A 134,196-nucleotide genomic window follows, 5' to 3' on the forward strand; every position below is an offset into this window, starting at 1 on the left:
CAAGCAGAGTATATATAGAGAGAGAAAGCAGTCAATCAGGTTCTGGTTTGACAGGCTCCATGTCTTCACTTAATGACGCATACCGTGGTAACACAAAGCAGCAAATGAACCGTTACTTCTCCACTTCCCGTGCCTTGCATTACAACTGTATTCATCATCTAAAATTGATTCATAAACTGCCTCTGAAAGCCAAAGCAAACACACACACACGCACGGAAGATAAAAAAAAGATTACAATGTAATTCAATTTTGGGAAACGGACAGCTCAGAATAAAGACCTCCACGATTAATCCGAGGACCAAAAAACATTTGCACATACTCCATTCAGGTTCATTAAGAGCTGAGCTCCTGGTTAATCTCTTTCAAAGGTCAGATTCAACAGACCGGTGAATTTGCACTTTGCAACTGGAGGGGCGGCTTTGGTCTACAATTCACTGCACCAGAGGACTTGTGGGTTTGTACTCCTGGACCCAACATTTCACACTTTACGGATAATAGGTAAAACAGCTTTGCATTTTGGGAACTCTCTCTCTTAACACCAGGGCACCTTCTGAGAGCAAATTCAGACTCAAATGTTTTCTTTAACAGACTCTACTGCTGCCTGTCCCCGTTTCCCATAGCCTTTATAGTGTGTGGAGGTCAACCCTATGTTCCCAGGGTCCCATGTCTCTTGATATAAAGGGCTGGCTATGCAGTTCAAATAGCAAAAGGACATTTCATATGCAGTTTGAATGCAAAAAAATTGTTCCACCACTGTGGAAATATCACTATCTTAAGTCAAGAAAACTGTCTTGCCCACAAACTTGAGGGTGTAGCTTTCAAAGAGTACAACGACACTAGGCTATAAGCTGTGTGTGCGTGATTTAAACACATTGACTCAGGTAAACATAAAGCATACCACAAATATTTGAAATAAGGAAAAACATATTAAGAGGATAATGCACTGAGGAACAAAGGACCCTGGGAACATATGTGTGTGTGTGTGTGTGTGTGTGTGTAACATACAAAATGAGATAACGTCACCAGTCTGATGCTTTGACTTGCTGTGGAGCTTTGAGACCAGTTCAGGAAATGGGTTTTATTCTTATTAAGAGCCATCATTTCCCCCCCACACTTTGTCATCACCATCATCATCCTCATCATCATAATCATCAACATCATCATCACCACCATCACCATTACCTTAACCACTGTCGTCATCATTATCATGATATCATACAAAATGGCGCAATACTGTATCCATGTTTTTATATTGTAGTTATTTATGTCTTGTGTGTTTTCTCTGAACTACTCAGTGTGCTGCTCTTAAATTGCCCCTTGAGGATAAATAAAGTTATTTGAATTGAATTGAATTGAATTGACAACAAAAATAGAGACAAATATTCAGACAGGTCATTTTGCACAACATACTGTCGTAAAGTATAACACATATCATGACTTCACTATGTGGGTTTCATTTATAAAAATAAAAATAACATTTACAATAAAAACATGGTTTCACTGTGGCGCTGTGTTCGCTGTTGAAGCTGCGGTGGTGGTTTTGAAAAGATGCTGCACGTAAAGCTCATCCTGGGAAAGCCTTTCCAAGCACTTACACCTAGAGCGATTAAGCCAGTGAACCATGCCGCAATGGTCTATGTGTTTTATAATCTATGTACAATATAGTAAAAAAAAAAAAGTATGTACATAAAGATGGAGTCCATCATACATATCTTCGAGTGTCCCTCTTGCACAGTATCTTTTTGAACGACCTCCTGAAGTCGTTGTTGAAGATGGTGTAAATGATGGGGTTCAGCGCGCTGTTGCAATAGCCAAACCAGAAGAAGAACTTGAACAGGGTGTCGGGCACCGGGCAGGACTCACACAGCGTCATTAGCATGTATGTAAAGAAAAAGGGGAACCAGCAGATGACAAACACTCCAATGACCACGGCCAGGACAAAGGTGAAGCGTTTCTCCCGGTTCTGTCGGCCCTTCCAGCGGCTGCCCTTGTTGCTCGGCACCCGCTTTTGGACGCCATCATCGCCGGGCTTGATTTGGCACAGTTTGGTTTTCCCCTTGCCTGATTTCTTCTTGATCGAGCAGGGATTGTTCACCTTGTGGTCAGAGGAGGACGACTCCTCGAGGTCGACCCCATTGACCTCACCCTTCTCCTCACCTGCTCCTCCTTCTCCTCCCACTCCCTCCTTCAGCTCAATGTCCTGCTCGCCATTCAGCTTCTCATGGCAGAGCCGGTCCTCAGCATCGCCTGCGCCCACGCCATTCTGTTTCTGGTTGGCGACAGCCACAGTGGCTGTCTTCGCCATCTCTTTCCGCTTCCTGTCTCCTGGTGGCGCCCGCGTCCTCTTTTTGGCGATCTGGTAGATTCGCACGTAGACCAGGACCATGATGACGCAGGGGAGGAAGAAGGAGCCGATGCAGGAGGAGATGACGTACCACTTGTCATTATTGATCTTACACACAGGTTCCTTCTCGCTGTTTTCTTTCTCCATAGTGATTAGAGGGGGGAAGGAGATAACTGCCGCGATGACCCACACGATGACGATGATGCACTTAATGCGTCGCGGCGTCCTCTTCAGGTTATACTCGATGGCCTGTGTGATGGACCAGTAGCGGTCCAAGCTGATGGCACAGAGGTGGGCGATGGAGGCAGTGCAGAAAAGAACATCAAGTGCCAGATAAATCTCGCACCACACCTCCCCAAAGTACCAGTATCCCATGAGCTCATTGGCTAAGGAGAAAGGCATCACGAGGGTGGCCACCAAAATGTCTGCCGACGCCAGAGACACCAAGAATAAGTTCTGCGGAGCCCTCAGGGCCCGGCTTGTAAACACAGCTATGACCACCAGCACGTTGCCAAACACTGTCAGCAGGATCATGATCCCCACCAGCACAGTGAGTGGCAGGGAGATCCGCAGGCTGTACAGAGCCACATCTGGAAGAGTCTGGTTGGTCTCGTTGTTGAACCCCATTGGAGCAAATCTGCCCACTTCCTATGTGAGTTCACCTGAGGTTGACAAATACCATCACCAGGAAGGACAGCTAGAAGCTCACAGCGGGGCTGGGAAAGGAAGGGACTGAATCACTCCTCTGAGGCTTTCCCGGATTTTTCTCTCTCATCATGAACACACTCCTCAAGGAGAAGCTCTGATTATTTATAAAGCTGTCAGTTCATCTGAAAACATGAGGCAACAAGAGGAAAAAACAGATACCTTTAATGCTATTTACACTTTTAAATTAATAATGGCATGTAATATTACTATTAAAATTAGCTCAGACATTAAGTGACATAATTTCCCTGAATAAAACTGTGAGAACAGGCATATAAAGTCTGAAATAATCTTACCTGAGGCAGAGAGCAGTGACACAACCTCTCCAGTGCCGGAGACGCATGGGCATTAAAAAAGCTGTCAGTGGGTAACTTCTTTAAGCAGATCAATAGGAAGCAAAGAAGATCCATGTGGCGGATGAGGCGTGAAGTCTTCCCCCCGTGTCTCCTCTCTCTCCACACACACAATGATCCCTGTGCTGCATCTAGTGCTGCTCAGTAGCGGACCTAATAGAGCGCTAATCATGTTATCCCGGGCGCTGCCGTGCTCCTGTCTGTGTGGAGTCTCTCTCCTCAGTGTTAACCAGAGCGCCACTCCCTCTCTTTATAGCCCGCACGCTGCAAAAAGTGTCCCGCTCACCGTGTGCCACTGTGAGAGTCTGCACAGTGTCAACAACACGGATGTGGGTCTGACAACATGGGACACCTCACAGGTAATAACACCAGGGAGCCTGCAAAGTAGTGACGGAATGACACCATCAGACATGAATCGTCACGAGCCAGAAAACAAAATGCACTGGATTTATTCACACACACGTGGACATACATATTTTACATATGGGTACAGGTGTTAAATTAATTAAATTATTAAATTAAATATTATTAAATTAAATATTATATTTAATTATATATTAAATTAAACTGCTTCTAATATTAACTATACTTAAATGTACACATATACATCAACATGTATAATACTGACATTGCTCATAAGCATTAGTATAAAAAATTTATAAAAAAAAAAGTATCACCTCTCTTGACACTGTCAGTGTTCAGTGATGTGGTCATCTCTGAGGTTATAGCTGGTAATTTAGTAATTATGGTTTGCAGTGTTTGTGTTACTGTGTCCCTACTTCTGCCACAATGGCTTAAAGTTAAGAGAATAAACACTGTCTAACAAGGGAGCTAATTCAATGAGGAAGGCAAGTTAATAATAATAATAATAATAATGATAACAATAACTTTTTAAAAAGGAAAACCAGTGTAGAACACAATTGGATGAAAATAAAAAATACAAATACACACACACACACACACACACACACACACACACACACACACACACACATATTCTAATAAATAAATAAAAATGAATTAGAGAAAATATATTTAAAAGGCACAGTTTTTATTTTGGATTTGGGAGGGGTAAAGTTGTAATTTATTTAGGATAATTATAAGGAAGTAAACTAAATTTACTTGGTTATTATTTCAACTGAATATCATACATTATTTGTTGTGGTTGATCATAATAAATCTGGTCAGTTGTCCCTTTGTTATCAGTGTGATCAGGTAATGTAATCAGTAAAGCCTGATTTAAAGTTCAATAGTTTATTTCAATCTCCTTTCCCCACTGTCTTCAGTTTCATATTACATAAAAAGTGTGATTGAAAACAAAATGTGCTGAAATCATTCTTCAATTTTGACACTGAGATGTCAGTATCTACTTAATGTGTTCTCAAAGACTAGAGTATTTCCTAAAAACAATTAAACACACATTCACAGACACAAGGGCGTAGGTTTTGTTTTAACATTTACTCCACCAGAAAATTTGGAGCATCAAACACTTAGTTTCCTGCATTCTGGTTCATTTTTGTGCACCACTTTGTGCCTTTTCTGCATCAAGTTATGGTGTAAATGTCTTTTATTTTGTCAAAATAAAAGTCCTCTTCTACAGTCATGTTTTGAATATCAAATGTTGAAAATACCTTTGTCTCTTCCAAAATCCCCAACTATGCACAGACAATATAAAGAGACAGTATTTAAAGAGTAAACTACAGGACATGATGGGACAGACATTTTTTGCAGTACAGCTGCTAGACTCGGTTGCTAGGCAGCAGCCAGAGCCACACCACGTGGATATCTAACAGAGGGGTTTTATTACTTTGTCCAAACTTAATTTATTCAGCCACCTTTCACACTTAATGCCCAACACATGAGGGAGTCCCCAAACTTCGTCAGGAGCAGACCTCAGACTGATTCACAGACTGTATTGGATGAAGATTTGTCCAAAGGAAACTTCTGAGTAGGTACTTTATGGTTTACAGATGGGAGCAGTGACAGAGGCAGGTGCAGGCTATTATTCATCCTCATGGTACTGACGTCTATGTCTGAACAAAAAACACCTCTTTTGGGGACGTTTTGGAGTATCTCTCTGTGAGTCTTTGTCAATGTGTGGCCTTAAAACTCTTCTAATAGGCAGGTTAGACAGACTGGTGTTTGAACAGGCCAAGGCAAGCTGAATCAATTGTTTTTAACCATATAGATGTCATAATTATAAATATATTCTATAAAGCAATGTGTGCCATCTCAACACATTCTCACTCTCAACTCATCAATATGGCATGCATACAGTGCCTATTTCAAAATAAACTTCCAGTTGTTTAGGCACCAAAACGATTAGGTTGAGTTGGTTAGGTTTAGAAAAGAGGTTTATTATGTAAACTAAGTTCCGTATGTAACATGACTTAAGTGACGTGTGACAACCTGGTCTAATTCCCAACTTGTCAAATACCGATGCTTGGTCAGCGGCCCTCTGCATCCGATATCGATGCACTAAAGTACCCTTTAATGGCAGAATGAGACACATCGGGCAGTAGCATTTTTTTGACACACTGAGCAACCACTGTAGTATCTAGAGCGAGAAAGTGTGCACAGGATGGGTGAGTCATACAAACTCCAGACCTTCACCTAGGTGACTACTCTTCGTTTCCAACTCATTCTCACTCTGACTTTATCACATATTGATGTTTGGTCAATGTTTGGTTTGGACTTTCCACATCCACATATGACGTGCAAGGTACCCTGGGTGTGTTGGTTGTGACGTTCTTGGACACCATGTCAAGTTCTGCCTGTTGCATGCATTGTCTTCTTTCAACATACACTTCTGTTTTCACAGGAAATTTAATGTCTACATACAGCCTCTTTCAAAATAAACGTTCTACGTAAGTACAACACTGCAAATTGCCATTTTCTTCCCGTCAACAACAAAAATGTGGTTAGATTTAGGAAAAAAGAACAAGGTTTGGCCTTGGAGTCTTGCAGGATGGGAACATTGCTCCCTCGGGTGAAGGTCAGTTTTTGTTGGACCCATCCACCACCCCTCCCGTCCACCCCCGGGCGGACTTTCCCCGCCTTAACTTTCGTCCTTGTCCCACCGCATTTCCCCCTGACAGCACCAGGCGCCGCTAAACTATATCGGCAACCGGCTGCGTATCATGCTGATGTTAAAGGACACCTTTTTTCGTTGGTTTCAGATGCAAGTCACTGCCAAAACGCCAGATTTCAACGACTTCAGAGTGAGACCAGGCTCACGTTTCCCACATGACAGCAAAAAAGTTAGTCGAGTTATTTTTATGACAACGTAGTGTGCTAGTATGTGTAGCATACTATGCTACAAGATATGTCACATAAGATATATCACATGACATTACTTTACATTAATAACAAACATACTTATTTTAAGTCAAACCATGATGTTTTTTTCTAAACCTAACACGTACTTTTGTTGCCTAAAACTGAAGGCATTTATTTTGAAAAGATACAATTCATGTAACAAGAGTAAACTGACACGCCATCGCTGAACGTCCGGATCTGACACTGGATACCTGTAGAGCTACTGACCGAGCATCAATATTTAATGAGTTAGGTGTGAGAATGTGTTGTATGTGAAGTACGTTAGGTAAGTCAACTTAAGTACATAAGTGAAAATAAGTCAACGTTGACTTTGGGTTTCACTGGGACACAAACAGCGGTCTCTCAGATGAAAGTCCTCTGTTTGGTTGACCCATCCACCCACCTACGACCTCCTCTGTCCGCGGACTTTGTTGCTCTTTATACTACATCACCTGACTTTATCTTTTGGTCCCATCATAATTACTACGGCAACGTGGAGCACTATAGTTTGAAGTGTAGGTCCACTGACCAAGCTGCCGTATTTGATGAGCTTTGAGTGAGCACGCCCTGGCTTTCTCGGTGTATGTACAAACCACTGAAGATGCATAACGTGATGTGTGTTTAATTCAGTGTAACAATCGGAGTCAGTTGACAAAGTAAATATTTAACATGACCTGACAGGTGATGTACATCATGTCCTTGAAAAACAAGTGCCATCTTATTTACTTTGTCCACATACTTGAGGTGTGGTAGGTACTGGCAGACATGCAAAAGTTCAAGTAAGTTAATTCTTAAAATCAAGTTTATTAACAGTGTTTTTCCATTGGTGGTTTCATTGGATAGAAATGATACAAAGCACTAGTAAGCCAGACAATGTGTACAGTGAAGGTAAAGCTTGGTTTAAATATAACAAAATAGCTTAATAGTTAGTGTTATTAAAATTAGTAATTTTTAGCACTACAGTGTCAGCCATGATTTGAAAAAGTAATCTTAACAGCTTTAGCTTGTTTCCAATATCACTTTGAATTTACAACTACAGAAATTCACCAACTCTGCAAAAGTACAGAACATTCAAATTGTGTCATTTCAGCAAATCAGCTAAAAAGGGAAACTTTTCTTCAGATGTCAACTGTCAAGGGATTCATCATTTTCCAAACTCCCAGAGTCTCATTGGAATGGGAGCCCCTTCTTACCACAAAAGCACAGACTCTGAGTCACACAATTCAATGCACTGTTTATGTTCCTCTTCTGTGGCATATTTAAAATCACTCTGGGAGGGCCACTTGAAGGAGGAAATTCCTGAGGAGCTGTGGGAGGACGTGGTGTACACTCCTCGTCACCAGCCTGTGCAGGACGCCGTGTACATGACTCAGTGTCGCCGGATCAGAGTGTACCCTGGTTTTGTAAGATCCTCCTGTCATGATTCAACATAATACGTTTCCAAAATTTGAAGGTGATTTGATACTGCAGGTGTTCATACTGCGGCTGTCTCTGTGGATAAAAGATGTTCCTCAGTTCTGATGCACTTACCTCGGGTTTTTCATCTTAAAGGATTAAAAGCATGTTGTGCACTTTGTACATTTATATAATCTGTATAACCACATTTACTTTGTATGTTTTTTGCTCTGTCTCGCCTTTATTATGTGTCTCTGATGTTACATTTACTCTTATGGTTTTATTCAATTATTCTGTCAGTATGTTAGTATACATTTGCTTTTAAATGTGTTATATGAAGAATACGAATAAAGAGTACTTCATACATCCTCCTTTTAGATGTTCTTGAGGGCAATTTCAACTTCCAGGCTGGTAATGCTTTATTATACAGGTCCATACTGTCCAAATAATTTCCAAGATGTTTCCTGGAGAGAACATGTAATTTGGTACTAATTATACAGAAAAAAATTTTGTGTTCAATTGGCATTTTTCCAATTAATTAATTCTGAAGAATTGTCGGAAAAACCTAGTTTTCATTATAATTAATTTATTGCAAAAGCACCAATTGATCACACCATTATTTTCTCTATAATTAGTACCAAATCACATAGTTCTTTTCAGGAAACATCTTGGAAATTATTTAGAAAGCATGGACATCATGAAGCGTTAACAAATTGGAAGTAGAAATTAAACTCAACAGCATGTAATGAGTCAGTGTACAGTGGGTTACAGCAACATGCAAAAATCCAAAATGAACTCAGTGTGGTATCAGCCTATGAGAAGCTACAGTAGCCTCTTGGGGAAAAAAATCTAACATCTATAACAGAGTGTCAAACATGTGGCCCAGGGACCAGAACCAGAGCGCCAAAGGGTCCAATCCAGCCCACTGGATCACCTTGCACACCTAATAGTGATGCACTTGTGAAGGCTAAGAGGTGCCTGGTTTCAGGTGCAGCTTTAAAAGTGAGTAGTTTTCTTCATGTAAAATGCTGCTTCAGAGGCTTCTCCACCCCGACCAGAATACAGTTCTTTTCTTTCACTTTAGTTTGGTGTGATGTACAGAAAAATGCACATGTAATGACAGCAAGTAGTGACTGAGTGAATGTGGAAAAACTGAGAAACGTTGTTGCAATTGCATTTATTCTTCTGAAGACATCACAGGCTGTTTGTCATGTGTTTTGTAAATGGATACACATTTTTAAAATGTATTTCATTAAACAAAAAAAGGGAAAATTTGGAGGTGTTTGTTATTTATAGGATATTATAGAATGGTTTCACAGGTGTCAAACAAATCAGACTGTATCTACGTGAACTAAAATGAGTTTGACACCTCTGATCTATAAGTGATGGTAAAAAAAATTCTAAATGTGTTTTTCATTGTTAATTCTATGTTCTGAAGAGTTTACAAGCTATATGATTTTAACATAGGGCTTAATCTGCATTATATAAAGTAAGTGCATGGCTAATAAAGATGTGAGGTATGTGGGAATGTTTGAAATAAAAGAGCTTTACCAGGAAACCTTCAGAACATTTATTGGAAATTACAACCAGTAAAATAAAGCATTAACTCCATTTTTTATACTTATAATGTTCTCTCTGAAAAGTATGAGCAGTGGTGTAGTGGAAGGTATACTCCCTTTTTCTACATAATTTACCCATTTCCACATATACCATACACCCACCTCATCAACCACCACTTCACCACTGAGTGTGAGTGTGGCTCTCCACTGGTTCTCTGAGCAGGACATCACGTCACTCACACCTGTTCCTATCAAAACAAAGTGTGTCAACTGACCCAGTCCTCCCCTGCTGATCAGAACAAACTTCCAAAAGCTGTAATTGACATGAATTCACACTTTGCACAAACTATAGCCTAATGGACTATTTGATGTTCACGTGCTCACTGATGACAAAGTATCTGAGAAATGTGTGAGAGGCTTTTAACTGAGAGTGAGTAAATATTCAGAGCGTCCACCTGTGAATGAGTTTACACACACACACACACACACACACACACACAGCTCTTATAATCAGCTTGATAATCTTGTCTTTCAGGCTGCTAAAATGACAGCAGCCGTGCAGCCATTGGACCCACTGAGTGTTTTTGGGTAAACAGCAGTGTGCCATGGCGCTCGTTGATGCATGAGGGTGCAGGCGAAGCGCAAGGATACAGTGACACCTGTCGTCTTCTGCACGAGCCTTCCAGATTCAGGTGGACGTGGGAAAGAATTATGTTTGCGGAGGTATGACAGAGTACAGGATTGGAGGTCAGTGCGCTCAGTTTTTTCTATCTCAACTTACCCACTTCAGTTTTCACAGGGCACCTCGCTAAGAGGCCCTTTGGTGATAAGAGCGAGAACAAACAGGAGGGAGATCAATCCGCAGCTCCACACTGTTTACTGAAACTACACAAGATGCACTTTGCCTGACAGTGGTGACTTTCAGATGGCAGAGTTGTAATAGTCTTCATACTCCTGTGGTGGACACGGCTCCCTGTGTTAGGGAAATGCAGCTCCAATAATATTGAGACTTAGATAAACCAGCAGGGGGCGATGTTGCACTGGAGCAGATACAGCTCAGCTCACTGAAATAATCCAACAGGAGGAAATATCAAGACTCTTATTTAAAATACTCCTGTGGCCCACTGCTACTTATACTATCTTTCAATTCTTATCATGTATAAGTGATTATACAATTATGAAACATGAATAAATGACTGGAGCATGATTATTGACAGATTATGGAAAAGGCGTTGCTGTTTTGCAGTTTGTAAACAAGTGCAGCAGCAAACATAAAAAGGAAATCTTGGCAGTTATTATATATTAATAAAAAAATATGAAGAAAACTGCTATGCTGCAACAGGCAACCACAGTACACTGTTCATAATGAGCATTAGTAAATGTAATCAGAATCATAAATAAACTTAAGAAATTGCCATAAATATTCTGCATGTGGTTTGTGCAAGTGGTGTCGACTGCTGTGGGAAGGTATAATCAGTGTCAAACACTGTACTGACTCTATTTCATTCCTTCCAAAAAGACTGTAATGTAAATGTTAGGTAGTCTATATCACTGCTGACTGTTGTGGTTTTTGTAAAGTATTACTATGTGATTAAGAAAAATGTCATAAAAGTCATAAAAATGTCATTAAAAAATTCATTTACAAATTAAGTGTTGTACTTCATAAAAAGTCATAAATTTTAATTAAAAAGTCAATATAATATTTCATAAGAAGTCACAAAAGTCTCATAAATATTCATAGTTTAGTATGCCATAAATAAAATGTCATAAAAAAGCTGTTAAAAAATTAAGTACATCATAAAAAGCCATGAAAATTTCATTAAGAAGTTGATATAGTATTTCATAAAAAGTCATAAAAATCTCAGTCACAGTACAGTATGTCATAAAAAAAAACATAAGTATGTCATTAAAAAAATCATAGTATAGTATGCCATAAATTAAATGTCATAAAAACATCCATAGTATCATCACAGTCATAGTGAATGCACTCTTCCTGTGCAACTCTCAATCATGTACTGGCTCTATATAATGTTACTCTGAGCACTCTGAGAACCCCTCATCTAAGATTCTTGTTTTGAAATGCTCTCAAATGGTCAGTTTAGCGGTTACATTTCTAAAAAAAATTCTTCTAGGGGGAACTCCCCTGGCACCACCCTCAAGGTTTGGGCTGCAGAAGGTGCAGATTGAAAATGGTCCCATCTAGTGTTAAATAGGTGACTACAGCCCTGAGCTGAACCTGGAGACCATGAAGCACAGTGTAAATTGCTGCACTTTACTGGTTTTGGTTATTCGAATTATCAAAATAATAACAAAAGTTGCATATGTGAGAAATGCTGCATATAAAATACAAACAGGACAGTTTACTTCGACACACTCTCAGTAGTGTTTGTTTGCATGTGTATTCTCTGAATTATATTTTTGTAACATGAAACATAAAGCACAACAATGTTTCTGAGGGCAGTTGTAGAGAAGAACAGGTTGAGCTCTGACACAGGTCAGTGGTAACACCTGAGGAAGACAAAAGGTTTGAGTGATGTCACACACCTGATATATTTTCAGTCACACACCTGGCCTGCACACCAACATGACAAACTCACTCAAATTTATTTGTATGTCTGTTTACGTTTTCAGCTTATGTAATTTTTTGTCAGACCCTGATTTAGTTGATTTTTTTTGTTTTTAATTATGAGAGGATGAGAATTTGATGCAAATTACAAGTGGCGTAAAAATAACTTTCATTATGTATGTATGTATGTTTCCTCCCTTTAGGTCAATAAATACAAATATATGACAGCAAGCTAAACATTTATAGTAACATTGAATCTGTTCTGAGAATTCTTATTTTTTCATCCTGTTAACAAATGTCAGAATACTTTCTCAAAAGAAAAAGATCCAAAACACAAGTCGGTTAGTAATAAAATCTTGTTAAAATTTTGAAAACTCTCATTAAAAGGTTTTTAATTGAATTTCAACTTAAAGAATTTTACATTTCTCTCCAAACATTAATGGAACTTGTGTGCCTGTGTGTCAACTGAATTAATAAAACAGCTTTTTCTCTACATTAAGAAAATATGCATCAACTGTTTTGTGTGTGTGTGTTTCAGTCTAACCCAGTCCTGTGCCGTTTGAAATACAGACACCCAACACATGATAAATTTGTAAATATTTATCGGTTTATTACAGTTAAAAAGATGTATGTACATACAGAACATCACCAAACATGGTCATTTTCACTCATTTGCAAAGTAGCACTCTGCAACTAGTTGGTTTCAGGATAACTGTCTTACAATGGGGCGGCATTGATTAAAGTTTGTCATTTACAACCAAGCACACAAATTTTTCCTCTTTTTCATTTGCCAAATAATACTTAGTAAAGGCATATAACCAAAACAGAACAACAGAAGGATGCTTAGTAAAACAAATTGTGGTTGAATTGCTAGTCCAAATCCAAGTTCCTGCTGCCGACACACGGCTTAGTATGTACACAGGTAGAAACACCTCAGACTGGATCTTGGTCACTGTGGTTAGCAATGGAGACTCACATAGAGGTAGTCATGTCTGCATCTGCTCGTCCAGTCAAAAGACAACTGACCCAAAAAAACTTTGCTTTTCTGTTCAATCCGTGGACCCAGATCCCTTTACTGACATTACAGAAAGAAAAGAAGAAAAGTGATTATCTGTCTTTGTTGATTAAATCAAACAGGTCATAAAGGTTTTGCTTGGTGCGCATAAGGCAGTCAAGTAAATGTATGGAGATACTAAAGCAGGAGGTGGTGTGAGTGTGTGGTGTGTGGGTGTGTGCGGGTGGGATTCAGGTAAGAGAAAGAGCTGGCGGCTTCACATTAAAAGGGTCTTTCCACCAAAAGTGACTTGGTTTCATTACAAAAAGCAGACATGTATGTAGTTATGTGCTCTCAAGATGAAGATGGCGTGTTCCTACGACATCCAAATATCTAAAAAGTCATGTTTCTGTCTCTTCTGAAAACAGCTGCAGACTCTTGATATAGACGTAGTATAAAAAAGAAAGTATGTCTATTAAAATATCAACAACTATTAAAGTGTATGTGGCGTCATTTTATTTCCCCTGATCTGGCACTCTTATTACTCAAACCTGATATGTGAGAAAAACAAAACACATCTTTCTGCCTGTGCAGAATAAAAATGCAAGCCAGTTTTGGTGGAATTCCCCTTTAATGCCAAAGACAAGTGAGACGCAAGCTAATGCACATCCACTTGGTAGCATAATGGCATTATCTTCCATTGCACTTTGTCTTCTCTGTAAAACTCTCATCACATTACAGATTTCGTAATACTGAGTCTACCGTAACGTCAGATTACTGTACAGAGTAAAAGGAAAAATAAGACAGAAAGAAACTAGACCCAAATTTACATTGTAACGACCAGTTGCTTGTCATCAAGTACAGTCAGTGGCCATAGACACAAGGAATAGCCAAACAAACACATTAAAAAAAGACCATTAAGGCTGCTTGTCAATGTAGATTAAGTAGGAGAAGCATTGCCACACAATGCTTCGATACCCTTTGCAATATACAAAAAGGGAGCATTTGCAGATACACCACATAGCCACTAAATCCAAGTCCTCTATGCAAAAACGCCCGATTCTGACCCAGACAAATCATGTCAAATATGTGTTCAACATGCTTGTTTCCTGTACAAAATAACCAGGCAAGAGAAAGACAAGTCGTATGATCCAGAATAAAAAGCAAAAGGAGCGAAATGACTTTGACTCTGCGATGCTCTCCACAGCCTAAAATCACAGACGATAGAAAAATAAACACCAATTATACTCCGATTATTTTGGATGCACCGGTATGCAATACATCGTTTCGATCCAAAGAGTCGCACCTCTAACCGAACGTGCCAGTCGGCGATCTCCATCTCCTCCACGGCACGTTCAAACTACATTCCAGGATCTGATAAATGCTCTCCGGTCGATTAGCCCAGTTCAGTTTCTGCCCCACCTCCCCATCATCCTCTGCGTCCTCACACACTGGCATTCTCAACCTTTGCAAAATGGCACATGAAAAAAGTAAAAACAGAGAGACTGAATGTAAAAATGGGTCACAGCACTCTCGCTGCATACCTAATGCACATCTCACTTTTGAGTACTTGAAGGCATTTTTCACACAATTGTTTACAGCTAAAAGTAAATACACAAAAAAAAAAAACTTCCAAAGCTTTTATAGAAAACCCAGGAATGCAATGCCTCCGGTGTGTTGTTGAGCGTGAACACAGAAAGCCCTTTTTACAATTTTTTTTTTTTTTGTCTTTTTCCGACAGTCTTGTACTGTAACTGCGTTAAGCTCAAATATGCACCTTGTTGTGTTGTCTCATCGTTGTGTCCAAACGATTTGATCTGTGAGAAAACCACCGGGCCTGACGCCAAATCGAAAAGGTCAGTGGATTTGTCCCTCGTCAGGTTTTTCGAGTGAAGTCTGTATCAGTGTTGGGAGTGGATCGTGTCCCACCTCCTCTCCTCCCCAGCTCCCCGCCCATCCCACCACCACCCCCGTCTTGTACAGCATATGTTTCAGTCCACGAAAAAAGCAGCAACAGGTTCTGCTGGTAAATTAGAAGCAGCGGTACGTCGTTCCCCCTGACCCGGCCCCCACCCCGAGGTGAGCTGTGGCCGCTCTCATCATTCACATCTCCCCGTGAAGGAGCCCGAACCACAGCCCACTGAAACACACCAAGCTGCTGCAAAGAAAGTAGACCCACACGTTTCAATACAAAACAGAATCATGATTGAATATAGAGCTGGGATGCAACACATTTCCAAAAAGAAAAAAAAAAAAAAGAAAAAAAAAAAGTGTTTGGTTTGATTACCTTTCGTTGGGATTTTTAATGTACAGTCACTTGAAATAATACCAACTGAATACACATTTCATCATTTAAAAAAGAGCAAACACTCAATGTAAATTGATTTAAAATAAACAATGCTGATCTGAACTGCAGTAAGCCATTTCGCTTGCGATGGAGAAAGCAGGATATGGGAATCTTAAAAACATCTCATAGCCACACAGACCCTTTGACAGTTCCAGAGAGCAAGTTCCTTTTAAGATTGACAGGATAAAACTTCCCCAAAGAAAGTTAATAGTATATTCTGAGCCCGATAAAACTCGACATTTATATTTAATTGATACAAATTCACATGATAAACAGTTTGTTTAACAGATAAAATACTTTATGAAACAAAATGCCCCCATTCAAAATAACCAATGAGAGGCTACTGTGTGTTTTTTCTTAATATAGAGGATGCCAATGTCTTCTTAAAAAAGTGCATAAGAGCAGCAGCATTGCTGGGACAGTGTGGGACAAAAGAAGATATAAAAAAAAATTAAATTATGAATGTAAATCAAGGGAACATTTTCCCATCATGTAATTAAGATTCTTAGGAAACCGTCAAAACAAAACAAAAAAAAACTACAGAAAAATTAAGGATATTAACAAAAAAAAAGGAAGTGTTACCTGTCAATATCTTATTATCAACCCTTTGTCGAAGCTCTGATACACACACACTTGCTCCACAGACCCAGATAACGTCTTTTTAAAAAATGCTTGATATGTTGGTCGATGATCAATTGAATGACAGCTATGCAGCCCAACACTGAAGATAATATCAAACCAGTAAACATAACTAAAAATTGCACTCAAGGCAACAACCAGGATTTGTATACATATATAAAAACATCTCATCATTTATCCCATCACCTGTGAAGGTTTGACTTTTTTCAATACCTCTTTGTCACACAAAAGCAATATAGACGGGGGTCACAGCACCGCCCGTTATGGAGAAAAGTCCACCTTGCTTTTTTTTTTTTTTTTTCAAGCGTGTATGATTGGCATTTCTCATATGTATACATTACTAGCTTAATGTTTAACAACTACTGCTGCTATTTGTTAAAAAGATCTCCAATCACCCTATTTTACAACTGATATCGCTTGCTTTAACAGATTAATGCAACAGCAAAAGGAACACTAAAAAAAAGATAAAACTAAAGTAAAAACAGCAGTAATAATAAAAAAAAAAAAAAGAATTATTGAAATAATTTATATCTTTGTATTCTCATGGACAATTGTGTTTAGAAATAACCCACTGGATCACTCTAAACATAGGCACAGTTTTTAAAAATAAACATAAAAGGTAGGGGGAAAAAAAAAAAAGAAATCATAAACACGCCATCATTAGACCTTTGTTCTCTGTGGTCAAGAAGCAGTTAACATAAGTTATCTTGAGCGAAGGTGATGTTAAAAAAAAAAAAAAAAGAATATCAAAAGAAAATATAACAAGATAAAGTTAACATTACGGCAGCAGCAGTAAATGTGAAGTTCCAAAGACTTTTTTTGTTTGTTTTTGCATACAATTGTATCCTTGCTCACGTAATAGATGCTTGTAATTACTGTAAATACATTGGCAATGGGAGCACGGTTTATATGGTTAAAAGACTTGCCACTTAGCTCACAGTTACTCAATATATATAACTTTATATATCTTCAGTTTTGGCAAAGAGATGGAAATATTTTTCCTCTTGTATGATTCGGAATGAAACATGAGCGGGGGTGGCTGGGATCCTAAAATGACCGTGATAAACTCTGGAATAACACAGAAGTCAAGTCTCCGACGCTTCGCCGTGTTTCTGCCCAAGGATGGTGAAAGAAAACATTTTTCTTCTTCTTCCTCCTCCTTGTATTTGCCCCCGACACTGATTGTGGCGAGTCTGTTTTCTTTACAGTGTATGATACACGTAATGGGGGCGGGCAGGCGAGAGGGTGCAGAGCGAGTGGAGGGTTTGGAGTTTAGTTGGACTGGGATCGAGCTGCTCTTGGCTCAGACCATGGCACGGTATGGTCCCTGCATCTTGAGGAACTGGATGATGAAAGAGGGGCCTCCCGCGACAATCTGCGGCGGCAGGTGGCTGAGGGGACAGTTCTCGATGCTCATGATGGACAGCTTGCTGCAGAGGGCCAGCTCGAACGGGAGGCTGTGCAGGTTGGGGTTGTCGTTGAGGTACAGTTCCTCCAAGTTCTCCAGTGTACCTGAGGACACACAGTTGCTGTTAGTCGAGGCATGTGCTGAAGCTGATGCTGCCGTACAGGGAAACAGTCTGGAATCAGCAGCCTCTGAGCAATACATGTCAATAAAATCTGATTTTGAGGAATGAAAAAGTGCCCCTAACCACTCTTGAAAAAAAAAAAGCCTTTGCTTTGCTAAATCATGCTGTCATTTAGTGATTGTAAACATCAGCTTTGAGGAAGTTACAGTGCATATGACAGTGGCACAGTATGGAACAGAGCTATTAGTACCATCCACAACTTTTGACGATGGAAAAGCAAGAGCAACAGCTCTAATGTGTAATAAACTGAACCGCACTGCGTCTGGCTTCTATAAAGTTGAAGGGAAAAGGGACCTGGACAAGAGCCACGCTATTATTAAAAGACAATGGAAGTAAATCTGTCTATTCTAATCATGATTCATTACAGATATTCTCCATTTTGAAAATAGCAAGTAGTCATACAGTGAGCAAAAAGAAACCATGTAAAGATTTTTTTTCTTTTGATGCATCAAGCTGCCTCAGTAGTTGTTTTCTAATCGTATCGTGGCCCTTTGGATTGGAACTCATGGGGTGCCTTGAGACTTCAACCTGTAATCATGACAGAATGTCATGATTCATGACATCCAGGGTTGAGAGTTACGAGATTACTCTGCCACTTCGTTTTTGATTTGTCAAAAAAGATTGTGGAAAAAATGCTCATCACAGTTCCTAAAACAAAAGATGACTTCTCCAAATTTCTTGTTTTAATCTGTAAAAAACCCAGAAATATTCAATTTACCACTTAATATAATCTAGAGAAGCAGCACATTCTCTCAATGACGAAAACAGTTAATAAATTATCAGAAATAACAGTCCTCATTTAAGCTCTAATGATACTGTATTACCATATCTGTACCACCCCTGGAAAGATAGGTAACACTGTACTGGCTGTTTTTGTATTAAATGACTATTAGTATATTTTTAGTATGACAGTTAAAAATGTATGGACATCATCACTGAGACTCAGTTGTTTGTGATAGCTGTCTAAACACCTCCCAGCCATGGGTATAATTCAATTCTGGGTCCAGTCTGACTACTCTAAAAATACACCCACCTTTAGCTTCTTCCTCCACCCATTTTTATCTCTGGCTTATCCCTAAACCTGAGCAGTCAACAACCAGCCTGGCCATGCTGGACCAATCACTGGGAGGAAGGGTCAGAGGTGGGACGCACCGTTAAGCTCTTAAATCCTGATGCTTAAGTTTAGCTTTTATCAAGGAAACAATGTTACGCTGTAAATTACAAAAGCTACAAGACTCACTCTTTAAATATTGTTGACAGCACAAATAAAAATAGATGATGGTACATATTAACAATTAGCCAACTTGTGCCCTTTACTGAAATACTAGTTACGTGTATATGAGTGTACAATGTGCAGGTCATGTTTAGTGTAAGACATCAGTATAATATACTAAGCAGGATTTTCCTAAAAAACTATGTATTAAGTAATATGAAAGTAAACCCTCTCAATCATCACTTATGACCCACTAGAAGTGTGTGGCGATTTACTTATCCACAGAGACTCTGCCCTCTGCCTGTGTTGTCTTATTTTGCTATGTTCAGGACGTTCCTGGGCACAGCGCACAGGTGAGCCCGGGACTTTATAAAAAGGTAGTAACCAGGGGCCAGACCGTCAGCAGCAAGTATTCAAGAGGAAGCTACGAAAACAGCCAACACAGCACCAAAATTCCCACAAATATAGCAAGGCAAAATGCCAAGCGGACAAAGCTTGCTCCAGAACAAGTGAATCTGAGGTCGTCTTTCACTTTCACTGGGGATAAAGTTCACAAACAGTAACCAAGAATTTCTGCATAGTATGCCTTAAATTTAACATATCTTAAATAATAATGAGTTTAGACAGAATTATGTGCCAAAAATCAAGACTGCGGATTAATCAGCAAAGTAGTAAGAATATCCATTTCTACTTGTCTCCAACATACAAAGTCCAGTTCACCAACAATGTAGCATGCCAGGATCCAGTCTAGTCCCCCAACATCAGTAGCCTTTTTCCAGATCTGACAAGATTACTTTAACATGTTACTGATCTACTTGTTTGAGGGTTTGAGGGATGTTCTTACCAATCTCCTCTGGGAGGTGTTGCAGCAGGTTCTCCCCCAAACCGAGATGCGTCAGGTTGGTGAGGTGGCCGATGCCTCTGGGTAATGTGGTCAGCTGATTATTTGTCAACACCAATTTCTATAGTGAGAGAGTACAAGCAGAGTTGACAATGTGCTCAAAAGGTTTATTGACATGAGAAATTAATTTACCACCCTGTTATAGCCAACACTGTTGTCCTCAGCTGTGGGTGATCATCTCACAGGCAGACAGCATGGCCGGTGACCTGATTTGAAAACTAAACTTTCTTAATATATCGAAGAATAAGCCTCTCAATTTTTTTAGTTTGCTGTAATGACACTACATCAGTTTGAGCAGCTTTAAACCCACTAACCTAGGATTGATTATTGTTGGTACAGTTGTGATTTTGCTCACTGATTCAGGTTCTTATAAATATCCGGCTCTAATTACTGGTCCATTATTAGAGCAAGACAATGTGCCAAAATATATTAAATGCAAAAATCCACCTTTTTTTTCTTACAGCATCATTAGAGGCAGGCCTCGCCATCTGCTGCAGTGTATGATACTACAACAGGAGTCTCCTTTTTTTTTCAAATCCATTTAAAGGTCTCCTCAGCCATGAACTGAGAATAAACCTTACTGAATGCCCTTAAAAGCAAGAAGAAGCAGCTAAGATTGAGGTAGTGTGATCTAAAAGGAGGATAAAAACATTATGGAACGTGTCCCTGTATCTCTAATAGTTGTAGTTTCTCATAGCAGATACAAACCAGATACTACAAAATTCTGTAAAAACCAACAATGTTTTGAGTATGATGAAACACATTTCTGTTCAACTTACCTGTAAATCTTTAAGATACGCAATTTCATTAGGTAGCGATTCCAACTTGTTTTCCTCTAAGTCGAGCTCCCGTAGCTTTCTCAAATTCCCAATACCATGTGGTAACTTCTTGAGAAGATTATTGGACAATATTAACACCTGTGAAGACAATCACAAAGTTTGTCACAAAAAGAAAAAAACAGTCTAAAGTGACAGTCAAGCAATAAAACAATCACTCCTGACACAGAACCATCACATCTTTTTTTAACTGATGTCAAATAATCTATAAAGTAATTGGAAAAATTTGATTTAAATAAAACTATGATGCTCCTCACACAGTGCTGCTCTACTAATACTCATGTTTAACAATAATTAAAACATCTCGAGATGTTATACTTTTCAACCATATTTTCGGAGCCCTATTTTCAACCAGAACTTACAAGGCTACTACAGTGTTGAGGAAATGCGTCTGTGCAGTAGCATTTTTCACCAAAACCAGAACTTAATAACATGAGTAAGAGTTGCAATGTAAAACCCTACAGCTATTAGGGATGGGCACTTTAAGTAACTTCCATATTAGATACTCGCAATCAATTATTGAGTACTAACAAAAAAATCTACCATTAGAATAGGAATGTAAATTGGCCAACAATGGAAAGTGTAATCTGAAATGCATTTATTGAACCACCAGGCTTCAATTAGCCAATAAACCATGAATCTAAAGTTCACTTGAGAAAATCAGCCATCTCTCTGTCACTGCCGTTTGCATTACATATGTTAGATGCAGCATTGAGGGACTGTCTCCGGGCTGCTCTCCTCCAAGTCAGTTCAATAGATGCCCAGGTAGCACGAGCTAACACCGCAGCAGCAGCAGCAGCTAACATCCAACACTGAGCCTTTTAACATTCCCCACAAATCCACACCAACACCAAAACAGCTCGGCACAGCTGTGTCCCATTAATAACCATCAGGTGACATTAGCCATGTGATGCTAACAGTTAGCCCTGTCACTCTGTGTGTGTGCGCGATTGAGTTTCTGAGCACCGGCGGACTTCACCACCTTTTCCTTGGTGCGGAGCTCCGACCTCTGCAGCAGTAAGTCTCATGATAAACCGGGATAGAAAACTGGGACAGCAGGGCAAAGTGCTGAGCGAAGCACTACACTACACATTAAAATAAGATTTTACCCATTTTTTATTACTATTACTACTATTTACTATTTTTACTGTAATTTTTAATTATTTCAAATGGGTAAAGTAAAGTCATGTTCACATGTGAAATTGGGCAGCAAATACTGTACGTTATAGGAATACTGATGTCCCAAATGAGTACTCAAGTACTCACTCCCATCCCTAATAGCTATCCATGTTTGTCACACAAACCATTAGCCTCAAAGATTCACTCACAAGGGTTGTAATGCTCGCATATAATGGCTCCATCACTTCTATTCCTAATTACTGGTTGCAGAAAATACACAGTTTATGTACTAAGACATTCAACTTCTTCAATACACTCATCAGGCACTGCAATTGCGAGCTAAAGTCCTACTGTGTGGATGCAGGACTCACCTCCAGAGAGACTAAACCACAGACGTCCTCTGGGATCTTCGTCAGCTGATTGGTGGCCAGGTTGAGCTCGACCATGCTCGTCCATGTGCCAAAGTCCAACGGCAAAGATGTTAACTGGTTGTCCTGGAGAAGACAATGGCATACCTTTATTAGCAAAATAAGTGACAACTCAGAGGGTCACCACAAAGACAGTGCTGTTCAGGAGGCTGAGCAGACCAGTGCACTCTGCCAGCTGCGGTACCTGGCGCCAGGAAAAAATGCTTTCAGAGGAGAGCCAAACTACATCCAGCATGGACATACACTAAGTGACAAATTAATGGTTTTTAATACCTGTGCATGCCTGGCTTAAAGCCAATACAAACTTTGACAGAGGTGCAGTTCAGACAGCCTTAATTCTGAACAAGAGTTGAGATTAATATGAGCAAATAGGGGTGTTTTTATGCAGTCTAACTCTACAGTGGTGAATTTAAGTGGCACAACTGGCATTTAACGCACACCATGAGATGCAACTACCTGTGCACTAGATCTAGTGCACAGGTAGTGCACTAGATGCATTTTGTATCAGGACTTCCTGTACTATGTCTTCTACACAGTGACAAACAGATTGTCAACCCAACTTCACCAACAGACGCTCTAAAAAAGCATGTACAACAAAATAACTGAAGAAACATCATTGGAACGTGTTATACCTATGGTACGGTTATATCCACCTTAAAGTATCAGCTCAGTTTTATTATAAATTTAGCCAAGTCGACATTGCTTATAATGACCTACAAGACAGTGGATTCTCCGCCTGAAATTTACACTCCTCACTGTGTATGACATGTTTAAAACTTTCATATGACTCATGGGAGTGTATAATTTTTGTTTCTGACACAGCATAGCTCAGGTATGATAAAAAGGTCCAATTCAATCTCACATGTTCCCACAGGCCTTTTTCACTGAAGATATTTTGACATGTCAGAGCAGGAAATTCACAGGTATTTAAAAAAAAAAAAAAGATAGCTGAATTTCATTTAGCTGCTTCATTTTCAGGGTTCTGGTATCGTGCGTGCCGACTCACTATTATGATTTACTGGAACATTTGAATACAACAGAGCAGTTATTAAAGATATTACTAAAATTACAATAAGTCAAAATGTCTGCTGTGAAAAAGGTTGATTAATCACAGACTTTGACATCTTGTAATGTCATGATCACACCCGACTGGCAGGTATTTATGATGGATCTACACTTTAGAAATTTTAATTTATCTCACTAACTTCACAGACAAACATGCATATGTACCTTCATGTTAAGCTTGCTTAACACCCTGGCCCTGGAGAAGATACCAAAGGGGATCTTGTTGATGCGGTTGTGCTCCATGTTGAGGGAGTAGATGGTGGAGAACTGGGATGGTCCACCCACAGGGTACGACTGGAAGCAGTTCCTCGCCAGTGTTAGACTGGTCAGGTTGACCAAACTTGACAGCAGGCCCTGGTCAAGCACAACGACAGACATGACAGAAACCATGTGATAAAGACAGGATTATCTCTATGGACTGTGATTTTTACTCCAGATCCAACAGTAGCCTTTGAACACCCACAAGAATTTAGGTGGATTAGCTCAATGCAAGGCAAACAACAGGTATTTTACAGGAGTATGAATTTTAGAGCATAAATAGAGAGGGCTCAAGGCTCCAACAGGAATTTGTTATTTTTTCTCTATTTGTTTTTACATTTTCAAGAGCATTGCAGGAAATAGTTAATATTAGTATCGTAGAAATTAAGCCTGCGGGTGATGATTATCATCGTTATGTAGCAATTATTTTTGAAATGACCATCTATTTTTGGTTCCACTTACCTCTGGCAACACCGAAATGTTGTTGTTTTCGAGGTTTAGCTCCTCCAGTTCTCGACATCTGGCTAATGACCTGGGGATGGCTGACAATCTATTGTATCGCAGACCTAAGCGGTTTATACTTGCTAGGTTGCCTACAACGACAAAAGAAAACAAAAAAACGCATCTGTAGTAAACTTTGTTTTTATCCATACAACATTTATCAAATCTAGTTGGAGTCACAGACAGTAACTTTGCTTTTGAGCCTAAACTATACTTGAATTACCTATAGTCTCTGGGAGGTCCAAGAGCTCATTGTGCTGCAGGTCAAGGTTGGTTATCTGTGTGCAGTTCCCAATCTCCTTCGGTAGGTGTTCCAACTGGTTGTGGGCAACATCCAGAGTTATGAGGTTGCATAGCTCCCCTGCAGAAAGATCCAAATTTGGATATTCAGCTAATTCAAGATGAAAGCACTTTCAGTAACCCTCCATCTGCTGTACAGAAGAAATCCATTCATGTATCTCATTCCCTCTTTAGAAAATCAGAATGGCATTGTTGCATAGCTTACAAAAACTTACCAAGTTAAATAGCCAGAACTCTCTCTTACAGTATAACTAGACAGTGCAGCTGGATTTGTCGCGTCAACATTCAGTAATTTGTAAGTGATTTTAAAAGGTAAGACATGAATTACTGCTGGAGCTGAAGAAAGGTGAGTACTTGGCCATTAGTGCTAGGATCCAGCATAGTATAAGAATGTTGTACTAGACAGAGTAAGATGTGCCGATTATCTCCCACAATGACTTGATGTCTCATGGCCATTTGTCTGGTCTTTAATCATTGGTTTTACTCACCTATCTCTGCAGGCAGCTGTTTAATCTTGTTCTCACGAATGCTGAGCATAGTGAGCTTGGATAGGTTTCGGATGTCCTTCTCCACTGTTGTGATGCGGTTGAAGCGCAGGTACAGCGTGGTCAGAGACGTCAGCCGGTAAACAACAGCCGGTATCTCTCTGAGCTTGTTGTGCCGGAGGTCGAGCATTCGAAGCTTCTTAAGGGAGTCCAGGGAGTCAGGCAAACTGGTCAGGGAGTTCTCGCTCAGGGCCAAAGTGACCAGGCCTGATAGGCAACCCACCTCAGCCGGCAGGCTCTGCAGCTTGTTGCTGTATAAGTAGAGTTCAGCCAGCTGCGTCAACTCCTTAATAGAGGTGGGCAGCATGTGAATGGACCGTTTCGACAGGTCCAGTCTCATTGAGTTCTCCTCCCGGCACTTGTTAAGCTCTTTGATCACCTCGGCATTGCTGGACTTCTTGCGTGTACCTGGTGCCGGGTTTGGCCGCTTTATCGTATTGTCAACAGAGAAGGCAACACCCGGTGTTGAGCTGCTGGTGTCCTTCTTTCCGTCTTTGGCATCTTTCCCTTTGGTCTTCGATTCTTTGCCACCATCCTTGACTAAGCCGGCTAGAGCCTTGGCCTCCTTTTCCCTTTCTTTCCCCGCTGGACCACCTTTGGGGTCCTTTTCTTTCGAATCTTTTTCTTTGCCTAGAGTACTACTCATGTCGACGTTATCGGGCCTCCTGCAGAGTTGCTCATGGGAGTCTCTCTTGTCAGGTTACTTATTCAGGAAAAAAGAGACACAGATAGCCGAGGAGGCTTTTAAAGAAAACATCCCTGTACAGGCCCACACATTTATGATTATCCTTGAATTAAAGGCCTTGTGATCCAAAGGTTTTTTGGATACTTTCGATACTTTGTTCCTTTGTTAAAATGCCATGGGAGAAAAAATCCTTTGAAGTCGCTTGACTGTGGCACCCATGGGCCACATGCTTAAGTGTTTGAACTGCATACAATCCCAGGACCTTCGGATACAAGTTCTTTCAGGCTGCAAAGGTCATCAAGGTTTTTTTTAATCCCTCCAAGATTTGCTGTCCAGGGAAAAGAAAAAGAAATTTTGTTCAGACATACAATTTCATTTTCACACTTCAAACATTCTCAGCATTTTGATTTCCAATAGCTGAGTCTGCCTGAAAAAGTTCCTGTTCTCAGTATTTATCACTTGATCTATAATTCCAGACACTTAACAATTATGTGTTCCTTTGGCTCATCCTTTTTGCTTTCAATTTACAGAGAGAAATAAACTGATCTGTTCAAAAGAAACACAAGGAGGAACATCATCATCATCATCATCATCATCATCATCATCCTCTCTGACCTAATGCATTTAAAACCTGTTGCATTTCCTATTAAAAGAAGACACTGCTCACCACAATTTAGAGCAAAGTAAACACAGTCTTCTTGTGGGGAACACAAATCTGAATGTGCTGCCACTATTAAAAAGAATAGAGGAAATTGGGAGGAAAATGCAAGTAAGTGGCCTATACTGTATCAGATTACCATAAAAAACTGATTATAATAATAATAAAAGTCATACAATATTGTATACTCCAAAACAGATATTTCTATTTTCGTCTCCAATGCCAGTCATAGTCAAACCAAACCTGCCCAATAACACAAATGGAAGAAATGTGTGTTTTAAAATCAGCAACTTTAAAAATGTGTTGTTGTTTTTTTTTTAAGTGAAAATTATACAATTAGACGCGTTTGTAATACATGATTAACACAAACGTTTTTACAGTGTGACAGTCTTAAGCCTTATGCACTAAATGATGATTTGCTACTTTGATTGTTTTTGCTAGATGGATGCATACTGTGTACACCTGTCTCTCTCCTGTTTAGGACCCCGTTTTAAAATATCTGGTGAACAAAGTGACGTCTTGTCATCAACAAGAGACTTGACAAGTTTGTCTGCAGGATCGGTCTCGATCCAAACATTTTTTTGATGGAACAGTATTGGCCATGTTAGCCCAATTCTTTTCCAATCTGTTGTTAGTGTGCTCTGGGAGGCAGCATTCATAAATTCCCCACTTAGCTCTGTTAAAAAACTGGTACAGCACACTGCATACAAAAGGATGTGCGGCAGCAAGTTGATACGTGAAAAGACACACCATTGGCAATTTCCTCATCTGTGCCTATTTCAGCAACATTTTGCAGGTGAAACACACCTCTAAAAAACTACTGTTAGTTGGAACTTCTGTGTGCTAAGGGGAAAGTGTAAGATGCATTATGTAGAAAGAAATATACAAATGCGATAAAAGCAGAGCCCTAATACCTTGACAACATTCTTCCTTACTCATGAGCAAAAAAAAGCCCTCAACAGGTTTGGTAGGTTGTCAGTACCATGATGTGCCAGTCCAAGCAAATCTGTTGAATGTACTGAACATAACCTCACACCATCTTACTCCTACTAAACAAACATGGCCCAGCGGGTGTTGACATTACTGTGAGCCTACAGCCCCACCTAAACATGCATTCAGCCATCCCCTATAAAGTCTGTAACACAACAATCACATTGGATATTTACGTCTCAGTGACATCCAGACAAAACTCATGACTCTTTGGATCTTTACATGACAAACTGCGCCAGAATGTCTCTGGCGGCATGTCTCTGTTTAGTCTCTGTTGCTGTTGTTCTTCTGTGACTGTGTAAAGCTCTCCTGCACTATAGTGCAAGCTAAGCTGTGGCAAAAAGAGAGGCAGGTTTGGCTCAGGATCAGAGCTAAGTGAAAAGGTTAGGACTGCTGAGAGTAATCTTTAGAAGTGGCCTTCAAAGCATGAAGTCCCCACAACAACAGGTCATATGACCTTTTGGGTAAAAGAAATGCTGGGTCAATAGCAGCACCCCTAACATGACAGAATGCTTGACAGTGTGTTCAGTAAATAAAAGAAGGCATCCACTGCTCTTTCATGCCATCATAAATAAGAGGGTGAACATCAAACACTGGATGTAATAGGCATACCTGTGTACAAAATAATTATTAACATAAAATGAGAATAACCAGGCCAGCCCAACTGCTGGGGCCATCTAAAGAAAACTGTGCAAGCAACTTCCTTTTATGGTTGTACTCTCTCTGTCCCTGCCCTGGTACATCATACCGTTTATAACAAGCTGCGTGTAAACGTTATAGATTTATCTCTGTATTTTAAGACTTGATGTTGTCTGCTTAAACCTGATACGAGACCAGAAGAAAAGTTTGACATCCAATTGAGCAAGATCATTTCCTAGTTAATTTTTACTTTTTGTAATGACATTTAAGACTACTATATTCATATTGAGGTTTAATTAATTCAAGCTTATTAGTCCATGCAGGAACTCTTGGCCATGGTTGGGCCAAGTCACAAAAACAAAATGTTAACCAAACCAAGGCAGATGTTTCTTTAGTTGCATATTTCAAATACATGCATAGCTTTCTGCAAAACAGCACAGCGGGTTAGTATTAATAGTAATAGCTGTGTTAAAACACCACAGAACCAGGAGTTCATGATGTTAAATCACTTTTCCATTCCTGAGAAGTTTGAGGCAGTGCCCACTTGTTGTGCATGAATACAATGACTGGATAACGCAACAGTCTGAGCACAAGGGAAGGGATATGCAGGGATGTAAACAACCCGCTACCTGTGCACAAAACTGTGAAATCACAACTGAATGGTTTTTGATCAGAAACTCTCTACTGACAGATACTCTGAATTAGTTCATAGCCTTTACATCAACCCTCACAACTGTCTAATATCCAGGTGTGGGGGTGTCATTTTAAAGATGTCTTTGTGGTGAGTGTTGGCCAAAATCATTGAACAATGTTCATTCAACAGGCAAGCAATCCAGCAAGGACAAAACTTGCGAGCATTTAGTGAGTTCCATTACATTAATAATACTCATTTAGCAGATATAAATGAGGTTCAGCTCACACACAGCTTCAGAGAAAAGCTAATGCATGTCCATCAACACTAACACAACACCATCATAAAGTGCCAATACACACTTGGACTTCATGGCACTTGCAACCCACATAGAGACTAATGAAGTTTCCATTAAGGATATCTTGGGCCCATCTGATAATGCTAGTGCATTTAGGCCTAGGGAAAACTGTCAACTGTTCTGGTGCTTTTGTTTGACCATTACAATGCTTTTTTTTGATTAAATAAAAAATGCACCAATGTCAGCCAATCGCGTAATACAATAAAATATGTGTGTAAAGCAAATGCAACAAACTGGAGGGCTGTGATATGACAAAACACACCACAGAGTCGTGTTCAGGAAATATCTAAAACCCATCTCATGTGTTATTGCTTGACAGTGTGCTACCGCCGAAATAGTTGACATAACAAACCAGAAATAACCTGACCTGTCACTGAAAATGGTTAACTCTGTAATATTGGGGGAAATAGCAAACCAGAGGTGAGGTGGCAGCTATCAGCTAACACTGCTGCTACAACTAAGCACTCCACAGGACGCGGCTAGCTTGATGGCTACGTGTGCCAATGACAAATCCTTGGAAACAGATTACCGACAAAACAGCACCAGGTCGGAAAGTCAAGTCGCTTTTCGAGATTACTTAATTTACATAATATGGACACCTAAGGAAAACACACCAGGGTTGGTGCCACTGTTTGGTCATTGATGAGACAATAATACCTTGACGCTAACAGTGATATAGTAATGCTAAACGTTAGGCTACGCTGTGACTGTTAACCTCACATCAGCTAGCTAACTAATTGTCGCTAGCCAACTCACGAAGGATGAAAATATCCAATGTTGGCTACACCAGCCTTGAAAGTGACAGGGAGAAAATATCTACAGTACATATCCATACAAACCAGTCTTCAACAAGAGGAAAACACACTGGCTAAGCCTCCTAAAACGACTGACAACAAGGCAGGAAATAAAAGCAGCTAAGCTTAACGTCAACAGCAAAGCAAACGTCAGTTAGGCTAACTTGCTAACGTCAGCTAGCGAGCAAGCTAGCCCGCCAGCTAGCAGTATTTTAGCGAGCGATATTCCTGAGGCAAACGAGGAAGAGTACCAGCATGAGATGATAAAACAACTGTCTGTTTCTGAGCGTACTGGACGATGCAAAGTGTGTCGAGGCTTTCCCAGACAGACCTACTCACATCCAGCGGCTAGAGCAAACTGTGTGTAGGCCCGAGCAGAGCGGCTGTCGGACGCGGACCGACCCGTCCGCCGTGAGTTCGACCGAGAGGGGAAATCTCTGCTGCAGCCAGCTGAGCGCAATCGGATAGCAGACACCCAAAGAGCACAGCCGGTGGAGGCAGCTTATATCCCAACTGAGCAGCCACTCACGGCACACAAGGTGCGAACTAAACTGTAACACATCATATAAGCCCCGTTCCCGTATTTAATATTAGCCGTGGAAAAAAAGAAAACACTCTGACAAACAGCGGCCATTCCGAAGCTGAACAAAAGAGTGCGTTCGTACTCACCACCGCAAAATGACACTTGAACGTTACACGCGCCGTAACAGAAGGCGGACGAGTGTATTATGTCTGGGTTGATGCGTTACCGTGCTGTGTGGGTAAAACGTCCACTGTTAATGTGATAATATAACTGTTTTACCTTCAGAGGTGTGACTCCGCCTTCCTTGCTGCTTCCTCCTCTTTTCCTACACTGCTGCTCTGCTCCCCTCCCTCCCCTGCCACCAAACTGCGTCATTCGCACGCCTAACCAATGTTATCACGAGACTTTGAAATACACTGCTCAAAAAAAAAAAAAAAAAAAAAAATTAAGGCAACACCAAGTCAGTGAAACTTCAGGGATGTCAATCTGTACATATAGGAAGCACAAATCAGTTTCACTTGCTTTGGTGCAAATGAAAGTGACAGCAGGTGCAGTGAAGAGGGAAAAGCAACACAACCTCCAAAAGGAAATTGTTTTACATGTGGTTCACTAGATTTGTGTTCTGCTAGTGTCTATTCTTGTTTATTTCGGTGAACATTTTAGAAACCTTTGTGTAATATTATCTGCACATGTAATCAAAATCCCCGTGCCAACCCTATACTGAATGCATATCTTTATAGTTCCGGGTTACCTGTGGGGGGGGGGACTCTAATTAACGGCACACAGAAGGCACATGAGTGATGTAGCTGCAAACTCCTGGCAAAAGTTGGAAAGCTTTAGTGCTGGTAAATAAGCTAGCATGTGTATAAGTCATTTATTGTAGTTGAAGATGCATGAAAATGTAACGACAAGTCATTACTAATGTTTTCCTTAGTCGTTTTTAGCGCACCAACCCAAACGTCAAATCTGTCAGAGGTTGTCTCATTTGCAGGAGACTGACAGAGAGCTTGCCACTGTGTGTGTGTACTGACTGTGATGTGCTACTCCTATAGATGCTGTTTGGAGTTTAATTGTTAAATTAAATATTACCTTTGTTGAATGAGTGGCCCGCAAATGTGAAAATAAGATCCTGTTTCAATGTGCTTTTTTTTTTTTTTTTTTAAAAGATGCTTGAATTAAAAGTTAACTAGAAGGTGAAACGTCTTGTGAAGAGCATATATTGTTTCAGTGGATATACATATTTATTCATTGAGTATTGTTTTAGCTTTCACTGTGACTACTGATTTGAAATGCACGTATAATAACTGTAAGGGCACACATATTTTGGTGTGCACATGTTTTTTGCTATTCATATATTTTGACACAAAAAGTTGGAAAGCTTTTGTGCTGGAGCCTGGGAGAGAACTTGCCACTCTGTGTGTACTGAATGTGCCCCATGCTACTCCTATAGAATAAACGCAGAGATCCTGATTCCTGGTTTGAATGGTGTTCTTCCGCCTGTGAGCAGCCATCCTACATTTGTCACTACTGGTAGCATGAGGCAATACCTGCAGCCCAGTGAGGTTGAACAGGTAGTCCATCCATCCATACGTGCGGTTGCAAGAAGGTTTGCTGTCTTCCAGCACAGTCTCAAGAGCATGGAGTAGATAAAAGGAGACTGGCAGCTACATTAGGAGAGCTGGACAGGGCTGTAGAAGGGCATTAACCCAGCAGCAGGAGCGGTATCTGCTCCTTTGTGACCTCCAGTAGGCTACTGGTGTGCATGTTTCTGACCCAACTGTCAGAAACAGACTGCGTGAGGTTGGCATGAGGGCCCAACGGCCTCTAGTGGGACCTGTGCTCACAGCCCGGCACCGTGCAGCTCGATTGGCATTCACCAGAGAGTACCAGAACTGGCACGTCCACCACTGGCGCCCTGTTCTCTTCACAGGAGCAGGTTCACACTGAGCACATTTGTCAGTCGTGAAAGCGTCCATAGTCGCCGTGGTGAATGTTATGCTCCATGCAACATCATACATCATGACAGGTTTGGTGGTGTGTCAGTGATGATGTGGGGAGGCATATCCTTGGAGGGTCGCACAGACCTCCATGTCATAGCCAACAGTACCCTGACTGCTGTTAGGTACCGGGATGAAATCCTCAGAGCAATTGTCCAACCTTACGCTGGTGCAGTGGGCCCTGGGTTCCTCCTGGTGCAGGGCAATTCTCCGCCTCATGTGGCCAGAGTGTGTAGGCAGTTCCTGGATAACGAAGGCATTGATACCATTGACTGGCCCTCTCGTTCCATAAATCCAATTGAGAACCTATGGGATGTTATGTGTCAGTGCATCCAACACTGCCAAGTACAACCACAGACTGTCCAGGAGTTCACTGATGCCCTGATCCAGGTCTGGAAGGAGATCCCCCAGGACACCATCTGCCAACTCATCAGGAGCATGCCCAGTCGTTGTCAGGTCAGGAGGTCATACAGGCATGCAGAGGCCATACACACTGAGTCACATTATGAGTTGGCATGATAAAAGTCACGCAAGTTGGATCAGCCTGCAATTTCAATTTTTTATTTTTAGTTTTGGTGTGACTTTGAATCCAGCTCTCAGTGGGTAGATGATTTTGGTTTCCACTGACCGTTGTCACGTTGTTTTGTTCTCAACAGATTATACAATATACATCAGTAAAGATTTTCAATTTGAATAATTCATTCATCAAGATCTGATGTGTGATTTAAGTGTTCCCTCAATTATTTTGAGCAGTGTATTTTGCTCTGTGGTTTCTACCCGTGTTTGTACTTTCCCCTTTGCTGCGGTAATGATGTAGATCTCCCCACTGTGGGACTAGTAAAGGGTGATCTTATCTTATCTTATCTTATCTTGAGTAATATGAATAAAATACATGACAATATTCCAGTACATCAAGTAAAATCCTACATTAAAATGTCATTGAAAGACTCTGTACAGACATGATAGACAAGAAGAAAGAATACTCTGCTTGGAATAATTATATGTTTTTGTTATCATTTTCCCAGAGAAAATTCAATTACCTTGATTAAGTTCTTACATCTATCCATTCCTCTTTGAAAAAAATCAGAATATATGAATATGCAAATATTTTTCCATTTGAAAAGTGTGAGTGTTTGTCATAAAATATCTCCTCTGTCACTGCAAAGTCTATTCTCAGTGTAGACTATGTGTCCTGAGTGTTTCAACTTTCCTCATCACACCTGGATTAATTGAATATTTCATTACGACTGGCTTCCATACCAGCTGTGATTTCATAAAATCATGCTTGTATCTCGCACACACCTTAAACTCAGACTGAAGGTGAACACAGAGAAACTTTCCTAAAAATAGCCTGCTAGTATCAAACTTTTCACGTAAATAATTCTGCACAGTGAAGCTCAAACATCTAAGCGAAGTTACTATTATAAAAAACATATTTTTAAGTGCAGTGGAACTGTAAAAATATAAATAAATTGCGTGTTAGTATTGACAACAAAAACTTAGGAAGAATTGTCATTTTCAGACATTTATATTCTTTTATTGTTGGATTCTTACCATTTTTATATATTTATTTATTAAATTTATATATTATTAATCACTGGGAAATTGTGTTTTTTATGTGACTATAATCACTTAGTGTAAACACGCTAATTAAAACCCCACAGAGTCTACAATGTCAGTAATATGAAGTATGAAATAAGTCTTTAAAGGGTTTAAATCATGACACTTTAAATGTGATTGCATGATGGGTTCCAATTGTATTTGTTGCATATATCTAACCACATGCCCGCAAAAATATGATATTTTTGATCAAAAAAGCAATTTGCAGGCAGCGTGTTTTGTGTGATTGTGTGTAAGAGGGAGAGCCCACCAGTTATCACTTTAATGTTGCAGCTGGTAAAGGTGGAGCTCATTTTAAATGCTTTATTTACTGCTGGGTAGTTTTATCTATAATTATAAATCATCATTTATTAGTTTATTATTATTTAGTATTATTAATCTGTGTTAAAGTAACTAAAGCACACTAATAAATGTAACAGAGTAAAAATTACAATAATTCCCTCTGAGATAAACAGGAGGTGAAGCGTAAAGTAGCATAAAATGGAAATGCTCAAGTATGTATACTGTCCTCCCTCAAAATTCTTTGAATTTTAATTGTCGAAGTTGCAAAGTACTTCAACACAATACTAATCACAAACAATTACTAATGTTTTTAACATCAAAATTCCTAATCAATCTGAGAAAAACACTTTTTAGTGGTAAATAACATGTCAGAGAGCATTAAAAGGCATCAAAATAGAGCATTTTCATACAAACCAAACAAACAAACAAAACAAAAATCCCTTGGGAGGATCCCTAAACCCCCAATGTTCTCAAATCCCCAAAACAACAACTGTGCAAATAAATAAACAAATTACTAGTGCAAAAAACGAACATCGTGGTCATGTTTGGGGTTGTGTTGTACCGAGAGCCGCCTGTAGATGTCAGTAAAGCACTGTGTCCGAGAAATAAAGCGAAGAAGAAGATCACGTGATTCTCGCGGAAGCGTTGGCCTGACAACCGCTGTAATCTCTTCCTAGTGCTAAAGGTGGGACTATCAAAAAATCATTTTCTAAGCAATGTTTTAGATTAAATGTGTTCATACACGACAGCGGAAAGATATCGCAGTGTACTGGCGGCAGTAACGACTTTATTTGACAGGTATTTACAAAAAATAAGCCGCTGTTGCTATAGCTGGGCCTGTGCTGTGTCGTTAGGTGCTAATGCTAGCTAGCGTTATTTTGAGCTAGCTGTTAGCTATTATGTCATCAAATACCAGGGCCCGTTTCTTATCCTTCAATTAACTCAATGAACCAATGATAATGTGCTCGGTATTAACCAACCAACTTTAACACTGCCATATACCCATATTGTGGAAACTGGGATCGAATAGAATAGAAACGCGAATATTGTAACAGCTAAATTTTACAAATACACGACAGGAGAGCACCGATGCAAAATAATTTTTGTTCGTTTAGGATGGTTTAATGTTATTTGTATTGTAATGTCTAACTGATTTTACTCTTATTGATATCCTGAATACCACTTGATGTGTTACTAACCGATGTCACCTGGCTGCAGACCAAAATTTTAAAATAATATCTCACTATCGTTCGGATTACTGAACCTCTAATAATATTACTGTGCATGTGAATATGCTAGATTGTTCCCCAATTTTGCGTGAATGCAATTAAAGGGACTGTTCTTAACTTATCAGAGAAGGGGGCGGCTGAGGTGTGACTTCGTTTTTAGTTACTTACTTTTATCTTGACCCTCCCCAAAACTATAAATATTTTCCCTTGAGCCTCCCTGAGAAACTGCAGAAAATGCATGACCCTCCCTCCACCATGAATTAGCCACTAGATTTTAAAATGTACTCGTTGATATTTTAACATTTAAAGTTTAAGACAATTTGGTGATATTTAAAGAACACATGCCTTATAAACAGGTTTGGAACCTATGTTTTATTTAACAATCTGCAGTAAAATACAGCTATTTTATGTTTTTTATCCCTCCCCTAAGCCAAAATAAAAAAACAGAAATATATGACATGCCTCTCACTTTTTGTACCATCCCCTCCCCCCCTAATGATTAACGAACAGTCCCTAAGGGAATCATGAGTCATCACCATCATCAACTAAGAGACACCCAGTAACATTAGCAGCTATCTTGATAACCCCAAACTGTCACATTTTTAAATCTTAGGCTTCTTTGCTCGAGTAGAGCTGCATGAATTCAAAGATATCACGTACACAGCCCCCAGCACCTTTAATAAATCTCTGTCAGATAAAACATGTTAAAAGTGATAAACTAATATGTTTACCTTTCAGAAAGCACTCAGAAGACACAATGCCAGAAGTCAAGTCAATATTCAGAGAAGTTCTGCCTAAACAAGGTTTGTACCACAGCAGTTAGCTATTTGGACAGCAGAAGTTCCAAACAAAAGGCTGTTTGTGGAGCTCAATACAACATGTGAACTGTTTAGAAATGTGCAAAAGCTTGCAAAATTAGTCAGTGGGTGCTCTGTGCTGTGTGCTTGCTCTTTACAGTCTCTTTTACAGCCCAACACCACTGACATTGTTGCTGTGCAAACATTTAGATAATGTGGGTCAGTACCATTGCTGGAAAGAAGTGATGTTCTGAGGTGTTAAATGCCGTCTAATGGGTATAAGCTGTTTATGAGCTGAGCACCAGATGTGTGAAATGTCCAGATTCTTCATGCCGTTAGAGTGACTGGCAAAAATCAGTGCAACAGATATTAAAACATTGGCAAGCAATTGTGTAGTGAGTCACAACTGAGAGCCTAGAGAGACTATGGATATAACAAGCCTACTGATGGGACATTGCTCCCCCCTTCTTTTAAATCTTGGACATGACAGGCTACTAGAGTGACATAAATTCAACAGCAGACCTGTTTTGGTAGTGATGCTCTCACAGTTGCAGTCCTTTATTTAAAAGTTAGTAGGTAGGTACATATCTCACTGCGAATGTGTGAAAGGTTTCTGTGAAAAATCGCAACAATCCAGCCAAGTCTCATCATCTTTGCATTTAAGCCAAGATTAGTTGATGAGATTTGAGAGTTCATGTTAGAATTGAGTGTTTTTTTTTCTCTTCTTTATTTTGGCATTATATCCACAGGGCAACTTTCCATGGAAGATGTCCCTACCATGGTTCTGTGTAAGCCAAAGCTGCTCCCACTCAAATCAGTCACCCTAGAGAAACTGGAGAAGATGCAGATGGAGGCTCAAGAGGCCGTCAAGCAGCAGGAACTGGCAATGAAGGAGCAGTTGCAGTAGACACCCAATGGAGGACTCGGAGCAGCAGGAATGGTCAGATTGGCAGAGATCCTTCAGATGGATGGCACAGACCCAGAGATTTCACGCACTGGTAGAATAAGTATTTGCATGGACAGTCCATGTCAAGAAGTTACTGATGTTTGGCTGCATAGAGCAGATAAGAAGGGAGTTATCACCTGAGCTTAACTCTTTTGAGAGTCTCTCTGTTCACTAGTTATTGTCAAATGTTCCACTGCATGTCATTAGTCGGGTACTAAGACTTGTGTACTTCTGCAGACTTTATATTTGTATTGTTGTATCTGTAATCTCGCATAAACGCATACAAGAAAATGTCAGCTAACTGCATCCTTGTTGAGTGAATGTAGGGCAGAGCAATCTGTGTGTCAGATTGAACAGTGACGTTGCGACATGTAGTTGTGTGTTGATGTTGTTACATTGACAAAAGCAGTCTTGAATTATTTAATAGTGATTTAATGAACAAACAAGGAGCAATACGTGGTACATTTCACACACCAGTATTCCCCAGATATAAAAATAAACACTCTAAACACCATTTTGTGAAGTTACCCAACTTGGTATTTGTCTTTGCACTGTCCTCGTGTCTTGATACCTTCAGTAATGACATCTTTGTGTAATTTAAAGGGTAAAAAGAAGAAAACAAAAGTCAAGCACAGCATAGAAACAGCAGCTAGTTAGGGAGCCAGTATTGCATTTAACCAACGTGCTCCCCTTTCTTTATTTTTTTTTAATACCCCTTTATAAAGCTGTTGACACAAACCAGTCATCTCTGTACAAACACTGCTTTCTACAAAACACAAAAGGAGTGGCAGTGAAATCAAGAAAATACTGTACAAAACAACATGGAATGACTGACACTGCGAGGTGTGGCACTTTAAGGGTTAGCTTATGTAAATGTTTATATCGAAACACCTTGGAGAAAGTGATCTACTTCAGTTTCAGTCAAAAGTGCAGTTGTTGTTTTTGTTTTGTTTTTTAACCCCCACCTCACTTTACATTCTTTTGACTGTTAGAAGGGGAAAAAAATTGTACCCAACTATTTTGAAAAATATGCAAGTAAAAAAGTAGCTTTATCCTCTTCAGGAAATCTGGCACATAAAAAGGGCTCTTCAGTAACTTTCAAGCTTGACAACACCACCGTCTCCCTCGCTGACAAATCTCTTACGGCCTCTGACAAGAGAAAGAACATATTAACATCCGGTAACAACAAAAACAAAACACATCTTCAGAGATGAGTGTAAGGTGTGTGCACTTACCGACAGGGACAAAGATCTCTTAGTTTTACATCAATGATTCCCATACTGAAGCTCTTGTCAACATATTGCTCCAGGATGAAGTACGCACGAGGGACATCAATGTTGATTTCAGCAATGTCCATATAAACTCTTTCATAGCCCTACGAGAGAAATAAAATGACTAAATACATATAAAACACCATCATCTTAAGGCAAGCAAATAAATAAGCTGCTGCTTGGTGAAATAATTATGTGCAGTGCATGATTCAAACACCAGGTGGCACCTCACCCTTCTCATTTGGTCCACAGTGATGACAGAGGAGGCAGAGAGCGACCTGAGAAGCTGCAGAACCATTTTCAGTGTTTTCTCTCCTTTGGACTCCAACACCATCACTATCGCCTGAGGGACATTTAAATATGCACAGCCTGGTATAAGTACTATGACACACACTTACTGCAGTGCAATCTACACTCAATGGGGATTAAAAATAGAGATGAAAATAAGATGTTCCAAATAATAATGGGAGTGTCCATCATCTGAACACACAACACTGTTCTAGTTTAGAATAAATATGCTCTTTCTGCCTCAGCTGAAGGAGTTGTGATGCTTTAAGGACACACTGAGTTTGGGCCTTTTGCTTTTAACTAAAAGACAATGTTTACCTCATAGACAAACTCATGGTGAAAATGAGGAACCTCCAGATCCCTCAGGCACCTCTCAGCCTCCTTGCTGTCTCCAGATAGGATGTACTCCTTCAGCAGCAGGTTCATCTGGCAGGACAGAGAAAACATCTCTTAATGCAAAGCAGTAATGATGACAACGAGTGTAACAGACAATGGCAGACAGTGACCAAAGCAGCTAATAATGCTTAAGTTTAAGTTGTGCACACTTGCCAAAGCTGACCTCAAATAAGACAAAATTCTTGTATTATACTGTGCACGGAATAACGTCACAGTCAATCAGTTGTTCTCGTGAAAACGCATTTACAGTGTGCGCTAGAGGTCTTAATCGAGTAAAACTTTTTCATTTCTTTGTGAAACAGACTGAGCTGCTGAGTTTGACATAGGTTACCATGGTTATGCGTCTCTAAATGGCCAGGAGGCTCACAGGAAGAGACGTGGTAATTACAACTAGATGTTTATGAATTAGGGTATCACTCAAAGTATCCTTGGAAATCCACCTTTCTCAAACAACAGTGAGCCAGATACATTGATACCATTAAAAAAAGCTTCATGTAGTGCTGTCTGTTCTCTAGCATTTGAGAAAAAGAGCAGATATTGTTTATTTTCCAGACATCAAAATTCTTCTTTCTTGTCTGCAAGGCCTTTTTCAGGGTTGTACATTTACTGAACCAGATAAAGCTTCACAATACAAAATGCAGAAATTACACACACACACAAAAATCTGATGAATTTTAATTGAAAAGGTGAAATGAAAAACAAAAATACATAAGGTACAATGGCTCCTAAAGAACAGCTCTACCACCAGTGTCTTCTCGAGTCTGTGTTATGTAACCTACCTCTTTGATGAGCTGTATGACAGGTCTCTGGCCCCCGCCGGTCCCCCACTGGTTGTCTATGCGTAGGCCACCCATGCTCATCTTCAGCAGCACCGCCGCCCGGTCTAGTGACGCTCTGGAAGATTAAAAAGGTTTGTGGGCCAAAGTTGTCACACTGCAACACTCTCCTTCACTCCTACATTCATTACTGCTCCATCTCTCATTCTTGCACAAGATCACTCTACATCTCCTCTAATAAACAACAAGTGTTTCACATGTTTGTTACACCTGTTTTGTGGGTGCTGTGGTGTTGACACAGCACCTTTATCAAAAGTTGCGTGTAATGTTTCAGAGTGAGTAATGTTTTGAGAGATCTTGTGAAGTGTTTTATTTACTGAACTGTCTTAATTTTCTTCCTGCAGTGACCACTCTTTATGCTATAATCATAATGGTGGATATTATATGGACACACACTGTATGATTTTAAGAGAATGCCCTCTTATCTTGAGGGATTCACTGTAATCTCACAGACAAACACTTAAAACCCTGACATAATCTCTAAGGATTTTCATGGTAATAGCATAACACAAAAACTAACATCACAACACCAGCAGAGCTCAGCCAACACATACCTTGTATACGGACAGTCAACTTTGCCTTTGTAGCCATCGATATAGCTCTTGGACAATATTTGGTCACTCACAGCGCGTGCAATGAACTGGCCCACCAACTAGAAAATGAACACAAAAGAGAGGGAAAATGTAAACAGACCAAAACAAATTACAATGTGAAAGGTGCTTGTTATTGTGCTGACTCATGATTAAACAGGTCCTCTTGTTTAATATAAGCAAGTCAAAAGGTGATAGATGTAGACTGTAGCTAGAGTTAAGGATCTCATGTTCATGGATGATTCAATACACCTCACATTTCTGTGCAGGGACATTTGAAGAATGCATTAAGCAATGAACATTTGTTCAGAAACATGCAGGCATTCGTATGACTCACCTTTTTTTTTTTTTTTTTTTTTACAGGCATTAGTTGTATTTAAAAATCAGTGATGCAATTTTTCTATTAGGAACAGTGAACAGAAAACAGTTTTGTTGCATGATGATATAAAGATTTAACTCATTTAATCCTCTCCTCTCAGTCCAAGAATGTTTCCAAGCAAAACAAACAATGCTGTTACACATTACTGGGTCACAAGTACAAAATACTTTCAGTCTGAAGAAGTGGAGGCCCCACAAAACCACTGACATGACAAATGACTGGCAGCGGCCTCAGAGGCATGTGTTTGTTTACAGTATTATGAGCACATGATTGAGGGAAACTAAAGAGCTGGCTTTGCTCTTCTGGCCTTGACAAAGCCTGTGCTCATCACCGATCATTGTTCCCATTCAGACAAGAGGCAGCTCCGTCTCATTTGACCCGTGGCTGTGGCTAGACTGGCAGGCAGGAGAGGAGAAAGAGAGGAGTGTGCACTCTGTGTGTGTGTGTGTGTTTGTGAGAAACTGAGAAAGCGAGAGTGAAAGGGGTGAAGGGAAGGAGGTGGGGGGCAGGGCAGACTCATAATGTCCCTTTAAACCCACAGAGAACTGTGAGAGTGGGACAGAAATGACTAGTGAGCCCCACTGAGACAGCAACAGGAGGGGTGTAGGGGGGGAGGACGACCAATGACCCTTTGAGCGTCCTTTGCTGAGCTTGCATTTTGCAAGCACAGACAATGGACAGAAATCTCATGTCTGTACAGGCTGAAAAGGAAAGAGCTCAAACACACGCGCGCGCACGCGCTAGCTCTCATACACAGGAAAACATCAACCCACAGTGTTGTTTCCCTCCGCTCCACCACAGACTGTGTACAAACTCGAACACGCCACCTTGAGCTATAAACATACTTTCAGCTAATGAGTCCAGCGAGTTGTGTGTTTACGGTTATCGGACTGGCAGATGTCAGGTTCAAGGTTGACCTATTGTTGCTATACAACATGAGGTTGCACAACAAAATGCAGTTGAAGTTCCTTTTATGCTACAAAAGAAAAATAAAAGGGTCAGTTTGGATTTTTAATTTAATACCCACCCTGAATTCACAGAAATTTAAGGTAATTTAAGAATTAAGTGGCTAATTGACCTCTAGACCCTAAGGAGACTCACCTGTGGGGCTCCGGGTGTGTCCAGGACCAGATCGGGCAGCTCTTGAAGCAGTTTGTCGAAGGAGTTTTCCATGTCACTGTGGGACAGCACGGGCCCACACAGGTCAGCCAGCAGCCTGGAGGTGAGCTCCCGGTGGCTGGCTTTGGCCTCCAGGGCCAGCGACACAGCCAGCGAGGGCACCTCGCTCCGCATTGGTCCCAGGTTCAGTTCGGCAAGCAGCTCCTGGATGTGGAGACAGACGTTAACTTGGCTTTATGGTTGTGTTCATGTCTTTCAATTTGTTTTAGTTACTCTATGTAGATTTCTGCTTCTGTTACACGTAAGTACATGTTTACTGACACTCAGGTTGTTTCCTGCTCACTTACCGCTACTTCATTTGTGTCTCCGTGTTCAAAGTACTCTTGTACTATGGGGGTGACTGTCTTCTCAAAGTCCCTCTCATCCAGCGGAGGAACCACAGTCTCATACACACAGTTTTCCTTTAAAAAAACAATCATATTCCAGGTGTTTCAGAGATTAAATAGGGATGAGCTGCTAGAAATGCTGCTCATGTTATGTCTTAACAAAAATTACACATTTGAGGTTCAGGCTGTGCATTGGATCACATGAGTTTTTACAAGTGATCATGATGTTCCAAACATGACATTTATAATGAAGATGTAAAGAATATCTACACCACAGTCAGTACCTGAGCTTCATCATAGTTGGGGTCTTTCTGATCTACCTCCTCCAGTTCATAAACTTCACCAGATCTACCCCACACACCTTTTCCTCCAGCCCCACCTGCGGACAAAGATCAGTGACAATGTTAGATGTGACATCTGACACCATTTTGAGGCAATATGGTGTAAAAAAAAAAAAAAAAAAAAAGCAAAGCCATGAGCAGTGTCCTTCTTAAAAGATTCAGTGTCACACATATCTGGGTTACCTGAAACATGAGTTTTCCAATTCATGGTTACTATGGATAAAAGTTAAGCTGCAGCTTTTGGGAAGATTAGGGTCTCAGAACATGATGTCCCTGAAAGATAACTCTTGGAAACCCCTTCAAAGCCTGTCCTAAGCAGACATAATAAGAAGGTGGGGTGGTGAGGGTTACAGAGCATGATGTCATGTCTCCAAATATTGGGACACAGAAACAGAGGTGGCGCTGAGGTACTGCAGGGAAACATCTTCAATCTCATGTGTTTTTGAAACATTTGTCAGGTAAATTTTAAGAGTAACTTAGGGTCAGACAGTCACTGGAAGGCGCTAGTTACAGACAAATTTTCAGAATCTGCTCATTTGGAGCCTGACCACCCCCATATTGTGAGAGGCTCAGAGCCCCACTGGTTATATTGCTGTCAGCAGTGTGTACCAAAATGTGTCCAGGGCCACACTGAAGGACTGCATACTAGTCTGACATCCTCAGAGTGTGTGTTAGGGCCCTGACACACCCAGGTAATAGTAAGCCATTGGTGAATATAGGGCCATTGGTGAGCATATGTCGCCAGCGCATCCTGGGCCATTGGCACTAGTCGGCCCCTGTCACTTGTTTTTTAGCTGATTCAGCATGTCGCATTGGCATTAGAGACAGCAGAGGACATTGGTGAGAAAAATTTCTCTCACCAGCAGTTCCACTCTGTGCACGAGAGGGGAAACGAAAGTGAAGACAGCAAACAAAACAGCTTATGTCAAGAGGGCATGAGATCTAAACACACTTGTTATATTAGGTAGTATTACTTGTTTAGCCATTGAACTCTTTAGCAGAAATAGTTCGCAAGGGTTTGTGTTACTGTTCGCTAACACACAGTAAATATACTACATTCTTACATTTTATGTGCTAACTGGCTAACTAGCATCTTGAATCCTTCCTCTCTGTCTCGGTTTCCTTTTCTGAATAACGACTACAGACTACTGAGGCCTGCTAATATAGAGAGCCATTTCCTGTCATAGAGGCACAGAATGTACAGGTTCAGAGCGTATGCAGAATGACTGTGTTCAGTGCAACTTTGTGGCCGAGACACAGGTGACTTGAGGCGATACAACAGTCAGTCTTCCTCACCACTAGTTTTTTGATGTCGGTTGATGTGTCTGGGCCTTTACTCACCAAGAGGTGATCCACAATAGCTTCTAAGATGATGATAATAAAGTGAAGTTACAGAAAATTTCCTTAAGTATCTCTTTCGGTGTTGTAATTTGTAGACAGTCTCTGTGCACTTGTCACACAGCCAGCGGCATATAGAGACCAATATTGTTTCCCCAGCTTGGAGGATAGCTAGACTTAGTTAAAATGTTTAGCTTTTCTGTTACTGATCTGGGATGTTCGAATCTGAGACTATCTTTCTAACTTTACAAAAATTCCACAGAGCAATCTATAATCTCCCACTGTCCGTCCCTTCGAGGCAAACAAATTAATTGGTGCTTTAGCGTGTGCATAGCATGACAACCCTGCTGCTGGTTAAAAACAACAACGTATTTGGTCTTATAAACAGAAATGATGCATGTGTTTATTTGCATACAGAGCGGGGAAGTGAGATCTGATCATAAGATCTCACACAGGATGCAAGACCTAGAGCTGAGGCAGACTTCGAACAGTCCATTTGTGGTCAGATCACCAAAGGTGCATGCTGATAGCAGGTCTGAACAGAATGATACTCATGTTATATGGATCATTATCTGGGTGTGTTATCTGTTCTGATAACCATGCTACATTTTCTAACCCAGGCACATGCTGTGATATAATCCCCGTATCTGGGGAGGTGACGCCTTTGTACATGTTACACAAACAACCATCTGCTGGGTCTGAGGTCAGCACTAACGGATTGTACAAGTTTAAGAAGCCCAATACCAAGCAGCTTGTGTGTCATGCTCTAAAACCTCCATTAGTCCCACCCAGAATGTGGCATATGAACTATATTTAGCACAGCCCACATTGTTTGAGCAGAACAGTTCCACTTTGACATTAAAAACATGGTGGACGTTAGTTTGATCTCACCAGAGATTCTGCACATTCACTGCATTTGTCTTTCAGAAATGCAGTACATGAACTTTTAATGCAGAGGAGCTCAAATAACAGGGCCCCACTGGCATGACAGTCGTTACACAACCAAAAAAACAACCAGACAGACATTGTGCCAGGAGAAAGCACAGTTGCTCCAGTTCCACTGCCCCTGGGTAGAGCAAAGTGGCTCAACTGTACTGCAGTCTACTGGGACATGGAAGCAGCCACTGAATGCTTGCATCACTGAATAAAGACCCACAGCGAAAGAGAGAAGATGTTGACCCTTGCTAAATTCTGATCTACTTATACAACCGTAATGTGTCAGTGTCACTTTTAAAACACAGTTAGGGGTTAAGAGAGGGCCGGTCAGGGGAGCTATCTTTGGTTTGATATACAAATTGGATAAAAGAAGTAAAGCCATTATGCAACATCAGCTGAGCGCCTAATGCTGTTATCAGTACGGTCACACACAACAATAAAGTACACATTTACAGCTGTGACTGTGCCCTTCAGTAACACAAAAACAGATAACACATTTCACACACAGGGCAAACACATGCTCCATAAACCTTTTCAAAATAACTTTACAGTCAACCGTCTCATTGGCACACATGGCATACCGAAAGGTGAAATATTCCCATCACATTCAATGTATAGTAAGGCTGTTAAAAGCATCAATACCTAAATACTTTTTCAATACCACGTTTAAAAATAGTATGATCACCATTATTAAGAAATCTAATAATACTGAAAGTACTGAACCTGACGCTGGGAAGAAAAAGGAACAAAATCAACAGGTCCTCCACCTGTGGCTGTTACAGCGTTGCCACAACATGACTGGAAGCGTGTGTTCAGAGACTTTTTCTGTGCCAGCACTGTGTGCAGGTTGTTTTGTGTTGCTAGTACTTTATTTTATTTTTGCCCTGGTATCAAAACAGGTATTGTGTACCATTTTATTTTTTTTTAATACTAGTATTGTCTTGAAGTTTAAATTGTTGGTATTGTAACAACATAAACGCATGCATTAATGCATGACATACAGACCATCACTAACCAAAGCAACATGTGGTACACTATACACAAATGTTGTCAAGATAATTATTTAACCTTTAATGGAAATTTACAGAGAGACTTGGCTGAGCAGATGGTTAGAAAATAAAAGCGTGCATGCTTTTAAATCGATGTGACCTGCTCAAAAATCACCTAGCCATTTGTTTACATGCTAATGGGTTTACAGCTCCTAGATGGTGGGCCAACAGGTGATGACAAGTAGGTCACACTGTGATGAAGGCCTTCTCTTTGTAGCCCTGGGCACTGAAACACCAAAGGCGCTTTAATTTACTTTTACTCACCTGTGGTAATGACCAGCAAATGCTATCCTTGGAAAACTAGAGAAAGTGGGACGTTTGATCTCTTTGGCATCAAAATGTTGCATGATGACTTTACATTCATCATGCTGTCATAACTGACTTGTTTATTGATTAAAATCTGCTTACCTTTCTTTGGCAGACCTCTGCCCTTGCCCAGTCGGGACTTTCTGTCCAGCAGCTTGCTCTTGGGGCTGGTGGGTGCCACCGAGGTCCCCCTGACCACATCCCCGTTATCGCTGAGAGAATCTCCCCTGCCGGAGTCCCTGGAGGAGTTCTTTCTCAGCCTCCGCTTGGCCTTCGCCTTGAGACGGGCTTCATGGATGCTGTTGCTAGACGAAGTCAGCCAGTTGCCATTGATCTCATTTTTAATGTTTTTATTGACAACGGATCCTGCGTTGTCTTCCTCTCCAGATACAAAGGAGTCACTCAGGTCGTCTGCCTCTGTGGGAATTGAAGGGGAAAATGGAGGAGAGTTAATGCTGGCAAACAATGAGTAAGTAGTTTTTAAGTGCACAGCAGATTCATGCATTTGTCCCTGTTGTGTACATGTCAGCAGGGGCCATGTGCAAATACAATAGACTGTGGAAAGGGTGCTGTATGTCAGACTGCATTAATAGTCAATATCTATCTGCAGTCACCCACAAAATGTAGGATGTGCAGCAGAATGACATCAGTGCCACATTCAGCATCACTAAACCTGTAGGCAGTGCAAGAAAAAAAAGCAACCAACCACTTCCGCATGAAAAAGTCCCAGTGCCCCACATCACACACAGGAGGGGATGAGACATTTAAATCGATGTCACACTTACCAACAGGGTTTGCATTCAGCCAGGCCTCGCAGTCAGTTGCCATGTTTTACAGTAGAAAAAAGATGTTGCAGCAGAGCAGCGTGCAAATATATGTCAAATGATACCTGCGATGTTAAAGAGGAAACAGATTTAATATGCAGACAATAGCTAATAACATGCCCAGACATGCTGCAAGGCAATAGCCTCCCCTCCTCCCTGTTCATTCAAAGTCACTGTGTTGATAAACAATGGCTAGCGCTGCGTTAGCTTGTCACAATAAAGAGCTGCGTCAACGCACCTAACTCCACTGTATCTAACTGCACGTGTAAAACAGTAACTGCTCATATACAGTACGTTAATATGCAGTTTAGTTTATTTAGCCGCTCATATTTATCACTGACTCGACAGTTAACGTTATCTGTTGTTACAGCTCATAAGATAATATCTAACTGTCCGCTAGCTCGATGTACATCTGTTAGCTACATCGATAAAACCGTTAAATCCTCCATTACAGTGACATATAAACATGCACGTCTATCTCTTTCGCCTTTTCGATTAAAGAACTCGCAATAAGTAAATTCACTGACCGTCTGTTGCGTCCAAGCTCCAAACTGTGACACTAACCCTGTTGTTTTTGTATTATCTACCCAGCAACCCAAACACGTAGGTCCGTGTTTTCCTCGTCTGATTGGCTGGAGGCGTGGGGGTTTTTAAATCAAAGGACCAATCAGAACACACCACGGGATTTTCCTTCTCGCATGTTCCGTGTGTTGATGTGGTTGATAGAGTGCTGCCCCCTATCGGTGGTGCTGCGGAACAGCGCTCTCTATTTTGGGACATCATTGCATCCTCTACAATTAATGATGATGGCGATGATGATATTGATGATAATGATTGATTGACTGTCTAAATGATCATGATCTGTTCTTCTAGCCAAAGCTTGTTAATCATCCTGAATAATTCACTTATGAATAATGTGTAAACCTGCAGAGTCAGAGGCAGACTGAAAGTGTAGCCTACATTTTAATAAAATGATTAAAATATATAACAGGATCAACATTTAATATCTAAGCAAGAATATCCAAACTGAGTTTTACACATCTATTCAGACCAACACATTTAGTTTTAGCACACAGATGTTTTTTGCCTCAACACTTGGGGGAGCTCTTTTATAACACTCCCACTCAAGTCCCATCATATACTGGTACAGAAAATGGATAGGTGGTGTACTGTAAGGCAGTAATTACAATATTTATTTGGGGGACACATCCCCCTAATATATTAATTAAAAAAAATCAAATTTTTTATTTATTTTATTCATTTTTTGACTATGCTACGACAGGAAATCATGCACCGCCATCTGAAAAAATCATTAGAAAGAGTGATCATAATCATAAATAAACTTTACACAATGCCATTTTTATTACTAGCAGTTCAGATATTGAGGTGTACTACAGTTCTGCTTGTTTGTTAATTTGAGTAGCAATCACATTGACCAAGTGTGCTATTTTCTTAATTCTATATTCTTATTCTAATGTAGTTATCAGCTCAGACAATTTCAGGTCCTTCTGTAAATTATTCCAAGAAGGGGCAGCATATTTAAAAGCTTTTTGCCTAGCTCAGTTTGAACCTTGGGGACTAGCATCTGAGGAATATTGTGTTAAAAAGTGGATGTAATATTTATGTTATATTACTGTTGATTGTAATATTTTTGTAAAGTGTTATGAAAATGATAATCTTACGAATGGTTATCTTCTCAGTGGGCTAATTATTGCTTGTTTGTAGTGTACTGTGAGGCTGTACTTGCTTACAATAATAATTATAATAAACTTTATTTTGTATAGCACCTTTCAAAACACAGTTAAAGTGTTTTACAATAAAAACAGAACACATTTAAACACACAAAGAGAATGAAATGAAGAGCCCAACACTAGGCACATAATAAAAACAGGGTAAGATACTTTAAAATGTCATAAAACCTAAGTAAAATTACTTTAGATGATTCTGAGATGATGAAAGCAGTATGGGTAACACCAATAGGAGTGACATTCCCAGTAACCCCTCAGCATATTTGGTGTGGTATGTCAGACTCACCACGATGTTCATTTGGGAGGGAAAAAAGCAAAAATACCAATTGAAACAAGTTTAATTATTTATTCATGTTTTTTTGCAAATCATATGAAAAGTTTGTCAAGAAAACAACACTGTCACTGACGTCACAGGATCAGCAGTATTCACAGTATACAAAAATAGAGTCTGTCTTGATAATCCCGCTGCACGAATCACTGTCACATGAAACATTGCATGTTTAACTCTGATAAATTAAACACATGGTCCAGTTTAAGGTCTTCAATATTTAAGGCATTACATATGTCGGCAAATATGACTGGGATTGTCTCATAAATCCAACATAAAACTTAAAGAAAATAAATATATTTTGCATTTGTTGCATCATAATTAATCCAAATGATTTACATTTTTACCTGACAGACAGATAAGGCTGTGCACAGACTGGCACATGATCAAAGAAAAACAGCAAGAGCCTTGAGATAAATAAAAATGTAATGTTGTGTACTAAGCCATATTTAAATCTATCAAACAAATACAACAAACCTGAGAATTTGTCTCAGTTTTTTCACTGAGTAAATACATTCCTTGGCACAAAGTTCAAGTCATTTTGCAGCTGTAAATGTATCATCAATGCTTAAATTAATTTCAAATAAAACCGATTAACATAAGCGCATAGTGTAAAAATGTGTCCTCTCGTTATTAGATATCATCAAAGGTACATTTCCATTCCAAAAAACATAACAAATACATTTTATCACACACAATCCAATAAAATAATCTGTAAGAAAATTGATAAACCTTGCATTTAAATATTGTAGCCTATACATTACACCTCGGGTATGTACAACATTGAGAGCGTCGCTGTCAGTGCCACTCAAAACATCCCAACATTCCTTCTCCCAAAATATCAAAACCAGTGCAATTGTCCACATACTCTAGCTTCCATTTGTCACATTATCCATGCTGCAGTTATCCATAGCTTTGCACCGACAGCAGACATACGCTAATCCTTCCTTTACTGTTCGCTGTACAAGACGTCAGAGGTCAAGCTGATGTCACTGTGCAGCTGAGGGTTCAGCAAGTATGCCCGACAGGCTCTCCTCTGCCAGCTGGGACAGGTATTTCTGTGGACGAGAAGAAGAAAAGAAAAATTACAATCCAAAATGTTTATACAACAAAAAAAAGAAAGCAGCATCTTGATTAATGTCAGCATTGTAGTCAAAGCTGTCCAATCTTGTCCTCCACCAGCAGTTTGGATTTTACCTAACTTTTTTTATAACTACATTTATTAAAAATAGCTTTCAAGTGAGTGTTAGTGACAAGAACTGTGGTCGTCAAGAGTTCAAATGCTTTTTGAAAGGATCTTCCACACATACAATTATGAATTGATATATTACAGTATGTAAAATTAAGGTATCAAGTGTGTGAAAATACATCAGAATAAATCAGAAATTACCAGCTTCAGTCCAAAAAATATCAGGGCTATTCCCCAACAGCCGCATCCATCAGGTTGACTCACATCAGTCGTAGACTTGTGTTCAATTTTCACTGAGACTAAATTGAATTGATAATATAAACAATAACTGACATATATCTGTAAATTATGATATATACTGTATTTCTCTGTGTTAAAGTTAATCTATGTAGATGAGTGAGTAAAGTTAAACACTAATCTTTGGTTAATAAAATGACAAATATTAATCTAGAACTATCAAACACCAGAACACAGACACACACACACAGGGAGCTCTGACTGACAGCACAACTGTTCAAAACAGTTTTTTTTTTCGTCGTGGAATGTAATCCATCAAAGGTTTGAATCGCTGCTCCTCCGACTTGCCTCAGCTGTGCTGTCGGGGACGAGAGAAATGCAAGATGGCTCGGTGCTGAGTGGGCAATAATCAGAAACCTAATAAGAGTTGCAAGTTCGCATGCAATGTTTATTTTCATTTACGCGTGTGTGCTAGTTAGTGTGGCACACTGACTGCATTCCTGCATTTTGTTTTGGAAAATTATTATTTTTCTCATTAACTGTTTAGTCTATAACAAGTCAGAAAGGAGGTCTTTAAATTACTTAGTTTTTCCAAAAAGTAATACAAAGCACAAAGACATAAATCTTTGAAGTTGAGAAACTTGATGCAGCTAATTTCTTGTATTTTTCCTCGTTAAAGGATTTAAGCAGTTAATTATTAAAACTAGTATCATTAGTTTGTTGATATATTCACTGTCTTTTGTAATTCTGTTTAGAAAACATCATATTTGATTGAACTTTTTAAGTAAAATTCATCCCCAAAATAAGATGAACATAAGAAGAAAGGAAAAGAAAATGAACACGCGTGTGCTGAATGTGTGAAGCGATAAGTCACCAACTCAGTAACAGGTGGTGCAATCTTATGAATTTTGCTACCATACCACACCGACTGTGGACCACACCAGCAGTGCCTCCAGTACAGTGGAGCATGCTTACTGACGGAAACACTCTCCGTCTCAGCGAGGATTAGCATTCTCATATAAGTCATGGACTGAATAAAGAATGAAAGAATAAAATGTGGAAATGTATAATTTATCACTTTAATCCTTTTTGCCATCATCACCTGAGGGACTGTGTGTATCACCGTGCAGTGTGTACCTGTAGGTTCCTGTAGTGTACAGTGCTGCGACAGTGAGTGGTCTTCGCCGTTTCCTCGCTGTTATAGAACAGTCCACAGAGTTTACAGTAGAAGCCGGTCCTCGGCACGATAAACTCCACTCCTGTTAGACAGGGACAGTAAAACAATAGACAATGAGCATTAAAATCCCAGAAAACAACACCTAACAGATGGAGGGTCCTCACAAAAGGTATTTACAGTGTGCATAACAGCTACTGCACTTTACCTTCCTACTTTTTATGATTTTTTCCCACAGTATCTTAATTTTGAAAGGAAAAATATTGTGTTTCTTTTATTTACGGTACATCTTTTTCATCATTTTTTGTCATTCTCATTAACTGAAATCGACATAGAGAAACTAAAGCATGCCTCTGTCAGTGGCAGGCTGAATAATCTAGGATAATTCAAGTATTATAATTTGCTTTAAAAGTGTTTTAGAAGTGAAATACAAGTCAAATTACATTGAGATGGCTGAAACCATGAGATGAAGAAGATGAAGAAGTTAGTAAAGTGCTTAGGAAATGCATGATATCAGATTTTCACTACAAGATTATCATAGTTAGAAGAGTTTTCAATAAAAATATTGCAACAGAAAATAAATAATAATAATAATGCTTATCAGTCAAAGTCATCTTTAATTTTGTTTGTAGGGAGGTGGAGAGAGTCTGTAGCTATATCTGTACAGAATCATACAAGAGGAGCAGTTACACTTAATGGATAGTGAAAAGGAAACCAGATGGCATTAAAGGAGGGGGACAAAGTGAGAACAGAAAGAAATGGAAATGAGTTAAGAGGCGTGGGATTGTTGACAGTGTTATCATATGTATATCATTAACATAATATCAATAATTCATTTTTAAATATCACTGTTATTGTCAGTTCCCTTATATCACAACACCCCTGCAGCACATGAAAAGTTCATTTTCTATTATATGAAATGAACTAAACAGGAAGGGACACTAGTTCAATGGTGTTCTGAGGAAAGCGGAAGTTTCCGCCAAAACATGTCAAGGTATGTAACATCCTAACACGTCTGAGATAAAAGAACAACTAAAGTCATTATCAGGAAGGCACACTATTCTCTTTTATCCATATATTAGTATATATGTTATTTTAGTTCTTTAAAAACACTGTTCAGGTGAGTATCCAGGTGCATCTTAACTACACACAACTGGCTGCGACAGTAAAAAGTTACAACACGGCAACAAACAACCAGATGACTAATCGGTGTTAAATTTGTCTGGGCCGTGCTATCAATGGACACAGACTGTTCTGACACACACACACACACACACACACACACACACACACACACACACACACACACACACACACACATTCATTCTCGGGGCATCATACACCAGAAATAGCCCCGCTCACGTGTCTGTACTGGGGTCTATTGTTGTTGCAGTGCACCAGGGCTTATGTAAGTCTCCATGCAGCGGGCCCAATGCTGGCCATGTGCTCGGCCGTGTCATTCTAGCCCTAATGATAATATAAATACTCATCTCTCAGGGGTGCATTTCACAACCTGCTCACAGAAATAGGTCAGCAAGTCGCCAAGCGATTCCACTCAATTACAGTGCTAATGCAACAGGTTGTCAGTGCACTTATTAATGGCGTACATAATAACACTTCATCTTATTAATAACACTTCATCTTTGGGACTAAAACCACAAGCTCAGGGCTCAATGAACCTGTCCCTGTCACAACAAATAAATATAGACCCGTTTAAAGACTTTTGGACTGGGTTTAATTCAGCCAGAGAAATCTGATTATATCATTATTTCTACTTTTAGACCTCTTTTACATAACCTGATATTTGCTGACAGAACAATAAATCAAATCACAGAGGATCTCAAATAAAGTGGGTATACATTCAAGTTAGAATCAGAGTAATAATTAAACTTGTTCTGCTTACCCAAAGGGATGCTGTGTTCACTGACAGCTTTGTCTTGCTCTCGAGGTGGTGATGGGGCCTCAATCTCTGCAAGAGTTACATAAGTTATAAGAAAGCCAGGATGCACTAAACATTAGAAATTGTGCTTCGTTAGTGCATGATGGGAAAGAGATCACACAAGTTCGGGAACTGCCCACTGGTCCAACAGCCCATTGGTCCGACAGCCCATTGGTTCGACATCCCATTGTTCCGACCATATTAAACCCATTGTTCCGCAGTCCCGTTGTTCCGAAATCATCATGATGCCCTGTGGTTAAGGTCTGGTTAGGTTTAGGCACAAAAACCACTTGGTTAGGGTCAGGAAAAGATCATGGTGTGGGTTAAATTGAAAAAGAAAGTGACAAACACATAAACCGTGAGCCTGCTCCGCCTCAAGCCTTTCCCAGCTGACCCAGAGCCGGTCGCGGCGCACCATCAAGGTAGAAATATGCCTGCTGGGAGTCGTTCAGCACCGTGGACAGGCGGACTGATGGGATGTCGAACCAATGGGCTGTCAGACCAATGACATGGACCCCACAAGTCCAGGACACTGCATGAAAAAGTTGCTGTAAACTATTTCTAAAACTATCTCCTTGGGAAAGAAAAAAGTACATACATGTAGGTGCTTGCGACAATCACCATCAATCAAACTTGAGACAAATCTAAAAATGGATGTTTAGAAGGGAACTATTATGCTTTCCCTTATTTTCTGTCATGTATATATATATATATCATGTTACAATTTTGGATTTTCATATTAAAAGTGGCTGAAATTTGAAATAATGAGGTAAACATATGTAAAAATAACCCCTAAGAGCAAAAACGTCAGACTTCAGAGCGTTTCTGACAGTTTTTCTATTTTGGCTACAAGATAACCTCAGTTGGTAATAGATTTCTTTATATGTTCATCTGCTCCAGGCATATTACTGCAAGTGTTTACATTACGTTACCTACACTGCGACATGTAGCTACATGCTAGCATCAGGGAAACCTGTAACTGATTGTCAGTGTCGTTAATTTCTTCCGGATTTCGGATCATATCTTCCTGCTGAAACATGTCCAGTTGTGGGGGTTTTGGTTTAGCTTTTCTAAGTGATCTTTTACAGAAGAAAGTGCTGCTATACTCGTTCCAGTCATTCCCCAGCTGCAGGTACACCGCTACATGTAGCTACATGCTAACATCAGGGAAACATGTAATCTTGGTTGCAGATGTTGTTAATTTCTCCCTGATTTCGGATCATATTACAGCTGGAACATGTCTGGTTGTGTTTAGAAGCTTTGATTAGTGAATTTTCACAGTATAAAGTGCTTCTATACTCGGTTAAGTCATTTCCAAGCTGCAATTACAGTGCAGAGATGCTGAGATGCGGAAGACCCAAAAACACTGACCAATCACAGCAGATTTGACTCTTTTGGATAAGGGACTTCAAGAGACAGGCGCTAAAATGGAGTGTCTCAGACAGAGGGTGAATACAGGTGTTCCAGCACAGTCAGAGGAAAATAAAGTGCTTTTTGAACATTAAAGCATGCAAAGATGTTCTAGTAGAAACCCATAATACAAGTATGAACCTGAAAATGAGCATAATAGGTCCCCTTTAGCCGAACAGAACACTGGATCTTGTGGTTCTGCTACAAACATCTGACTTGGTTTTTTTTTTTTTAAGTACCTTTTTTAAGAACGGCATCCTTGTGTTGAACCCCATCACTGATTGTTTCCGTGACCTGTGCTACTTCCGGGCTTTTCCTGTCCTCTGATACATGAATGTGATTCTCCATTGGCTCCTGTGATGGCCCACTTTTCATTGCTTTATCCTCTGAACACGTCTCCTCCAGTGCAGCCTTGAACTCCTCACTGGGGAAGTCACTAAGGTTAGTGACTGGCAGCTCAGGCACCACTGGACTGAGTGTCTGGTTTTCAGGACTGGTTGCAGTTAAAACATCCCCTGGTTTCTCATTTACAGGTGCTTCTGCCTTGTCTCCCACATCCTCACAGGACTTTTCCTGGTTAGACTTCTTGTTGGACGTCCCCTGCACCTCCAAGGAGGAGGTAGGTGTTGGTATATGCTCCGCTGCTGCTTCTTCCTCCACAGACTCTTTGGGGCAGGATATGTACTCATCCAGCTCAGGAAGGTCGGGCTCAATTATGGAATCATCTTCTCCTCCCACTTCATCTACAGTGACCAGTTCCTCCATGTTCTTAGGGTACCAACACTCTTCGTCAGTGTTATCTCCACTTTCCAACTCCTTCACCTTTGACAGGATAACAGAAAATAGCTGTTAATACTCATAGAAGCAATCTACAGCTTTAAAACGTGTATACACATGAACCTGTGGGGTCCAATAGGGGCCTGAATGTGTAATAAAGATCACAATGCTTACTCACAGTGTCTCTTTCTTTACTACATTCAGTTGTTGCCTCTTTTGGCATGTTGCTTTGCTGAGGTGAGACAGATTTTTCTTTTGACTGGCGACCCTAAAAAACAAACAAATAAAAAGTTTATCAGCTAGAGGGATATGCCATGTAAATCAGGTATAATCAACAAATAATACATATTCATATCTACTCACAGTATTTTCAGTTGTATTTTCTTTCTCGTGTTTTTCTGCAGAGGTGTGCCTTCTGCTTGTCTTTCTGCTCCTGCCCCTGCCTGGTGAACCCTGCCTCTTATCATCTAGTGTCCTGCGAAGTGGCTCCTCCGTTATCTCAAACTCAGAATGCCTCGATCTACTGTGGTAGTCGCCGCCATCCCTCCTCTTTGGCTTTGTATCATGCCTTTGGTATGGAGGTCTGGGGGCCTTGTCTGACTTGAACATTTGCTCCTTCATGTAGAAGTCATCCTCCATGTTCCTGTAAGAGCTGAAGGCCATGCCTTGAGGGCTGCCTCGTGGGTGCCAGTCTCTGTTGCCCCTCATCCCTTCACCTCCTCCTCCTCCTCCTCCACCACCTCCACCTCCTCCTCCTCCTCCTCGCTCATCTGCAGATCTTGAGCTGATATGATCCAAGGGTTTCTGGTAAGCCTTCCGACGCTCGGCTGCCCGTCCATTAGTCCGATCGTCATCCGCGCTGCCCCCATTCCTCCACGGGTCATCCCTCTCCCTTTCGTCCTCACCCCTTCTTAAGTGTGATGACCAGTCCCAGGAGCCCCGGCGGGGGCCCATGCCATTGCTGCCTCTCTCTGGACCCCTGCATGGTGCCCCCTGGGGGCTGTGGGCAGAGCTGCATGATGTAAAACTGGGACTGTGGGAATGAGGACTCAGAGAACGGCTGATAGGGCTGCGGGAGCGTGCTCTCTCTGGCATGTAGCTGGAGGGAGACAAGGGGTGGATTACATGGAGAAATCCTCTAAAGCTTCACATATCATTCATAGCCTGATTTATATAATATTTTATTCCTAAAAACATGGCCAAAATGTATGTGATATGGCTGCTGACAGTATTTTCTGATTTATGGAGTCATAAAAAGAAATTGAAACCCCCTCTGTAAAAACATTTGGCTCTAATGTGTCAAAATAAAACAAGAATTTTGAACGTGGCTTTATCCAATGTTCTGATTTTTTTTATTTGATGGAAATGTATGGAAATTAGTGCTTATTTAATTGGATACGCCTCAATTAATCAACTGGGGAAGTGTTGCATTGAAAATTTTACCCTAATTCACCAGAGCTGTGTCCTCTTAAACATGACAGAATACGCTGACACATGGGCACCAGTAGAAAAGTACTTAATGTCATTAGGAAAAAGAAGGAAAAACTTTCAAGACCACAATTTTTAAAATGTAAAACAATTTAATTGTTTATTTATTTATATTCCTCTTATTCTGATTTAAACTGATAATTATTGTCTTTTTTTCTGTCAGTGCTGTTCTACAGTATTAACACTGCCTGTTACCTTCACTATAAGATGATATTGCAGGGAAAAGTGAAGGAAAGTAACAATGTTTGTGACTGGTATTTTTAAGGGATGCATTGGTAAAGAGTTGGGCTGCATTTATTTATTAGTTTGGAGGAGGTTAGAAATGGCCGGACTCACTTGTATGCTCATTAACGGTCACAATTGTGTTTTTGGTTTTCTGTTTTTATTTTGCGAGTAAATTAAAAAAAAAACTAAAAAAAACAAAAACAAATTCAATAATCATCTGTGGTACATTTCACCTCAATGAATTTCCATTTTGCTTTACTACATTTGTGACTCAAAGAACTTGGTTTCATGAAAACATTTGAGACCAGTAGAATAAAACGTTGCCTTACTGTTCAAGTTCTTGCATCTCATCCCTCTCCCGCTGAGAGGTGATATCCAGGATGATTGACTGAACATCTTTACCTGGTTTCTATACAGAAAGAAATTCTCACTTAGTAACTGGCTTTAGCTGCCTATAACATACTGTTTACTTTGTTCCTCAGTCTTACCTTGAGTTGCAGCTCCTTGTATCTCTTCGACATTCGTATGAGAAGTTTCTGATTGTTAATCATAGCTGGAGTAAGTTGGTAGTATTGAACCATTGCCTGAGCTGCTTCAACATACGCCATCTCCAGAAACGCCTGATAGGAGAGCAGAACATAGCTGTAAACAGTTCTGACAGTTATATGTTTTTTCTTGCAGGACATACGCACAAACATGTTTCACATCTCAGATGTCGGACTGGATGCAAGCAAATCTTTGAAAATCATCATCACAAGGCGTCACATTTCATTACTATCATAAATCAGCAGAACAGTCGCTTTACTCCCTGTAACCAACACCACGATTTTAGTATGAATGCTTTAAATGTGATAGGGCGGACATTAATGCTGTAGTTCAGTTCTGATAGCTGAAACCTGGGAACCTGACATGTCATGTAGTGGTAGTTAAACAGCCAGTAAGTTATGACAAAGTACATGATATCACATAACAGCTGCAGCAGAAGAAAAGCTGTTGATAGTCAAAAAATTGCACAGGATAATTTCATGATTATTTTGGAACTGATCAGGTCAGAAATCTGTGTAAACATTTATTGATTTCTATGAAACATAAACAGTCACTAAATAGAAATGTACCTGATGGGTAGAGCGCATGAGGATGTAGTTGGTGACCTTGCCAAAGGGTAGTCCCAGGTTGATGACATCATTCTCTGTGCAGCTGCCTTCAGGGAGGTTGCAGATGTGAACGACTCGCCCTGCTGTGGCCTTTCTGGGTGGAAATGGCTGTGGATAATCAAAATAATTACGACCATGAATACTGTTTTAAAAGTCACACAGATTGTTGTCAAAAATCTACTTAATGTCTGAAAATAACTGTTGAATTGAGTCAAAAACTTCATACTGGTATATCAAAAAATTAAACATTGAAACTTGCACCAAACTGGAATCAAAGTAACGTCATCCTGCTTAAAATCTGTCTGTGATTCTACTATAATACACTTGGCTGTCAAATTCAGCCAACATCTCCTCACACTCCTCAAGCTGTCTGTTTTTTTTGGATGTGCTGAAAAGAAAATCAGGTGTTTATAGACAGACCTGGCTCTGTAAATGGGCAATAAACAAGTGGCTCGGACAAAGCTAAACACAACTCTATTGCACTGTGCTCGTTCACAGGACAGGGGAAAGGCCGTGGATGTATACAGAGAGAGGCAGTGGGAGTGAGGGGGACGGTAAAACAGAGCCTCTGAAGGAGCACCAATGGGAGGGGTGTGTTTCTTTGGGTATTGAGTCCGCAGATCGCAGATTCCACCTTTAACACCTTCAACAGTTTACCTGGTTAGTAATCTGGTTTTGTTCAGTTGTTAACTTTTGTGCACAAACCTGCCAACTTTATAATGAGAACAAGACTTCTGAGATCCTGTGAGCACTGAACCCATCTGTTGTTGGTCAAGGAATCTAGTTACAATCTGTAAGCTAACTGCTCCAACCACTTCCTTTTCTATTTCTACATAGGTGAATATACCAGATATAACATGTACCTACAGTTAGGAAGTTTTATTTTTAGCACAGCTAGGGTAACAGTTGACCCTGTACTTCCAGTTAATGTGGATATGCAGAGATAAAACCAAATTGATACTGATCTTCTCATCTAACTGTGGGCTTGACAGAAAAATAAAACCTTCCAATAGTGTCAGTGTGATCTTTTAACAATCTGTGTGGCACATCAGTCAGTCATACTATAGGTGACGAGATGAGTCTGTCTGGCATCAATGTCTGGCATCAATGTAACACTATCGCACAGGATGCCATGTCATTTTTCCCCTCCTTGATACAACCCACCTCATTCCATCTATTAATAGTTGCTTGGCAGAAGTGCAGCAGTGATAATCAAAGTTTTCTTGTTTGGATTTAGAGACTTGTCAGCTGACTGGCCTCAGACATTTCACACATTTGATGTAAATCCCTCTGGGTTGCCAAGTATGGCGACCTGCATTGCTCTTTTACCTTATAGGTCCCTGTCCAGACACCTTTTAATGTATGTAAAAATACTCTGCTATGATAAAAATGTTGTTTCACATAAAAAGCTTCACTTTGTCCAGCGCTGGTGCAGCACTAAAATGAAATGTGGCGATAGGTCTGGCTATTAGGAGTCTAGCATTATATAATATGACTGGTGAAAGAGCAGTGCACGTCAAGATGGCTAGCGTTAGTGTTAGAAGAAATATGGGAGGGATTCAGCTGCACGTCTGAGCCTCAGTCAGACAAGGAGTCTGTTGTGCACCAAAATCACGTCTCAAAATAGGCTGTTCACACACACTAATCGTATATTTTCCTGCAAAAAATAATTCACCCAAATTCGCACATACCCCACAAATTTTGAAAGGCTGCAATAACATAAACAGTGAGCTTGCAGGAGTAACAAGCAGTCCTGAGCAGTCTTGAAAGGAAGCTGGTTGGGGTGGTGGATGGGTCACAAAAACCCCACCTTTCCTCTGGGACTTTCCCCTGGTATTGTGTATTTGGAACCATGTGAACTCTGAGTCATTTTAAGGTACGTCCTTACCTTTCCTCAACCTAAACTCTATAACTTTACATTAATAACATAACTGTAGTTAAGGATGTAACATCATTGATTCATGGGATACCATATGAACCGTTCTATGAGAATGTCAGAATCAGAGTAAGCATAGATAGCATTTTATATTTGTTTATGTTGTTTGTTTGCTTGTCAACCTTTAACTGGCAGTGGCTGACACAGTGTTAGTGGTTGTGACACATGTAGTAATATCTGCTATACTTGCTTTGATGTCACAGTACGTTCACATTGTCACTTTGTACATAATAACACCTGGCTCCTCCTCGGGCACCCCTTATTTCGCTCGCCTTTGACATGGAAAGCTCCACCCCGCAAGTTGACAGGATTGGTTACCAAGGTTTATGATGTAACAAACCCTGGCTGTCTATATCCGTGTTTTACTGTCACTGTTACACCGCAGTTCCAAAGTAGAAACACACAGCCATGGCGCTGACTACTTATTTCACCTATATGTTTTGTTGCATATAAAAAAAAAAAAAAACATGCTATATAGACATGTTAAAAAGGTCAAAAACTTGATTTTCATTCAAAAAGGAGTGAGCAAATAAGCAGTAAATTATATTTTTCTTTATAGAGACACACAGTGGTCTGCAGAGAGACACTACAGAGATGGTGGAAGTAATTTAATCTGTTGTGGTTTTAGATATTGTATTATTTCTGTTTCTAAAAATCTACTGTTTTATCATAAATGCTGTTATTTACTTTAACAGCTTCATTTTCTACAGACAGATGTTAAGTTTTGAATTTTAATTTCTGTCTCTTTCAGATTTCTTATTATTCACCCATCCTTTCTCCCAGCTCAAATATTTTGCACTCTGTCTTTTCCAACTCCCCGCTGAACTTGTGCCCCGCTGATTTGTCCTTACATCGCTGTCTATACCTGCAACTTTCTTTTGACTAATAATCACCAAGTTTTTCAGCCTCAATCTCTGTCCAAAGCAGAATTTAGAGAGCAGACACATTAAACCAGAAATTGCACCCTAAGTTTTCATTTCACCCTGCTCATTAGTTCCCCTAAACAATGTACTTACTACAAATACAACTTTAAAAATACAGAGGCAACTAACACTGACTGATTTAATCTGTCTATCTTTATTCCTCATCAAACTAGCCAATGGACATACCGTTTGACACCTTTAAACATCATTGCGGAAAGCGGTTGTAAATTCAGCTCGTCATATCTTGGAGTCTTATTTCTGCAACCATTGTGCTGCAATTGCAAGTTTCCCAGCGCCCCTCCTCCTCTTCCTGCCTCTCTGGCCGACAGACCTGATGGACAGTTCCATGTGTGGGACAGACTGGGGTCCTAATTTCACCTCCGACGAGCAGCCAGGGTTTTTACAGGGAATTTGTTCAGGGAAAACCCAACGATAACATACACTTCACACTGGGTCCAATGGCCATGAAGTGTAGGGTATATTAAGGGGAGGAGGAGCCTTTTACAGTCTTATAGTCCCTTTACTGTGCATGTTGAAATATAACCAGAGGCAAGAGTGTCAGTATTCACAACATACATAAAGCACTATCACAAGAAGTCCATAAAAAGCATGTCATTGTATCTGAAGCAGTTCATAAACTGTGGATATAAATAATGACGCAACAGCACTACACTTTAGGCAGTTATTACTGTACACAAATTGTGGAAAGGAGCAATTTATACAACCCTGATAAAAAGATAATCTGGATGAGCTAGATTACTAATTTCTATGCCACAAATTAATGGTTTCTGGCCAGCAAGATGACATCAACAGCTTGATAAGAGTGATAATTCTATTAACAGCTTCATGCCGCCACCAGAACACATAAAGGTCAGTGCAGGTTGGGCTCAATAAACAGATCCAGGAATAGGCTGTTTATGACTTTGGAATATTAGAGAGAACAAGAGTCTTCGCTCGTGGCACTTGCTAATGTCTGACCTGTAAGATGTCGTCTGTGTCTGAAAGCTCAGACAGTTTGACCGCAGCATTGATATCACTGTCAAGGTTGGCTCAGGCTTTGAACGGTAGCTCTTTCTGTCAACCGCAAACCAGAGGCGCAAAGTTATGCCGTGTCACTGCCTACTCAGGGAGGCAAAACACACATTGCTGGATCACGTGGCGGGCTGTTTTGCAGACGGGACTTTCAATATATAGAACAACAAAAACAAAACCCACAGTCACAGTTTGAGGCTTTAAATCACCCACACAAAACAGGTAATGCACTAACATCCATTATAGCTTGATTCTCATTTTGATGTATTTCATTTGTTTTTTTGTGCTAGTCATCACACCAGCCACATGGACTACAGTCGAAAATGAGCTGAACTGGCACATTTATAGAAATGTTTATTAATGTGTACTGTCCCTGTAATCTTAAACTGTATAAATAAAATAAATTTATTAAAAACACAATCTGAAAATCAGCCTATATGGCTGAATTTGGTTTTTTTTACAAATGTGCATTGTCCCTTCTTAAAAAAACTAAACAGAAAACAGAAACTTCAGAAAAAATTAAAAAAGAGGAAATATTGTTTTGCAGACATACTGAGGCCAATTTGCCCGGTTACATCCCTCTCCACCCAAAAAAGAAAAAAATTAAATTAACTATGACTGAAACATAGCTTGAGTAATTAACATCTCTCTATCATGCTGGCTTCATCATACATTAAAATTTTACTTTAAGTTGTCAAACTAACTATCAGCCACTTTTCACTCTACACCACAGTCAACAGAAGCAAGGGTGTAAGATTTATTTCAACACTGGGGGGGACATGTATGAAGTGGAGGGTTGGCGGGCCCTCCCTCAGAAAATTTTAAGCATCAAACCCTAAACTTCCTGCATTCTGGTGAATTTTTATGCACCAAATTGTGCCTTATGGTATAAATGTATGGTGCAAATGTCTTTAATTTTTGAAACGTAAAAAGTCCTCTATTAGTTTCAGGCTTTTACTGGGAGGGGAATGCAAGTTTTAAATATTGTGGTGGACGTGTCCACTGCGTCCTCCCTGACACAACGGCTTTACCTGCCACAGTGTGTTCAGCCATATGTCCTGTTGCTGAAAAACTCTCAACGCTATAAGCAATTGAACTATAGCCAAACAGTGTAAAGGATAACATGGTGCTTTCCTGTTTTCACTGACACTGCACTGACTGACATAAGCTGGAATCTCTCCTAAGGACGTGTCTGTTTATTTTTACAAAGCGGGATCCATGTTGGAGGATCCAGGGAGATAGCCAATCTGGTTTCACAGTTTCTCCCCACGTTCCTACGCAGGGCGCTCGCACGCCGATCCCTCAGATCGCTTTACCAGTCTCTCACCAGTCTGAAATGTTACACCGCAGCCTGGGGGTGTGACCCAGGGGTCTTAAGGTCTGTGCTCCTAACAGCAGTTAGCTGTAATCCAGTGTTTATCTCCATTTGAGTTCTCTTATCACTTGAAGCTACTGTGCTACTTCAAACTGGGCTGCTGGAAACTCCAGTCCAAACTGGGGAATGTGGTGTATGTGCACGCGTGCATGTGGTATGCTGTATGTATGTGCTGGTGCACATGTGTAAGCTTCTCTGTACATGCTACATTCTTTATTTTTTACCATAATAGAAATTTAATTGAAATGTACATGTTTACCCTGTAATCTGCATATACAAACATACACAAATAAAACTTAATACAACAAAAATAAGTTCACAATATATTGTCGCGTGTGGCTGTGAGTGCACGTGTGTGTGTGCTCTCTGTTCAACACATGGCTTTGAAACCAGTAAAACCCCACCTGTTGTGCTTAGACAGGTGTGTGTTTATAGCAACCAACATTAGCTCATGTAGCACAGCCCATAAATATTTTCCCACTGATACAATCAAACCCTTTGTCGATAAGCAACCTATGAAGTGTATGACTTTCACATCACTGACTTCAGGCTCCTGTAACATTGGCTCCGCCGGCAATAAAGAAAGGAACAAATGGCTGATAGAGAACAACAGAGTCACGGTGTATGTTGGAATAAGGGAGGTATTTTTACAGTGGAAGGGGTGTAATTTAAACAACATGGCATCAGAATGTGAAACAGCTCCTGTTGACCGTACAGTTTTTTATTATTATCTTAAACACACTTCTTTACAAGGCCCAAATTGTCCTGCATATTTTAATCTAACTTTTCACTAGATTTTCTGTTTCTGTAAAAATTATGTCATATTTATTTCTATTTTCTTTAAGACCAGTCTTACTGTGTATTTGTACATTTCTATGAAAATCCCAAAATGTCCAAAGACACCTAATACATCTGGCAGAAATACAGGTAATGATGTTGATAAATTGATTCACAAAATATTTATGGTGTTCACTTAATATTATATCAAATATTAATAATATTACATTTTAGTCATACAACAATAAAAATGTCATCCTAAGTTTTTTTTATAGTGTAAGTGTGATACACTGTAACTTCATTAAAGAGCTGATGTAATTTTTTGGATCTAACTTGACAATTTTCTGTGACATCTGACACTGATTTCATGTTTGCGAAAAAGTGTTTGGTAAAAACAACCTAGAATTTTCACTTAAATTAAAGCTGTGGGTCTCAAACTTTTTTTTTATTTTTAAAACTCATGATTGGATCCCCACGTCATAACCCATTAGGGCTGTCAGAACGAACTTCGCTATTCGAAAACAATTTGAATTATTGTAAAAATAAGCATATTCGAAGTTGGAAACTAAGGTTCGAATATTCTGAAGAAAAAACAAAACAAAACAAAAAAAACAGCGCTCTACCATGCATTAAGAGGTGTTTTTTGGGGAAATACATGACTGTCAGAGAAGCCCCGTTTAAAAACAGACCTACAATCCATCTCCTCTTCTCTCCTCTCCTCTCCTCTCTCTCTTCTCAGCGGAGGGTGCGCTGTCAGCCCTGCGTTGACAGTGACAGGGCGCATCTCTTTGATCCGAAGTGACACAGCCCGTTTGCTCATGCTTCAGGGTCGTTCAATAGAGTAATTGCAAATAAATATTGTTTTAAGGTGTAACTATTGAAATGTTCACAAGGGCTTTCATAAATTCTTACAATGTTGCGGCACTGCCGCCTTTGCAGGTTAAAAGTTAATGACAGCGACTTGAAGTGAGGAGGAGCAACACATCTCCAGCTTGTCAGCACAGCGGTGTCGGTACCGATACAGCTGCACAGCCGGAGATGCTCACTTTTGCATGTGATGCAAAATATTAAAATAACGTCATTATAACACAAAAAATATAAAAATGCGATGGTAGGCCAAGGCTATAGCCTATACCAAGAAAAAATTTGAATATTATTCAAATTTTTAACATAAAAACATTAAAAATTTGAATCTGATTTTGGGGGAAGATTCACAGCCCTATAACCCACGGGGGTGTGATTATGTGAATGTCAACAAGTTTCTACTTTTAAATGTATTTAAGTATTAACGTTGCATTAATCACTGTTGACTCAGATGAAAAACAAAAATCACAGAGACTGAACCAACAGTTTTGCCTTCATCACTCGCTTATACAACATTCGCCATCTTCTGCAGCCTTGTTCATCTTCTGATCTAAGATCCACTCTGGTCTAAAGGACAATCCTTACACAACAACCAATCACCATGGAAATGTGCAGGTTCACCTCCCATCAATAGAGATTTTAATTAAATGTATCTTTGCTCAATAACTACTGACCACTTGTCATCTGTTGTAAATTTAAAATTCTACATAATATGCCTATAGTTTACATTTCCAAACCTGAAATCAATTTACTTAAGTGTTTTCAGTAGGTTCACATGACACTAACAGTATCACAGTTCTGCATACTTGCACACTTTCTAAAGGCATACTTTCATTAAATATTAACTTTTATTACTATTATTATTTTAATATCGTCAGTTTTGAAATAAAAATGACCCTCCTGCGAGGTATTCCATTACTGGTATACACAAATTTCACACAATGTCAGGCTGGACATTTTATTACATTATTGGCCAAGTTATTACATTATTAGGTTTTATTACATTTTCGATCAGGTTAGGTGTGAATTTTATCACATTTTCAGATGTTGTTAAATTTTCAGGAAATTATTACATTATTTAGTACTACTACTGTTGGTTAAGTATGTTTTAAGAAGTTAAGAGAACTGCAGCTAAAGTACATCATGTATACACCGTACGAGTCTGCACAGTGTGTACAGTATGCATCTGTGTGCAGGAATGTGCTCCTGCATTGTGTGCGTGTTAATGCCCGCTGCCTGTTGAAAACTGTGCGCTGGGCACCAGAGATGGCTATCCACAGGTTTGCAGGGTCTAATTTTCACCTCACTCATCACTGCACTATGCTGTTCGGAAGACCTGCCTTCGTGATTGATGCCTATCAGCAGCTGCTGCTTGAGCATGTTTACAGATTGTTTGGCCTAGTAGAAAAATACAAATTCATAAAAAATAATAGTTTAGATCTCGTTACATAAGCTTCTGTCTGTTCGATGTGGATAAAAACATTCTGGACTAATGCTTGCTATTTGTAACATCCCTATAGTTTGGCGTTGCTGTGCTGCCATCTCTTTGTTTTTACATCATGCCTGCAAACATCGCCGCAGCAGCACTTCAGCAGCCTTTTCAAATCCTCCATCTGCATTCATAAAAGTTATATTCAGTCACAGTGATTTCATGATGGCCTGGTTACATATGGAAGTAGATAAAAAAAAAAATTTTTAAAGTGCAAAAAGCTCTTTCAGTTAGCTTTGCAGGTACATGTGTGTGACGTAGTTGGAGCCTGGGCCTTTGCAGAGCTTGTGTGGACAGCTGCTTTGGTTAACATAAAACTGTTTCTATTCTGAAAGGCAGACAGTTCAAGACTCTGCTGTCTGTTGTCCCAGCTTGACAAATTTTGACAGTAGGATGCATTTCAAAACATGCAAAATGTGTGAAAATCTGCCTAAAATGGAACAGATGAATCTTTTATGTAATCAGCACTATAAAGTATAATAATGCAGCACAGATCACATACTAAAATCCCTAAACGTCTGTACAGCATTTTCCTAAATCAGCTACTACAGTTATTTATCCCCATTTTATCACTTAAACTGTATCCAGTGGCTGGATAATCATTAAGTTGTAAAAAAGGGATATATGAGAAATTTCAACACGTAGTTTCTAGCCAACATTGTAATGAGACAGTTTGCCTGCCTCTCCAGTTGAGTGGAAAAGAGTTGTCAAGCCCAGACAAAGCCTGCTGTTGGGCCCCAGCAGCTGTCAACAAGAGGATCTGGGTCCATTCATTATGCACCTTATGCCCTCTTTGCTGCTGCTGAGCTACTAATTCTTCAAGGACACATGGAAGAAATGCAGTCTATATGAGAAATGCTGGGTTTAAAGTATTAGCATGTCATCAGTCTGATACTCACTCTGCAGCAAAGACCACCAAAGGAAACTGACCAGGGTCCTCGGAGTCTATTGATGCAGTACTCATTGATATAAGTCAAACAGAATCACTAATCACTTTGAACATTTCTACGAAACGAGGTACAATCAAGGCATAGCCAGATTCAAGTTCAAGGATGACACCTGTGCCTGATCACTAGCATTCCTTATAGCCTGTCACAAAATCTGATTTATAAACACAGGGCAAAAAAAACATGCATTTGTCTGACCTTTAACTCTGTCTGGTGTGAGGCAAATCCTGTGTCTGACATGGGATAAGTCTTCATGGCTGCAGCTGGCAAGTATGATGGATTGGCTCCTGAGGATACATCTGTGGAAACAATTTGAAATTTGGATTTAAAATTTGTCTGCATACAGTAGTTCCAAGTGTGGGATAAAGCTGCATTTGTCAACTTCAATGCTCAATTTCTAGTGCATCATCATATCTTTTTTCCCGCACATTTTAATAATTTCTTTCTTGTATGATTATGGAATTTAAAAACACTAGGCTGGAATAATAGGACTCAAAACATCCACCAGTGCTACAAACATGCAGGAAATATGGTGATACTCTACTGTGAGGTCAATATACTCACAGGCTCTCAGTTATACGTTATATATAAGTATATAGATTTGTTTTGTTTTCCAGCAGTGGGTGGTGCTTGCAACAGACAGTTTGAAAACTTATTTTAAATGGAGATTTGGGGTACCGTTATAGTACACACACAACCAGGGTTTATTTTGAATTCCACAGGCTTGTTTTTTTTTTTTAAACTTGTAATTAGTTAAATGTAATTAACATGACACAGCTTGATTTTTCTTTTTCTTTTTTTTGGCTTACTCTAACAGTTGTGTACTGGTTGGCTAGAAAGTAGACACGCTTTTTCTTGTCATTTGGGTGTCTACATGTATCAGAAACTTAAATTTAAGGCTTTTTAAGATCATTTTTAACCAAATTTCAGACTTAATTTTGGACAAATCCTCTTCTTCTCATTCAAGCCAAGTATAAAGGTAAGAGGTATGTATGTAGCTCCATGCAGAGGAAGGTTTTATATAGGAAAATGGTTATTAGAGTGAGGTAGGTTAATCTACATTTTGCCAACAGGTCAGTGCAAGTATAAAGTAAAAAAAAGACTCATTTTGACAAAAAGAAATTAAAGATTGATCAATTAAATCAGATGAAATATTTGTGGTGAATAAGACCTTACAGATCTACATTCAATACTATTCAATAACGTTCAAGGGCTGATATCTACAGTATAAAATTGAAATCAAGCTGTCCGCAGCCACTCACAGGTGGTTTGTCTTAAAGTGATTAAGGGAATACATAAGGGATATAGAAAGGGATATAGATACAGGCTGGACAGATACAGTCAGTGTTACAGAAAACAGAAGCTCAGTTTGTTTCCGTGTCATTAGCTTTGTGGATTTGCTGTTATAATATGTGCAAAAGTCAAAACCCCCAACAACTGCATTTTTGGCTTAGTGTTGTGGTGCACCATATTCTGGGTATTCTAAGAGCACACATGTCATGCCATAATAACATGATGCCTCGTGCCCTCAAGTAACTCTAAAAATACTCCCTGACTGAACCCATCTATCACTCTGTTTCACATATTCCAGCGATCAGTAAAATGTCACTCTAACCCTGCTGGCACACAGAAGCACTTGTGGTGGCAAATGGGTTATCCTACCTTGACTTGCAGCAGAGTAGACCATGGAGTTAGTCCCTCCGGGGTTCAGACCTCCATCAGAAGGCCTACCGACAGCGTAGTGAACACCCCCAGCTGATGCTACCGCGGCGCTGCAACAATCAGAGAAGGCTGATTTTAGCTGCCTCTCCCCTGCCTTCCTCAGTCATATCTTGTGACAGAGCTCATATTCATAGAAACACTAAGACAGCTGTATATAGAGCGAGGAAAAACAAAATAAAAGGCTCTTAATGCTCAAAAAGATATTTGCTCTGCACTGATCAATATAGTGCTATAAATAAAAAAACACACATGTAAACACAGCTGGTAAGTTTGTTTACATGTGTGAAAATACCAAACCATGAACAAGGATGACAATAAAAGCAAATGTTTTTACTCAAAACTGTCTGAAAGTCAACAATAAACAGAATCAAACGTGTAAAGCCACGAGCTTAGTTAATATCTTAAGGTGTCACTCAACAAAACAACAACTGCTTTCAGCTCTTTCCATTGAGTTTTAGAGTAAACAACCCACCTTTCGTTTGTGTACAAGGTTCGGTTCTGCAGGTGTAGTTTTCCCTTCACATGCTGGTCCCAGTCCTAAAAACACACATATACACACACCATCCAAACATAGTCTCAGACAGCTTGGACACACTGAGAGCTCACTACTTGTCCTCCCATGGTTACCCTTACATACCCCTTGTATAAGCTCATGGCTGACAGCAATTAAAGAGACAACGTCTTGGATTAGTTTGCCACCTCATATCAAAACATTTGGCTGTGAGCTATTTTCAGGCTGAGATACCCAAAGCCAGGGTGTTACAGAAACACTTCACCCCCAAACCAAAAAAAAAAACCATGTTTTTCCTCTTTCCTGTAGTGCTATTTATCTGTCTAGATTGTTCTGGTGTGAGTCACCAAGTGTTGGAGGTAACTCAGAGATGTCTGCTTCTCTCGAATTAATGGAACTAGATGGCACTCAGATTGTGGTGCTCAAAGCCCTAAAAAATACATTTGAAAAACTGAACAGAGATGTCTCTTTCCAGAAGTTCTGATCTGGTTACTGAAGATAATCCACAGACCTTGTTGTGAGCAGTTTCATGTAGGAACTATTTTCTTGCCTACCAATCCTATCCCACACAGAAGGAAGCGTGCATCTACTCATTGGCAAGAGGCTTGTGAAAGCGTGAGATGTAAACATAACAGAGTCCTCCTTAGCTGAGCTGTAATGTTAGCTAGCTCAGTGGTGCTACATGACTAGCAGTAGATGCATGCTTCCTTCTGCATGGTGTTATGGTTTGTGTGTGTAATTTGGTAGAAAGAAAATAGTTCCTACATGAAACTGCTCACAACAAGGTCTGTGGATTATCTTGAGTCACCAGGCCATGATTTCTGGAAAAAGACATTGCTGCTAAGTTTTTGTTGTTTTTTTTGGTGCTTTTAGCACCACAAGCCGATTGCCATCTAGTTCCATTATATTGGAGAGAAGGCATCTCTACAGATAATATCTCCAACACTCAGCAACTTGCAGCAAAACAATCCAGACTGATAAATAGCATATAAGAGGGAAAATATGTATTTTTGATTTGAGGGTGAGTTGGAAACTCTTGTTAGCAACACATGGCATCTTGTTTCATTTAAAGACAAGCTACATTGTGGGCCAAAAACTGTTTGAGTTGCAGGTGAATAATTCAGTTTAGTTTCAGGTGTTCTGCAGCTACATTTATGTTAAGAAAACAAGTAACTCCTCTTACATTTACAAACAAGCATTTCCATTTTGACTTTACCCACCTTGAGGTTGTAGACCTTCTTGTCACAGATGCTGCACTGGTGTGGCAGTTGAGTGGGTGTGACGGCATGGTAATCATTGACTTGGTAAGGCTGAAGTGTCCTGGTACCTGAAGAAAGGTTTTCCTCACTTCCATGCAGGGGCTGGTAGCCCCCAAATCCCTGTGTGCCACTTGAAGCAAAAGTAGAAACCCCGCCACTGGGATTGAACTTGGGGTCAGGGGTCGGCTCCTCTGGGTTATAGAGTTCAGTTCTGGACCGAATTGGCTGCCCAGCTGCTGTCCACACATTAGCAGCATTAGACACCATATCCACCTTTCCACTGTGACTCAAGTTAGCGGGGCCCTTCCATTGCTCCTTGGAGTTATAAATGTTCATGTTCTGCTCATTGACAGTAAACCCAGCTTGTTGCCCCAGCAAATCATGTCGAAAGAAATCTCTCTGAAAATCAACATTGTTCATGTTTTTTGCCTGAGTGTTAATCACTGTATACTGTCCATCACCAGCAGTGGCTGATGCCGCAGATGTCCCCCCAGCTAAGTTGTACTGAACACGCCTGTCAGTATCAGAAGGGTAGGTTGACTTTTGACCATACTCCGCACCCTGTTGGCCCACTGGGCCTCCTCCACCAGGATGGTTCACTCTCACATTCCCAGGGTTTTGGGTGAATCCCCCACCAACCAAGGCCCCCAAGGGTGAATTTGAAGAGGAGAAACCTAGCACCCCTGTGGGGAAGGCACCCTGAGGGTTTCCAACCACAGCTGAAGCCCGTAGCTGATTGAACAAGGGTTGGGACATGGCGACATTGGAAAGAACCTGATTGAGAACAGTGGCGGCAGTGGCCGTATTGCCCCCCTGAGCCAGTTTCAGGCGTTGGAGGGTAAGCTGGGCCTGAAGCTGAGCAAGCTGGAGGCTGGCTGGGGTCAGGAGGAGTTGCTGGTTCTGCTGCTGCTGCTGTACACCACCTGGCAGCTGGCCTCCTACCTGGAGGTTCTTCTTGTCGCTGCTGTCTACACTGCAGGGGAAAAAAACATTACCTCAGGGATCTCAAAGGATAAATCCATTTACCTTGTTACATGTCACACAACAGCTGAGAAGGTTCTGCTAATATTGCTGTATATGATCACAAGTGTGCCTCTGAAGTATCAGTCAGATCCTTAGGCTGCTCTCTACTCCTCATTATAAATGGTTTAATGTGGAATGAGTCTGTATCTCAAGTGTGATATGCAGCAAGCAGTTGCACGAGTCCAGCCAATGTAAACTGGAGGAAACATGAATGCAAAGACAATGTGAGCAAAAACCAGGAGGACGAAAGTTTAAACACAGATTAGGTAGATACACTCTGTCTACAAAGAGAATTAGTGGAGGGTGTCTAGGACCAGGATTTTAATTTTTAATGACTAGAGGAGCAATTCATTGTCTCAATAGCTATAAAAGAAAACCGCTTTATGCTTTCAGGCAAGTTTACACTGGTTTCAATCATTTCACTGTTTCAATACCGCAATTGACCGCTAATATCACAGCTGTTTCTCTGCTGTGTATCAACATTTTAGCCTGTTACACAGATGTGTTGGCTGGAGCAAGTGTTTATGCTTTGTGCAGATATTGTGTATTATTACAAAACTATCAAACAATGACCACCTCTGCACGGCTGGAAAAGGTTAATGAGCATTTACATGAGGCTCTGCTAACTAGCAACCATCAGCAGCCATGTTATATTGGCGACTTTCATTTCATAGCACTATAGAAAAAAACATCAGTGGCAATATAAAGAGACATGAGCTGTCAGAAAGTTCCAGCTCCCCATAATAACACAACTGTGTTCCTCACAGCTAGCATCTGCTAACAAGGTGAATCTTACAAGTGATTGACCAGCAGATGGACCATCAGTTGGACACAGCCATCAGCTGGCTGTCAGTGCTGCTGTGTTTAGGATAAACCAAAGGAAATAATCAGAGCCAAGGGGGATTACTCAGCTGGTGTTGTTCTCTAACTTAACAATGTGTTTGTTTTTGTTAAGCACGTTTCCTTTGGTTGTATGGCTGACAAAAGTAGCAGGGAAGATGGCCATGTCAGCTGCTAAGCAGAGCGAATGTTCATTATTACAACTTGCAATGCACCCAGAGTAACTTAAATGTTATAATGTCATAGTTTATTTTTTATACATGTAGTCTGGTAAGTCACAATCAGCCACTCACTGGCTCACAGTGAACAGACAATTCTTGATGGATTAGAGTAAAAGGGGGCTATATTTAAAAACAGCAAAACTATATCAAAACATCCATTTATACAACTTGTACTATTTAAAAACACCTCTGCTTTAACAGTCTTAGGCAAGGACAAGTAACCACCTGGGAAAGTGTGTGTGTTTGAACGCTGTTTAATGTTATGCACAGGCAGAGTTCAAATACACTTGCCCAGGCACACTACTCATATGTAGAAGTGTTTTAAATAATAATAATTTGAGTGAAAATGCATGGGTTTGGGAAGCACTTAACATACAGATCTGGGTTATACTGCAGGAGTTGTGTAAGACTTTGTAAACAGACATTTTGATATAGTTTTGCAGTTGTTAAACGCAGCCACCGATGACTTCAGTTCAACAAGAATTTTGTGTTTTTGGATTCTTCGTTCACTGAGAGGGCATGCGAGAAAAAAACACACTTTTTAACTGTTTCAACTTAACACGAGGTGAGCGACTGACATATAAATTATTGTTTTGTGGTTGAGAAATTACTTTAATTTCTCCTCTAAGACTATAGAGATAAATTGACAGTGGCCTCCTTGGACCAACTAGGTTGTGTCACTAGGCAGGCACAATTACCATGAACAGACTCGTTGAATCTGCTCCACTATTCAGTCTTGTTGCGCTTGCTACCTTTCTGGCTCTTTATAGTCTGTTCAAACCAGAGCTATCACATATGAGGTAATGCAAATCTGAGTTAATGGTAAAATTTTCATGTTGAAAACTCTATAACAGCTCTTACTACTTTTAGTGTGCAATTTCATCACTATATCAAATATGTCATCAAAAAGGCTGCCCAGAAAGTCAAGGCCATTTTCATTCAGCCAGCACGGTGGCTGTTTGCACACAACATTGTGAAATGATATAACAAAACCAGTACTAGAAGCTCTGCCATCTTTTGCAGTTCAACTAAATTCCAAAGAATTATGAGCAACATATGGAAAATTATGGATTTCACCTTCCACAGAAAGGTGACACCGCACCGACCACAGGCCGGGTGCTGTAACATTATTCAAATTTCTTGAATAAAGAGAGAGTAGTTAAAGTAAAAGGAGGACAGCTGTATAGAGCACAGCTCAAATATCAAGAGGTTAGCCGCCCAAGCGCTGACTCTCCTCCTGCTATACTGTTCTATACGCCAGCTTCCTACAACACGTACTGCCAATAGAGCCACTTAGAACCACATCACCCACGGGTGCTCTGACCCTGTTTGACTGGCCTGTCCTTTTCTGATAAATGCTCTCACATGCTGTCTAAACTTAGTCTCCTCAACTATTCATCACATTATCTATGTTAAGCACCCGACACTGCCCTATCAAGAAACTGCTCCTACCAACCCTGCTAAAAGGTGACAGACCGGTCAGATTAGACGTGGTGAAATCCTAAATGGTTCGAGAACAAGACTTGTGGCCATTTAGTTTTCCACACAGAGACAGAGGGGTACTGAATTATGGTAATTTGTGGTCATATATACACGGATTTTTCTTAAAAGCTCGTACTGCACACGTGGAGAGACAGATTATAAAGCGAGTTGTGGTTGTCCTTTTTTGAAATATAATAAAATTCAAGAGATGTTTTCAAATATGAATTTATGCAACTGAATCTTGTGGAGGATTATCACCTCGAGGTCTGTCTTTCTACTGGCTTATGTAGATATGATGTGGTCTTGCGATTACATTGCCACATCATAAACTCATCATATCACAACCATAACTCATACTCTGAGCTATACGTTCCTGCTAAATTCTGATGACTGAAAAACCTGAATGTTCTAACTGACTTAAGACATAATGTTAGAATATTGTATTTATTCCTAGGTTATTGGGGTTATGCAATTTGAGTGAATTCTATCACCTCACAATGTGGTGAAACAGCTGGAAAATAATAACGCCAAATAAAGCAATTCTCAAACTTTATTGTACTACATAATCCATAATTAATCTAAAGATAATTCATAATGGATTCCATGCCCGCAGTTCTACATAACAATGACTTAGATATATTGATATAACTTTCAGCATTCTTGTTCCATATACTTGTCATGCATTATGGCTTACTACCACAATGTTTATCTAATCAACTCTGACGGGAATCAGACTGCTCATCACTTCAGTTCTAAGATTTGGCAGAGGTCTGACACACTCAACTTTGGGTATCAAGATAATTATTAATTTGCTAGTCCAAATAGTAAAACTGAAAATATAAATATTTTAGGGCAACAGTGGATATCATTATCCACTAAAGCTGCTGTTTTTATATAAAAATTACACCTTATAATGCTTTTTACACCATTTTATCACTTTCAATTGCATCAGTTTCATATATAGAAGATACCAGTGTATTACTGATTTTCTTAGAGCTTAATTTAGGGCAACCTCAGTCACTTAAAGTGTTACTGATATTAAAGACATCTATTTTATACTTAAATTCAGTTTGTTATGTTTGCCCTTCTCATGTACTTTATTCAGAAAATTTCTGGACAAAAAGTGTATTATTTATTATTAGAACAAAGACAAAACCAATACTGCTGCTAAGTTCTTTGTATTAAGTTAAAGGATCACATGTGTGCATGGTTATGGTTTTATGTATTTGCTATACATAGAATAATAAAAATATAAGTCAGACTGTTATAAAATCCAAGCGGCAACCTCCAAGGCTGAAAAATGAAGCCAACATGCAGTTCACTGAATGTCCACTTGAGGCTGGTTCCAGAAGTGAGCCAATCCCTGTAGACCCCCATGTTAAAATGCCCAGCTTTACAGCAGAAATAAACACGTTTACAGCCTGGTACGGAAAAACAGTTTTGATCCTTTTAGCTTATTTCAACATTTGTGACAAATGAACGGGGTGAATTTCTATGTAACTCACTCGCTTACTTTTTTTAAGGTATAAAGTTACGGATAATTAAGGACGGGCCGCTTTGAGCGTCAGGCTGTCTGCCGACAGTGCCCTCAGCTTCTCAGTCAGATCTACCCTCCTCCCTTCCATCCAAATATGGCTCCAAAAAACAAAGATGGCGAGGCCGCAATGCCGAACTCGAGGCTTCAAAAAGGCAGTCCACAAACCAATGGGTGATGCCACGTAGCTACATGCATTATTTTATACAGTCTATATTAACATCACATACCACAGTCCGAGCAATAGATGGTAATTGACTCACTCTGGACAATTGATAGTCCCAAGTTTCACAGCCGATTGTACACACTCTTAAGTGAGCAAGCATGGTGATGGAGAGATACCCTTACACCATTCCAGCTTATGACTCAAAGCTATAAATACAAGAGTTGCCCTCTGCCATCCTGACACACAGTGTCCTTAATAGACTAATATGGACTCTTAGGCTACTGGCACAGAACGTCAGACACTTCAAACCAATCTTGTGATGAAGATACAGAATATGAGTGTCAAAGTGGATGAGAGAGAAGTGCAAGAGAGAAAGGCTTGCTAATGATATCATGAGGAAAATAAGTCTGTGTGTCTCACTGTGACTTAATGATCTTATTTTGCGGCAGTCTACACAGCCACACCACCTGGACACGTCCTTACTACAACTGCGGTGGAACATATCAACCTTTTGTCATTTACATTTTCTTATATTTACTATATTTGTTTATTATAAACATAAAAAATGCAAGTTAAAATGCGTTGTTTAAATATTTGTCATCAGAAAGCACCAAAGAGAGTAGCTAAATATGTGCAGTGCCTCTAATGTATGGTACACAAAAATGTATTAGACAGTATTACTTTGTTGTTTTTGTGTTAAATGACAAATTAACTCACATGATTCAGAAATTTGGCAAAACTAAATCCTTTTTTTCCCCCGACTAAAACTTTTGTTGGTCTCTGCAGGGAGCAGAAAGCAGAGTAGTCACATGTCATGTATGAGTCATCTACTCTTTTAACCTACACTTAAACTGGGAACACAGAAACATCATGACTGACATGTCATTTGTTGAGCAACCCAAACAACTTACGTTCAAGAATATTTGCTCACTTATTTAATGCAGGGGAGCAGGGCTGCCATTAGGCTTCGAGTAGCAGAGAAAAGCAAATTATTTAAGAAAGGAATCTGTCGGTAGTAACAAAGTTAAGGATGAAGGTTTATGAGAAAGAAAACACATTTCAGAGACACATAATTTGACATACATTAAAGAGTACACACAAAAAATGTTTTCTTTAATGTTTTTAGAAAGTCTTTGTGGAAGATGTCAAATTCAACACAGCCCTAAGTTTGTAAGTTCCCATTATTTTTCACTCTTCACATCTGTACTGTTCCATCACACAGAGAAAACTGTTGCAATTATTTCATAACATTATGACAGCAGAATATAACATACAGACCTTTTTTTTAGCTGTGATGTTTTGACCCTTATTTCACAAATATAATGCCAGTCTGTTTTGTCCCCTTTCTGTCACCGTGCTCTTCACGACTGAACCTCTGGCAGCTGAAAACAGCCTCTCACAGTCGAAGTCATGTCATGGCAGAGTTCATTAGCTCAGTCTTAAGAATAGCTTCATGTGGTCCTTTAAAAACTACTTTATAAATTTACACACCTTAAGGTATTTCTATTTTGTGTCACAATCTTAAAGAAATGAAGTATACAAAGCAAGAACAGGTTACGTCTGAAAAAAACATTCAGTCATTGTAGTGAGTGTGTGAAAGTGCAAAGTAAGACGTAGAAGAATTTGTAGAATTTGTGAGTCATCTGTAGTGTTCAGAGTATTTTCACACCTCACAATGCTTTAACCTGCAGCTGAGAAAGACAAATACTAAAGTCAAGTCAAATTTTCTACAGATATACTATCTCTATCTTGCATTCAAACAAAAAAATGAACATTTACCCATTTACCTAAGTGAAATTGTATTTGTTTCCTTTCTGACTTATCCCATATCATTTTACCATTATTTATTCTGGGCTCAGCAATTTGACCTCTGTTGTTGCTAATTCTGCCCTTTCAAAATAATTTGTTCTTACTTCGACCAAGTATCTACTACAAGAAAAAAGGGATGTGTACATTTTTACACTGCTTGTAAGTGACAGTGTGTGCACACCTCTACATTGGAGCTTGGACATGAACTGTCTGGTGTAGGTCTTATTGTGTAAACACACCTAGAAATTAATTTTCATTTCAAGCAAATAATCATACATCATGGGGAAATGAACACAATATTTGAAATGACTTTTAACTCCTGTCTGCTCCAGAGACTTAGCTTTCTCATCCAGCATCAAGCCTGAGTACAAACCTGACAAGAAAATGCGATCATCCTAGCGTCCAGCAGAAACACTGCTGAACAGCTGCCTTCTTAATTAATACTTTGATTAATCAACACAAAACTTGGAAATACAACTTACTGATAAAACTACACAATATTATCCATCAATAAATGAAAAGGTAAGAACTAAAGTATGTTAAAACAATAAAAACCTATTCGTAAGTATCAGCATTTTTCATCAGATTCCACAATTAAAGGTGCCGTATGTAACTCATCAAATAAGTCATCAAATACCGACAAATAACAGATAAAAGGTTACAGTTAATTGTGAACATTTACTTGCAACAATTAACAATTAGTAGTCTTGCCCCACTGTGTCACTCAGTTCAGATTCAAGGATGCAATACAGTCTAAATGCAAATGATAAACAGCGACATCAACGTCAGCAGATATTGATGGATGATGGTTTTCTTATCATGTATTAAAACATTTAGGATATATCCACAACTTTCAATTTTAGAGTTAAAGACACATAAGTATTGCAAAAATACTTACCAAAACTTATCTGAAAGTTCAACATCTCCTCTGTGCACATAATAATATATGTAATAAATAAATGTATGCCCAGTGGCTTACCAACACAATATACATTATGATGACTTAAAGCAAACTGCTTCAAATATAAATATTTTTCAGTCAAGCTTTGGACAACAAACATTCTGTTTTGAACGTTTAAGCTTGTGGTTCTCAACCAGGTGTCCACGGACCCCCAGGGGCCCTTGACAGAGTTCCAGGGGGTCCCTAAAATGGGGCATAGTTTATTTTCACTAATTAATTTGCTACAGACATCAGCCACATGTGAACAAAACTGACTATTCTGATCACAGCTTTCACTTTCTCCATGGTTATCTCCTCAACTGCAGTTGACAACCATATAATTCTGGTCTAAATCATATCTGACAACCAAAATAATTGTCAGACGGAGGCTCCTGAAGCAAATTCTTATGAAATGGGGGTCTGTGACGCTTTGACACTAAAAAGGGTGAGAATCGCTGGTCCACATTGCCCTCGCAGTGTAAAAAGCAGCACACACACACACGCAGTTACACAAAGATCAAACACAGCTCCGTAGTCATAACAAAACGCCACATGGGCCCAATCAGTCCACAGAGCCTCATTGGAGGAAGTAACAAATTAGAGCAAGGATTCAAGTCCAGTCCAGCTACAGAACAGCCCTCCACTGAGTCCAAAGAAACGTCCAACAAAATTTTCCACAATGTCCAAACACACTGCAGCTTCTTAGACGGCTATAAATCCTGCCTCTATGCGAATACCGGAGGCCGTACAGCTGACGAGACTTACCGCCACACACAATACGCTACAATAGTAAAAAGCACGTCTAGAGGTCTTGCAGAAACACACCAACCTTGGAAAGACAGGCAGCGGAGGTCCAAGTCACACCTCTGACACTAAACTGTGCACTGCTTCTCTGCAGCCTGACCTCTGCCCAGCAGCTGAGACTGACGTATGTCTCTACCCTCTAACATGACGACTAATGCTAGCACATGTACATTAGCATAACATCACAGCTAGTGGTCTTCACCCTATGTGATTGACGCTTCTCCCCTGTGTTAGTGACCACTGGACAGACAGGGGGAACGCCATGTGATGAAAAGTCACAAGTGGTCAACATGTGTGTGTGGGTGGATGGGAGTAGACCAAAACACAGGATAGTATTTACAGAGGAGGCCTTGGGAGTAATGCAGTGTGATCTTGAGGCTGCTGCTTCCACGGCGGCTGTAGTCTGACCCACATGACACTTCACATAGAGTCAGCAGTCAAGTTCACAGTAGCAGAAAACAGCAAAATGTCAGAGTACTACTGAACTACTATCACATCCATCTTTGTAGTAAGATATGTTATATAATAAATCAAATATCCCTCCTCTTGAAGCTGTGTAAACTGCATATTCTTTAAAGAACACCAAATAATATGTCAATCATAGATATATCTCATTTAGATTGTGAGGCAAATGCTTTTGACAGACTCTTTTTCCTGAGTGTGCCCGGTGATTCGACAGACACAGAGCATATCTCGGTCACAGCGAACTGGATAATGATAAGGCATCAAGCAGCGGATTTTGAAGGTATGTGGAAGTGATTTATTGTACGAGTGGCTTCTTATGTACAAAAGAAATGCTCTTTCACTAACTATTCCAAAAGAAAAACATACAGGAGAAGAGTTCAGCAATTAGTGGCACAAATTTATGAAGATATTCTGGCATTACTTTTCAAAGGTCTAAACCACTACAATAAAAAGGGAAATTTCTTAACTTGCATAACATTTAACCTTTGAATCTCTTTTACGGCCATATCTTATGAGATATCTCTCTACAAAAAAATATCTACACATCACGATGCTGCTGTGCTTGCAAAATTTCTAATCAACTTTTAAAGTATGCTGCCCTCCATTTAACTGTATGTAGACACTATTTTTATTTTGAACATTTAACAAACGCAAAAATTAAAAACATTTTACACACAAAAAAATTATGTACATTTCCTAAAAGAAAAAGGGCATTTTCAAGCATATTATTAAAATAAAATACCTATAGTTGGGGCAATTTAATAAGCCTACTTCTGACTCAGAGAAATATAACTTCTATGTTCGGACTCTTACTTATGAATGACTAAAGACGATAGTTATTTACTCGTTTGATATGTCACCTGCTGCACATTAAATAAGCTGAATCTATAAAATATCAGTTGGTAAACTGAAATATTTTTGGTCCACCACATTTCTTGCTTTTTGTGAATGACACATTCCTAATTTCATGCTGCCTGAGGGAGAACGGCAAGCTCGAAACACTGCACCTGGAGGAGCTGCTATTCTAAACCTCATCCTTTTTGTCCTTGAGTGCCTTCACAAATTCTGCACATTAAATGTTCTCTTTTTTACATTCAAAGTATTTGCTCCTTTCTCTGTGTATAAAGTTTAATTTCCCTTTCTCTTTTTAACATACCATTTTATAAAGATGCTGCATGGATTTCAGTTTCATGTTGTGTCACATCTCAATAAAAGATGGCAATAAAATAAAAATGTAAAATGTTTTTTTCTTTTCATTATCTTTTTCTCTATTTTATTTTACAGTAAGTATTCCCACTGGCTAAACAGCATTATTCAGAAATACACAATACAGTTTGTCGCAGTCGGTTGCAGCCAAAATCCCGTAAGCTTACAATTACTGTATAAATTCTGTTTCTTTTTCAGCCTTCTTCTATAAAGCTCCATCTGTAGATTTTTAGCAGCTGTAAATGAGCGCTTTACCTAATCACACAAGCATTCAACTCCGAGGGAGGTTTCATGCTGACAGATTTACAGTCACTCCATCTGTTAGCATCACGCCCAGACGGCAGAGAGAGAACTTTTTATCCTGTGCCAGTACAATATGTGCTATATGATAATTAGAAGGGATATCAACTGAAGATATTATTATTATGACGCCCATAATTGTAGAGAACTAATTTAGTCATGGACAAAGGGGGAGCATTACATCAGTAAGAACAACACTTTTTTTGTTTTTTGTTCTTGTTTTATTCTGCCATACAGATAACCGCCCACTGAGTTATTATTTATGTGTGCTTACAGGTATTACCACTTTGTCTGTTCAGTACTGATACTGAAGGTAAAATATCTCTAACGTATGACTTTGTATGATTATGATAAATATATATATATGAGGATATATTTTCATAATAATCTGAAATAATGCTTTATGTTAAAACAAAACGCAAAAAACAAACAAACAAAAAAATGCTAATCATGCTGTTTTGTCATGTGTATTTTAGTTTAGTTTTTCAGTTTAACCTGACATCAGTGGGGGGTTTTCTTAAAGCTTTTGGAGCCGAAATGTCTACTTTTGTGAGCAGCTGTAAGTGCAAGTAGGTGTTGGTGGGCGTTGGGTGAAGAAGTTTTTGATCCAAAACTACAGCTGGAAACAGAGATCTAAGAGCCAGTAATCTTAGATGCAGAGAAGTCACTGGTGTTTACCCAAAACCTTTAAGCCCTCCTCCTCTACTCTATAAAGTTACAGAAACTGCACTTCATATTTTATTTGAGTGTGTTTTATTTTTTTGTTTTTTTTTATACTTGTTGTTCAGCAAATCTGCTGTTTCCTGCCACTGTGTGGTAGGATAGGACAGAGTTTATCATCATGGGAAGGTGGGAAAAAAGCACACAGAGTTTAGGTGTCTTACTGTACACTTTCCCTGTGGCCCACTAGGTGGTGCTACATATTGCTGTAAGTGGCCCCGGGGAAGCCTTGCAGGAATTTATCAGCCCGCCATATGAGGGCACTGTACGTGTTTTGATCAGCAGTTCCTATCCAGCCTGCTGGAATGGGAGTCACGATGCTCACCTTTGCAGGCTGTGATTTACATACTCTGACTCATAATGTAAAGTTACTTTGTTAAGTTACCTTTGGATTAGGATGAAAGTGCTTAGAAGATCATTTTTGCCACTTAGACAGAGTTGGGTAAACCCTGTATATACAGTAGACAGAGTGCAGCCATACAGGCAGACTGCACACTGCAGGCAACAGATACACAGGAGAATGTGAGAGAGATATTCATGCAGTTACACATGAACTTAACCCTAACTCCCATGAACACAAACCAAGAGGAGACCAACTCTTCCCAATATGGCATAAACAGTTACAGACATTCCAGAGCCTTAATTTAACTTTTCAACAAATCAGACACGTAGCCGCGGCCTGCATAGTCAACACATAGCCACCATCATGCCATGAGAGATGGTTTCATGGGGCGAGGTATGGGTGAGGAAGCAGGGTCAGCTTGCTCTGCATTTGGCACTTGTGCAAATGGGGGTGGTTCCTGATTTATGGCGCCCCCAGCAATGGCTGAGGTATCTTGGCCACTGAGACGTAAGGTCTGGCCCCTCATGACCACCATGAGGCTGGCGTGTCCATCCTCAGTCAGGCATCACTTTGATTCATACCATGTTTCTCTGATGATGCTTGTAAAACAGTCGGATTTATGCTCCGGATCAGTCACGGGGTTTTATGAAGCGATATCAAAAGATAAACTAAAGTTTGTGAGGTAACTAGAATCACATGTACCCAGCCTTGGCCTATCACTGTCAAATAAACCTGTAAGTTCACATGCCTGACATTAAGTCACTGACTGAGTCACACACAAATACATGTTAGTCCCAGAGACATGCAACTAAACCCCGAGAGGCTACACTGGAGAAACATTTTTCTCCACTTCTCTCTCTCTCTCACACACACACGCACACACGCACACACGCACACACGGTAGCTTTAGGTGATCTTGTTTCAACCATTAGGGCAGCGTAACATGGGATATTGGGGTCACAGAGAAACATACGGGTCAAAAGACACCTCCTGACTTGACAGCTGCCTCCCAAATGTGAAACTAAAAGCATTCCAAAAAATATGTCCCCACGCAGGAAAACTGCAACAAGTCATTAGAGCTCTGCTGACACAGTGCCCACGTCAGGACTTTAGAGTGACACCTGTTTGGGGCATTTGCTTGTAAGTAAAACATCACCGGGAGCTTGATGACAAACCACAAAAAATTTAAAAAAAACAAAGATTCAAGAAGAAGTTTCACAGCAGCGTAAAACACACAATTTAAAGTTTTCTCACCTGGACAAAAAATGTGCTCGCCATGCATTTTTCTAAAAGTAAACCAGCAAAGCTTTCAAATGTAAACCATAAATTCCAACATTGCCGTTTCTGACAGATTATCAACACTTGTCCGTCTTTTCTGGCCTATCAGATGTTCTGTGGTCACTTTGATGAGAGTGCTGACAAGAGCTAAGAAAAGCCCTCCAGTTACCTGGGATCCGCTGACATTGACTGTCAAACTGGGTGCTGAGAGCCGGGGGGGCCAGGTGACTGAGTCGCTGAACAGCTTTCTTGGACTTTGTACAGAGTGACATCAGAGATCCATTTGGCTTGTCAAAGTCGCAGCCGGCAGAAAGAAGGATGGTGACCGCACAGGGTGAAGGGAAAGTCTAAACTTACAGCAGCTATAGCTCCTGTCACAGTAGCCACATGTTTGACAAAAGAACAGTCCCTTAATCCTCCACTCAGTCAAAGATGAGGGAGAGGGAACTACATGGCGGAGAGAATTCAAATGGTGAACCCCCAGGTAAAAAATAACATGGAATTTCTTTAGCGTGTTAATGTTGTTTAGGGATTAAAGAAATATTTGCCAGGTAGGTATTTGGGCACAGGATGCGTCACAAGACTCAGAGGTGAAGTAATATGAGGAGTGGGGGAGGGATTGTGTTAGCTTTGACAACTGAGCCTGACCAGCCATTTTTCCTGCTGCTCCGAAATGGTTATTTATAGCCGCTGCCGGGGTGTAGACAGTAAATTTCTTTTTCACAAGCTGCTGCTATGCTGTCTTGTGACACAATAAAAGTCCTCAGTTTTGCTTTATGAAATGCTGCGGTCCCAAATATAAACATATAAAATGGACCATTGCATTTTCCACGGGCTACAGATTTGATTCCTGAGCAGCTGCAGGGTACAGTAAGGAGCACCGAACTGGAGTCTTCCCCGACAGTGGTCAGCAACATCGGAGCTATATTGGTGTACAAGGTGACGTAGTGATGATTCCCACAACCCCTCCTTCCGTCCTTCACTCCTTCCTTCCTTCCCTTCATACCCCCTATCTCTTTCCGTTCTTACCTCACTCTCACTCTCCTCCATCTCTGTCCAAAGCAAGCAGTGCATTTTACCATCTGTCACTGCCATTGGGCTGACAAATACCAATCAAACCCAGTTGTGTCTCACTCACTGACTTCCTAGGCAATGGCAGTACAACTTCCTTATCACCTCCCATCATTTAAAAAAAAAAAGAATTACTTCATTGCTCTTGAGCAGTAATTAGGCTAGCCTTAGGGTTTTCCCGCCCTGACCTAATTTCATAATATTGATTAATTATGGGGGAACAGTACAACTGTACATTTTAAAGCAAATCAAGCGTACAGTATTGTAAACAAACAGTCGAAGTCCAGCCCCACAGTGACAGGTGGTTGAACAGGATCGCCAAGGGAAGTCCTACAGTTCAAGAGACCATTCACGAAACAAAAGATCGCAAATAAAATCCCTGCAACAGCAATCAGTGCAGGTTTTTCTGTTCACTCAGTGTAATATACATCAAAGTACAGAGCTTTTTTAAGGCCTGAATACAACATACAGCAAAAAAAAGTCATTGTAAGGGGTCAACTGAAAAAAAGACGACCCCCAGCTGTAGTGATAGACCTGGCTTCAATCGTCCCTTGCAATTCTCTTTTTACGCTGAGCATGTGAGTAAAAATAAAAAGCAAACCAATGAAAGCATGCACAGCATTCCCTACATGAAGGTACCGGCACAAAAAAAGTCATGGATTTTGTTATTTCTTATATATATATATATATATATATATATATATATATATATATCATATTTACATAAGGAAATACATAACTTACATAAGGAAGACAGAGAAAGATGATGAATGACAGAATTGCATACTGTTTGACGTCCTTTTTGACGTTTAATATTTGGCACATTTAGGCAGCTCAAAATTTGATACTGAAAGAGCCAAGAGGTTATAAGGATCACAGAGTAATAATAGATTACAAAGGCGAACATTTGGCAATCTGTTGGATGTTTATTTATTTTTTCATACGCATCCAATGTTTGTTTTTTCTACTATCCCAGTACTGACAACTATTAACTGTGATTAACTGTGTAGAGCATAGTTCAAGGATCTTTATTTAACAATGAAAATGGATTAATACGGTTGTCTCAAGTGTCTCTAAATGCTGGAATACAGTCTCATGCTATCATGTTAGCATGATAAATCAACAGGCACACCACAAGGCAAAGTCTTCAAAGTTAAGACAACAGATGGGTGAAACATTTTGGGGAAAACAGCCAATCCCATATGCATGCGCGCACACACACACACACACACACACAAACACAGTGGACACAACATAGGTCTGACAGTGACAGGGAGGGCACTGCGGCCATATGGCTCAACATGTCTCATCCCAGGAAGCTGCTGGCATCACAGGCTGCTCAAATAGCCATTAGTACAAATTACCCAAACAATGAAAGCAAGTGAACTCAGCAACTTTTCCAACAGCTGCTCTGCAAAACCCCCAAAATGAGGAATAAACAAAAGGGGGAGAAAGGGAAAAAGAGAAAGTTGTCCTGCACAACCCCAGTGTAAGTGAGAAATCCCCCTCAAAGCCGGTGGACAGAATGGGTTGGCTATGCCCTGGAGTAATGACCATCGAGGGATTTCTCTGTGGAGCCCAGTCATTGAAATAATACACACTCATAAAATAGAAACGAAAAGACTATTCATTTTGTGTTTAATCACTTTATAGCTGCAAATATACAGTATCAAGATCTAGCTTTAGTTTCACACACAGATGATTCTAAACTCATCTACAAATTAATTAACATTTTTCCACATGGCCTCTGAGACTGGGGAAACCAGAGCTGCCGGGGGAACGGGGAAAGCATGTCAGATCTGAAGCAAAATGTCATGGTGGGATCTGACTTATTTGTTCATACCATAATATGGAAGGCACATGCAAGACAATACACTGAGCAAATGGGAGATAGAGAAGTTTTATCTTCAGTTTACTATCTGCAAGGGGGGAAATGGGCAAATCCACACAACAGGGAGGGAGGAAGGTTACTGCCTCCACTATCTTCACACTGACGAGTCAGTGACAGCTGTATCTGAGCTGTTCCAGACGCACACCCAAAAAAAACTGCATGCAATCTTATTTATTTCATGCGCTGCATTTTACGTTAAACAGTTTGGGTTACTTAGAGAAACGAGGAAGGCAGAGAACAGATTCATATCAGCAGTGAATTAACAGCTATCTCAAAGGGAAAGTCGGAAGCCACCAGCTGTGCCCCCCACCTCCCTGAGGTGCAATTGATCATCTGGGAGATTAATCAGCCTTTGGTATGGGTTTTGACATTGTGCTGACAAACAGAGACCTTCTAGGCCACTTCCCTCATCACATTGGGTATTTTAGGTGGCCCATTAGCATGCCTAATTTGTAATCTGTTCCTCAAAGGGCCAGGCATGACAGTACTGCTCCATCATTTTCTCTTTCTGTTTGTGTATGCACCAGTCCCCCAGTCTCTCTTCCTGTTTAAAGCTTTTTCTGTTTCACCCTATCTTCCTTACAACTTTCCTTCTCTCTTTAGCCGTGCCTCCCCTGACCATAGATGTACAAAGAGAACCGGACACCGAATTGGAGGCAAAGGCCTTGTTCCCTCCTAAGATAAGTTGCCCAGTGGGGCACCAAGCCACAAAAATTTGACTTTCAGGTATAAAATTATCTGAATCTTCCACAACAAGGGGGACCCTTAGAGCAAGCACACTCGGGTTTCCTTTAACCCCACCTACCAAATGTTTGGTCTCAGGCTCGCTCACAGTAAAAAGTCTGGATTCAGCTTATAGTGAATTTTCACAATGTAAGTCTATGGGATAAAGTGATAAAGTTGTAATTACCTGGTTTAGCTAATATTTCAAATTGGTTTCACAGACCAGCTCCATTTCTGGGGACTTGTGTCAGACACACACACACACACACCCACACACACACACATACAGACAGACATGTCCTAATCCATCCTGACACTCCCTGATAATGGTATTAGTGAGGCTGATTGCAGAGGCCAGGAATAGAGGTTGATGCAACGTTGTTTCTACCTTGGAGCTAGCACTATGAGTTAATGTTGGAAAGTGTTGTCATTAAACTCTTAATTCAGGTAGGACCACAAAGATGCATGAAGATGAAGAAGTGATAAATATATGTGTATGACTGTCTTAAGCCCTATTTGCACGGGATTAGTTTTACATAGGTACGTGGGGTAAAGTAATAATTACCAGAGATTTTAGTCCCATCCGAATGTGCCATGTCAGTAATCATTACCGCACGATGTCAGTAAAGATTACCACGACTACCCCCTAAAGGGTCCCAGACAATTACCTCAGATAATACTAATCCCGTGCGAATAGTCCAGCAGTAAATATGTGTGTTAGGGCTGTCAAAAAAAAAATCAAAGTTAGAAATATACTCAAATATATATATTTTTTATAAGTTCGAACCTAAATTTGATTATTCGAATATCATTATTAATTAATTAATACTATCAATAATGTTGTATATCAAGGCGAATCTCGTTCGGGCGGAGATGGCTCGCGCACAAGCCGGGCCAGAGAGGGACGCAGCGATGGAGGGAGAGGCGCCGGCGGAGGAGCCCGCTGCACCAACACCACCCACTGCACTGTCCGTGATGTGTGACCTGTCGGGGAGACATACAGGGAGAGTGCAATACCTGCTGCCTCCCTGCCTACCCTTTTTGAAGAAGAGATGAAACGTTACCAGAATGAGACACCACTTCGAGCCGGCCAGGATCCACTCTTGTGGTGGAAAACTACGCACTGAAGTATCCAAACATGGCTCAGATAACAAGGCAGAAGTTGATCACACCTGGCATTACAGTGAGGTCAGAACAGGTGTTTTCATCCGAGTGTCACATTCATATTGCGCTAGCAATTAGCATCTTATTTTTTGTGTTTTTTTTTTGTTGTAAAAAAAAAAAAAAATATATATATATATATATATATATATATATATATATATATATATACATACATATATATATTATATATATAAGAAGAAGAAGAAATTCTAATATAATTCGAACTCTACTAAATTATTTCAAAAATATTTGAACTCAATTTCATGGTGCTTTTGACAGTCCTATCATATGCACATGATGGCAGGAGGGGACGGCGGTGCGTGAATGGATTTACCCCTCCCACTTGTGGTAGTTTTACTGATATTTCTTATCCCATGCGAATCGGCCATTAATATTACTGATGTCCTGTGGTAAAGTGACATTACCCCACGTGCCCATGTAAAACTAATCCCGTCCGAATAGTGCTTTACTCTTGGGCAGTGACCACTTTGGACCATAGTGGCCTAAGATATGAAGCTTGCTCTGTGCTGGCCTGTCATATCCAGTACCTTCTTCCTGACTTCAGCAGGGAGAAAAGGCTATAACTTGCAGCACCTCGTGTAAACGTCCTTCAGGCAGGGCAGAGCCACATCTATAGTATATTCAACGCAATGAAACACTCTTTTTGCCTTGCAGTCCTATTTGGTGCTGTGTCTGTACCAGGCCGTGACGTGTCCTGTGCAGAACGATCTTGAAGGTGCAGTAGTAGAAATTCCTTAGTATTTGATGAGATTTGCTGAATTTCCTCAACTTTCTGAAATGAAACAGTCTCTGCCTTGCTTTTCTCATGCCTGAGTCAGTTTGTAGTGCCCAGGTCAGGCCCTTGGTGATGTGGACGCCAAGGTTCTTGAAGCTGCCACCTCTCCACCAAGGACCAGCTGATATTAAGTGGGACATAGTTCCTTCATTGTTTCTTCCTCAAGTCTTTGTTTTTGTTGTTGTTATTGTCAGCAAGAGTTCAACAGTCTCAAATATGGCACAGTTTGTCATTATATACTTGTCTTGTCTGGTATAAAGACCACAGAGGGTGAGCAAATGACAAGTCCATCATGCATGACAAAGGTTGGATGGACTGCAATAGTATTTTGCAAAACAAATGCAAATACGCAATTAAATTCTGTAAATTCCTTTGACATAGGTTGGACTGAAGAATAGGTGTGATCACACCTTTACATTGTCATCTAACACAGTGTGGGTGAGTATATGTATGAGTACACAAATGTGCATGCATGTGGGAAGAGAAAATGAGAGAAGAAGGTGATAATTGTGGAAAAAGAACAATGTGTGACAGACTGAAAGAGGCACAGAGTTACATAACAGCGGTGAGTCAAGTGTAATGACAAAATGAAGAGGATTATTTGGCTTTCACTCACTCATTTGTCATTAACCTACATGATCAATGAACTGGAAGAACAATAACAACATTGCTTTTAAAGCTGAAGAGCTCAAGCAATTTCAATAACAAGCATTAACCCCACAAAAAAAGAAAAAGGAAAACAAAATCGGATTCACTTTGAGCTCCAAACTTGTTACATCAACACAATGATGATGCGTGACCTGTCCTAGTTTCCAAAGTAACTGTTTCAGTGTTATGTAAGGTTTGTGCTGAAAGACAGTGCAGTGACTCACTCTGGACCCACAAACCATGACTCACCACTACACCTAAAATATACAAAATGTTGCCCCCCTGCTGCTCCACTCTTTGAGACTCTCAATGGCACTTGAACTTAAGAGTGTTGAGCTTCATCACAGATGAGACTCTTGCAATTGAGGGAGGACGGCAGACTATTGGGAGATTTATGCATCTGCATTAGAGAGGAACAAAACCTCCTGGGAAATGCTGCTGGAACTGAAAAAATCTATATGCTGAGGCTATGCAGGTTATGGGGAAGCAATGTGTTTGTTGACTGCAAGGATTGGTACTGGTCAACTTAGGTGGGTTTGGATTTTCTCTTAGCTGAAATTTTGAATCTAGGCAGGTGTTTTAGACAGTCAACCAAGAACAAGTGCAGTGTCTACTCTGAAACATAACCTAAAACTGCCTTAGCACAATCATCATTGCATATGTTTTATGATGATCAAAGGAATACATATATTTGATAATATGTCTTAGGTTAGAGAGACAATTGACATTTCCCCAGATGTGCAGTAGAGAGCTGGACGGTAAAGCCAAAGAATGCATCTTTCTCACTGTGACACTCATACGACCTCACCTTAAGTCAGGGGTTCTCCAAGTTTGATGACTGAGTGCCCATTTAGGGAGCCGGCATAAGATTGAGGGTCACGCAGGAACAATACAGTTGTGAGTCTAAATTATTTAAATCCAAAATCACAAATTTTAGTTTTCAGCACTTGCATCGATGGCCTAACGTGATACTCCTGAGGTGCCAGTAGCTGCTATGCTGTTGCTTTCTACAAGCAGTCATTCCTAACCTGACAGATGTTTGTTAGTTTGACACAATAGCTGAGTGGTGCATTAAATGTAAGCTACTGTGATGTTCAGAATTGAAATGCAATGCAATAGATTGAAATATAATGCATGCCCGTGGGCAAAGATGCCTTATGTGTTCTCGAGCAAGGAAATTAAAGTCTGGGTAAAGCAAAATCAGTGATTAATTTCTAAACACATTATCCATGTTAGAAAACATGCAAAAAGATTGGGAACTATATAGTCACTTAATTTGGGAGTTCGATATTTAAACTGTTTTTCACCATTTCCGTGTCCAGGAGTTTTTGGGCAAGGCTAAAAGCCAGTTCGATGACACAGTGGAGCAACCCTTAGCATAAGCACAGCACCTATACTATATTACAACTGGAGCCGTTGAGTATTGTTGTTTGAAAAAAATAAATAATTATTACAATTCTGTTGCAGACTGAGACAAACTAGGTTGATTTTCAGGCAGGTCATCTGACTCTGGCTCTGGTGGCTCAAACATGTATGGCTATACAAGTCCAATAAAGCTGCTAGATGGAGCATACATTGTATTGCTACAATTAAAAGAGGCTGCAGCGTTCCTGTGAGTGGGTGTGGCGTACATCCAGTGGACACTGAATGCTCGCTGGGTTCTTAATAACTAATTTTTCTGGGGTGTAACGAACTCACATACATATTTATTTTTGCTTTATCTGGACTTTAAGCTCCAACAGAGGAACTGGTCAATCACCAGCAGATAAAGGAGCGGCAGTAGCTCAGTCCATAGGGACTTGGGTTGGGAACCGGAGGATCGCCTGTTCAAGTCCTTGCCTGGACCAAAATATGGAGCGTGGACTGGTAGCTGGAGAGGTGCCAGTTCACCTCCTGGGCACTGCCGAGGTACCCTTGAGCAAGGCACCGAACCCCCCAGATGCTCGGAGCACCTGTCATGGGCAGCCCCACTCTGACATCTCTCCACTTAGTGCGTGTTTAAGTCCTGTTTGTGCATGTGTGTGTTCGGACCTGTGTGTAATTGACAACAGAGTGAAAAAAATTCCCCTTGGGGATTAAGAAAGTATATAAAATTAAAAAAAATTAAATTAAAACTAGCCGTACGACTGCTGAAGATAAAGTGTCCTTAATAAGGTTAAGAGTTTAAAAGATTCCAGCTAGATATGGGAACATCTACATAAGTAAATGAGATCATACGAGAGAGCAGTAAGCTAGTTGTAAAATCTAGAAACAGTATTAAAAAACTCAGTGCCCTGCCACTAAGGAGCTTGTTGCCCCCTCGATCTGTATGTCAATGCTCTGACCAAAAAGAGAAAAATAAAAATGTGTAGGTTGCAGAGTCATATTTCACTATGGGTAATTTATAAAACATTACTTTGTAAGAGCTTTAAATATAACAGTCTCAGTTTAAACTGTGGTAGGTTACAAGAATGTCTTATTAGTGGCCTGAAGGTCAGAGACAAGTTTGTGCCTCAAAGATACCAAGACTGGCATTATAAATCTGAGTGGCAAAGCCAAAGAATGTACCTTCCTCATTACCACATCGTAAGCGCTCTTGAACAAGTCATTTATCCTTCAACTGCTCCAGAGGAGCTGGTCAGTGGCCAGCATATAAAACTGTGGTTGTACGACTGCTTATAGACACTGTCCCTTTCTACAGTACCATCATTTCCTCTTCATCTGAAGATAAAGTGTCCCTAATGAGGTTAAGGGTATCAAAGCTTTTAGCTAGATATATGAACATCTAAATGAGTAAATGTCAACGAAACTCTGTGCTCACTAACGAGCCTGTCGTCTCACTGAGCCGAATGTAAAAATAACCCGACCAAAAACGGGGAAAAACATGTTTAAGTCGCAGTCATATGTCACTTCAGTAATTTATAGAACATTACTATAAATACACCAAGTTTAAACTGAGTTGGGTTTTACAGGGATTTTGGACCAACTGTGTGTAAACCCTTTATTACCATGTTATTTCACAGTACATAAAACATTCTCTAATTTCCTTTTACAATATCCAAATTTCTCCCAGTAACCTGGGATATTTCTTTAATGTAAAATCATTCAATGAGACGGCACACAGAGATGCTGAGCTACTATCAGAAGGAACCATTGTTACACTACCTCTGTTTTTGAGTTTGAAAAACATATTCATAAATAACTGCTATTAATTCATTTACTACTACGGTGCAGAGAGCTTGGCATGGTGCCATGGTTTTTGATTACAGGAAAGATAATACAAAGTGGGCTTGGTGAGAGATTGAGTGGTTCTCACTGGTGGCGATGTGGTCTCATGAGAGTCACTCTTCCTATTGCCATCCCACTTGGGCCATTTAAATCTAATCCCTGAATGTAATTCTGTTCTAAAGTTCTGTGGGATCCCACTGGTGTAAAATCTGTGGCTAAAGTGCAAAATAGTTTAAGGGAAGGGTGGTTAGGTTAATGTGTAACTGTAGCTGCAGTGTTTCCGCAAAACAGAGCTCCTTTATTGCAAAACTTCCACTCCAAACAGGGACCCAGGAGACACAAAGTGCTACATAAAACTTCCCTCTCATCACAGCAACTGACAGACAACATCAACATTTTACCTACAGAGAAAAATGTACTAATTTACAGAGGGAGAGTCCAATAAGGTCAAAAAAGGTCATCACGCAGCATCAAAAGGTAAGCTTAATTCATCATGCATTATCACCTTGAGTTTTTGGCACACCAAAGGAAAAGGACAGGATGAAAAATAAGCCAAATAATAATAATACAGATTTTTTTGTTATTGCAAAAGAATTAAAATGAACTTTTTCGGATGTTAACTTAAAATAAATAATTTCTTAGAGTCTTCATAAAATCAGACTGCTACAACCGTAGCGATAGTCTTTTGGTCATCTTGGTCAACAAAGGTCTCAGAGGTCACAGTTCAACAACTGAACAGTCACAAAGTGTCCACACTTACATGCAAGTAAGCAAAAGGCTAAATGTAGTTAATCTTTAGGTGGAAGTAAATCCTAATTTAAAGACAAGTGCAAAATGAGATGGCACTGCCAACAACTCCATATGAAAAAATCAGAAAGTGCATTTACAATAATACTACTTGTGAAGTTTACCTGCAAACACTCAGCTTTAATTTCAAGGTGTTTATATCCACATTAGATAAAACATGTTACAACTTGGGATGTGCACGATTAGTGGACTAGTTGATTAAAGTTTGCCACCCTCACTAGTCATAACCAGTCAATTAAAGTAATAATTTAAGTCATTTTTTATATAATTGCATTCACCCAATAGAAATGGCATTGTAATAATCAAGTGTGTTTCCTAAAGATTTATTTCCTAGAGAAAATTGTTTTCAGTGAGTGTTATTTGTTAACTTATATTGAGTGAGTTGTTGTCATGTGTTATAGGATAATATGCAATGTTCATAATGCACAGTGCAAAGTCCCACATATTTCAGTGGTATTTAAAACAGTATTTGGTTAATAAAATGTGCTTAACAGTTTAAAATGTCTCTGATAATATACAAAATATTGATTTTGGGCAATGTTCAACCTTATAGATTAAATTGTGCCCAATTCTAACTGATTTCTGAGTGTTTACTTACTTTTTAACTAGTCGACTAGTCTAAGTTCTAACTTCTGTTTAAACGTTTGGTAAGTTAGTCACTAGGAACATCCCTTGTAGGAACTGCAGCCCTTTTTATATGAAGTCCTCCAGTTACAGGGGACAAGATAGTTACTGAATTAATATAAACGTAAATAAAGTCATTATATTCAATACATGGTCACAAATCCTTTACAGTCAGTGACTCCAAGTATGGGGCACACTTGGCTCTGTCAGGCCTGTACTGCAGACATCACGTTACTTGTTTGTTTCTGTGGCCCCAAATTACTCCACATGTGCTTTATTTGTAAATTTCTGAGCATTGTCCTGTTGGATTGTCCTAAAATTGGGGCTATCAGTCCTTCACTGCTCACCTAATATGTATATGAGCACCCACAATCATCCATAAAGCTGAGACTAGCACACCATAACCTCAAACATTGTTGCATTTTAAATGTAATTTGCTGGAGTGGTTCCAAAAAATAAAAATGTTATCACTTTCCTAAAACTGTCTGACTGGCCTGAATGTAAAGAACTTTGTATTTCAAATACACCTGTTGACAAATGATACATGAAGGTGGGGAGGGTGTGTTGGGGAACATGGCATCTCTGATAACTTATACACTGCCCATCTGGTGCCCCCCACAGAGCATGTTTCTGATGGGGAGCAGTCACGATCATCTACTGCCTCAGCCCAGCTTTCCCTTTCGCCTCAGAAGGGAAAAAACAAATAGGAACAGGTCGAAAAGCAACATGAGCCAACCCTATTACATTTCTAACTGTATCTTTATGCCATCACAAATCACCAGGCTCCTTCAAGCTGCCACTCATCGCCACGTATGGTCAAAAGCATATCGAAGGGTGATCGCTTGCTAAATGTTTATGAGAGTCTTGTACTACACAGAGTGTAATAATTTGGTGAAAACACAGGGACGGTTAATTAGTTCAGAGTGCAAAAAATGGTGTTCCTTTGATGAAAAACGACATCTATGTCCTTGTGGGACACTGCTGACCCCAGACCCATAAATCTGGATCTGTCAGACAAGTTAAGACGTGACACATAAAAGCTTGTTTTAGAACCAGCACATGTTGTTTACAAGCTAAACAACAAACAAGTCAGTTTGGCAATGCATTGCAAAAACAAGATGGACATAAAAAAAAAAGAATTCTACTCAATAATCACACATGGTCTGGAAGCAATCTGCAAGATACTGTTTAAATGAAATAAAGCATATTTTTTAAATCACTGCTTGAACTTTTTTCTTTAAAAAGAATGAGGAGATCCTTATGAAATTAAATACGACTTTTAGCAGTAACAACAGTACTTATTGTAAAATGAACACAAGAGTCAAAGATTGGCTACACTGGTAGATTACCAAAGATCCAAATCAAATTCTCTATGAAATTCATCAAATATAAATACAACTGTCAAAAAGGGATCTGTCCAAGTTTATGTCTCTCTGTTTCTGAACCCCTGAGGCTACTGAGGCTACACAGTGCTTGTGTGTGCATGCGTGTGAGACACCCATTCCTCACATACCAACTCCCAGAAATGCCAGAATCTGCGGTGTCCAGTGTTGCATTCTTTACATTGAATTTGCAGGTCCAAAATTCACAACAGTAGACAGTAGAAAACACCCCAAACATATCGCAGACTGTGCGAGTCAATGCGTGTGCCGATGGTAAATCTACCTACAGAATCAGTCAACCAGATTTCAGTGACCTGAGTGTTTTCAGCTAGGGCTGCAACTAACGAATATTGTCACTGTCGACTAATCTGTCGATTATTTCTTCGATTAGTCCACTAATCATTTTATCAAAAAATGTATTAAAATGGTGTTAAATGTTGGTCTGTCTCTCCCAAACCCCAAAATTATGTCATCTTATTTCTTGTTTCATACTCACGCCAAAGGATTTTAGTTCGCTGTCATGGGAGAGTGTGTAAAGCTGCCAATATCTGAACGTAAGAAGCTGCAATAAGAGTATTTTGGGGTACTTTCATAGTACTTTTCTATGAAAAATGACTCAAACGATTAGTCGACTACTAAAATAGTCACAGATTATTTTAATAGTCAATTAGTCATCAATTAGTTGACTAATCGTTGCAGCCCTATTTTCAGCTAACGCTACTTGTAAGTAAACATGTCCCTTTCAACTTCATCCCTCAGGACGAAGGTTCAAATTTCCAGAGTAGAGGTGTCCAAACTTTTCTGACTGGGGGCCGGATTGGAAAATGTGAAAATACCTGGAGAGCAGCTGCCTCTAGCGTCAGTAGTGTTAGTGAAAAATAATATGGTACAAATCAAACAAATGCAACTGTTCTGTATTTCAGTGAAAAAAATTCAACTTTCTACCACTTATGAAAGTGACCACCCTCATCTATGACTTTACACTGCTTTGCTGTGTATTCTCAAGACTCTACTGATATAATGAATGTCATGACACAGGGGTTACGATTAGGTATATTGGAACAAGGCAATATATTGTGGTATTTTTTAAATCTAATTTTAAGTAAAACAGTGATAAGAACAATTCACCATATGCATAAAACTAGAGTGGAAAAGGTTTAATGCAATCAGAACAGTAGGGTCAGTAGAATCACAAGCCCTGTAACACACTAGTGATATGTTCATACGTTGGAGTGGGTGAGTCATATGACTGAAGACAGATTACAACACTGCTATCTAACAGTCGGGGGTTTAAACAACACATTTAAACTATCAATTAAAATACTGAAGTGTATTGATATCTTCTTATACCCCTACTTTGCTGTGACCATGTCTGCCACCTAAAAGGAAATGTCTGTTGTTGGCTAACCTTTCATTTGCTTGTTTACCAACTTTTTCCAGCTAAACTTTCTCCAGCTAAATTCAGACAAGACTGAAGTCATCGTATTTGGTCCACAGAAACAAAGAGAAAGCGTCAGCAGTCACCTCCAGTCTCTCTCTCTAAAACCTACAAATCAGGTTAGAAATCTCAGGGTAATAATGGACTCAGACTTGAACTTTAACAGCCACATCAAATCAATAACATCAGCAGCTTTTTACCATCTAAAAAACATTGCCAAAATCAAAGGTATAGTGTCTAAACCTGACTTGGAGAGATTTATCCATGCATTTGTCTCTAGTAGGTTAGACTACAGTAATGGCCTGCTCACTGGCCTCTCCAAACGGGCCGTGTGCTCTACAAATAAAGTTGCCTTGCCTTACCATCTGTTTATGAAAACACATTGGTTCTGCCTGCATAGTTCCTACGTCTTGGTGCATATCTACAAACTGATAGCCCTGGGTTAGGGTTAATATGAGTGAGGCCACATATAGTGTATTTTGAACAACAAGCCATGGACTGTTTAAAATCAGTCCACGAACCTTGATTGGCCCCTGGGTGGGACTTTGGACATGCCTGACCAAACATGTACAACAAAGCAGTATAAAGGCAGCTTTGTCCCAGCAGCCATCACTCAGGTGAATGAGTCGCAGCAACATTGCAAAGATGCTACAGAAGCAACACTTTATTTATTGTATTTTAGTGGTTTAGTGATTTCTGAAGCCTTGATCAACTTTATCATGTACTTTTATCAGGTCTGTCTATTGTCTGCATTGTCTGTGTGTTAAATGTGTGCATGCCTGCAAAACAAATCTACCTATGGGATACAAATAAAGTAACCTGAACCCTAACTCCTCCAAATCGAAGGCCATATGCTGCTATACCTTCAATATGTACCCATATAACATTGTTGAAAATCCCAACTTTGGATGGATGAAATTGACCTGGGTCACAGGGGCTTAGCTAACATGTCATAGCACTTTTTATTACTTCAGAGTTTATCTATTATAGTGATTTGACAGTGGATCAACTTAAGTATAGCATTGCTCTGATGAAAATGTGACTTGGTGACCTTTATGAGTTTGCCAAAACTGCTTTTTAAGAAGTTGCGAAATTGCTGGGGATAAAACTGTTAACCTTGTGGCCAGATTATACTACTCGGGTCAAATACCAATGTTTTATCACCATCACTCTTGGACCGCATAGTCCCTTGACTTATAAGTCAGCCTGCCACATATAACTTGCTTAACTAAAGCAAGCAAGCAAACAAACAAAACCAAAACCAGAATAAAAATTCTGCTTACTGTTAGATGTGTATCATCCATCTGTCAATGGTGGATATGCAATTCAGTGTGAGAGGAAGGCACACAGTTTTGTCACTGACTTGCGTCCAAGTTCTTAGCACACACAGCATCACACTGTCACTGCATCAAACATCTTAACACTTGACAAAGTTATGAGTAGGATTGACATCATATTAACCATCTGATGCAGCTAAAGTCCAGCTGACATTTTTCCCTATGGGAAGGTAATTAAAAGCTTTGTGACCTAACAAACACATAAACATCTCCCTGGTCTGAAGCACTGCCACTCCCTAACTCTTGATGTCAGGACAGATGTATCATATTCCACTAACTTATCATTTATCTGGTGATTATGAACAATTATAGTGAGCTAATTATCGCCCCCTGCTTCCCTTCTGCCAGCCCGGTATCCCCTCTCTTCGGGGCCGAGAGGCTGAGCCTGGCATTTCTGCTATACATAGCCAGCCCGGCTGATGGGATGGGGGGCCACTCGCCCATCCTCAGGCTGACGGTGACAGAATTCAACTTCTAATTCTTTTGATTTATGTAACCAACTAATTTCCATTCCTTAACACGAGTAAGTTAGAGTAAATCCTTAAATTATAACCGACTGAATGTACTCCTGGCGTCATGTGTCTTGTATCTGTTTTCGGTCTGTCTGCCTCCATTCATATTATAAATTCTTGAGCCCTGTCTTTTCCGAAATAAGACGGGACTGTATTTACAGAGATTATCACCACACACTAATGCAAATTCATTGTTAGTAATAGTTTGTGCCAGATTAGTTTACAGTGTAATGCCTCTATAACCGCAACCGCCCACAGACATACAATAGTACACACACACACACACACACACACACACAGTTACGAAAATGAACTATAAAATTACCATAGTGTATTATAAGAATTCTATATGTGTCCTATAAAGTTTTTAGTGTTCTTTAGTTTATACCAGCTATCGTATTACTACAGTTTCTTTCCTGTAGTGCTATTTTATTAGCAGTAGTGGCTCTATAATACTTAAATAATACTATATATCTAGATCTTTGTAGTATTTTTTATTATATTAATATAGTGTTTCTGTAGTTGTTTTTTTTTGAATGCACATATACATTTTTTTTTTACATTCTGTTTGTTTTGGTAAGGGCAAACACAATGCATACACAACACAAACGTACACCCACAAAATGCACTGTCTTCCATATATAAGTGGTTCACTGTTTCATGCCTTTTCTTAGCTAGAAATACCTTTTTGTTTTTATAAAACACTCAACAGTATTTCTAATGTCTTTTCCTGGATATACTATACCTACAAATATATCATTCATTCCCCTACCCAGTTAGATTTAGTTCAGTCCATGTGCTGAGCAGCTGCCTGACAAAAATCTCCTACATAAGCCTACATTAGTCCCATGTTTTACCTGTAAAACCCACATTTTAATGCATTTGTTCATCATTTGTGATGTGAAAACTGATTTTCACACAGTCAGAGAATGAAAAATTGTAGGTCCTGGTCTTAGCTCAGTTATAATATCCTAGCTATTCAGTGCCGGAACTCAGAGAATCACAGCAGCCTACAGAAACAAGTCGCGCTGTCCGGTGACACGCTGCTCTTTATGTCCATTCCCCTTTTCTACCTCCAGCACAGCTAGTTCAGTGGTTAGGTCATTTTGAGAAAAGACCTGGTTTGTGAAGTCTACAGCCTTCCATGCTGTTGCTTCTACATTGCTCTGTGTACAATGGCGCAGCTAAAAAAAAAAACTGCAGTGATTTGACTGACAAAATGTGAGTAGACATGAGGGCTTCTCAACTGATGACTCAAATCATCAAATTTTAGGGTGGAGCTCTAATGAAAATGTTACTTAAATGTATAAAATATATATGAAATGTAAAAGATGAGCATACCAAAGCTTTTTAGTTAAAAACTAGTTTAACTGAATTGTCAAAAATACAGCCCTCTCTCCCCGTTGAGTAAACGCAGATGATTCACGGTAGGCTTTAAAATGAACTGCAAGAAGCACAACACAGTGTCAGCAAACCCTCACATTACAAACAAACATAATTTTGGGGTGGAGGACAGTCAGAGAAAAGGACACACTTAGGCCTGAAGTACTTACTGTGGTGGAGTGGCTATTAGTTTATGTTAATCTCCTTTGAAGGCAAATCTGCCTGTCCGTATGCTTGAATTTGTCATTATTAAGTATATCTTCTGACCCCTTTTGTATGTGTCTGTATGCGTGTGTGTGTGTGTGTGTGTGTGTGTGTGTGTGTGTGTGTGTGTGTGTGTGTGTGTTGCACCTGTGTGCTGCGGAGGTACTGTAAATTTGATTTCCTGTGTTCTGGCCCTGTCACCGCGTGGCAGAAAGCAAAATGCCTTTGGGGTGAGCACACGTGCTACAATCTCCCCTGGCCTCAGCTGTTGGTGCCGGCCTAACAGAGCAGAACAGAGTGGCTGCGTGAGACTTACAAACAGGGGGCGGATTTATGTGTCACTTAGACACCCCCACTCTCCTACTGTTAAACCTGGAGGGCGACAGGCTTTCTATACATTCTCCGAATCTGTAGGGAGGCGGTTCAGTGAACGGGGTGTGATGTGCCATGACCTTGTTGGGTTGACGTAGATGTACTGCAGGAAGATATAACAAAGACATTTTACATTTATTCTGAAAACAAAAGTATAATAATGAAATGAAACCAACTGTAATTTTTGACATTTTGCATACCGCAAATTGGTTCAAACAAAGTGGATCATCTGGGGAATTAAGTGGTAACTTGCTGGAGATGAATATTGTTGACATCAGTTGTTCACTAAAGCATAAATTATACTTTCTGCATCCATGTAGTTGCGAGAGTTCACTGGGGCCAAGTGACATAAATTTTGTCATCTGCATATGCCCATGTTGAACCCCTGTGGGTACAAAATTTGTGACCACACTCAGGAATGTGCACATATAGACCCCAGGTGGTGCTCAGGCACCTGCCCCCTTGACCTCTGACTAGACCACCAACTGCACGCTGTGAGCTGAGACAGACTTTTCCCCTGCTCATTACTGTGCACAACTGTACAATGTGGACTTGTGACATGTGCCAGTAGACACAAAGAAACGTCTCAGCAGGGCACATTTTGGGAACACAGAATTTTTTTTTTCTTGCGTGAACGAAAACTATTTGTGGAGGGAGTTCCCTTTTTTCACTTGAACACCTGCCCTACAAAAGGGCTATGCACGGCACTGACAAGCCCATCATCTGTATATGTGTGGAACGTGTCCTTGTTTGCAGAAAACTTCACAGTGAGGAAGACTCCAGGCTCCAGTAGTGGGCTGTTCTTGTGCTCTCCACGGCAATCAATACTGTCTCTTCATCGCGTTTTTGCAGTGTAAAAAAGTCAATATTGTGCTCAGACAGCAATGAAGCAACAGACTACACATCACCTACACAGGTGAAAGGTTTTTATAGCAGCTCCTTTATGACAGTGGTTTTTGAAAAATGACAAAAAATATCAGTATGGACTTTTGCACACTATCTGAAGTGTCAAAAAAAGAAACTATGTGTGGCATGCAAAGTAGCAGCAACATTTAACTCTCGCTCTTCCCTCCCTTTACGATCTCGAACAAATACCAAAAGCTTCTGATTGACACAAAGAACCAGAGGCCTCCTACTCATGTGAGCCTTGTCAGAAGACAATAGCACAGCTGCGGCAGTACTGGCAAGATCTTAAAACAGCATCTGACTCACTTATGACTCATGATACCAAATAATCATTATTGCTGAACCCACGTACCCCAGCCTACCTACACTACCTAGTACCCACAGTACCTGATCAACAGAATGGGCAGAAAGACAGTTTTTTCTTCTTCCACAAACAGTAGATTCTTCTACATTCTAACCATGAGATAACTGTCATTGGCACCATATTCACAACTCAGTAGTTGAGTGATTTTTGTAAATGCCCACACTAGGAGCAGCACGACAGAGCTTTTTGCTTGACAGAATTGGGTGCAACAACCAAAACAACATGGAAAAAAATCTTGGTCCTTGCTGTGCCCAGGTTTCCCTGCCTTTTGACTCAACATCAAACAGTTACCTTGACCTAAACATAAGCTTAGCTCACAGTCTGGTTTCAACACAGAGTTTGAAAAAATTCCACGTATCCAATATGCGACAACCACAAGAAGGCACTAGTCTGTTGCTGTCTGTCATTTACCCTCCATTGGAATGAATTATTTCTGGTTCTCGTTAAAGAAGCTGTATGCAACATTTACAACATTAATACAGAAGCTTTAACTATTTGCTATGTAAAGGTAAAATGGAGTAATGGCGTCCGAATGAAGTCACGCTCCCTCTGTGTGTGTTGTAATCCAAGCTTCTCTGTTCTTTGTTGGGGTAGCTGATCTGGTCGCATGTGCATGTTAGTGCATGTGAGTCCCAGTGAGTGTTAAGGCCCAGACAAATCAAACTGACTTCAGAGAATTGGTGGCAACAAAGGCCACCTGCTGCCCTGCCTGATGTCGCCGTGTCTCGGCCAAAAAAGTTGCACATGAACACATTGCAAAGAGAGAATTATTTCCTCTCATGCAATAATTCTCCACACCAGCAGATGGTAGTAGTCTGTAATCCTCATTAAAAAAGGGAAACCAGAAGATTGTCTTGATGTTAGTTAGCCAGCTAGTAGATTAACAACAAAATCCAGCACTGAAAGAACAAAGCCAGCGAACAAGAACACAAACCATTACAAAATGTTTCTGCTTAAGAGCTCAGTGGTTAAAGAAAAATAACTTACCTTATGTAACAAGTCTTTTGGTCTCACTCCCTCTTCACTTAAGCCGTTTGTTTACTTTCCTCACTTCCGTTTCTCTTCTCATGCGCTAAACTGAACTACAAATCAGTGATTTCATTCGCTGATGGGCTCGACTGTCACCAACGCAGCAATATATTGAATCAGCCAGAAAAAAAGCTGACAGGGGGCGAGGTAACAAGGGGCAACAGCGCAGGACACACCGCATCGATGGTGTGTCAGGGACTTACACTGGCTACTTAATCCCTACCATTCCAAACTGTGCGCATATGGTGGTTACAACTGATAACGCCGTCCTGACCCACAGAAGGCAGAACAATATCATCGTGCAAGTGCAGCGCCCACATTTGGGTCGATCCCGGTTAACTGTTAGCTCTGTCAGCACTGTTGCTGTTTTTAGCACTGTTCACGCTGTTAGCACTTTTAGCTAGCCACACGGCCAGCAACCTCCATGCTGAGAGCCGTGTGCAAGCAATCCTGGCTCAGACTCCATAGAGAAGCTCTCAATGTTGCATATAGCTCCTTGAGTCCAACAATGTCAGAGATTGTGGATGCTGCATGAGGAATATCTATACCATACGTATGGTTTGGATGTGTTTTAAGATCCTGCCTATGCTTCTGACATTAGTAATACTGGAGTTCAAAGAGGGTGGACCTGCAATAATATATGCACAAAAAATTGATAGGTAAAAGATTATATTGATGTCATTTCCCCTTTTATCTCTTAAAAAGTCTGCCAGCAGAAAGTTATATACAAGTACGACACATTTTTTTTTTTTTTTACTCTTATAGTCTATAAGGAAATTAATAATGGTCGTGGCTGGGGCGTCAGTGGCTTCGACTCCAGCCTGTGGCCCTTTGCTGCATGTCACTCCCTTTATCTCTCCCCCTTTCACACTTGTCTGTCCTCTCAATTAAAGGCTAAAAATGCCCCAAAAAATATCTTTAAAAAAAAAAAAAAAATAACGGTCATGGCTTTCATTGTGTGGCGTATGTAAAATGTAGCCTACAAAATGTTCATATATGCAACTCTAGACACACCACACCCACAAAAAAGCACACACAAAAAAAGTCACTATGCACACACACAGACAACCACACATGATCTTCACTCTCACTTACCGCTAAAATAATTAGCACTTGAATATTTGTCGTATTCTAATATGAGTCTTGCAGCCTGCACCTAGTATGTCCTAAGGGGCAGTGCACTTCATTAGTTTCACATGAACAACCCTTTAAATTTAGATTGTGCTTACGCAGAGACCTTTAAACTCTGCCAGCTCATATATTTAAGTATTAAGGGGTGTGAAGGTAGTGATGAAGAGCTGAACCCCGAGGAGCTGATTGATTGTCTACTGTAGTTTGAGCTAAGGTCAACTCTTGCTTGATGTTCCAGTGAGTCAAAATGTCACAAAGTTAACCAGAGGTCCCCAGAGATGTAACTGGACTTTCTAAGTCCGAGAGTAGATAGAAAGAACATATGTTTACAGTTTATTTACTACCTGAAAATGTCACACCTGCACTGACGAATGATTTCATTTTCATTTTTGCAATAAAGTAAGACTCACTGTGTAAAGATATTCAAGCTATTGGCTAATTGGAGCCCTGCGGCAACAAAACTGTATAATTCTGATTGGTGTAATTTTGTCGCAGACATTACAAACATCACATCAAAGCTTTTCACTGTACTAAAATTGTCCAAGCTGAAATTTTTCCTGCGTCACATCAGAAGACCATTACACCCCTTGAGTCATCTTACAGCTTCATTTATGGTGACAAACAAAACCACGAAACTGTGATGATTTCAGGATTAACTGGTTTTATCCCACTCGAGCCTGTCCAAGCTATGTGCAAATCTCATTGGTAAATATATACAGATGGAAATATTTGACAACACTCTTTCCTCATTGCTATCTTTTAATGTTGATACAGTGCATAAAGACATTTAAGCCTCTTTAACTCTGTCCACTCCCATTGTTCCAGACAGTTAGCCCTGTTAAGTCTACCAACTCATCGCCTGTAAACCCCTCTCCACAAGGACATATTAATACTGTATGCTGCAGGATGAGTACCACAGACAAAAATCTAGAGTACTGGTAGATAATTGGTGCACAGTGGTAGGTTGGTATACATGCAAATATAGCAAACCAACCGAAACCAACCAACCAACCAGAAGACTTACAGCCATTTTAAAGGAGCTTTATCCTCAATTCAGAGTGTACAAATTGCTTGGCATGATTCTCAACATGAAGGTGGCTGACCTGGCAGCTAAAATCTAATGGTGCTAATTCCAAAAACAGCGCTAGACAGCAGCAACAGTGCTGGCAAAGCTAACAGTGTTAAACGTGGGGCGCCACAGAGTGGGTGCTAGCGTTAACTGCCGTAGGAGTGCAGTGCAAAGCCTACCCGGTCAAATTCTGAAGTCACTTAATATTGGCACTTGAGCAAGGACTTCCATGTAAGACATCAATGAAAAAAGCCGTCCTTTCACACCGGCATGATTCATGGCTGGACACCATCAGTCAGTAAGTTTACATGCAGCTTGAGAAAATCGAATTATTGGCTTAGTCTGACTGAAACCGGACTTTTAAATGCATGTTAACAGCTTAGTCCAACTGAAACTGATCTATCCACAGCTCGACTAACACACCAAGATAATTTGATTGAAAATTGAACTATTGCTGCATGTATCCACTTAGTCCGACTGGAGTCAGACTCAGCATTCTGTGCATGCACCACTTCTTCTTTCACAGGCTTTCACCCGGAAGAAGAAGGAGATGACGTAGCAGCAGTGCAGTAACTCCCAGTAAAACAAACAAACAGTCACCATGGTGACCGAGAAGCAGAAGACGCACTTTTGGACGGACAAGGAAATTACATGTATGCTCCGACAGCTAAAGGAGCTAAACATTTTGAAATTTATGGATGGTAAGAAAATGCGAAACGCAGATTTATTCAAAAAAGTTTCTGAACAAGAACCGGAACTAGTTCGATACGCACTATCACACTTAAAAAGGACACAGCACCGCCTATCGAGGCGGAGTCAGACGTACTTGATCAGAAATTCAATTTTCTCTTCTGCATATATGCTCAAGACGAGAAGTCTAACTTGACTGATTAGCTGAGCTATGAGCTTAGCTCGACTACTGCTTGCATGTAAACGTGGGTCGCACAATCACCAGCCTTCACCTAAGAGGCCTGTGTTCGCTTCCAGTGTGAATGTAGAGTCAAACCCCGTTATTTTTTTTGTCAACCTAACCATGTGATTTTGTTGCCTTAACCTACCCATGTGTGTGTGCTGGCTAACGTAACCACGTGCATTTGTTGTTGAAGGACAAAAAAGGCTGAACTTGACACGGTGTCCCAGAGCGTCAACAACAGACGCACCCAGGCTACCTTGCACGTTATATGTCCACGACCAAGTCATCATACCAGACAAAGTCGGAATGAGAATGTGTTGGCAAAGCACTGGCAATGAGATAGCCAGCTAACCACACATGCATTTGCACCGAACTGGTCTACACCAACAACCCACAAAGAAGCTCAGATTACATCCCACACAGAGGGAGCATGACTTCATTCTGTGCCCAGGATGCCATTACTCTCTATCTTTACAAAGCATATAGTATTTTGCTGCTATATATATATATATATATATATATATAAGATATTACATCTAGTCTATGGGGCAGTGAGGATTTTATGTTAATATCACAAACATACTCCTCATGAAAATTATATATATATATATATATATATATATATATATATATATACATATGTATATATATATATATATATATATATATATATATACATATATATATATATATATATATATATATATATATGTATGTGTATATATATATATATATATATATATATAGCTAAAATATCTATGTAATAATGAACCTTCTCTTGCATTTCCTCACACCATTTGAGGGGTGACTCCACAAATCCTGTGTATGATGGTGTTTTTTTATGAACATATTTTACAGACTGTATGCTAAAGTGATCTTGCAACATGCATTTAATAGTTGTGACAATAGAAACATGATGTGAATTGATTCAAATTCAACAGGTACAAGAGCTTTACATCATTAAAATCATAAGAGCAACCCTCCCCAAATAAACCACTACAAGTTTGTTAGAGAGCCACATTACAAGTTTATGTCTTTTCTGTTGTGCTTTCTTCACAATGAATTTTACACAGACAGGTTTATTTTGGGCAAATAAGACAAGCTCACTCTTTCTGAATCGAAGGGAAGGGGATATTCTTCTTTTCATGGCACAATGTTGTGGTTTAGGCTGGTACCATGGATAGTATCATTACAGACTGCTCTTAGCCTTGACGTATGTCACCACGAAATAAGAAGCCAACATGGCTCTGGTAACTATGAGGTCTCAAAGGCCCCTGCCCGGTGCCATGCAACTGTCAGCCATTTAACATCAAGATTAGCCACAGTTGCTGCCACGTGTCAACACAGCAATGAACACATGCTTAAGGTGGTGGTGGGGGAGGGAGATGGAAGTAAGACTACAGGAGGTGACACAATAAATATACAAATCCTGATATTACATCTAGTCTATGGGGCAGTGAGGATTTTATGTTAATATCACAAACATCCTCCTCATGAAAATTCAACCCATTCACCAGACTTAACCTTGGCATTGTACGTTTCTGCAAATTATGGATATGTTATATTTGTATGTTATGTAGTGTAAATGTTGAAACTTTACATATCATCACATAGTTATGTTTAGGTACAAAAACCACTGGGTTGATGGCACAATCCCTGCTGGAAAAAGAGCTATGTCTCTGTAAAATGACAACCGCTTTTGGTGGCACTATCTAACAGGAACAGCAGTTTGTGGCACTATCCCTAATTAGAAACGATGGTACATTATGGTACAATGTCTTGGTAAAAAAAACAGCCACTATGTTAAAATATCCCAGGTGGAAAAACAGTGATGACTCACTAAAAAACAACCACATTTGGTTGTGGAAAAGACACTGAAAACGTCGCAATGACTCACTAAAACACAACCACTTTTGCTGTTTGTTGGTTTGAAACAGTGGTTTAAAGTGGTCTGCAGCTTGGCAGGCATCTCACTTATAGGTACCACACCATCCCCTCCACCTCCAGATGATAATATCAGCTCATATTCTATGCCTATTTAGAAACACTGATATGCAACGTACGAAACATGCAAATGTAACATATTTGTAGTTTGCAGAAATGTACAATGTTACCATTTTCTTCTGGCGACTGGGCTGTATGTTTCAAATTCCATTTAGTGGGAGTGTTAGGGTTATTATTTGTACACTGCCTTCATTTCTGTACAGCCACCTAGCCTCTTTGGGTAAACCATGAACCACCATTGTGTTGCAGGAATCAAAAAAGAATGTTGTCCCTCTCTGAAACAACAAAACAATCACTGCCTTTAATTTGCTCAGCCTTGTTCAAACAGATTCCATAGATTTCAAAGGAGTCCCTTAGTGTCACAGAGCTGTAAAGCCTGCTCCCTAATCAGTCGCCACATCTAAGTCCAGACAACCATTTGGGCAGAGCCACATGAGGTGCAGGAAAGCTCACCAGATTAGCTCTTGTTAATGACCTTCTGTGGTATAGGACTGACACCCTCACTTAACCAGCCAGGTTAAGTCACCTATGGAGATTTGTTCTAATATTCTGAAATAGTTAATCACATACAGAGTGAGACAGACAGAGATAGATGGGCAGATGGATAGATCACAGATCAGTTACAGAACAAAAACAACAAATAAACCCACATAAAAATCACACCTCCTGATGCAGGCAGAAAAATTGTCTTTGATTATAACAAACGTAAAGGTACAAGATTCAACTGAAAAATATTATTATTGTAGAACAGAATAACACAAAATGAACTGCAACAATGCCACCACGGTATTTGTTTTCAGTCAGCCATGGCTATATACATTTAATTACGTAAAAAGTAATAAATAACTTTGTATTTTGAAAATGAAATTCTTTGTTTTGTGACATGGGCATTACTTAATCATTATTTATCTGCTCTTATGCTGTTGAAGTTGGCATACGACACTGTAGAGTCTAGCAGTTTTTACGACTACCCACAAAAAAAAGGGCAACATAACATCTAAAGGATTTATTTTATGGTGCTTGACAGCAAATGGCTCTCTTTACAATCTTGAATGTCAGAAAGGCAACATAACAACATTTGGTGCCTCCAGGTTATGTTGTGAAATGTAGCTGTAGCTTTGCTGGCACCACAGCTCGAGAAAAAAACCCCGTAACACAAAGCGCGACCCCCAATAAAGCCGAATAAATGACAGAAAAGCACAACTGAGCGGGATTTACCTTTCCTGTGGCATTTTCACACATCAGTGTGTTGATGAAGAGCTGCAGGGGACTGTGGTACAAGGTAACATTTGCTTAGACAACTTTCCCTTCTGTGACATGCTGCCAGAGTGATATAGAGCCAGCAGGTGGGAAACAGCGGTAAGATGAGGAAAGTGAAATAGGAAAAACAGAGAAGGGACGAATGTTAAGACAATACCTAATCTCTCTGACCACAAATCATCACTGAGCACTCATCACCAAACCAAAAGAAAATCAAGACTATAACTCTAACCACTTTGATCTATGAGTCCGATCATTACTCATCATGCCATTTGTCTCTGACTAGTTTTTAGATCTTACTTGCGCGGGCACTACATAATAATACCAGTGGACTGACTTCTGACGACACAAGGCTTATGTTTCGTTTTTTTTGTCTATCTTTTTGTCCATCTAACATTCACACAGTGATTTATGTTCTGAACAGTCACAGAAGACACGGATATGCTAAAGCGATGGCAGATGCATCAGTCCTTCCATAGGAGGGGTACATACATTACCTTTTTAGATCATTGGAGTTTAACATTTAAGGACTACAGGAGGAGTTCTGCCTAAAAGTGACAATCTTGTTTTTCCCTGGCCTTATATTATCTGCATTTTCACCTGAGTAATGTGATATTTTAAAAAGTACTGAAAAGTTAATTTATTTACTCTTGTCTGACTGCATTGGAGGCATATGATAATGTTGGAGTAGTCCTGATACAACAAACTATTTTTAGCCAACACGACAAGTTTATAAATCTTAAATTCTGCTTTATAGTATGGATTTCTACTTTACTGCAAGTTACTTTCTCAGATTATATGCACAAAGAAACGACTGTAACCAACACCTTGGTTTTAATATTGGACGGCCTGTTCAGAGACCGACCAACAAGGGACAGGTTTTTATATCGCTTAAGCACAGAACCAAATAACTTAAGACCACAACTTTTATCCTGTAACCGTATCACTGTAAAGACTCCGACAGGTGTTAAGACCGTGACTATGATTACATCAAAACTCAGACTGTGAACAAATAACAAGGTCCTTTTTATTCCATTAAAAAGGGATGTTTAAAGAGGATTCAAGAAAGTATGAAGAGTTAAGGTGTCAATGTGTTAAAAGATAAATATATAGAAAGCTTGTCCCTGCATGGAAACTAATGTTGGACTTTTTAAAGTGCAATGTAACTACTACAACTTACCAAATTGGTTTGGTTATTTATCAGTTTCATTTACTATAATCTTACTATTTGAATCTGTATTTCTATAATTATTACAACTTTCAGTTCATTTTGTTGTTGTCTGTTTGTTTGTTAGTTTTGTGGCATTGCCTTTTTCTACCAGCAACACCTGGTGCACCCTCAGTTGTCCGAGATGGGGGATCTCTCCTTAAGCAGCCTAGGCCACAGTTTCTCCCTTTTTTTATCACTAGGTTTTGTTAAAAAGTTTTGCTTAGAATGCTCGGGATGGGCTAGAAACCATTGTTAGGTGGGCCTAATAATATTGGGCAATAAACTTGACTTTAAAAAGTGAATAAATAAATTTAAAATTACAATTTAATGAACATTAGGATAATTAAATATTGTTTAATTTTTTTGCATGAAGCCTACCTGCATTTGTAATCCATGAATTTTGGAATTTGATATTTTCCAGTACTTGTTTAGCAGCTAACAAGGACTGGAAAATCTTGAAAACAAGAGGGGTCAAGGAATGGAGGGTGTCATATGCTGTAAAGATTGTAAAGCCCCTTGCGCCAAATGTGTGATCTGTGATACTGGACTATACAAATAAATTTGACTTGATTTATCTCAACTATACTGTAAGTCTTAAGTAAGCAATGTAAGGCTAATTAATTAAGTTCAGTATAGCTGATCAACTGCAGTATACGCTATAATAGTACAGAAACTACAGTGAAATAGAAACAGACAGTGTCTTCAATTACACAATATAAACATGTAACCTGTGACTTATAGCAGTTGTGTATTAACAGACCATTAAATAAAAATATTACTGATTGACTAACACAAAATCTTAGAAAACCCTGCAGGATGTCAGGTGGGGCAGCACATCCTTAATTAGTTGATGATCTAAAATAAGCAGCAGATGGAAAATCCATGTACGGATGGCTATAACCTATTGCTTAGCAAGTAATCTACTAACATGTTGCCACAACAACACATTCACACCAAGTACACACTCGCAATTTGCTTGAATTCATTATTACTCCTGGTTCCATGACAATTATCTGACAGATTAAGCTACTTTTTGCAGATTTCAGTATACGATAGTGACTATACCGCACAGTAAGTCTTAGCTGGTGACAATCTGATATTCTCTTTAAATCAAATCCTATAACTGTTTGCTAATGTGGACGGGAATACTAAACAATTAAAAAAAAAAAAGAAAGAAACATTCAGTCCTCAGCTGCGACAAGTGTCTTAAAATCTCACCCGGTGCTGAAATACAGCTATATTGCGAGGCTGACAGACTAAATGTAGGACCTTGACATGATTTCACAGCAAAGGCGCTGTGACGTAAATCACTTCACCAGCTGTATTTTTGTTTAAAGACATTATGTCGTAATTACCTAATTAAACACACTTAAGAAATTGCCCAAATCTAAAAGTGTTATAGACAAGATGAGGTATGTTCAACATAAATGTGGTGGTTTTACGTATGCAGTAAATAGTGAAAAACCTATTTTGGATAATAAGAGTTGGAAATTAGCTTCTTAGTCCACCTGCTGCTGCGGCTGGTGGATTCCAAAGTCTATCAGTCACTCAGTAGATTACCATAGTTGTTTTTGGCTGGTGAGTGACTTCAATATTCTACAAGCATTTGGCTGGTGGCTGGTGCTAATTTTCCCCAACAGAAACTAATTTGTATTGATAACCACATTCACTAAAAATGTTGCCTGTGTTTAACTAAGCTTTACAGATTCAATTTTGTATATTGTTGTATTTTGAGAAAATAATATTTATTCCCCAGTGGTAAAGATGTCGATTTAGGACAGATAAAAAGCATTAAGTGGTTCAGTTAATTGTATTAAAAAATAAAATAAAATCCTAATGTGATTACTGTTAGAAAATATATGTGCTTGTGACATTTCTGTATTCGTACAGCTTTTAAAACACAGTCATGGTAATTATCTTTTATTCTCCTTGACGTACACAGTGAATGTAAGATAATATTCAACTTTGCAACTTGTCACAAATGATGACCAAGATTTGATTCGGTAGAAGATAAAGTTAAGAACATGATTTGTTTTACTAATAATTTCTAGCCAATTAACATTTAATGTTTACATAAAACCTAGCTACAATTTTCAGGTACTTAAAACAATGAACAAGTAGTGTATAGTTAGTGTATAGCACAAATTACTGCAAAATACTGTCTCTCGCCTTTATGGAAGAGCACTTACTAAACATCTGTACATTATGTACAACTTAAAATTAATTTTAACAACATAATAGTATAAAGGAGATGTCAACATACTTAGTTTTGAGAAGTACTCCAGATAATAGTTTTATTGACATATAATTCAGACCAGACACACAGCGGGAGATTTCATGCGGGCGGACATTCCAGCACATATATAATTCATCTTCGAGAAATACTTCCCACCAGCACAGCTACTTTACGCTGTATTCATGAATGCCACCATCCAAATCCTTGTGGAACGAATGAATTTTTCATACAGCCATGTGAGCACCAGGCATGTGCTTATACTGCATACACCTTCTGAGTTTGTGGCGGACATAACTTTCTCTTACCTCTGCAAGAGTTCACTCGTTGTTTCGGGGGGGTATCCACCACTTTGTCCTTTTCCCAGCATTTTTGTATGGCCTCTCTTGACACTCACAGTGCTACTTGTCCGATCCCCAGCGTGCTGCATGGCAAAACAAACTCCCTAGCACCACCTGCAGCTTTAACACCCTTAGCCTCCCCCCTCAAAAATAACTACCACTGTCCAAAGACAGCAAATCCTGATGAGTCAACCTTCTCTAGCCTGCTCTGTTTTTCCCTCCACTTAGTGCATGGACAGATGACAGAAAGGCCAGCAGGAAGGAAAAGACCGGCTGCTGAGCACTTCAGCAGGGGCTCTTCTACTCAGCTACTCCTGATTGACAGCAGCAAGGACAGCAAAGCGCTCTTTAGCCTCTTCTTTCCAACTCTTTTTCCCTACAAACTACGCAATGTGCGCTAAATGCCTTTTCTTCACTTCCCCTCTTCTCCCAAGTGTCAAAAAATGGGGAAATCAGATCAGAGCCTCCTCAAAGGGAAACAGGAGGTTGACTGGGTGAAGTTAAAGAGGGAATAACAGAAGAGGTGGGCTCAGGGGACGGCAGAAGGGGGGTGAGTCAAAAGGGACCAACTGGGAGTCCCTGCCCGGGGCAGCTCCACGCAGCACAACAACAGGGACAAGAAAGTCCCTCCTGCCACAACTGATTATCACCTCCACAGTGTCATACAAACACACATCCACAGACAGACACACCCTTGCATAGTCTGGGCAATGAAGGGATGCACTGGGGTTCTGGGAATGCAATCAGTCACTCAGTAGGTGTCGGGATCAATTTAGCTGCTGAATCATTGGAGGGGTCCGGTCTCCAGCCCCTGGAACAGCGTGTCAGATTATTCACATTTTGTTATGGTCTGGCAGTCTGAGGTTTCCCATCTGTGAGCCAAAAGGTGGGGCATGTTTGGTAATAAATCACCATTAGGGGAAGAATAGTACTGAGTGAGAGCACATCAGCGGTCCTTGAAGGATAGGCCTACACCACACCTCAAAAGGAAAAGATGGGGTCTAGCTTGGTGTTGCCAGGTCAGATTTTTTATGATTTATTTTGGTTGGATAGGAAATTGGCATTGGATTGATATTGTGCCTGGAAACACAGACTGTGTCCAATGGATCAGTCTGAGAATCTGGGCTGTCCTGTCTATTCCCAGAAATCGAAACTCTATCTCCACATAAAAAACATAATCATTTGAAACTAGATATTGGCTTAAAAAGGAATGTTTTCCTGAGGATTTAAAATAATTTGTGACAGATGATTTAAAAAGATAAATAATATCATGGATACATAGAAAATATACACTCACAAATGCATTTGGCTCAGCATTTGGACTGTGAACCACCACTGGGTACCGAAACAGCACCAGTTCCCAATCACAACACAGATTTTGGTGCCTTATTCCTGTGCCAGACTGTGTGTGTAGCGAGTGCGCACAGCAATGGAGATTAGCCCCGAAGTTAGCTGGCGCAGTTAGCCTTCCTTAAGTCTCAGCCACTACGAAAAAGATAAGAGAAATGTCTCTCCTGAGTTAGGGAGATAATCACTGATCTCAACTCAAAACTTATTTTGCTGTTATCTGTATTGTAACTGCTACTGAGTGTTAAATTATTGTATTTGGGTTTTATTTATTATGTGAATTAGTGATCTATGTAATTAAGTATACCTTAAACTGTTAGGAGTTCATATATTGGTCAATTTCACATTCAAATTTGCAATCCAAAAAGGTCGTCCTTTAGAAACAATTTAGGCACCATTTTAAAAGTATTGTTTTAGCACCATTATTGGAGAGAACCTAAATGATACCCAACCCTAGTGACAAGTGGCCTTAGTTCACATAACCCAAGCATTCTTATGTTATGTTATTATTTGGACTTATCCTGGGACTTAATGAATCTACTTTTTATGTGTACAGTCATGAGAAGAAAGTTTTAGAGTTCTGGTGAGCTCTGAGATCAGTCAGAGTCTGTCACTCTCACTCCACACTGGCTGGTGCTTATGTTGGTAGCTTACAGCATACACCTGTTGATACATTAATTGTTTGGGGGAAAAAAAAAAGCACAAACAGCCCAGCAATCAAATGCGAGCAAATAAAACAAGACAAAACAGGTTTACTTTCTTAAATTTAAGTGTGTATTTCAGAGATACTGTCCTCTACAGAGGGAAGCTGTTGATCAGCTCAAATCTCAGTCGACTGCAGACAAAAGCACGCTGCCTCTCTCCCAGCAGTACACAAGGGCCTGAATTATAAATCTTGGTAAAAGGGATGGCGCGTTCCTTATCATCCAAGAGAGGAGGCATTCTCTCCATCTTCACGTTGTCTGCTTCAATGATGAATGGCAAAATTCAAAACACATCTGACAGAATCCTTGCTGACAACCACCAGGAAACTTTCGCTACGCTTTGCGTGTTTGCGGGCACGCGCATATATTCATGTGACAACTCTACATAACAATCCCCCCCCACACACACACTTATTTTTGGCTCTGTGAGAAAGCAGATACCACTGTAGCAATGCATGAAGTGGTTTCTATAATGGTGCACGTCTGGATGACTCAGTGTTGAGCATGGCAGTAACAGAGGTGAATTACAATTAAACTGTTTGACCGGTAAAATTCCTGCAATATTTCACAACCATCAAACTTCACATCCAAAATGCAAAAGTTACCACCACAAATGTTTTAAAATAATGTTTCCTAGTTTAACAGTTCCCCTCTTGTGTCTCACCATCCTTTTGGAAATTAAAAACAGGAGACAGTGCACTGTAGCTGCAGCAATTTAGGGAATGGAAAAACATTTTAAAACCATACATCTACAGACACACATAAGACATCACTGCTGATAATCCAATCTTTAAAAACGATCAGTGACACCCATGTGAAAGAAGTTCACAAGCATGTGTCTGAGTGAGTCCTTGCGTGTGTCAGTCTGTGTGCTGTGTATGTAAAAATGCTGCCTAGTTATGGTATCTGTAGTCAATCACACCATCAGTAAGGCTTTCTCACTACCCTACAAGTGAGCTATCAGACCACAATTCCCACAATTCACCAATGCTTTCTCACCGGCTAACATTAGCACAGTAGTGTGAGCTGAGAACATGCTGAGAAGTGATCCGTCAAATTCAGTGTGGCCAGCTGTGGTTGAAAAGCCGAGTGATGAAATGTCATTTTGATGATTGAGAGTGGTAGCAAGAGGCCTTGCAAAAAACTAACCGATGACAAAGTGTGCAAGTCCAAGTCACAACTTCTCACCACTCATAGCCAGGTCTTACAGATACAGATTTACCTGAAGTTATGGCTGCAAACAAGTGGTTGTCCTTTACTGCTCTTGTACCTAAATCATGATTTCATCATTTAATACTCAACAATATTTGTCTTTAAATATGTTTAAAGTTGTTTCATTTTTTTGCCAGCCCAGTCAACAACATTGGATGTTTCTGCAAACCACAGATACGTGACATTTGTACGCTTAATATATATATGACATAGTTGAGATTACATGTATGTCTCTCTTCGGGGGGGGAGGGGCTGTGTAACACCTAGGAGAGATGGCTGCCGAGCAGCAGACAGCTGGCAGACCACCGTTCAAGACCAACATATGAGAGTTCAGGACATTTCCAGCCATGTTTGTAACAGCAAACTGGGTATTTCAAGCCAAAACATGTTTTCCTGACCCTACCAAGTGGTTTATGTGTTTTAACCTAAGCTAAAGCCTCAGCACAACATAAAATTGAAAACTGCAACTTAAAGAAATGTAAAGTATCAAAATATCATATTAAACAACTAAACTATAAATAAATGTACAAATGCTACATGTCCATGGTTTCTGGAGATGTACAATACCAACATTCATTCTGATTATTGGATTGCTTTCACTTATTAGTGCATTTATTACTTTTGTCATATTGTACATTAAACATCATGAATTCTACATGTTATGGAAAATAATCCTTTGAAGGAATCAAATTTCACAAGATTTATGTCAGTGCTACAGAATAGATATAATGTGCTACAAAAAATCCAACCACCCTCTTTGACACATACTAAAAATAGGAATGCAGCCCCACTAGCTAGACCTGCAGGTTTTATATGACGGGAGAAGTTCACTCTGTCATTAGGGCTGCCACTAACGATTATTTTCATTGTCGACTAATCTGTTGATTATTTTTTTGATTAGTTGACCAATCATTTAATTGAAAAATGTGTTAAAATGTTGAAAAATGTCGGTCTGTCTCACCCAAACCCCAAAATTATGTCATCTAATGTCTTGTTTCATACTCACGTCGAAGGGTTTTAGTTCACTGCCACGGGAGAGTGTGTAAAGCTGCCAATATCTGAACGTAAGAAGCTGCAGTAAGAGTATTTCGAGGTACTTTTATAGTACTTTTCTATGAAAAACGACTCAAACCGATTAGTCAACTACTAAAATAGTCACCGATTATTTTAATAGTCGATTAGTCATCGCTTAGTCGACTAATCGTGGCAGCCCTATCTGTCATCTTCAAATATATGATCAAATTTAGCTGAAATCTTGACAATGTGTTAAGGAAGAAACATTTTATATATATTTTACATAAATAAGCATGGCAGACTTTCAAGGTATGAGGCCAGAACTTTGTATGTGTGTGTCGGTTCTTCAGCTTGTGTGTTCCCAAATCGGTATGTGAGGATTTGAAAGCAGTACAGTATATCTTACCATGCATGCAGTCATTATCAGAAAATTAAGAGGTATTTAGAGTGTATCTAGTTTTATGGGGATAAAGTGAACAGGGAAATGGTTTGTCATTTGTGCTAATCCTGCTGGATGAAAAATGTAATGGCACCACGATCTCTCTGTATCACCATTATATTTTGTGACACAATAATTCAGTGAAACAAAGACAACCATAACAATCCGTTCCATTTGCCAAATGCCAAAGTAAGACTGTGCTAAGTAAGAACAACTCCCTTTCCAGGCGATCAGTTTTCCAGAAAATGCTGTGGGTGCAGCTGAGAATGCCGCTCTGGAGCGGAGCATTCCCATGAAGACGGGAATGTTTATTTTGCAGCGGATTTAAGCTGACATGTGTGAAGCCATTAAGCAGGCTTAGTCTGTTAATTAAAGCCATTCTAATATTCTACCTTTAGCCTCATTAGAGTGAGACCTCTATGTTGAGAACTGAGCAGGCTACAGTATGTGACAAGCCGAAGCTCGCAAATTCATTCACGAACACATGTGACACACTTACATACACACTGAAGGTCAAATGTGGTTATGGTCATTGCATGAGAAGAAGGTATCTATTTCAGTGAGCCTCTTTTATTGTGTGCACACTTGAACAGGCACACCAGCCAGCACCAATGACATACTCTAGCATACAACAGTTTTTATCAGGTTTTGAAGATAATTGTATCTCTTTAAAAGATTCCTTTTTTTTCAAACAGAATAAAAATTGCAAGGGATTCAAAAGTTCTTCTAGAAGTGTATATTTTGCAAGTTGGAAATGCCTGACAGAGCATTTACACAATCACAGAATAACTAGGAGCATGTTTACATCTGGTTATAACGTGTCTTGAGTGATCCGATTACAAGTGGACAGTGCTATATACAAGTGTAAACAGCCACCAAGACACATTGTGATCCAGTCCAGTCACTCAAACCACTTGCTGATGTGGTCTGGATGTGGTCTGTATTTCACCACGTCTTCTGTAGTATAAACGCTAATGAGTTCTGATGCATCCCAACACGGTAAGTGGTGGTTGTTTTGGTGACAGTGCACAAACATAACTTGCTTTTTCTCAACAAGTTGGACCAAGTGTTGGGTGACCTTTCATTGTTTGGCCCAACAGAAGGAGAGTGTTGAATTCTGCTGAGAGCGGCTAACAATGGCTAACATGCCTAGTGAGACACATGACGGACACAGGTGTGAACAACGATGTCTATTGATCACAGAAACACATGTTAATGCCAGGTGTAAACAGGCTCTGTCACGCATCTCCAGCTGACCACTTGTGTTCAGATTTCCTAACTGCCTTCATCACTTACGCTAGAAGGTCAAAGGGCCCCGCACACAGTCATCATGTCCACGCTCTCACTAGCTGCTTGCTGGCATGCCTGGTGATCACATTAGAAGCTGTGTGGTTACAGCTGGAATTTAACATGTCTCCTCCCATGGCCCAAAACAATGGATGATCACCCAACACTTCGTTCAACACGTCGTAAATTGGGCAAGTTATAAAGCGGGCAATAACGTATTACAAGGCACACGAGTAAAAAAGTAGTTCCTTTGGGGAGCGAGTACTTTTCATGTTTTTTTTGTTGTTTTTTTTAAACTGTGTTTCTGCACTTAACTTAGATGTATATTTGAGTCAGAAGTCTACTTTTTATTTCACTACATTAGCCATAATACTTTCATTACAACTAATCTGTTCTAAATGCATGGATTGAGTGTAGGGGGCGATAGTGTGCGAGGAACACCTCTACTGCAGATGCCAAGTTGCCAGCTGCCTGAAAGAAAAACAAGCACCACCTGTCTTTTCGTTACAATGTGATGATGACGAAGCAAAACCTAGAACTTTTTATATAAGACTTTCTATATCTAAAAAAGACAACATTTACATGATAAAGTGCTTGCCAAGCATCCTGAAAAACAGTGAGATCTCCGCTTCTGAAAAGACCTCTGCAAGCACATTAACGTAAGTTGTAGGGGAAAATGTTGTTGGCTAGCTTATGCTAGCTATGTTAACTTTTCATGTGTAATGTTAATCTCTGATGTTATGACAAGGAAGAGAGAGATATAGGCTATTCTTAACTGTTTGATTAGCATACCTACTCTATTTCATATATATACAAATAAACAGTGCCTTCAACAGCATTCAGCCCAGCCTCCTGAGAGACAAGCTGCTGGATATGCAACTTCACCCGGACATCACTGCCTGGATTTTGGATTACCTCACGGGCCGGCCGCAGTACATCAGGGTGGATGGCTGCATATCTGAGGTGGTGACACCGGGGTGCCCCAAGGAACTGTTCTGGCACCATTCTTCTTCACCCTCTACACCTCTGACTTCCGGTTCAATTCTGGTTCCTGCCACCTCCAAAAGTTTTCTGATGACTCTTTTATAGTCAGATGCATCAGCAATGATGATGAAGAGGAGTACAGAGGACTGATTGAGAGCTTTGTCGTGTGGAGCAACCGAAACCACCTTCAACTCAACATCAGCAAGATTAACGGAGTGGTGGTGGACTACCAGAGGAACCGGAGGCAACCTGCCCCAGTCACCATTCAGGGCGAGGAGGAAGAGATGGTGGACTCATACAAGTACCTTGGGGTCCACATCAACAATAAACTGGACTGGACTCACAACACAGATACCCTCTATAGGAAAGGACAGAGCAGGATGTTCTTCCTGAGGAGACTGAGATTGTTTGGCGTCTGAAATGGGCTCCTCAAGACCTTCTACCAGTCTATTATTGCCAGTGCACTGTTCTTTGCTTTAGTTTGCCGGTGGGGTGGAGATAAGACTGGTGAGGTCAACAGGCTCAACAAGCTTGTGAGGAAAGCCCACTCTGTGGTGGGACTGGACCTGGACAGTGGCTGAGATGAAGGTGAAGGACAAAATCTGTGCAAGCCTGGACAATCCTTCTCACCCCCTGCACAACGAGCTATGGTCGATGGGCAGCTCATTCAGCCAGCGGATCATCCAACCCGGGTACAGGACTCAACAATTCAGACGCTCCTTTGTGCCCACAGCCATCAAACTTTACAACAGCAGTTTGGCTAAAGCTACATCCAGTTCTGAACGGACTTATTTTGCATCTGATCAACATGACATTTGACACTTTATCTACCAATTGACACTTTGTCAGACTTTGTCTTTATCTTTTATTTATGGATCATTGTTTTTTATTTTTTTCTCTTATCTTATTCTATTTAATGTCTTTTTGTCTTGCGCTGCTGTGATACTTGAATTTCCCCTCTGGTGATCAATAAAGTATCATATCTTATCTTACCTTGTTTGTGTTGAGTAATATATTAACCACTTTCACTTTAGTCCTTTTGAATTTTGCTTTTACTTGAGTATAGATTTTCAGTACTCTACCCACCATTGGATGTCACCAAAACAACCACCGCATCCTACATTAGAGACATAATCATTGTTGGGTGCACATTAAAGTTTACCCTACAAAAGATATTTGATAAAATGCGTCCTGAACCACCTCTGCAAGTGGTTTGAGTGATCAGATCACAATAGGTCTTGGTGGCTGATTTACACTTGTATTTAGCGCTGTCCACTTGTGATCACATCACCCAAAATGTATGTTAATACCAGGTGTAAACAAACTCTAAAAGTCATCATTACTCCAATGCCAAGAATATTCCACCTCATTAAAGGGCATGCGGATTTCGTTGCAGGTTTTGATGTCCTGAAGCTGCTTTAAACATAGCTTCACTTCTCTCATATCAACTCAAACACATGCACCTACAGGCAGGAAGACACACTAAAGACAAACCCACAGTCAAAACTGTTCATCTAAATCACTAACAAAAAACCCCAACTCTGTCTGTCATTTGCAGTATAGACCTTGTTGCCCTTGTGGCTAACCCAGACTTCAGAGAACTTATGACCAGCTATCAGCATTTGGCCAGGGATCCAGAGAACATATGACCTCATAAAAGCAGCTTAAAAAAGGCATGAGGCACCAGCAATCACTGACAACAACAGCCTGTAAATTCCTCTGACAGCAGTTGCATTTTTTTATTGTTGAACTAAAATTACACAGTGACACACAGCCGTGCCACCGCATGCAGAATCACCAACATCTAATCATGTTGCTAGCTTTACGGAGCACGGACTGAAAAATAAATAATTAAACAGCTACAAATAGAGGCGCGTTTATAAACAGTTAAAGTTTTATAGACCTGAAGGACACTAACGGCAGCAATGAAACATGCATAAAATCCTGTGTAAATGGAATTAGTCACAAACCCGAGAAGCTTTAAACAGCTAAGATTAAGAAAGAGTCTGTTAACACGTTCACAGTTTATAGACCTGAACAGCCCCTACACTAACTTGCAAATAACTAAGTGGCAAGTCTTGTAAAAAGATTGAACAGATTCTTGTGAGTAAATCTACATGGTACAAATTAGATGTGATTTTACAATGTCACACTTACCTTAAAACTGCCATTATAATCCTTTGATGGGCAAAAACAAGTAATGCCAGCTTACTCAATCAAAGTTCCTGCAGGGATGAAAAGAGTATCATAACATTATTCTGAAGTACTGTAGAAGTACTGTTACCCGACTTAAATATGACTCAGAATGAAAATAAGCAGTGTACAGAACTAATAAGAAAGTAGCTCTGGCTCAGGCTGCCTTCAGTTATTTAGTTACACATGATTTCTATGAAATCTTGGAAGTGGAATCCTGACTGTAAGCATTTCAGTGTGCACCCTGTAAACCAGCCCTTAATAAATCAGAGATCTGTTCTGTATAAAAAAACTTTTCCAAAGATAGCAGTGTGGCATAAGAGAACATAAGAACAGGAAACTTAAATTAAATATTCTCATGACTGAACTGTAGCAGCATAACTGTAGGTTTCTCTGTAATTTTCACCTTTCAGGGTTATATGATTATATAGCGTACTTAGAGGTGAAGTCAAGTAGAAATTCAGATTTTAGAAAGCAAAAAATGGTGAAAATGGTTTTAAAGTTGCTGTTATGAAATACCTGGTATTGGATAAATCTTTCCCTGGAAATGTCCTGCGATGTTCAGGACACTCAGCCTTTTTGTAATTTCAAGTTGCATCATCAGAGAAGGTTGGAGAACCTCATAGTTAGCAGCCAAAACACCATGACAGTCTATGGGAAGTGAAGTGCAAGAACACCAAAACAATAACTTTAACCTTGCCACTTTAAAACATTGCTATTTTGCTGTTGTTGTTGTTTTTTTAATTTGTTTAATTTCAGGTTAAATTACAGAACTTTGAAATGTCATATAAATCACAGAATAAGCTACTAATCCAACACCCATCTATCTCCATATATCACACTTTGCCTGGGGCCAGCAGCTTGGGTCATGTAGTGAAATCAGGGGCCAGCTTGGCTGGTGACCTCTGGGTTCCAGGAAGTCTGAGCCAGGGCCCCCTGCAGCTCAATAGCAGGCCAACAGGGGTTAATGTCTGTCTGCCTGTCAGGCTGATTGGTGTCAGCTAAAAAAAACACTACTCTGTGAAGATTCCTGGAGTCAAAACTAATATTGTTCTTTAATCTAAAACACTGTATTTTTATCCATATGAACTACAGTATATTCATGTGTAATTGAATTTAAGCTTCATGCTTACTTTGACAGAATTGTGCAGGGCTTGACACTAACTTTGTTCCCAAGGAGCACATGTGCTCCTAAGTTGAAAAAGTAAGGAGCGCACAAAGAACTTTAGGGGCACAATGTAAATTGATCAAATAATGTGTTTTCCGTAATAAACGTGATGCAAATAGACATTTACAAGCAAAATTATTTAATGAATTTAATGTATACAAAATGTACAGAAAGTTAAAATCATCAAGTTTTGAAAAAGTATTGCAATTTAATTTTGTCTTTAATGTTATTATCTTATATATATTATCTTTGCAATATGATTATCTTATATAATGTTATTAATATCCTAAAACATTCTCCAGGAAACTCTGAAACTCTGCAGGACTTATTTCCACCCTTCCCAAAAGCGGTGGCGAACGTTCCCTAACTGCGGGGAGAACGGAGCAGACTTCCCCGGAGGTCCGCCGCTTTTCCCGGTCCCTCTTCTCCGCCACACTTTGACTTATTCCCACCCAGCTGACAGCCTGGCCGTGGAGAACGGTCCCTAACTGCAGGGAGAACGGAGCAGGCTTCCCCGGAGGTCCGCCGCTTAACCCGGTCCGTCTCCTCCACACTTTGACTTATTTCCACCCTGCTGACAGTGGGACTTATATTCATTGTGCCGACAGTGGCTTGGAAAACCGCCCATAACGGTGTCACACGGGGAAGAGGGAAGGCGGCTGGAGTTCCTCTAACATTTGCGGTTAGATTATCATATTTTTTTATTGACAAAAATATAGGCTGCTTCGGCTTATTTTTTTATGCGCACATGTGCCCCTAAATATTTTTTACAGTTCGCACACACCTATTTTTAGTCGCAAATGTGACTGAAATGCTCGCACTGTCGAGCGCTGTTGTGGGAAATTAGATTGATCTCAGAAGGTCAAAAGTCAAGTACCTTAGGTCTACCTCCAATTAGACTCACAAGTCACTCTTTAGACGCTTTGCTTAACTAAAGCCTGATGACTTTCTCCCTGATTTTGTGTTTAGATGGGCGGATACAATCTCAGAGTTTAAAAAACTCCCTACGTTGCAGAACCAATAGTAAATCTGTAGGGCGGTCCTTCGGTGGCTCGCTGAACTCTTGTGCTTGTAAACATAGTCCCACTAGAAACACGTGTAGCGGTACAAAATGGCTCAGCCATGCTCGCAGAAAACGCCGTCAAAGTTAGTGGATGTTTGTCGCGTTTGCGGCGACACATTCTCGCCAACTAAAAGAAACAAAATCTTTTACAAGGCCATGACTCATCCGTCCGGCCGGACTATAGAGGGAATCACCTTGTTGTTTACAAATACTTCCGGGTAGAAAACCAGCAGAGCTTGTTTGTAAAGTCTATAAACACAATGATTGAACAAACATTACTATTTCTGTGTGCACGTTTAGCTGGGCTAACCGTTAGCTGTTTGCCCTGTTAGCCGTTAGCAGTGTCTGTAATAGGTAATAACTTATTAAACGGTCCGTGAAAAAATATCTTTTCCAGCGGATATCTTAGTTACAACATGGTTGAGCTAGCAAAGCAGTTTTGTGTTGCTATGTGTGGTATTTATTCAGTTTTGGGAAATCACGATGTCTAGAAAGCATCAGTGGCTGCTGCTAACAGGGACAGCTAACAGCAGCAGCAAAGCTAACATCAGGACGTCATCTGTTAAAAGCCTCCCGTTGTCGGATACGACATGAAACTACTCCAGTTAGCTCAATCATGTTGTAACTAAGACATCCGCTGGAAAAAAATATTGTCTTCACGGATGAGCACACGTTTGATAAAACGGAGTTTAATCTCTCGGCATCCATTTTCAAGCTCTCTGTGTGTTTGTTTCCTTGCGGACGAGAAAAGGGGGAGCGCACATTTCCGAGAAGGCGTGTCCTTTTCAAAAATGCAAGAGGCGTTGCTTTGTTGCCGGCCGTTTTCGCCGGTGTGTTAAACACACTTTAGAAAGGAGTGTCCCCAGACTATCAGCAGTTGGAGATCTCTGATTGTCTGGTGGCGAGACTAACCTCCAATTTGCCTAACTGCTGTCACCGTGGTCTAACCTATCTGACATTTCTGCTGTGCTTATTTTATTCTTTATTGCTGTGCTACCATTTTTGATGAACCAAATATATGGAAGCTAATTTTTTGGACTGTCTTAGACCATAGAAATAATATGTATGAATTTTGAAAAAAGACGTAGTTCCCCTTTAACTTACTAGCTAGCATATAACTGGGCAGTCATAGGTTAGCACTTAGCTTAACACTTTTTTAAGCTAGCACTTACCTAGACAGTTGAATTATAGGGTAGCATGACTAACTAGCAACCCTAACCAGCATAATCTTGGAAGGTCATCGACTGAATTTAGTCACACACACTTGCAACCAACCCACATTTGATTTAGCACAGCATGTCTGAAACAAAGGTCAACAGTCAACCTCCCAACGTCCTCCCAACTTCGAAAAGCTCATGTTAGCAAGCTAACTGCGACAGTTACAGGTCCCCTTTCCTCTTACTACATTTTGACTTGTCATTGTTAAAAAGCACAAACGTAATAATACAATTAATAAATATAGAATAAAATTAGCTGCTTCGGTTTCGGGCCCTGGTTATTGTGCCTGCTGACCCACAGTCACTGTCATGGCGGACTGAGACACGTGAACTGAACAGAGACGTCGTTAATGCTATTGCTAACACCTGTGCTTTGTCTACAAGTCAAAATGCTGTAAATTAGGCCTGTGGGAACACAGCATGTTATGAAGCTAAATAAGTGACTGTGAGTGAGTATTACCTCACGTACTGAGGACCCGGGTTGGTTTAAAATCAGTATCTTGTGAGTTTAAGGTAGTGAAGATTAAAGATGCAGCAGCCACTAACAGCCTGATATTTATGTTAGAGTTCTGCTGCATTCACAGGAAACACGGAAATTTGGGTTACTTGTGCGACACTATACTTTTTTTTTTACTTCCTTCAGTCAGTATAAAGAATACAAAAGGAATAAAGAAAACAATTAATAACATGAATAACAAAGAACAAAAGGGCACATAAAATTAAAAAGTTATTTTTAAGGCATTGTAAATACCCACAGTCCTGATGGCATTTTGATTTTCAGTACTTTTAGTGTGTCAAAGTCATGGTCAAAGTACAGTTTCAGTTCCTGCTTTAAATGGTGGATAGTGGGCTCCCTTTCAGACTATTTGCATTTATGGATAAAATAAATCAATTTTAAAAAATAATTTATAAATATAAAAAAAATATCTCTGTTCAGGTCATTTTTCCTCATTTTCTAAACATAATTTTTTGGATAGATTAAGTTTATAATTATGCATGACAGTATACTGTTAGCTGACGATACTGCATAAGGGCATAGACAGTGGTGTAGTGGTTGACAGATATGTAGGTTAACCCAGGAGAAAGCTGGTATACTCTCCTATACTGTAAATGGCCAGAAAAAGGCCCATATACCTGCGTATACTCTCCACAACACCACTGGGCATGAAGGACATTTCCTTTGTTTTCATGTTTTGTTTTCTCCCATCTATAAACATATTTATTTAGTGGTATTTAATATGATAAATCACCACCCAAAAAGTATTTTTTAATAATAATAATTCTACCATATTCTAATAATGTGTGAGCACAAGATAAGTACACAGCCATGGGTCAATAATATGCAGAAACTAACATAATTTGGCCAAACAACATAATTAAAAGATGAATATTTGAAAATAATCCCAAGTTTGCCTGACCCCATAATGTATGATGGCATCTTTGTGAGTTTGGGGGATCTCTAACGTCACCTCCACCTGCTGAGCATACATACACATACCACTACTGCAATCAGTCAAAAATACTGTGAGAAAAACTATCGAGATTTAATCCAATGAATGAGATTTTTTTTTCCCCCAGAACCAAAAATGCCCATAAAAGCATAACTCTCATCAGTGATTCTCTGCTTGGCGGCCTGCAACTCATCCGTCACCACCACCTTCAGGCTCCAGCTCAGGCTTTGGGGCAGTAGCATGTTTATATAGGAACTTTAACACAGACCAGAATCACATGAGTGTGACAGGCAGTGAGACAAGCAGACAGATGACAGACAGACTGATCATCTGACAGGCAGATAAAACAGACGGATATGGAGATGACTTTGGAGCGGCAGAAAGAGATAGTCAGTCAGCCACGTCAGGCCTACATGGCAGATGGACCACCATGAAGTGCAAGGACAGAGCAAGTCTGTTCACAGGGCACCCTCCTCCTCCTCCTCCTCCTCCTCCTCCTCCTCCTCCCACTCTCCACCGCCGTTAATAAGCACCTGTTAGACAACAAATTAACTTGTTGACTGTAAAAACCAGGACAGTTTTACGCCCGTTTTTATGATACGGAGCTTGATTATGGGAGCTAGTATTATCTGTTCATTACTGTACACGGCATTTTGATACCAGAGGGCAGCGGGACAAGTGGACGGTTGAAAAGATATGGTGTTTATTGTCTAAGTGTGGAGTGAAGAGGGGATGCCAACGAGGGAGGGGTGGATTAGACAGTGGAAGAAATGTCATACAGACAAGAGGAGAAAAGGAGGCGTAATCATCAAATAACAAAACTTACAAACCCACATACATTAACAGATTTTACCATATGATTGAAGAATGACATAGGATGTTTAATGTGTTTTACAAATTAAAATCAAATTGTAATTAATAATCAGACCACAGGTTTGGAGGAAATGGAGTCCTGAATGCTCCCCTGATGTATGCCTTTGGAAAAATATAACTTTTAATTGGACTTCCTAGCATTTTTTTTAACTTAACTGGCCATCTGATCAGTAGAAGAGGTGATGGATAAAACAGTTACTAACATAGCTTTCAGCCTATACCAGAGCTACGCAACCTGTGGCTCTGGAGCCTCATATAGCTCATTAGCCCCTCTCCAGCAGCTCCCTGTGGGTTTGACAAAAAATGATATGGTATATATAAGTGTTATTTTTTTTTTTTTTTTTTTTTAACATTTTTACATTGTTGTAGACCTAAACTGATCTTTACATTCTCCAGTTGTAAAAATGTGTTGCCCATACACCAAATAAAAACATGTATTAGCATTTCATCAACTAAAAATGTGTGCTTGGCACCTTTTCATCTAAATTTTGTAAAATGTTTAGCCACTATTAGCTGTAGTTTGTCTTGACTCTGGCTTGGCTGACAATAGATTCCAAATCTAAAAAGGGAAAAGTCTCATTTAACAACATTTAATAGTGCATGAACAGATTTGTTCGCTTTCACCACCAATGCCGCAAAGTTTAAGTAACAAATGTTCATAAACAGCCCACTGCAGAGTCGCCACTTTGTGTAAAAACATATTTAAAAATAGCAAAAATGGCTCTTCTGATAGCAAAGGTTGCCAAGCCCTGGCCTATGGAGTAGCTGTTGTCGATATCTGAAAAGTTACTTTAGTGGTGCTTAAAAAATGTATGGATACAATGAGCTAAAGACAAGACTCTTGATGGGACCTTTAAATCGCAAACCCACGTAACTTTGGAAGGTCATAAGTAGTTTACCAAGACGGTTGTAGCTAGTTTGGCCAACAAGCTATCATGCTAGCCAAAGCTAAGAAGGTCAGCCATCTTGAATGTGACATGACCCATTTGTCCCCATCCTAATCGGCAGAATAAATGCTGCATATGTAGCAGATATGTTGAAACTTTATGTGTCTTAACTTTTCAATATAATGTTGTGACAACACTATGGTTAACACTTTGTCATATTTAGGCACAAAAACCACTTGGTTAGCGTTAGGAAAACATGCTGTTTTGGTTGAAAATGCATGGTTTCAAACACAGCTGGAAATGTCACAGGTCTCCAACAGTGATTTATTGCCTGGCAGGGGTCTCACCTTGGTGTCACACGTCCATCATCCCATCCTCCTCCTAATGAGGAACTCATAATAATGTAATCTGAACTATGTCACTTTAGAAATGTTGATATGAGTGAAACGTACAAATGTAACATATCTGTGGTTTGGTTTACAATGCCAACATTTTATTCAGGAGGCTGAGCTGTTCTCTCTAACCCATAAGAACCCACTGTGACACAGGTGCCACACATCCTTTAAATGTTCTGGAAAATTCCATGAACAGCTTTCTCCTTGACTTTAACTCATGAAGTCCCAGAGTGACACATACTTAACATCCTGGTGGGTCATGTGACAGGTCATGTGATTTGGTCTTCCCACAACAACATTTCCAAGATGTCTGTCTGCCAGGTTACCACTAGGGGCAGAGCTAGCTAAATTTAAAAAGCTTGTTTTTGGTTGCCAAAGGTAAGATTCAAACCATTTAAGAATTGTAATGCTTACATAACAAGTCCTTTATTACATTTAACCTGTTGTGAACACATTTCATGAACAAATTGATATAAAACAAGTCAGGTAAATATTGTTGTGACATATATGTCACATCGGACCTTTAACCTTAAAATTGTCATGGAAAACCTATTGTGACATATATGTCACAATAAGAAATTTTTTTATGATCTGCTCAGTTAACTTAACGTTTTCAATGATATTTAGTTAATACATTTTATATTGTTCAATTCAAAGCATATTAAAACAAATGTAAACAAAAAATCACATTATATGAATCCAATTATTAACAAAATATATAAGGAAACCATTTTTACCCATCAGTGAATAAAAAAACAGACCCTATATCACTTTGTTCTACCCTATATCATTTGAAAATTTAATGAAAATAAATAAATAATAAAAATTGAAAAGAATAATTGAAAATTGTAATTTAATTTTATCTGCATTATGGATAAGAAGCGATACAGTGTTCAGGATGCACTGACAGTCATCCAGGGAGACGACAGTGACTTTGAGGGATGTCAGAGTAGCTCAGATGATGACCTTGAAGACCCTGATTACACTCCCAGCAACAAAGACATGGAGAATGACAAGTCAAGTGAGTCTAGTGATTCAGACTGCAGTCAATCAGGTGATTTAGATGAAGTACCTCAACCAAAGATGAACCCTGGACAGCAAAATACAACTACCCAGTAGTAGTTTTTATTTTTATTCAATTTGCAAATTTTTGCAAATGTATTCATTTGTGTGTTGTAAAACAAATATGAAAAGAAAATGTTGTTAAACCTAAGAGGTAAAGTTAGAATCTTTGTTACCAAACAGAAAAACATGACCAAAAAAAGACTGTAGCTCAGTTTTTTTACAGCTACAATGGCTTGTTGAGAAGACCTCCAATATGATGAGGCAGTCTTTTTTTTAAATTCAGTTTGCAAATTTTTGTATTGTGAAATAAATCAAAATTTTGTTGTTAAAGATTTTGTTGTTAAACCTAAGAGGTAAAGTTATGATATTGTGGAAACGCAAATAAAAAGACAAAGCTTTGTTATCAAACCAAAAAAGACTAAGGCTGATTAATTTTCAAAAGAGGAATGAATTTACCATTAACACCCACTGACAGATCTTTGACACTAATGAGTGTTATTTTGAGAAAAATGTCAGAAATGTGTTCTATATGGTCTATTTAGTCTATTTTATGTCCCCCCCCATAATTTTTCTTGATGGATAAATTATCCAGGTTCTTAACGCCCAATGTGACATATATGTAACATTACAGATCTCTGACAGTGAGGGGTGGTATTTTGAAAAAAATGTCAGAAATATGTTCTATGTGGTCTATTTAGTCTGTTTTATGCCCCCCATAATTTTCCTTTAAGGAGAAATTGGTCCGGGTTCTTATGGGCTAAATAAGTGTCAACAGGCCAGGAGACATTTTGACACATCACAGCGGGAGAAGCACAGGTGTAAACTAACATTAATGATGACTGAAAGCTGCTTCACTGTCAGAGTCCTTGTACTGTTTGTCATGTGATAACTTGTCAGCCACAAATGGTGCAGAAAATGTCTTTCCAAACTATTAAGCTGAAACACAAGAAGGAAATAATATGAGCTTTTACTTCTGTTGGCACATCACACATATGAGAGAAGTGGAGAGAGGTAGATGGACGGAAATTGAATCCCGCTGGAAATGAGTTCTGAGAATATGGCGGGACCGTTATGAAGCACAGGTCTTTCTGATCCTCATCATCTGTCAGCTGACTTGGCGACAGATCTGGCAGCCTTAGCAACAGATCTGCTCTCTGCTCTGCTGGCAGGCCCGGGCACAGAGGGATGAAGTGTGCTGTCAATATCGCACCAGGCTCACTGACGCGTTGGCTCCACTGTTACTGACCAACTGACTTTGAGGTCAGTGCGGTTCACATTTAATGGCATCAGAAAAACATCAGATGCAGATAATACAGGTGGTAACTTGCATGCAGGGCACAAGAACATTATATCTATTGTTGAATTATTGTTTTTGTGTGTCAGCAGATATCTGTTCCATTTTTTTTGATTAGTTACATCCTATTCTTTACATCTTTTCATGTGTTTTATTACTTGTCTTATCACCATTTTAAGCAAAGCACTATTACATTAAAAGATCTGACATAAATTAACTTGCGTTGCCTCTCTTTCAGTCCTTCCATTCTCTCCTCACTCCCAGTGAGAATAGATAAAGGCTAATAAATAGAAATCAAGTCATTTATATTCTTGCATCTCTGACGATCCAGTAGGAATGAAAGGTGCATGTAAATTAGTGTTGTTCACACCTTGGGGTGTAAAAATGTAAATAAATGTTCTTTATATAACAGAATATTGTGTATGGTAGAGAGGATGTCGGAGGAATAAATGCTGAGGAGTCAGACAGGGGGCTGTTATTTCTATTTTTCACATCAGATGTGTGAATTGTTTGTGGAGGAAGCAGTCGGGGAACAGTACAGCACAGTACGAAGTGTGATGTGAGGCACTGGTTACCAAGATACAGTAGGTCAAGGGAGTGTAGCAGTCATCTCCCTCCAGCAGCAGGCCAGAAGTGTATTTCAGCTTCAGGTGACATCTTACTGGTGTAAGGAAGCAGAGTAGTTGTGGGTACTCTACTTTCAAAGGTTAAAAAGTTTTGACACAAGGGGACGATGTGAGTCCTGGCAAACACAGCAGACAGAGAT

At 39.8% G+C, this 134,196-nt stretch overlaps 4 protein-coding genes across 6 annotated transcripts; all 4 read right to left on the minus strand.

Moving 5' to 3' along the window:
- Positions 1–217: 217 nt before the first annotated feature.
- Positions 218–3,624, minus strand: adra2a (adrenoceptor alpha 2A). The gene is made up of 2 exons (XM_033623360.2): positions 3,346–3,624; positions 218–3,174 (listed from the first exon to the last, which is right to left on the minus strand). The coding sequence occupies exon 2, from the start codon at positions 2,969–2,971 to the stop codon at positions 1,703–1,705; it is 1,269 nt and encodes a 422-aa protein (XP_033479251.1). The 5' UTR covers positions 2,972–3,174; positions 3,346–3,624; the 3' UTR covers positions 218–1,702.
- A 12,876-nt stretch (positions 3,625–16,500) lies between these two features.
- On the minus strand, positions 16,501–30,608 carry shoc2 (SHOC2 leucine rich repeat scaffold protein). The gene is made up of 9 exons (XM_033624489.2): positions 30,533–30,608; positions 24,919–25,988; positions 24,354–24,491; positions 24,092–24,222; positions 23,537–23,725; positions 22,250–22,372; positions 20,703–20,840; positions 19,867–19,984; positions 16,501–17,732 (listed from the first exon to the last, which is right to left on the minus strand). Exons 2-9 carry the CDS (start codon positions 25,619–25,621, stop codon positions 17,524–17,526), a joined length of 1,749 nt encoding a protein of 582 aa, XP_033480380.1. The 5' UTR covers positions 25,622–25,988; positions 30,533–30,608; the 3' UTR covers positions 16,501–17,523.
- A 6,932-nt stretch (positions 30,609–37,540) lies between these two features.
- On the minus strand, positions 37,541–47,826 carry pdcd4b (programmed cell death 4b). Its single transcript, XM_033624513.2, has 12 exons — positions 47,711–47,826; positions 47,145–47,248; positions 46,462–46,776; positions 42,674–42,768; positions 42,351–42,464; positions 41,986–42,207; positions 40,470–40,567; positions 39,859–39,973; positions 39,002–39,109; positions 38,628–38,738; positions 38,360–38,499; positions 37,541–38,273 (listed from the first exon to the last, which is right to left on the minus strand). Exons 2-12 carry the CDS (start codon positions 47,185–47,187, stop codon positions 38,213–38,215), a joined length of 1,422 nt encoding a protein of 473 aa, XP_033480404.1. The 5' UTR covers positions 47,188–47,248; positions 47,711–47,826; the 3' UTR covers positions 37,541–38,212.
- A 1,436-nt stretch (positions 47,827–49,262) lies between these two features.
- rbm20 (RNA binding motif protein 20) lies at positions 49,263–115,324 on the minus strand. 3 transcript variants are annotated; one of them, XM_033625394.2, is made up of 14 exons: positions 114,805–115,323; positions 71,649–72,660; positions 70,390–70,454; positions 69,858–69,967; positions 68,394–68,494; positions 58,814–58,960; positions 58,187–58,318; positions 58,028–58,107; positions 56,349–57,084; positions 56,164–56,253; positions 55,448–56,030; positions 53,763–53,828; positions 51,823–51,944; positions 49,263–50,317 (listed from the first exon to the last, which is right to left on the minus strand). In XM_033625394.2, the coding sequence occupies exons 1-14, from the start codon at positions 114,924–114,926 to the stop codon at positions 50,249–50,251; spliced, it is 3,435 nt and encodes a 1,144-aa protein (XP_033481285.2). In that variant the 5' UTR covers positions 114,927–115,323; the 3' UTR covers positions 49,263–50,248. The 3 variants fall into 3 exon arrangements, 2 of the variants coding, with proteins under 2 accessions (XP_033481285.2, XP_078022145.1); XM_078166019.1 differs by lacking the exon at positions 114,805–115,323 and adding an exon at positions 80,532–80,698; XR_013490552.1 differs by lacking the exon at positions 49,263–50,317 and adding an exon at positions 53,920–54,330 and having other exon boundaries at positions 51,883–51,944; positions 114,805–115,324.
- Between the last annotated feature and the right edge of the window lie 18,872 nt (positions 115,325–134,196).

Source organism: Epinephelus lanceolatus, chromosome 3 (assembly GCF_041903045.1).
Source record: "Epinephelus lanceolatus isolate andai-2023 chromosome 3, ASM4190304v1, whole genome shotgun sequence".
Taxonomy (NCBI): Eukaryota; Metazoa; Chordata; class Actinopteri; order Perciformes; family Serranidae; genus Epinephelus; species Epinephelus lanceolatus.

What these genes read in the sequence shown, in the direction of transcription:
- adra2a (XM_033623360.2), bottom strand. Translation starts at nt 2,971, where the DNA reads ATGGGGTTCAACAACGAGACCAACCAGACTCTTCCAGATGTGGCTCTG.
- pdcd4b (XM_033624513.2), bottom strand. Translation starts at nt 47,187, where the DNA reads ATGGCAACTGACTGCGAGGCCTGGCTGAATGCAAACCCTGTTG. An exon ending in ACACACCCGGAGCCCCACAG is followed by an intron (nt 40,568 to 41,985) that starts GTGAGTCTCCTT and finishes TTCATTTTCTAG; the next exon opens with TTGGTGGGCCAGTTCATTGC. An exon ending in TCATACAGCTCATCAAAGAG is followed by an intron (nt 39,110 to 39,858) that starts GTAGGTTACATA and finishes CTGTCCTGCCAG; the next exon opens with ATGAACCTGCTGCTGAAGGA.
- rbm20 (XM_033625394.2), bottom strand. Translation starts at nt 114,926, where the DNA reads ATGCAGCACGCTGGGGATCGGACAAGTAGCACTGTGAGTGTCAAGAGA. An exon ending in AGAAGGTCTACAACCTCAAG is followed by an intron (nt 70,455 to 71,648) that starts GTGGGTAAAGTC and finishes GTGTGTTTTTAG; the next exon opens with GACTGGGACCAGCATGTGAA. An exon ending in CTACTCTGCTGCAAGTCAAG is followed by an intron (nt 68,495 to 69,857) that starts GTAGGATAACCC and finishes TTGTTTCCACAG; the next exon opens with ATGTATCCTCAGGAGCCAAT.
- shoc2 (XM_033624489.2), bottom strand. Translation starts at nt 25,621, where the DNA reads ATGAGTAGTACTCTAGGCAAAGAAAAAGATTCGAAAGAAAAGGACCCC. An exon ending in ACATTTCGGTGTTGCCAGAG is followed by an intron (nt 23,726 to 24,091) that starts GTAAGTGGAACC and finishes GTGCTTGACCAG; the next exon opens with GGCCTGCTGTCAAGTTTGGT. An exon ending in TAAGCAAGCTTAACATGAAG is followed by an intron (nt 22,373 to 23,536) that starts GTACATATGCAT and finishes TGTCTTCTCCAG; the next exon opens with GACAACCAGTTAACATCTTT.